Raw genomic sequence first — 102,664 nt, 5'->3', positions numbered from 1 at the left:
AGCAGGACAGAGAGCAACACAAGAAAACACAACAAGCACTACGGCATGTAACAAAGTAAAATAGATATTATTATCATTAAGGTGAACTGATAACCAGGTTATGTTATATATTATTTCCTGAACCCAAGTGTTAAATGAACCCAAATCCCGAATGTTTTCGTTAAAAACAAAAGATTTCAGAGCTTGTTACACTTTAATGATGTGTAATCTTTTATGGCCAGCTGCAACATTTGCAGGCATCCTGAAAGACCAAATTACCAGGGCAGTGTTGGATCCAGGTGATGCCGTTGGCACAGTTGTAAAAGGACTGTGGGGCACCAGGTTTGGCATAAATCCCACCCGTCTTGGTTGCACAGAAGTTGTCTGAGGTTGTAGATGAAGTTGGGACACTCGGTCTGGGACGAGGTGGTGTGATGTCAGCTTGGTTTGTAGACGGAGTCACCTGGTTTGGGGTGGTTTGTGAGGTGGGAAGGGGAGGGAGATCTGTAGGAAAAAAGATCAATCAAAGTTAACAAATGAAGTTAGTATTCCTTGTGATTATAAAAGAAACTAATGTAACCAGCTGTATATAACTTGTGTTTACCTGGCGCTAAAAGTGAACGGAGATGGTTGATCAGTACATAGTTTCCTTGTCCACAGAACTGTCCATTAAAGTCATCCAGATCCAGAGCCCAGACAAAAGCTCCTCCGAATCTCTTCTCTTGTAGGTAACGGACCTAAAAAATCAACAGTGACAACACTTCAACGACAAAGCTTATTACACTGACTTAGTACATCTTGTATCTGACGAATGAAACAAGCAGCATGTTGATAGAAACACATGACTACCTTGGTCTCAATGCTTTCTTTGTTGTCAAATCCAACCCACTCGCTTTGTTTGACGGCATATGGAACTTTCTGGTCCTCAATCATGTGAACACTGGCTCCTTGAAGAAAAGTGCAAATCTGGAAACAAAGTTAAACTCAACATTTATAAATAACCTTTTTAGAGTTTCTTCTAACACATGAGTTAAATGAAATTAATTGCTAATTATTTTACCTCATAATAGGACCAGAAGCCGGCCTCTCTTGTGAAAGTGCCAGCAACAGCTGGACCGCTGGTTGGTGCGCCAACCTGACTGGATTGAGAGGACAGTCGAAATGTTCTCCCGTATGTAGCAAAGCCCATATTTAACTTTTCTACAGGTGTTCCTTGGTCACGCCAATATGTCATGGCAAAGTCCTGAAATGTCAATATGGAGATGGACAGAAGTCAGGTTTTCTAACTGTCAACTACATTTCTAGAAATGTGCAAAATAAAATGCAAATTAATGCAAATTAAGGATGTAAATCGTTGCTGGAAAAGATGGCGTATTTAATAAAGCATGAGTCAAACCTCAGATAAAAGAAAACAATGATGACCATCCATTATCTATACCGCTTATCCTGTTCAGGGTCGCAGGGGGGCTGGAGCCTATCCCAGCTGACGTTGGGCGAGAGATGGGGCACACGCTGGACTGGTCGCCATTCAATCACAGGGCTTACACACATGAGACACACAACCTTTCACGCTCACACCTACAGGCAATGCGGAGTCACCAGGTAACCTAGCGGGCATGTCTTTGGACTGTGGGAGGAAGCCGGAGTACCCAGGGAGAACATGCAAACTCCACACAGAAAGGCTCACTTCGTCCCAACCGGAATTCAGACTAAGAACCTTCAATCTGTGAGGTAACAGTGCTAAGCAGGAAAACAATGTGGACAACCTTTATGTTTGGAGGAAAGTTACAGCCTCCTTATTGCTCCTCAAAAATCAGATGCGTTTACTTGCAGCTAATGTGGAGTGGAAACTTCAGACCTTTAAGCCACATGCTTCACAAACCTCATGGATAAGATGCTAAGTCTGTTTCCATTGCAATCCACTCCACATGCATTTATTGATGCACCAACTTTTTCATGTCAGACAAACATTAAAGACAGGGTATTATGCTAATTTCAAGCTTCATATTTCACTCTGTTATACTTGTGGAAGTAGCTTAGCATCATTATCAGTTAAAAAACAAGTTTTCTCACACTGGCGCTCTGTGCAGGCCCTCATACAGCCTCTGTCTGAAACAACTCAGTCAGCTCTGTCCCTTTAAGAAACCCTGACCCTTGAAGGCAGCTTTCTTCTGCCAGCTCTTCGAAGCCTGCTTACGCCGCACTTTGTGACGTCACAAAGTGCAGCGTGTAGAAAAAACTGTGAAACCTGGCGTTCACAGCAGCCTGCAGACTGAGCTGAGAAGCCTGGGGATTACTCCCAACATACATTTACCTACAGATTTGAAACTTCACCCACGTTTAGCGTGGACGTCCAACATTGTAAAAAATATGTCTAAAAATGTGAAACAGCGTAAAAACATTTTGCAATATTTCAGCATTTTTGAAACTTGTAGTGTTTCCACTCGCATACTTTATACCTTTATTTAAATGTGCATAAAAACAGGTGGATAAAAAAAGCACCTACTAAGAAAAAATAAAGCGAGTACTTCTTTAGATTCATGACGCATCTATAAAAATAAATCCTGTACTCACAGTATTTAAGTACACATTGTCCCCTGTGTCTTGGGATCCCTTGTATAAGGGGCTGTGATGCCCTGTCACACTCTCCCAGGTGCCGTGAAAGTCATACGTCATCACATTAACAAAGTCCAGGTACCTGAAAAATGCATTTAGGATGACGCTCATTATAACATGATGGCAGCTCATAATGGGAACAATGTTGGGTGCTTACTTTGCCATCTCTGCGATTTCATAACCAGCATCAATGGTTCCTTTCCCAGCAGCCACGGCAGCAGAGATCAATAATCTGGGCTGACCGGTTGTTCTTCCTTCAGCCTCGTAGCCCTCGAGGAGCTCCTGTACAGCGGGGGATCATGGGTAATTAACACCAAGACTTGTTTTTAACACCAGTTTTACACAATAATTCCACATCTTACTTTGCAAAGCAGTGTGAATCTCTGCTTGTCCTCCGGAGGACTTCCTCTTGCAGCCGGGTATTCCCAGTCCAGATCAAGTCCATCAAAATTATATTTTCTCAGCAGTTTGATAGACGACTGGATAAATGTGTTTCTGTTGGCCTGTGTTGACACCATTGTGGTGAATCTGGGAAGTATTTTTGAGAAAGGAAAATGCTCTCAAGAGGAACTGTATACAGAATATTGATCTTCATTGATTGTTTTTATCTCACTTTTGTGAACCAAAGTTCCAGCCTCCGACTGCCAACAGAGTTTTAAGATTTGGATTCCTGTGAAAATAAACACATTTTATTTCCATTGTCATAAACTGTTACGGGAGACAATGTTTACAAACTCTGGACTGACCTCTGTTTGAGTCCATTAAAGGATGTGTAAAGTACGTCATCGTTCCATTCAATGGTGACCAACTCATTCGCCTCATTGATCCCAGAGAAGGCATAGATCAGGTGGGTACACAGGTTCGGTTCAACATTCTGAGGCATAAACTTCCCATTTCCAGGTCGGTATTGGGACCAGTTGGTGAAATAACACACCAGTCTGGAGGATGACACTAAACATGGATGATTAGAAACTGTTTTTATTCATCTTATAATAACCAGCAACTGCACAACTATAAGTTTCAATTGCTACTAGACTGCACAATTTAATTATTGATATAACCTGTGAACTCACCGAAAGTGCCAAGAGAGAGACAGAGACCTTCAAATAAAATATTTAGTTAGTAAATATTGGCTCAAAAACTGTTTTTAAGATCTTTTTGAATAATTATGTCTTACCTGCAAGTAGAATTAGCCTGTTCATGGTGGTTGGAAAAATAGCACTGAGAATCTTTCTTTTACTGAGGAAAAATATACACAAATCATGATAATCATTAACCAGGAACAGGTTGTCTGACCCTGAGTTTAGACCCAAAGCTGTTGCTTCATACAAGTTAGTCAAATAAGTGCAGCTGGTTAGAGACATTAAACCTTTCAAAGGAAATTCTCAACTTAAAACTTCCGATTATATTAATGTTTTTGTAATTTTTTCCCATTACTTATGTCTTGTGCTGATTGTCATCAATACCACTATCTGTCCCAACAATGAAAAAAATATCTATATTTTATGTTTAACTTCCTGGTAAACATTGAAAAATTTTGCTGCACTCTGGGACACATGCCATTTTTTGATCCAATGAAAATTCCTCCCTCCCTCCCTCCCGTATAAAGACACTACAATGAATTATTAGGAGGTTATTGTGTATTGTTATTATAAAAACAACCCTAATATAAAAGCGTAAACGCACATTTTCCTAAAACTCATTGCTGTAGCATAAGCAAAATGACATCATTTAGGTGTGAAGTCATTTTTTTGACACAACACTTAACCAGGGTGAAGTTATTGAATATTTTTGTACTGTCCTTTTTCGGCATTGCAATTTGCAGACGGTCCCTGCGCACTCGTTTTACAGCCATTTGTGCATGAAGTTAAACAGCCCGGAGGACGGCTCATACGACGTGTCGTTTTAATATAAGCAATGTTTCGCTGCAGAGTTATTGATCTAAGAAAGCCGAATCTGTGAACTTTACTGAACTGTTCCTTTGTTCTCTGTAGAACGAAATCGTTGCCCACAGATTGCAAATCAGAGCTAGGGCACGGATTATGGATCTGTGGGCACAGATGATAAACCGTGCGCACGGATTTGCAAACCGAGAGAACAGATTTACACATGGCTCTTTTTTTTTCTCAGATGGCACAGGGGGGCTCCGTGGTACGGCTCCGTGTGCGCACAACATAATAACTTGGAAAAGGAAAGTTATTATCTTGGGCGCACAAGTTAATTATCTTGTACGCACAAGATAATAACTCATTATAGATAATTAACTTGTTCACACAAGATAATTATCTTGTACGCACAAGATAATAACTCATTATAGATATTTAACTTGTTCACACAAGATAATAACTTTTTCTTTTCAACTTTTAGGACTTCAGGGGCTCTGTAAAAAGCAGTATCAGTATATGTTAATATGTTTTCACCATTGTTTGAAACATGGCAGAATCAATTTCTCCTCCCTGCAAAAAGGTCACTACGGAGCCCCTGAAGTCCCAAAAGGTGAACATTTTTATCTTGTGTGCACAAGATAATTATCTTGTGGGAACAAGTTATTATCTTGTGCGCACAAGATAATTATCTTGTGGGAACAAGTTATTATCTTGTGAGAACAATTTATTATCTTGTGGGAACAAATTATTATCTTGTGCGCACAAGATAAACATTTTCACCTTTTTGGACTTTAAAGGCTCCGTACAATTAACAGTCAAACGGTATAAATTATGTTTTTAACACACTCAAACTTGAGTCAAGATGCTAAGAGAACATCAATAAAACATGTCAGCAAACATATCTCATAGTTCAGGAGGATTAAAACTCGTTTTTTAACCTGAAAAGACGAGATATTATTAATGACGCTCAGACCATAGCCTGTATAAATAAGACACTCACGCTCAGACACGAAGTTCCCCCTCTGGCAGCAGGACCGAGAATGAGGCATCGGGGCGAGAGCTCCCCTTTTTGATACTTGCAGACACGAATAATCAATCACAGATTTTTAATCTCAAAGAATCAACAAATCGATTATGGATTAACTCCTGTCAGGTAGGTATTTCTAAAACCTTGCAGGCATGACTAATCAACCACCGATTTCTCATTTCAAAGGATCAACCAGTTTTTAACAGCTTTTGAAATCCATATTAACAGTTTTTAGGCATTTTAATGGATTTACAGGATTCATGTTTTTAAAAGGATTTTTACATTTTTAACCATTGCCACATGACTTTACTAATAATAATTACTAATGCATTTTTCTCTGTCACTGTCTGTTTTAATGACATTTTAAATAACAGTTTTAAATGCTTAATGAGCTTATTTACTCACAGAATTGACAATCAAAAAATGAAAAAGTTCAATCTATCACATCTACAAATCAGTGTTGCACGCATGGTGCATTATTTTATTTTTTGAATTGGTCCAAACCGGGACAACGCCTGTCCAAAACCGGGACATGTTAGTGTTTTATGGGTATTTGTCAGGACTAAGGACACGGAGGTCACGTATTATCACCCTATATCCAGGGTCAGTATCCTGCTACAAAATGTGTCTATCTATCTATAACATTTATTAAATGAAACACTAAAGAAACGTAACACTCTTTAGTTTCATGAATAAAATCTTTATTTAAGGCCAGTCGCAACATTTGCATCTTTCATTGAAAACCAGACTGACTGGACATCTCTGAAGGTACGTGTGTCCGTAGACGCACTGATAGAAGGAGCTGCTGTCTTTGTTGTTCATGTAAAGGCCATCAGTCTTCCCACTACAGAAACCTTCTCCGGGAGCAACACCCGCAGTGGTGGTTGTACCAGGTCTAGCCGTAGTAGCAGCAGTGGTGGTGGTGGTGGTGCTGCTGCCGGGGCGGCTCGTGGTGACCACTGGTGGTTGTGTGGTTACAGGAGGTGGAGGTGGGGGGAGGTCTGGACACAAAACAGTTAAATTCAACATAAGATTTTTCTAATAAGGTGGAGATGATGAATTTTTAACATGCTTTCCAGTGATGAGGTTTAGTTTTACCAGAATCCAGAAGCGAGCGTAGGTAACTAATCAGAGGATATTTTCCTTGTCCACAGAACGTTCCGGCAAAATCATCCAGATCCAGACTCCAGACGAAGGCTCCTCCAAATTTGTTATCTTTTAAATACTGTGTCTGCAGAGTATCAGTTAGAGAGAGGGCTGCAGTTTAATTCAAGCTATGCTATAACCAGTACAAATGTAACAAATTATTATATATTCATCCAAGACTTTTCTCTAGTGTTGAAGCTGAATTTAATAAGACAAGTAAATACTACATTTTTGTTCACAGGTAGCAAAAGTATCGGATCAAATCAAAAAATATAAAAAGGAAGAAAATTAGCCATAAATTAGCTCAATACCCATTTGGGAGAAGTTCTACATTCACAGTGGGGAATATTTACAGTTTGAAATTATGCCAAAGCTGTTGCTATTGTTTGACAAATTTACAGATGAATGTGGCCGTACACTGTAGGCTGCCCCTGAATGATCTAGCAAGGAGTATAAATCAGAAATCTGCACACAATAGTTTAGAATGTCAAGAAAATAACATTTGAAACTACAAGAGATCTTTGTCAGTTCAAATAAACATCATGATTCAAAGATATTTTTTAATAAAGGTGTGTTTTGTCCCCTACATCAGGGGTTCGCAAACTTTCTTTTTTAACGTGGCGCCCTGGGAGTCCGCCAGCAATGAGTGACACTTTATTATCACCACGATTCATTTGCACACAACTAGGAATATTAAACATTAGGCGGTGAAGGTGAAATGTAGTACAACCAAAATCCTGTAGCTACGGCCTATCATGCCTCGTTTCCCATCATGCCTTGCGCCAGACTGAATGTTTAGTTTGTTGAGTTGTTTCATGTGTTCTGAACAAGTTAATGTCACTTAATGTTGTTTTTGGTAAAGTGTGTATTGAGAGGATGTTGTGTTATGCCATTTTCTTTTCATCTGTAGTTTTGACTATAACTGAAGGGACTATTGCATTTCATGACAGCAATCAGTACTTCATATATTAAACTTTAAAGCGAATAAGTTCTGAAAGAAAGGTAACTGTCGGGTCTGTTCTATGGAAAGCTGATTCTTGAACTCTCTATATGACAATTACAACATATTATTAGCAGAAACTAGTTGAACGCTAAATGAAGCTACACTGCCACCTACCTTTAATCTATCTTATTTGATCTAATTTAAATAATGCATGCAGAAACTCAAGGAAGTCTGCAGACATGGGTGATATTAGAGTGCCATCTTTTGCTCAATGTAAGGTATTAGAACCCTTTTGCACAGCTTGATTGTGATCAGCCCTTAGCCTTTATATGGGGGGAAATGCAATATGAATTACCTTGATTTCAAAGCTCTGTCTGTTGTCAAACCCAACCCACTCATTTCCTTTAGTGGTGTAGGGAACCTTTTGCTCATCGAACCAGTGGACACTTCCTCCTTGGAGAAAAGTGCAAATCTGGAGAAGGAGAGGAAAATGATGCGGAAACATCCTCAACATGATGTTTTAGTGGGAAATGTCTCCCCATTACTATCATGCTTTTATTGTGTAATCTAAATGAACCTTCTCTGACCTCATAGTACGACAAGTACCCAGCTTCCCTGGTGTAGGGCCCGGCAGAGGCAGGTCCGCTGACTGGTGCTCCAACACCGTTAGCAGCTGATGATGTGCGAAACGTGCGTCCATACGTGGGAAATCCAACGAGGAGCTTTTCAAGAGGAGCTCCTTTCTTTTCCCAGTATTTCATAGCAAAGTCCTGTAAGGAGGGGAAAAATAGATTTCACATTAAAAGCATACAAATAGCAGGAAGTTTGAAATTTCCAGTGTGTAATTTTGTTGAAGTTTTTACTCACCACATTGTAGAAGATGTTTTCGCCCTGGTCCACAGAGCTGCTGTACAGAGGGCTGTTGTGACCGGTGAAGGAGTCCCATGCTCCGTGGAAGTCATAGCTCATGACATTGATGAAGTCCAGGAACCTGAAAGGTACAGTGATGATGTGAGAGAATAAAATAAGAAACCTTATATTCATTGATTATTATTGTGATTATTTTTCTTATTGCTCTGTACCGCTGTGATGAAGGCATAACTATCCTCCTTCAAAAAAATACATTGTTCCCCCTACTTTAGTGCTAAATGATTTCCGTTAAGGAAACTCACTTTGAGACTTTAGCGATCTCGTATCCATTGTCAATGTTTCCCTTCCCAGCAGCCACTGCAGCAGTGAGCAGCAGTCGTGGTCTTTTGGTCTGAGCTGCTTCTTCTTCAAAGGCTTCGAGTAATTCCTAAACACAAGAGGGAAATGGTTCAGGAAAATCATGCATGAGATTTTTATATTGTGGATATATTGTGGTACATTTCAGATCAGGCTTCTGCTGGTGTTCTGCAGAGCTTCAGACTGACCCTGCAGAGCACTGTGAACCTCTTCTTGTCCTCAGGTGGGCTCCCTCTGGCTCCAGGATACTCCCAGTCCAGGTCCAGCCCGTCAAAGCCGTGCATTCTCAAGAATCTGATGGAGGACTGGATGAATCTCTTGCGGTTTGCAGGGGATGAAACCATGATGGTAAATCTGTGAACATGCAAAACAACATTTGAGCTTCATTTCTGACTTTTTAAGAAGTCATTTTTATGATATATATATATCGTCATCATTCAGTGCTGTTGAAGCCTTGTGGACTCACTGTGTTGTTCCAAAGTTCCAGCCACCAACGGCAAGCAGAGTCTTCAGCCCGGGGTTTCTGTGCAACAAATGTGCCAGAATATAAAGATTTACAATTAAAGAGCTCAGATACTTTACTGCTGTTGTAAAGCACCAATCACACAATGTTGGAATACTGCATAATACATACACATTCATGTATGTACGCTCTCTGACACTAGGATTTCCTTAGTTGAGTTAATTACATATGCACATTTGCACCTTATCGTTTGCACTAGCTCTACTCATATCAGCAGGTGACAGATTTGCCATGTCATGTTTCTGTTAAGCTACTGGGTGCCTGATAAAAAAGCAGAGTGAGAAGTATCTTTATTTGCTTCTTAAATAAAGTTCAAGAGATTAGAGATTCACACGCATATTTGTCACATTTTCATACCTTCAATATGTGCAGTGAAATGCAGGACGTGGCATACTCTAAAGGATGTGCTAAAAGGCTAACATGCAGTAATATAAATAACAGTAGAGTAAAAATAAAGAATAAAAACAAATATTAGGAAGCAGGTTTTAAAGGGGGGGTATTATGCTAATTTCAAGCTTCATATTTCACTCTGTGATACCTGTGGAGTAGCTTAGCATCATTTACAGTTAGAAATGATTGTTGCTCTGTGCAGGCCCTCGTACAGCCTCTGCCTGAAACGACTCAGTCAGCTCTGTCCCTTTAAGAAACCCCGCCCCCTACGAGCCCACTTTCTTCTGATTGGCCAGCTCTCAGAAGCCTGCTGAGGCTGCTTTTTGTGATGTCACAAAGTGCAGTGTGTAGAAAAAACTGTGCGTAACCTGGCGTTCACAGCAGCCAGTAGACTGAGCTGAGAAGCCTGGGGATTACTCCAACGTACTTTAACCTACAGACTTGAAACTTTACCCATGCTTAGTATGGACATCCAACATTGTAACATGATATATGTCCTACAAATGTCAAACAGCATAATACCCCCTCTTTAAAGATTAAAAAAATATTAGTATTAGTATATTAGTAATATAAGTTTTCCTTAAGAAAATTATCCTCCTAACCTAAATAAACAACTTAAAATAGGATAATATTGTCATGTACTTACCACTGTACTTAATCTAACAGTCAATTATAACATATCCTTATATGGGAAACTGAGTCATACAACTTCCTACCTACAGCTGATGTAATTAGTCGTAAAATAACAGCAGACATGATAGATGCAGATAGATGCAAACTGCAGGTGGGAACAACTCACCTCAGTTTGAGCTCATTGAAGGATTTATAGAGGACGTCATCATTCCACTCGTAGGTCGACAGCTCGTTGGAGGGGCTGATTATTGAGAAGGCGTAGATGAGATGTGTGCAAAGGTGCGGATCTACATTGGATGGCATGTATCTGCCAGCACCTGGTCTGTACTGGGACCAGTTGGTGAAGTAGCACACCAGTTTGGTGGAGGACACTTTTGGAGAGAGGAAAAATGTATACAATTGTGAAAGGTCATGTTGGTCAGGAAGCATTTTTCAGTGATATACAAAGGAAAGTAATGAGTGCATACCCATCTGGAGACACATCAAAAGGGACAGACCTTAAAAAAAAGATATTTTATTCAAGTTAGTTTTAACATTTTTTTTGCACAACACCTCTGACTTTGTTTGAGTTAACAACTGAGAGGTAAAGTTACCAGCCAAGATTGTAAGTCGAGCCATGTTGCGTCAACTGAGCCTTCTCTTCAGAGTGACCTGTCACTTTAAAAGAATGTTGTGTGTCAGGAAATTATTGTAAATTGCATCATATTTTATGTAAGCTTCAATTCTAGAGGCTGTACTGCAGGAATATAATTACTGCACATAATAAAACCTGTATACCAATGAAAAACAAGCTCTAAAACCTCTGTGAGCAGATGCCTTACCAGTTCCCAAGTGACCGTCTGGCTGCATGAGCTTGTGATCCACCTGGAAGTCCTTCTTATAGCCGTGATAAGACAGGTACAAAGGCCGCATGCCTGTGAAGTCTTACAGATGCTTCAGGAAAAGGATTATTGACTCTGTGAAACAGACCACGTTAGACTACAGTGATGATGACACTGATGATACGACATATGTTTTTATTGGCAGATTAGAGGCGGGTGAGGTTATGTAAACTTGCCCCTGTAAAGTCACTGAGATCAAGTCAGCTGGACAATTCATGCAGATAAGATAAACTTGATAGATGCATGAATTTATGCAATGTATTTTATGTAACTTGAGGATTAACATGGTTTCTATGGTGAGAAAGACCAACACAAGTCTCCTAAAGTAGGGTTTAGATGCATGTTTGTAGTTGCAGGCTCTGCAGCTCACAGTGTGTTATTAGTAAGATTTTTAAAAATCTTCATCTTTTATATAACTTGTATTGTTTTGCCACGGTGGGCATTGTTTTAGACTTTTTGCCTCCAATCTAAAACATAAAACAAATTCACTAGTTTTATAACTAACAATATTTTTACTATTGATTTAGTGTATGATTAGTTTCCTCAATTCATTGGTTCATGAAGGATTTACCCATCATAATTTCTAACTTCCCAAATAAGTTGTTCAACAGTCAAAAACCTAAAGATATTTAACATTCCAACATATTATTATAGTAATTAAATCCTGCATGACAAAGAAAAGCAGCAAATGATCACATTTCAGAACCTAAAATCGACAAATGTTCTGCATTTCACGTGAAAAAAAATATTTATAATAATATTTCAAAATATTTATTCAACTTTAATCATTTTTTGCTCAACCTTGCCTTTCATTTATATTTTCAGAATCCAATTGTGTCCGTGTAAAAGACCTTATTTAGTTATATAAATGTTACAGGTTGGATGGCAAAACAATATTTTTTTTGCTTTTTTGTTCTTATTCTTAAAACACGTTTTTTTCTGGGCATGTCTTAACATATAGGATGAGTGCAGTGATAAAGAACTGGATGTTGTGTTAAGTCCAACAGCATCAAAGACTACAGTATCATATCACAGGCCTAATAAACAGGAGGGGCTATTAGATAAGATGTCCCTTTACATTAAGCTGTTGATGACCATGATGAGGCAACTACGAGTTATCTTACACGGCAGCGAAGAGGCCAGAGTTCAGTTAGTATTGTTTAGGTTTTGCTTAATGTGCAAAGACCACAGCAACAGTTACAGGAATAATTTGACCCCTTATGTGCTTTCTTACAAAGAGTTAGACGAGAAGATTGACACCAGCTACAACAACAGCTAGCATTAAGCTAACTTAGCTTAGCTTAGCACAAAGACAGGAAACAGGGAAAAACAGCAGAACCAGAAAGTAACTGGAACATAACTTCCTGTAAAATGTTGAATTTTTATGACAACACTCAAGTTTATGTAAAATTCCATCTATCCATCCATTATCTATACCGGTTATCCTGTTCAGGGTCGCGGGGGGGCTGGAGCCTATCCCAGCTGTCATTGGGCAGGAGGCGGGGTACACCGTGGGATGATCGCCAGTCAATCACGGGGGTGACACATAGAGACAGATAACCTTTCACACTCACGCCTACGTGCAATTTATAGTCATGAACCCGGACTCAAACTAGGAACCCTCTAGCTGTGAGGCAACAGTGCTAACCACTGCACCACCGTGCAGCTCCTATAAGTGAATTCATGAGCTTTAGTATTGCTCGTCGGTGTGATTTGTTACCTTTGGACAAAGCCTGGCTAGCAAGTTTCTCCCTGGTTTCCTTTTGCTTGAAGTCGTGCTAAGCTAATTAGCCAGCTCTCTGTGCTAGGTTCATAATAAGCATACAGGCAGGACAGTGGTATCAGTCTTCTAAACTAACGCCAAGCTAGACGGAAGTAGCATATTTTCCAAAACGGTAAACTTTTATAGTACAGAATTAAGTTTAAACCCATTGTCGTAACCGTCCTGATGTCTTAAACTTGGTTCAAAACTAACTCTGCTTCAGGTGTTCTGAATGCCTTCAATTAAACAGGTCAGCCAACGGTCATTGTCTACATTGTAGGTAACTTTACACCGCAAAGACGGACATTTTTTCTCACATGATATTTGAATTAAAATTAGACTTGTAGCGTGTAGACAAATACAAAATAGCAAGTGTGCAGGAAATGTTTGTTTCTTGCTAACAGTCCAGTTCCAGTGAAGTTGCAGAACTAGTTGTTCTAAATCTGTTAATGTTTACTAATATATGCTGCTTAAACTGTTGTATAAAAGCAATATCACACTTAAGGTCGTACTGTTGTACTGAATATTGGCACGGCTGTGAGTTAAACACCTCTTTAAAAATAGGATTCAATATTCAGAGTCAAATCAAACATGCTAGAAATAAACGTTCCCACTTTATTTACATTTAGGACATAACTACAACACAGATGATGTTAGGGGTCAAATAAACTAATGCTGTTACATTAAGATTAGAGATTCCTATTTCATCTCCACAGTGAGTAGAAGGGGGGACTGTTAGGGCAAGTTCAGGGAGAAACATGAACATTTTCTTATTTTACAGCTGGTTTATGGCTGCTTGCTGATTCCTCATATGGTTTGACCTCTTCTTGGCCTCTCATAAAAGCACATTTTGTATACTGACGCCGCAGATGATAGATAATCCCTGGAGATATTTTATCATCCTTCATCTATCACCGACAACACTTGTATAGTCTCAAACTGTACTTTCAACACCGGTGTATAAAACAGGGAGGAGGTGACTACACTGAACCTCCCCTGAGAGTGAATATATCTTAGCTTATTTCAAACTGCCAACTTACAAAAATAACACAAATGTCAATATTTAAATTAGACTAAAGAAAAGGATGAAAAACAGTAGTTAAGTTGGTCCTTGCAACTGCTTTTATCAACATGATAAACTGATCCACTTTCTCCTCTGATGTGCAGCCTCTATCCACTGATAGCTGAACATGCACGTGTAGCCATATGTACGCACACACAAACACAAAGGACTGCTATGTACAGGAAATGCAATACCGAACACAAAGGGTAAAGCTTTGCTATTCTTTAGATGAATAAGCATCTTAGCTTGAGTATTGTCCAAACTACTCCACCATTTTCTCCTTCAAATGCCTTAAAAGTTGCTTTGCCTGCAAGGACGCAGAGGCTCCCGCTGTTCCCTCCTGCCTGTTCCTCATTCAAGGTGGAGGGCACAAGCTCAGTAAAGTCACAAGAGAAATAGTGTGTGTTTTGAGTTTTATGCCAGGGAGTAGATGGTGTTCATAGGAGAGTGGAGCTCCAGACTTCCTACACCAAAGTCCACCTCCCTGACGTCTCTCCTGGTTCCTGTGTACTGACCGATAAAAGAGCCGTCCTCGTTGAACGGTATCTCTCCTCCTTCGCCGTAGTCCACCAGACTGTCGTCACTGTCTGATCGCTTCATCATCGCCTCGATAGACGGCTGGGGTCTCTGAAGCCCTCTTTCCTCCTCTCTTTAATACAATACAGCAAATTAAGACTGGAGTTTAGCAGTGTTGTGACCAAGTCATTTGGACCAAGTCAAATCAACTCACAGGTTATGTCAAGTCAAGTCAAGTCGAGTCCTTAGTTAGGCAAGTCAAGTCGCAAGTTAAGTCACTTTTTTTCCACCCAAGATCCAGCACTCCTACCTGTAGTATCCGGTCTTTATAAAGAGAAAAGTCTAATAATGATATTATTGGCCAATTTATATAACCTGTTCAAAAAGTATGGCAATGAATTGTATCTGTGTTATCTTGGCACAGACGCAGCCATGATGATGTAACAAGTAAGACTAACGAGGCTTCTCTTTGGGGAAAAAACATCAGGTAGAAGGGGGCTTTGATGTTGTATGTTGCCATAGCGAGGAGTTTGACTGACCTCCAATCATGACAATCACATACCGGGGAGCTTCTTGAGTTGTCCAATCATGATTCCCAGTTTACGCTGCATACATACCTGATAGTTACACAGAAGCTTGACAACATTGAATCTCATCATTTTATATTTAACAGCTAACATTCAAACTTATGAACACACGCAAGTCATCCGAGTCATCTTGCCTCAAGTCCAAGTCGAGTCTCAAGTCATTTATTTTTTGTAAAGTCAAGTCACAAGTCTTTAAAACAGAGACTCGAGTCGACTCAGTCCACACCTCTGAAGTTTAGACATATTTTATATCAGCAGTAAAAGACAGACAGTTCTTAGGATCAAATTTAGCCTGATATAATTACATAACATAACATGTACATACCGTCGAGGGTAAGGTAGAGTGGAGACACGTGCTATCCTAAAATATGAAAAGAATTTTTTCAACGTCATCACTTTTTTATAACATTTTACTGAACATCCATTCATTTAATAACTATTAAATACACAGTATTAAGTTAAATATACTATTTATAGACGTCAATGATAAAAATTAATGTCAATAGTGTAATTATGTCAATATTTAGTGTTTTCATACCTTTCAAGAGACCTTGAGTGATTCAGAGGGGAAAACAGGGTTGAGGTTTGGGGAAAAAAAGGTTTAGATAGAAAAGGTAGAGTAAAAAAAAAAACAGAAAATATAATGTAAGTACGGTCAAAGAGTTATAATAAATAAGGCTATAAATACTGTAACCAAGGTTGATTTGTAACTGTGCAGAGCTGTACTAAATTTGAATCACAATTAAAGGCACTCATGAGTTCTGACCACTAGTGGCGCTATTGAGCAGTGTTTTTATAAGTAGGTCTCCACGTTGTTTGTATTGTGCATTGTGAATTCTGTTACTTGTTTTCTTCCCTTAAACTGATTGGTTGCTGTAATAATGTGGATAGATAAGTATAATGTGGATCCTGCCAGCTAGCAAACATGGATTCTAGGAGTGCGATTGTTACATTTTGAAAAATAATCATACTTGAAATGTTTGTAATGTAGGAAAAAAGTGTACTCAATATGTCAGGCCTCAAGAAAAGAATAAGTGTATTGTTTTTTTTTAGTTAGACTGAATGTAAACATGAGGTTTGTTTATAAGAGGACACCACAGAGCAGCTTTAGAAACAGATTTCTGATGCACAGCTACAGATCAAGTCGGTGCAAATACACGGATACTGTTGTTAAAGTTTTCACCAATAGTGCTGCACAGTTATTGGAAACATAATCATCTATTCAGTGCTGGGCATTATTATAACTATATAAATACTATTGCATTATGTAACACACCTTAGACAAATTAAAATAGGATGTAAAACAGCAGGTGAACATGACATAACTCGTTGGAAAATGTACTAAAATCTTCTTATCACATCTTCGTCTGTCCGCTGTAATGCTCACCTGTAGTCGAATGATCCCTCCTGATCTTTGTCATCCACCTGCTCCAATGAAATATCTTTTTTTTCTCGCACTGCAATTAAACCACACTGCAAAGTTAACATAGATACAGTTTAAAGAGTTTGCACATAGATTATAGGTAATCCCCTCTGTACCTGGATATTTCCCCCCTCTGCTCCTCTTGATGAAGCACACGATGAGTAGGATGAGCACAATCAGAGCCACAGCACACATGATCCCGATGAACCAGCCCTGAGTGGTGATGTCCACCTGGTCCGTAGCATACGCTGAGAACATGCAAACACATTCAAGTACACACATCTAATTTAGTGCTTCAAAGTGGTTATTTGGCAGACCACTACAGGTACGCAAGCAGTAAATTACTTTCTGTGGTGTAGTGGGGCGACTCTTCTGTATGCCACTCCCCTATCCCAATCTGAGTCCGTGCCGCCACGGAGAATCTGTATCGGGTGTAGCGGTCGTATCGCCGCACTGAGAAACTTGTGACATTTGGAAGAAAGTCCTCGACTCGCAGCTCCTCTCCCCTGGTTGCATTCACTGTGGAGAGAGTGGAAATAACAGAGCTTGAGGAGGACTCTTGATGCTGGCTGAGTGCACACAGCTGAGCTATTAAGTTCCTTACCTGCTCAGAGAGAGCCCATACAAGTGTTTATTACCCTCTCGAGGATACTCCTCAGTGGTATTTCTGGCTTTAAGTGCATATTTAAGTCTGCTATTATCTACGACTGGGACGTGGACTCAATTTTCAAACGGAAACCTTTGCCAGATTTATTCAAATAAAACATGTCCATTGCTGTTTCTCCTTGGAGAACTGTAGAATACTACATTATGCTTTTAAAGAGTAGTCTGTGAAGACAGACAAATCTCCAGAGGTACGGGTGGCGTACCTGTCTGGTATTTGAGGGAATATCCAGTCACGACACCGTTGGGTTCCGCTGGCAGCTCCCAGTCCACATAAATACTGTCAAGATGTCGCTGTTGGATCCTGAAGGATTTGGGAACAGACGGTACTACAGACAAAAACAAAGCAGGAGACAACACACATGAGCTTTTGAAACAATCGTGTATTTGTGATTTGCAGAGGACATGTTAGATCAGGGACTTCCTTTTACCTCCTTCAGGTGTTGAGAAGTGTATATAATTACTGGGCGGGCCTTCGTATCGATTGTTCGCCACCACTATATACATCTTGTAGTTGCTATACGGGATGAGCCCGGTGAGGACCCCAGAGGGCTCCGGACCATTCTCATGAAATGATTTAGACTTGGTTCCTCTGTTGACCCTCATCCACCTCAGCTGGCTGCTGTCCCTCCAGTAGTACACCTGAGAGATGACAGGCAACACACACACAGCAGTTATTTAATCAAATCCTGTTGAAGACTTACCAAAAAATTGGTCTTATATCAAACAAAATATGCAGTCAGTATTACAAAATTACACTTAAAATAATAGAATCCTACACAACACATGGCCAATATTTTAATATACTATAAATTAAGACAAATAATAGGTGATTGATGAGGAAACATTAACCATATTTGAGCGCAATTTCATATTTTAGTGGGTTTTTTTCTTTATTAATTTGCAACATAGAACTTTTGAAATATATTTATATTTTATATTGTATATTTGTTTATTTTATATATAGTTTCATTTTTTTTTTAATTTTTAATTTTTTGGCCTTTTGCCTTTATTGCACAGGACAGCTGAAGAGAGAGACAGGAGATGTGGGGAGTAGAGAGTGGGGGAAGACATGCACCAAATGGATCGGCAGACCAGGAATCGAACCTGCGATCAGTGCGTCGAGGACTGTAGCCTCTAGACATGGGGCGCCTGCTCTACCAACTGAGCCAAACCAGTGCCCCATCTGCTTCATTTTTTATACTTTAATTTGTATTCTATGGATTTTTGAAGAAATCTATGTTGTTATCAATTATTGATGTGATGTAATTGGGTGTTACCTTTTGCATCTTAAGTGCAAACGAGTCTTGGCATTGTGAACGGATGCTTGTTGAAATATTAACGAGTGGTGCTCATTTCTAGTTGGAATTCAACCTTTTCATTCACAGTATTTTCCCCCCTGTGCATCTATCTAGTACCAGGTGTATATGCGCTAACACTTACTTACCAAGAATTTAATAGTTTTTACTACTTTTCACACAATCAAATCAACTTTAAGTCTTTCTGAAACTCCCATTCTCCCGTTCCTGTTAGTTAACATACACATAATATATAACCAGAGTTCATCATCCACTGAATTGGAAATCGACCAACCTTGTATTCCTTCAGTTCTCCCATCATAGAGTTTCGTGTCACGGGGTCCCAGTGCACAGTCACCTGGGTGCTCTCGATGTCAGACACTCTCAGGTTCAGGGGTGCAGTCATGGGACCTGAAGAAAACAAAGATGCTGTCAGTGAACACTAAAAGAGGGAATGAAGGATGAACAAGGAGAGTGGCTTATTCCTCTGAAACATCTCATGATTTCCTGTTGATTAAGATTCAGATTAGAGCACAAGTGTAAACAAATCTCTGCTTTGCTTTGTATCACTGCTGACCGACTGACTGAGAAAAACTGAAAACCTAGGGAAGTAAAAAATAACCTCCTCAAGGTGTCGTAACTTCGTCTAAATAAAACATAGGGAGTAACACAGAGATGGACAAGAGAATAAAGGAAAACCATGATTTAATCAGAGGAGAAACAGAACATTAATGGTTATGAAAGTAATGTAAATCACATGCTATGGTCTTTGCAGAGTTTTAGACATTTGGAGCATCTAACAAAGGGGCATAAAAGCTGTTCAGGTTTCCTAGGAAACCAACACATTACTTAGACATTCTAGGTGGATAAAAAGTAGGATAATTCGCGAAGAAATCAGTAGCATAACAAGTACGGGTATTTTTAGACCTTATTCCATGAGCTGGTGTTTTGGAAATAGTGTGAATTCCTCAGAGCTTGAAGGGGAGACATTGTTACCTAATGTGTGAAATCTTTACTACAACCATACGACAGTCTTACATTAAAGCACTTAAGGTTATAGGGTATATGATCATATAAAAAACTTCAGGATTCTGCTGTAAATGATTGCCATAAATAGGAGCAAAAGTAGTTATTATAGGTGTAATTTTCTCTATATATCTTATTAGACGATAGGAGCAGGATAATAGGAAAAAACTACTTGTTTTCAAGGATCCAAATGTCCTGAGCGGAAGAGTACAATACCCTGAAGATTAAAGTGTGTAAGCAACTAAATGGACATTACTTAGACCCTTGTTAGTTCTCCCTTCCTGTATACTATGACGCAGTAAATGTAGGTACTCACGGTCTTCTCCAGAGAAACCGATGACAACAGGAGACTCTGGACCCAGCCCGAAGTCATTCACAGCCTGGATTTTGAGCTCATACGGTGTGAAGGTATCTGCATCATAGATGTAGTATTTCAGCCACTTGGTGGTGGCGTTCTTCCACTCCTCTCGGGAATCTCTCCTTCTCCACCACACCAGATACTTCAGGTGGGGCCCGTTCCACTCTCTGTAGGTCAGAGGCTGAAATCACAGCGATCAGCAGTGTTTGATTTCGTTAAGGTAGAAACTATTCAACAGTTAAGATAAGTATTAAAGTGTGTTGGTGGCTTCTATTACCTCCCAGCTGATCTCCATGTTGTTCCTCCATGTACCCACACCCTTTAAGTTCTTTGGGATGATGTCCGGGGCTGTGCAGGAAAACCAACACAGTTGATCATTGGTTTAAAGGAATAGGTTAGCATACATAAAAAATACGCTAATTAGCTTTCTTGCCAAGATTAAGACGAGAAGATTGTTAGCACTGTCTTGTTAAATGTGAAGCTATAGCCAAGTCTTGCTAGCATCCCTTAGCATAAAAGCTAGAGCTAGGCCAGCTGTTTCTCCTTGCCTCCAGTCTTATGCTAGGCTAAGCTAAGCTAACTGTCTGCCTTTTAGCTTGTTATTTAATATACAGACATGTGGACATTTGCTACGTTAGCTTTGACAAGTAGTATGTAATTCAGGAGCATCAAACCCACGTGCACCGCTGCTCTGGAAGCGCTTAGATGGACGACTGGGGCGACTCATTCCGATTTCGTTGATAGCGATGACTCTGAACTCGTAGTAGGTGAAGGGCGTAAGATGCAGAATGACTGAGTTGAGGTTCCCCGGGTACGTCGAAAGGTTTCTCCACTTCCCAGGTAACCAGTCATCATCATCATACTGCACTAAGAACTCTGTAACAGAGAAAAACAATGACACATTCCAGGTATATACTACAAGAATTGACCAAAACTATAAAAACTTACCTGTGATAGGGTTGTGGTTGCTGTCTCCAGGGACCCAACTGAGTCGTACGCTACGTTCATATGGATCTGACAGCTCCAGGCTAGTGGGAGGTTCTGGTCGGTCTACAGGCAAACATAAACGAACAATTTAAAGGCCATACATGCCATATGGTTGGTAAGATGTTGTTCATTTTAAACGTGTCATACCCATCACCATTAGGCGTGCCGAGGCAGACTTCTGGTCCAGTTCACTCTTGATGATGCAGGTGTAATTTCCCTCGTCGTTTCTGTTTACAGTCGTGATGACCAGATTTGATTCATCCAGAGAGATTCTGAGGATAACAACGAATTAAACCGGTGAGTCCAAGATGGTCATAGATTCATTTCAACAACTGTATAAAATATTTCAAAAGTTAAGACAACGTGTAAGTGCCTTAAACCTGCATTTATGCTGGTCTGCAGGGGGTGACTCCACTGGTTGCAATAAGAATTCCAATTGCATTAAACCAGATTAGAAATTGACCCTTCTTCTCGCTTCATTTCTCAACCTCTGTAGCTATTTTTCTAATGATTTTTATGTCCCCAATCCCTAGTTAAAAATCTTATGAGATACATTATGATGTTTATTTAGTCAATTACAGCCCAATTTGGAGTAAAAGTAGACGTGATGACCTGGACCTGTCAACCAGGATAAAGACGTAGCAATGCCTATCTACTCTATTCTCCAAATATGGTTACTTCTGGTTAAAAACCAAGATGGCGGCGGCCAAAAGGCAGAACAGGCTTCAAATAGTTCGTCATAAACAATGGATAGCTGCATCCACTTCTTATATACAGTCTAGGTCTCACACTGAAAACCGAATTTAGTTAAATACATATTATATTTCTAGAGTATATCTCAAAAAACGTACCTCCAGCCATATGTGACTGTCTTTTTGTCTTTCATCCAGGTGGTTGTAATAGGAGTAGTGACGTCTGCTTTCACTCCACATTCAAAGCGCACATCAGTTCCACGAATGACCTTCATACTCTGTGGTCTTGTTACGATTAAAGTGGGCTCTGAGAAGAATGGAAGAAAAAACATGACTGATATAACAGTCAAATAGTACTTGGGTAAAAGTTTTCTGATGAAATAATGCGTCCCTCACCTTTGACCTCTACTCGGACTTGACTCTCATCTCTTCCTGCAATATTACTGACTATACACAGGTAAGTCCCCTGGTCCTCTATTCGAATGTGTTTTATCTCCAGCGTCCCGTTACCGAAGGTCTTAAAACGATTTCCTTCAAGATTCCCCTGTCCGTATTTGGACCTGGTTGAGCAGAACCATAAACACACACAGACACACACTTTAAGCTGATGTCTGAACGTACTCTTTGCATTCGAGTATCAAACAACATGCTCTCACCATCGCAGTTCAGGCACTGGAGAACCGAAGTAGCGGCAGTCTAAGAGGGCGCGACTGCCCTCTATCACCTTGATGAGCTCATTCCTTGACCCGAGAATACGTGGCGTTGCATCTAAAGAAACATAATTTAGTTTGTTAAGAAATGTTTGATTTGTTTGATGCACGTTTTATTACTAAAAGGATATACGTTCCAAAAGTTGATTTTGAAATTCAATGGCAAAATGTTTCTTTTTAATACTTAAGACAATGTTGCAGCAACTTTGCAGAAACTATGTACTGTATTTAAGTTTGAAGACTGAGACATGAAAAATGCTTCACATATACTTTGTATTAAATTTGACTGTGAAAAACATCGTTTTACAGTATAAAAGTCCTGGATAACAGAGTGATTACTCACGTAGCACATTGACAAAAGCGTTGGCCAGTAAGTACCCAAACTGGTTGGAGGCGTTGCACTGGTAGACGGCATTGTTAGCAGCGGTCACACTGCGTAACGTCAGCGTGTCTCCTGACACCTGTCTGTTAGGCTGTGGTGTAGCAGCTGGAAAAAAAAACAGGAAATATATCAGCCAATGATATAATTAAGATATACAGTATAAGATATACTTTAGGAGCTATTAGGTCTTACTTTCAATCGGCTCCCCGTTGATGAACCAGCTGATTGTGGGACGAGGAACCCCATCAGACCGACACACCAGGCGTCCATTTTCCTCAGGGGCCAAAACTAAATCAGAGGGCTTCTCCAACCAGAATGGAGCCGCTGTCCAACACAAGTGTGTAAGTTGTCTCAAAATGATTGTGCAGTTATAAAAAGTTATATGTTTTTTAATGAAAGTGTCTCACCTTTGACCCTGACGTTTATCGTGTGTTCAATGTATCCAATCTTATTGGTGGCAGCACAGACGTATTCGCCGACATCATCAAAAGCCGCCTTCGGGATTTGAATCATCTTGTTGAAGTTTTTTACTTTCATGCGTGACGTCACCTCGAGGTCCTCACCATCCTTGGTCCATGTGATACGAGGAGTCGGCCTTGATGGTGATAAAAAGGGCTTTAAACAGGAGGACTTTCATGAAATCAAAGTCAAATTTACACATAACTTGTGTCTCTTTTTGAAACATTTGTAGCATTGATAAAGTTTATTTGGAAGAAGAACAAAGTTAGAGGATATCTTGTGATCTTTATACTCACACTCCTGCAGCGATACACTCCAGCAGCAGTTCCTCTCCCTGCAGGACCTGTATGGAGCTGGACGATCCTGTGGGAGACAGCCAGGTGGGGGCAGCCTCGGACACTGTACGGGCTGATTGGAAACACAGGGGAACACAACGGTCAGACATGTTGTAAGACTGCAAACAGTTAACTCAGAGAGGACAGGTGAAGCAGAACACACACTCACCAAGATTAGTAAGTTTAGTTGGAACTATTGATGAGTCTTTTAAGGGTGTAGTCTGAAATACATCACAAAAATAGGAAGTAATTGGTAATTAGGATTTAGGATAGAAAACGTCAGGTTAGTATAGATGAACAGAACAGATGGACAGTGGGTCAAATGAAGATACTAGTCCAGCCTTCACCTGTGGCTTGCCATTACATTTATCTAAGCTTATGTTAAGACATTTCTGGTTCAATTCCCAGTTAGTCTTTTGTTGACAGAATGCATGTGCATTATGAAGATGGGAAAGGGGAAGCAACACATAGATCCTTATTATTTTTAAATCAATATTGGGGGACATATGAATTTAGACTAATCAAGTGTCTTCTGCTGTGTTATACGTGGAATTATAGTGTTTTTATGTACTTTTTCTGGTCGTTTGACACTTATAGAAACTGGTTCACCTGACTCACAACAAGCCCAAAAACCTCTGCCATGACTCAGGCCAATCCTCCAATCATAGAACCCTAAATCCAACTCCAGCTGAAGCTACAGCTTGAATTATTTGTATCTTTTACATGTATTTAATTTGGCCATTTACTCAGCTTTTAGGTTAGACCAGAGGTTCTCAAACTTTTTTCTGTCAAAGCTTAATGAAACAGACTGCTGATGAAGGCAGTCAACAAAGCAGACAGAGAGACAGACAGATAGAGGGGGGCGGGGCCAGCAGCTGTGCAGAGAGAAGAGGTGCAGGTGTGTTGGGGGGGTGAAGCAAAGCAAAGTGATCAGATTAAAGAAGATTGTGAATTAAAACCTAATACAGTGAAGAAAAGAGAGCAATTAGAGTGTGGAAGTCTACATGTGATGTTCTTCTCACGGAAATCATGAGACATAGTTCCGCCTGCTACATTTTCCAAACAAAAAAAAAATACACAGGAGCGGTGGCGCGCCCCCCCTGTCATGCTGCCCCCCGGGGAGGGCGTGCCCCACAGTTTGAGAATCACTGGGTTAGACCCAGGTCTGAAGCTGACCCAGGTAGCATGCAGGTTAAAGGGGCAAACACATGGATATCAAAAAAGTAGACATGGGGAACCGTTAACCGTTGGGCGGTTGTGGTTCAGTGAAGGAGTCGGTCGTCTCTCAATGGTAAGATTGGTGGTTCGATCCCTGACTGCTACAATCACATATCGAAGTGTCCTTGGGTAAGACACTGAACCCTAAATTGCTCATGAAGCCATAGCCATAGGGTATAAATGTGTATAGATCCTGATTCAAGATTACCATTATAACCTTTGCCATCATTGTGTGAATGTGTGTGTGAAAGGGTGAATGTGACATGTAGTGTAAAAGTGCTTTGAGCGCTCGGAAGACTAGAAGAGCGCTATATAAGTACAGTCCCTTTACCATTTAGCAAACAATCTTACTCACTCGTCAGCACTTTAACAACGACAGGCATCTTCTGCTGGATGACGTTCTTGTAAGGGAAGCGGGCGTTGCAGCAGTAATCAGAAGCAGAGTCATTGAACAAGACGTTCGAGAAGTACAGATCTCCATTCACTCCCATGGACACCCTGCGGTCCGGCCGCACAGCCTGCATGGTGGGGAAAGCCGTCTGAATGGGCCAGTTGAAAGGTCGCGCATATGAGCCTGGAATTACAAATAATGAGATGCATTCATCAGTGAGGAATCTTGAAAACATGTTTGGTTCACAATCTTTAGTGTTTCCCTAGAGGGTCACTGACAGCTGGACATCCAGTAGGTATCAGGTTTTGGCGGGCCAGGTGGAGGGTCACATGACAGAACCAAAGGCAGGCCGACGCTGACGAACACAGGCTCCAGGATCTCCCTCGGCCACACAGGAGCTCCTACACAGACACAGAGGAAGAGGAGTACATGTTACCACTAAAAGGCTAAATCAGGTTTCATTGGATGATGACTACATTGGACACTAACCACTGCACCAACTTGCAGCCCGTATAAGTGTTGGATATATAATGTACATAAAACAGATCTTACTGTATAGTCGTAGTATGATCTTGTTGGAGTATGCAGATCCATACTCATTGGAGGCAATGCACTGGTACTCTGCCTCGTACTGTTCTGGATTGTTCCAGGCATAGATGTCCAGCGTCCCTGAGCGCCTGCGCATCGAGGCTTGAGGGTCACGCGCTACGTTCAAGTACTTCCCATTACGCCTCCACGAGAAACTTCATGAAGAGGCAAGAGAAGAGACAGAAAACATGCTGAGGAGGTTTGCAGATAATGTCAGGTTTAAACTGTTCACTGGGCGTCAGCTCTTACATGGGATGAGGGTTTCCTTTGGCTTCACATTCTATGACCATGGTGTCTTTGGGGTCAACAATGTGATCCTTCATGGACTGCTTTATGATGGTCGGGGGCTGCCTGACTACGGGCAGAGAAATACATCAGCTTATTAGAAACTCATAGGAAAAGAAATTAAGACACAAATTAAGACATGCAAGTTTAATGACTCACTTTCCAGAGGGATGTCCAGAGCCCAAACACTCTGCCATAAAAGTAGCAGCAGCGCTGGTGTGAACAGTGTCCCCATCTTTACAGTTCATGGAACCCAGCAACGCTTTCTGCCACCAGATCGCCTGTTAACACATTTTATGAAGAACATTATAATGCAAAATATATCCATTTCATGCAGTTAAAAAGCAGAACAAATTAGTGCATGAGAAAGGTCATGATACAGATTAACACTAAATCTCACAGTGGTGGAAAAAAGCCCTCAGATCCTTTAAAAGTGGTAATACTACAATGTATTAGAATACTACTTTGGTATTATCAGTTGAAAAAAAGTAACTTTAAATATCAAAAAGTAAAGAAAATGTGTGTTTAATTAAATAATAAATAATTAGATTACTAAGATTGATCTTCCTGTTTAGCTGGTCTAGGAGGAGCTATTTTTATTCATAGGTTAAAACACGCAAATGACTTCCCTTTTATCCGACAGTTTAGTAAGTAACTAAATAAAGGGGTAGGACTAGATACGTTTTATTAACTTCATCCTACACCCTTTCGAACAAGGTATGATTTTCTATGTTGTTATAGAGCTGTCTTTTTAATTGTAATCTGCCAAAGCAAATTGTATATTTTATTTATTTTGTTTTCTTTAAACCTGTTCGAATAAATAAATAAATAAATAAATAAACAATAATAATAAGTAGATGGCAAAGAGGATACAGTGTTAGGGAAAAAAAGCATGTTTTAATTGATTGGTTTCGGCAATTGGAATTGTATTTTATAAGCTAAAATATCGTATTATGAAAAGTAACTATAGCTGTAATTTACTGAAATAGAAGCATCACGTTGAAATACTCATGTACAAGTTCCTCAGAGCTTAACATGAGTACATGGGTGGTTATTTCTAACCATGACATCCCACTTAGATCACACTGCTTAATCTCATTCCCTTAAAGAATACTTCATTGTCATTCATTTGTCTCCAGCTGACATGAAAATCAACCGCAAGCAGAGAATCAGAAACACGTTGCTTTAGATGCCTCTCTTTAAAATCCTTCCATCATGTTATTGCTATAAATATGTAATAAACCTCAAGTCATGCTGGTATGATCAGAACAATAAGTTGTCAGTACATACCGCTCTCAAGTCAAATCAGGGCTCTCTCCTCCCCATCTCCGTGGCTTCCCCAAACGCACCGATAATCCCAAAGACTGTTCTCCACAAAATTATTCCTGTTTGTTCAGTAAACCCAATTAATTATCTGAGAACTTCAAATATCAGGTCAAGAACCCTCGAGGAGTTGATTCACTTCAGTAATAGAGTTTCTGTCTGTCACTGCCACTTACACTCTGCCCACCCATGTCATGAATAATGAATGAGCGCCATACACCACCTACTCATCACCCACTCCACTTCACTGTTCTGACCCGGCTCTCATAACTCTGAGCGATCCAACTCCGTTAAACAGTCGCAAAGTTTGTCCGTTAAAATAAACAACCAGAATTTCCAAGAAATTATAACAAACATTTGGATTGATTTCACTTTTAGTTGTGCATTTTGTGCACTTTGACTGTGAGAGTCAGGGAATGTATTTCTTGAGTCTCACAGCAGAATAATGTTTGCTTTGACCTGCTCCAGCGTGATCAAAATCAGCTTGGTCAGGCAAACTGAAAGCACAAAACATTTGCATTCCTGTTGGTTTTGATGACATCAAAATGTGGGCTTTATTGTTGCCTGCAGAGAGCCGGGAACAGGGTATGAAAGCAATGCTTGTTTCTCGCGTATGAATTTTACATGTGGCAAATCTCAAGTCGCATGACTCCCTGAGAAAGTCCCAGACAAAGGATGGAAATATCCAACATTTGCATTTTTCTCACCACAAATTTCATTATTTGTTATTATTGCTAACCTTGTGTAATTTTAAATCAAATGTCTTAAAATCACTCTACAAACCCTCAATTTTACCATTTTATAAATTAGAACATATCCTCTTTTTGTGAGACAGACTTGGCCCGCATATCCTCAGAGGAGGAAAAGGTCACTTCCATTCAGCTGACTAAATCCTACAGGGAGAAGGAGCAGTTTTCTTTTCTACAATCGGTGCCAAAGTCGCAGGAGAAGCTGTATTTGTGTTAAACAAAAGCCGTATTACTGCTGTCGACAGAGTCCTGACCTGTGTAGGCTTTCAGGCATCCGCACACGGGGCTGCATATACAAACCAGCACTGACTGGCTAAACAATAGCTCGGTGGTGGGGGTGGGTGGGTAAAATAAGGTGAAGCAGAGCTTGTAATTGTATTATGCATAAATATGTTACTCAGCTTTTAAGATTTGACATCCTTTCATTCATATTTTTAGTGTCAGAGCAGCTGTGACGTAAACCAGACAGCTCTGATACTCTGGCACAGATCCCAACAGAAAAAAAAATGGCTTGCCTCACACGGTAACGGGAACAAAAGCAGAAGGGGTATGTTGAGCTTCTTGGCTTTCTGAATGGGCTTTTTCCAGCCCATACATTGAGCTGTAGCAGGCCTGGCAGTGAGCAGTGATCAGTGCCATGCACCAGATTGCACAGTGAAGAGGCCGAGAGACGGACAGAGCCGGCTCAGTGACGACAACAAGGTCTCTATGCTCGCAGGGTCTCCTCTGGCACGTGTGCCCAGGGCTCGGGTAAAAGCAGATGGCCTGTGGGAGGGGTCGTTCCACAGCACAAGCTGCCCGTTCAGAGTCAGAGCACCTATCGTTTACACTTTGACGTCACTGCATCAGGGAGAGCACAAGAGGAGGCCGGAGAGGAACTCCACGGCACGGCCACATTGAGTCATCACCGCTGTGCGATAAAAACATTATTGTCTTAAAAAAAGTTCTGACTTTGTGGTGAGAAAAGAGTTAACAAAAAACATATTCATAAAAACCCCCCGCTAACAGTTCACAGCCATGCTAGCAGCCCTGTGAGTCATAGCTTTAAGCTAAATGCTAATGTTGCTTAGCTAACATGTTTTCACAACATTTCTAACATACTATTGTTTAGCTAGGGCTCAGGTATCAAAAAGCAGGTATAATGTTTACCATGTTCACCTTTTCAATTGTGCGTGTTAGCATGCTAACTTTTTCAGATTAGTGTAGAACACAAAGCCCAACTGGATGACGGGAATGTTGAATGATATCTGGTCATGAACGCAATTATTAGACGGTTTTGACCGTAATGGTGGTGCTACAGGAAATGTAAAGGGATCCACAAATCGATTACAGATGTTCTTAAGGAGAAGTTACACAATTGTACTGAGTTTCATGATAATTCAACCAATACATCAAATCCAAACCACAAATATCAACCTCTGAATGGCACTAAATTAAATGTCAGGGGACCACTTACGTCAAAAGTATTCACACCCTAGATAATTCAGTGGTGAAGTGGAGGACAGATCAACAGACCAACATTGTCAGTCATATAGCGATGCTGCTAGCATAGCTAACATATAATGGCGAATGTATATTAAGCTCTGTAAATGTGCATTATCGGGGTGAACTTCAAGTTATTTTCTTACACTTGCAGTTGGACAAGCAGCTCATATAGTTCAAGTCAAATGCACTTCACATTTGTCACTGAATAAAATGGCACATAAAAAGACAAGTAAATTCAGGCCACTCATCTCAATGTCAGGTGTGAGAGCTGCACAATATTGTGTTCACTCTTATAAAAATGTGCTGATGCAGTTTTAGACCCAGCCCACTTCTCAACTTGGACAATGACATCATTCAAACCTTGACTTCCATTGATAAGCGTCTTGAACGAAAGCTGCAGGGATTAAAGCACTGCTTCACGCGGTGATGCTATCTAGAGTGGTCCTCAAAACTTACTTTATAAACAAAAACTTAGATTCAGAATTAGCTGAAGAAAGTAAAACTGGTGAAAGGTAAGGGTCTTACCTTTGAGTGTAGTGTTTTCCTAGCTCCTTGGTACCTTTTCCTCTTGTTGCAGTGGAAGCCGACTCCTACTTTTTTCTCATCTTCTGTCAGACGATCATCTTCACAGAGAGCTGCACCTTTCCAGTGACATCTGTATTTAGAGTTATTTGTCACTTCTTCATCTTAAAGCAGATGTCAGGAAAGATAACAGATGCCCATGTTGCCCACGAGGACCGCAGTTACACGCCCATCAAACAGGGCCCGAGAGCCTGCTATAATAAATCCATTGTGAAATCCACACATACACATAACGTCATCTCCACTGTGAGGGGAGAATAATACAAACCTGACACATCAAGAACTACATGGGGGTGAAGTTAAGGTATTATCCAAGTCCTATCTAGCAACAATCAACTGCAGCTTGTGTTCTGGATCAAATTATTTAAATATTTTTTATGTGCGCTGTTGATTTTCATTGTGTTAGATGGTGGGTGGGTTACTGACCTTGTATCTTCACTCTGGCTGGCACGGACGCACGCTCTCTCACACAAAGCGTTTCTGTGTGGAACAAAGTCAGTCTATTGTGGACAGGGAAGGCACAGCTTCCAGACACATGGGGGGGATTTAACCCGTCACATTCAAGTGATTGGATGATTTCTCCCTCATTGATAAAGTCTTGCATCATTTTCCCGGATCAGAGTGAGGAAAAGTGTTTTGTGAAGGAAAAAGGTTTTCAAGACGAGTAAAAGAGTCATCATAAATATGAATTTATTCAATAAATAAAATTCCCAAAGCACAATAAAATACGAGGTGTGATTTATAGCTAATACATACAATCAACAAAACTGAGAAGGATGGTGATTATGTCACATTTGCACATAACAAACTTTTCTAATAAAGTGCATTAAAAAGTGCTGAATTCATGGATGTGAGTATTTGTGCTGTGCGTCTTTGTCGGGAAGTCATAAAGGGAGGCACTTAACACAAAATGCAATAGAGGCATTCAAGAAGTCATGTCAAGTTTTGAAGGTACATTTTGGACCGACGGTGACATCACCACTGTAACAATTCCTCCTCGGGGGGGCCATGAAGGTCTGCTCCAAGTTTCAGGGAAATCCGTCCAAGATATTTCACTCAAATGGCGCTGAAGGAAAGGTCAGGGGATCACCAAATTCAACGGACATTATCTTTTAGGGACCATAAACGTTTGTCCAAAATTTCATGGCTATCCATCAATAAGAGTTAAATAACTCAGTCTGGACCAAATTGATGGATCGACCCACATACTGACATAGCCATGCAAAAAAAATGACCCATGAGCTGAAGGGTGAACCACTAAGGTCTCAACAACAGTCAAATTAAACATTCCAACAAAGTGGTTTTTACATCAGGGTTGTTGTCGCCTTTTTTTTTTAAGGTATTTCTGATATTTTGTCCACAACCTCTGTAAGTACGTATCTGCACATGGGCTATGCCTCTAATTGTTGATATGCTTCGTAATGTACCTACTCAAACCCATCTCTGCTTCATCTCCCAGGCTCTCTCACTCATCCAGTCCTTAGTTCTGCTAACAGCTGTCCGCTCCGCTCCGAGCACCAAACAGAGCCTGGCCAGTTTGGGCCGGTTCCTCTCCAGGTAGCTCTGCGTGTCTCTTTGCAGCTGGTCCATGGCCCTCGGCCGGCTCTCGTCCAGGGTAACCAAAGCGCTCAACATTGGGTTGAAGCGAAAGTACACGTCTGGAGCAAGAAGATCATCTAGAAGGGTGTGGACTCCTTCGGTGTCTGTAGCGCTGCTGATCAGGTTGCTGATTTTGGCCCTTAGGCTGGTGGAGGTAGCAGGTCCCCTCTTAACGTTATCGTAGCGGCCGGTGCCGAGGGACAGCACGCACTGAAAGGGCTGATTGGGCCACAACAGGCGGCTCTCGTGGACAGCCAAGGCACAGGGGTTGTTTAGGAGGATTCCTCCATCCTACAAAGACAGACGGAAATAAATCTAAATCTTTACACAGCAATTATTAAGTTCAGTTTCAACCCACCGTAAGCCATATGTGTGAGCAGATTTTCCTTCTTCCTCTTGATTTACTTCAGGGACTGTAAGAAGCCTTTTTGAAGGTTGGATAGGGTGGCAAGAATAGGGGGTAGTTATGTAGTCTTGCTCTTGTACTGCATTTTTATTCCACCTATAATAGTCAAATATAGATGCATCTTTTGCCAAATAAATTGGGTTCTTCCACTTAAAACCTCAAATGCAAAAGCAACAGCCAGTTCCTACTTTAGTTAGTATAAAAGAAGTGGGTGTAGCCCCAATGGAGTTTGTGGATTACTGTTTTGAAGCCTTGATTTTGGCATTTTTAAAGTTGCCATCTTGGTTCTTTCGAGCCCAAGGTGATATTTGCACGACAGGGTGGACACGTGTTGCTGCATCTCGAACCTGGTTGACAGGTGAGGTAACAAATTGTCAAATACAACTGCTTTGTTGTTGATTTTTAGGGTTGGAATTGAATCCCTTAACACATCAGGAAAACGGTTAATGATGGTAATAAAACTCTAAGAAGTGGGCCTCTTGGTTCATCTGGCTCTATACAACTGGTAGTCTTTCTGCAGCTGCACCCTGCTGGCCATATTTAGAATGCATGTCTAAACCACTTCCACAATGGCTTCACTTTTGAAACGCAGAGGGTATGGGTATCACTTCTTTGATACAGTCTGTGGTTCCTACCTGGTGAATATCACTTTGTAAGGTGAACTCCTGGAAGTATCCTGGGGCAGCTGATGAAGCTCGCACTGCCTGCCACATCTGGCAGCCTGAGGCCCCTGCGTAGCGGCTTAGAGAGCCTGGTTTGTGGTTGTAGTTGCGGAAGACGAAGGCCTTTGGACTTGTCCCCCAGTTAACCACTGCGCTCACTGCTGAAACCTGAGCAGACACCAACAATACCCTTAACATCTTAATGGTGATTTTGTTGTGAATTAAATGGTAATAGCAGTATTCTTACCTTAGGACTCAACTCATCTCTGGCTGTTGTAATGAGTACTCTATGTCCCAGCTTTTCTCTAAATGGAGTAACACAGGAGATTCAGTCAGACCAGATTCTATTACTATCTTATTAACATGTTGAGACTGCTTTAAATCAACCCAGTGCTTACTGCAGTATTGTCTCCCAGGTCTCTGTATTATAGTAAGAGTGATTCCAGCCCATCTTCATGGTGCCAACCAGCGGGTTCTGACGAAAAACCTCAGAGCCAAAACGACGATACATGTCGGCACACTCCTCCAGAGAAAAATGGGCCAGACCCAGCATGAAGGCCAGAACGGCACCTTTAGTACACACATGCAGAGACACACATGTGAGACACAAACTTACAGATTCAGAGAGAGAAGCATCGAGATGTTGTTGTTGGGAATACATTATCAGTTCAGTTTCACCTGTGCTGACACCACAGACGTAGTCAAACAGCTGGTGGATCTTCTTTCCTGTCTCAGCTTCTAGTAGCTTCAATACCTGCAGAGGCACCACACCTCTGGAAAGGCCAAAGGACGAAAATACATGCCATGATGAATTTAAATAAGTTTACCTTAGTGTTTGGTTCTGATTTTAAATGATGTAATTATATACAGATCATCTGAAACAGGGCTCTGTGTTCAGCTGATACAATTAGATGACAAGTCAATTAGTCAGTAAGCATAGAAGTAATTGGTAACTATTCTTATAATCTATTAATGCAGATTTCCAGCATGAAATCTGCATAATTAAAGGGGTATCATTCATAATTAATCAATTTTCCAACACTTACCTTGTGCCACCACCATCAATTGAGAGCACTCTAATGCCTCGACCTTTGACTGGATCCAGATAGCCAATCAGAGCCAACGTTTCTCTTAGGGTGCTCTGAAGCACCAGGTTATCCCTGAAGGTTCGTCTCTTCCTCAACAGTGTGACTGCACTTTTCTCCTGGAAACAGAAACAACTTAATTTAGGTCGGACCAGTCTATAAATTATTTTTGTTAAGAGCGATAGTTTCACATCAGACAGACCTGCCACATTACAGCTTTGCATGTTGGGTAACGAATAAGATGTTCATTGAGTGCCTCCACGCAGGCGGTCACAGCTTCAGGAGATGAAGCCTGTGCAAGACTGCCAATCAACCTTCGAGTCATTTCCTCTGCCTGCCTCTGACTCAGGAAAAACTGAGAATATACAAGCAGAAATTACTCATAAACATCTGCACAGCAGTTTGATTTCATTTGATGTGGTAAGCCAATGCTAAAAGGGACAGACTATGTAGCTTTCTAGGCTAACGACCAATTTCACGCCATGTTTACAGTTTCTTGTTTTCGTGATCAATGTGACATCTCTGAACTTATAACCTCAACTTGCCTTTTTGTTCAATATTGCCTCGGATGAAGTTATTGGAGGTTTGGGCTTCGTCTGGGCCATCGGGTTGAAATACGCTCCCAACAAGTCAGGGATGGCACTTGTGGGGTGGCGAAGGCAGTCCATAAACGACACAGTCTTCAGTCTCTCTGAGGTAGCAGATCTAGAGTCCATCTCTAGTAGGAGATCTCGATCAATGTCCTCTTCCAATCCACTCTCACCCTTGAAATACTGATTGATGTGGCCGGCCATTTGGAAGTAGTTCTCTCCGAAGTTGGTGGTATTTTGGCTGCTGTGGAAAAGGCCTCCAGTTTCAGGGTGGATTGGTCCTTCTTGCTTCAGTTGTGACGCAGGGCTTTGGGTTTGTGAGTTAGCTTGCGTTGATAGGTGTGTTTTGTAAGTGCTTTTCTTCTCCACAGGAAGTTGTCCTCGCTTGTTCTGACCGTCAGTAACCTTGGCACCAAAGTATTTATTTATGTGTCGTGCAAAATGAAGGTAGCCCTCCTCCCGGCTGCTCGAGGTGTTGTTAGCTTCCACCGCTGCCTGATCAGCCCCGGAATTTACTTGAGACGCTTCAGCGTCATGAGAGTTCATGATGATAGTGTTTTGTATTTTTCTCTTCTTCAGCTTCCTGCCTGGCCCTCTAGTGGAAGATATGGTTTCCAAATTCTCCTGCGTTTGGACTTTTGCAAAACCCCGAGAGAAGGCCGAGTTAATGTGATTAGCAACGTAGCTGTAGCTCTCGCCAAATGCGGTCGCCAAAGAGCTGATGTGAAATAGTTGCAGTCTAGAATATGTCTGTGCTAAAGGACTTGTTCCTGAGGTCTCCGGTTTGTCTTTCGAGGTTTGTGTTATGTCTTTGCCCTCAGATTTTTTCTGCTCTCTTGTTGCCCAATGGCTTTGACTGCGCCTCTGTGACCTGCCAACATATTCTGGAGTTGTGACAACAAAATTGGTGTTTTCAGCAAGAGGTACAATGTCCTTGCTCTTGAAATAATAGTTAATGTGGCTGGATAATCGATTAAATGATTGACCGAGACGCCCTCCCAGTGAACTCAAATTTAAACTGCTCTGAGCCTCCTCTAAGATCCCAATTGGAGCTTCAGCTTTGAATGAATTCCTATTGGAGGATGAGTAAAAACGCACAACCTGGAGATGTTTCACTCCTTCTGTAGGGTAAGACGGACAGCCTGTTATACTAGGATTTAAAGTTCTAGCTTTTCTTGTAATTCTTGAAGGATGAGGAGGTGACAGCAGATAATATCCATGTGGGTCCAGACAGATTGGTGCTTTAGCCAGACGAGGGTACTTTCTGAGAAGGCTCATTAGGTACCTAATTTTGCAGTATGACCTCAAGGTCTTGTTCACAGAACTTGAACACGAGTTGGTGCTGAGGTAGCGACCCATGTTTGACCTGAAGCCGTGAACAGCAATCAATCAAAGTCCAAATGTCACTCTTCAGTTTGCATTGTTTTACATGGTAGCAGCATTTTCAACAGGAATCTAGAGAAAAAGACACAAATAACACATTAGTACACAACAAGAGTCTACAGCCGTGCTAGCAGATCTGTCTTTTGGCATAGTGGCGCTTTGGGCTAAATGCTACAGCTACATTGCTAGCACATTGCTAGCATGCTCACAGCAACAATGTTAGCATGTTGATGTTTTGCGTGTATAATGTTTAGCATGTTAACCATTTTAATTAGGCATGTTAACAGTTGTTCATTAGCACTAATCAAAGTATAGCTAAGGCTTCTGGGAATGTCATTTAAAAGTGTTTACTTTAAAATTTGACCTGGTACCAGCTACAAAAATGCAGGGGATCAAGCTCCCCAAAAGTCATTGGGATTCATCATCTTGGGAAATTGATTACATGCAGCAAATCTAATCACCAAAATCAGCAGGATTCTAATCTCTATAAAATTTCATGGTCATCCATCCAATAGTCTAATTTATTTCACTCCTGACCAAACTTGTGGACAGACTAGCCCAACGCTGAACAGGCCGAAATACCAAAGCAGAGAGCTGCTGGCAGAGCTAGAAATGTGTACTATAAATCTATATTGTGTAAGAACCAAACCACATGCAAAATTACAATAACCGAAATACAAAATAGTCACTGACTTTGAACAACAATAAGGAAAACAAGATAAAAACAAAAGTGTCAAAGCATCACTTCAGTTTGGTTAATTAATATCTCTGCTGCATGTCTGTGTACAGCATACATATTGTCACATCTATAAACAGGTAACTACTAACAGAGAGTTCGGGGTCAGCCGATTGTATACAAACATTATGTTCCACAACATCCTTTCACTTCCACCCGTTTCCTGGTACTGTGTCTTCTTATGTTATGTGAAACCAAATGCGTCAGTCACGTTAAAGCCTGTTAATAACTCTGTACATTCTTCCAACTGATAGGAATGTCTGCAATGTAACATGGAAATTTGAGAACACACAGGTTTGTCCTTAGTTGCTCTCATATCATTAGCGTATGACAATTTGTTACAATGTAAAATATAATGTATCATAACCACTTAAAAAGCAAAATAAATAAGCAAATAACTTTGGTATGCAAAAGTCAAACATCTACTATGGTTGTTTTCCACCTTAGTGGGGGAAGGTCATGAACCAAAGCAGCTTAAAGCTACTCTAACCTTGACAGAAAATGCCTGATGAAAACAGTCACTGAGGATTTACCTGAGACACAACACCTTGTTCTTCTGTCTTCACAATTCTCTTCAACAATGTTTATGTGAGTTAAAATCCATACAGCACTTTTCACTAACCCTCAGAGGCACTATTTCTCCTGTGTTTTGACACTTAATTCAGCCCTTCTCTCCTGCTGTACTTTAATCTTATTGGTCGAGCTGGGCAGGGGGGTGGACATGCATGGCCAATGCTTTGCAAGACCACGGAGGCTTTGAGTCATGTGCTGCCACTGCTGAATGCAGGACTGGAAGCACATGTCTAAAATTAGGGAGGGGGTGACACTTAAGGGTCTCAGGGAGCTGAGGTTAGCCGCTTCTTACGTCATAGCACAACATCGCACGCACATCCCTCCAAACCAGACAGAGCTGTGAAACCGGTCACGGGCTCTGTCATTCATGAAAGCTGTGCACATGTGACACAAAACAATAACAAGTATGGTATGTTAAGCATATACAGTTGGATGTGGTAATGCTTTAGATCACAACCAACACATTACAGTGTAAATAATGTGTGAATACCAAAGAGATACTTACCGGGTTCGTACCAGCAAACTTAGCCTACATTACTTTTATGATGAAAAGGGTCTTAAACTTGACAACCTGATATGATATATGTCAACAATGAAAAAGTTTATTTTGCATACTATCATTTTATATTATTTTGTTTAATTTGTATGTTTATAGTTATGTCTTGAAGTAAAAGGTATCATCACTTTAAAATAAATTATAAATAATAATTTCTATATCAACACTGTAACCCCATGGTACCTGCTTTATTAGCTAGTAAAAACATATAACTAACTATGTTGTATGATATTTATTTCTAAGTGAATATTAAACAAAAAGTTATTACCACCTCTGTCAAACACCTTTTATCACTTTTCGTTGTCCAAAAACAAAAGTTAACAGTTAGTATTTTACCAATAACCTTGACATGAATATGAACCAGTATTTTGCGGGCTGTAATCTAAAGCCTTACCTTGAATGTTTACAGTATGTGAATACAACCTAAATGTCTCTGCCTTGAACCTTCGAGTATGTTTTGTAAATATCACTGTCCCTTCACCAGACAATAATAGCTTTTGCAAGCACACGCTGTTCTGTACTGCTGATGAAACATGCTGACAACATGCGGACGAGTCCGACCAACACACAGAAATTACCTTCAAAGAGTCAAGAGTTCCCTTTATTGTCAGAATCACTCAATATTGATTTCATACAGTTTTTTTAAGGAAAAATCTAACAGACTTATCATTTCTACCCTCATCTGTTTGCCTTCTAAATAAAACTGTTAAGAAAAGGCAACTTTAAACAAATGAGGTCCATCATTATCTGGGCAGAAGTCATGACTGCCATGTAAAACAAATCCTGGAAGAAGAATGGAAGAATTTCACCCTCTCAGCTTACATCATTTTAGACTTAGAATGACATCTAGTGGCAGCTTCCTGACAGTTTGGTTTTCTATCTGCTTTTGAATGAGCTTCAATCTGAGATATTGCGTGCGACAGGAAATTGGCTGCACTTTGCTTCAACGATTCTCTCTGTGCTGTTTGTCATAGCATGACAGCCTTATATATTATACATTTGGAGTAAAGCTCCTGCTCTCATGGTTAGGATTCGTATTTTGTAAGGTGTCAAAAAGGAAGAAACATCAAACTGACTTACAAAGCTCAGTGTTCTAGATGAAATAAGGGAGTAATCACTGCAATAATTATAGATCACAGACTTCCAATGTTAATGTGGCGGCTAATTTCAAGGGTTAATTTCTAATATTTAAACTATTTCCAGGGGCTTTTTAGCTGAATTAACTGTATGTTTAATCACACTTACAGTCTTAAAAGGAAACACACTCTGCATTCAAATCATGGCTTCACCACATATACATTTAATAAGACAGCAAACATTTCCCTTTAGCTAATAACAGCCTTGGAACTCTCACAGGACAAACCATTATGTTGTTCCTCTTCACAATTAAGTTACCAAGTCAACATACTTTAGTGTTCCTGAGGACAACAGTCAGTGTGTTTTCTTTTCACAGCGTCCTGAGGTGCACTCCTCCCCACGTCCGGTCCACTTTAAGCGATTTTTGGCAAAGATGGCGTACGACTTATCCATAAGTGGTCTCACAGGTGGCCACATCATAAAGCAGCCCAACCAGCCGAGTCCCACTGCACTGTACATGACTGCAAAAGCTGGGACCCCACGGTGAACCTGCCACAACACAGAAGGTAACAGCATACGTGACACTACATATAGACTAAGCTAAAAAAATCCAAAATGGCAATTTGACATATAGAACATTACAGTCCAAATAAAGTCAGTAGACTGTGGAAGTTTACCTCGTCTTTTTCATCAATTACGTGCATTTCCTCCATGGCCATCTCATAGCTGACACCCTTGTATTTCTCTCCATCATAGCCCGGCAGAGAGATGTCGATAAAGTCTACTTTCCCAGGCTTGTTTCTTTGCAGAAACTCGAGGAACCTGATCTCTGTCACACAAATTGGACAGAGCCCATCATACAGCACCTGGAACAGAGCGCACACTTCCTCATACAAGTGCACAAGAGCACAACAGCTAGCTGACTAATAGTGGAGAAAAGGGATTTCTAGCTGGAAGAAGTTCAATGGTTACTTTTGTAAGTTAATGCCTTTTCGGTTTGAACAACGCTTTGAGACATATATGGAAAACCAGCCTTATTCTCAGGAAACATTGATATCTTCTCTATTGTGCAGAAAAAAATATTACAGTATGGAATAACATGTTTAAGCTAGGTTTAAATATGGTGCAATAGCTATGATTTTAGATGCCTGCTTCGTCTAAGTGGGTCAGTAGATAATGATGTCAAAACTGTACGAGAAAATCAAGAAAATAAACAAATGAATGAAAAGTGTGATACAATGAAAATTACAACCCTTTAAAATGCCTATAACATATAGACTAGTTTAGCAAAGTTCACATGTGGTGGTAATTATAAAAGCCCATTTCCACCACAAAAGAAAGTGATAGATCGAGAGTTTATTTCAAAGTCAAACATACACTACCAGTTAAAAGTTTGGACACAGTTTCTCATACAAGTGAATGGGAAAGTGTGTCCAAACTTTTGACTGGTAGTGTAGGTATTATAAAGTCAAAATCAAAAGGATTCTGACAACTCCTAGCTCAACTTTTGCTACAAAGCTGAAACCTACAAGCTCATGTGATTCAGATTCAGAGCTTTTCAGGTGAAAACCTTTTAATATTGACGTGGTGTGTTTTAAAGTAAGGTAAGTTGGGGAAACTTGTTCAGCCGCTGGAGTTAACGCGAACTAAAGGGTAGTCTTCAATTGCCACCTAGCTAGAAGCTGGCTAACTGCAAGTACGCAGAACGTTGACAAATCATCATAGAACGTTCACTGGTCAGTTTGACCGTTTGCACTAAATGTGACAGCACGCTGTTCGTCAGTGTTTTAATAGAGACAGATAAACCACTCTGTATTTTGCAACAGCAAACATTTTAATCTAGTCCTTGAAATAGTTCTATTCCAATATAACGACAGAGTGGTGGTTCTTACTCTAGCAAAACCTTTGGAAGAATTTACTTACAGACTTCAGAGCAGGATAACCTCCAACACATTAGCTGTTTATACTGTAATGTAGCAACACAGAGAAATGCTTACCTTAATATCTGAAGACTCAGAGCTGAAAGTCCTGTGCTGGTGTCTGCAAAAGGCAGGTGCCACTTTTATTGCCCTTGAGTTTACACAAATTGGCAATCTGGCCAAACCCGAGACCAAACATCGTCTCACGTTGTGAAACATCTTTGAATACACTGAAATAACCACGGCAAGCTCGGTTATTGAAGAGCTAATTTACCGGCTGAACAGCTATATATGCCAGTAAGGACATTTACTTAACAATTACTTACACTGGTGTACCAAACACTAGCAAGCTTACGTTGCTAGCCAAACACTCATGTGTTACACAAGCCGTTGAGTAACGTTAACACAAGTAGAGGTCGACAGCTGATGGTGTGCAAAACAAATAACGGACACCAACCTCTATCTTTACACGAAAAATTATTTCGAGTCCAACCATGCATATATCTAGTAAGCAAAAGAAGAATCCATAGAAAGTATGAACTGACAATTGTACAACATCAGCTGAACGAGGAGCGTGACAGAAGGAGGCGTGGTGAGTGCATGATTCGACTATGCTGCGGAGAGAGGTCTCACTCTGATGCTTTTTTCCAAGCCAAGTGTTAGAGCGACAAAAATTCCTCATATGGGAAGGGATTTCTTGAGATGTTACAGAGACTTTTCGTCAATACTCTATAACAAAGAGGATTTGTAAGTTTATTGCCTCCCAGTGAAAAAAGCGTGCTCAGATGTAAAAATAAATAAAAGAATAAATAAAAAAAACAGAACCAAGAAACAATGTTTTAAAAGTAAAAGTAATGCAGTCAAATTAGAAAGTTACAAAAGTATCAACATCTAAATACAATTGAATACCAAAAGTAATCATCATTTACAATGTTCCCTATTCATAATAATGCACATTATTCTGATGGAGAATAGTATGTAAAGGCAATGTGTATACTGCTGGGTAACGTGTCATTTTCTAAATCATTAATCTTAATCTAGAGATTAAATAGTAACTAACGTTATAAAGTACATTAATTTAATTTTAGTGTAGCAGAAGAACGATAATCATATTTTAAATTAGATTTACGTAATGACGTTCTGGTAATGAGAACGTTAATGAACTCTGACGCTCTGTCATGTTTTGCGATTCGATTGGTTGGTTCGTTAAATGACAGTCAAATTGCATTGTGGGATAGTAGTAACGCATTATTAGCCAAAAAGTTTTAAGTCTAGCTGTTACTGTGTCGAATAAATTCGGTCTTATATAATAAGTCAGTTCTTTCTAGTGTGTTCTATCTAATGAGCTGATTAAAGACCACGTATATGGATAGTAGATGAAGCCAGTTGCGCCGACTCACGGACTACTTACCACAGCAGTGAAAAGGCTAACTTGGTCGAAGTGTTCGTGATGTCAAACATGAAGGATACTGAGGAGGAGGATGAAGACGACTGGCTGAACGAGCTTCATTAATGTAGTAAGTCAGCATCGTGTGAGGAAACTTCTTTCGTGTACTTTTTTTGCTCGGGTTTTCTTTACCTAACGCTGCCGCTAGCAGGAAGTAGCTAGCTAGCTGGAGCTGTGTGACGATGAATCTGCTTTGCCATATCAAACTCTCGGCAGTGCTACAGTCGTTGTTGCTTGCTGCTTAGGTATTTAGTAATCCACAGTTGTTTTTTTGTGGCGACTATGATTTGTTTTTTTGTGATTGATATATATCTTCAATATTAAAATAGATGTTCCCCAACCCTAACGCATAGCTCCCTCTGCAAGTCCTTGGCCCAGCTGCTGATTCAACTGTTTGGGCACAATTCCATAGTTATTTGCAGAACAAGTGGTTAGATTTATTTGAGCATGTTGTTACGACCCAGCTCGTAGGGGGGAAGGGAAGCAACATAAAACCAGTTGTTCTTGGTAAAACAAAGTTATTTATGAAGTGTGATCGTTTTATAACAAACAAAAAGTGGGGCAAAAATGTACTACTGCAACTGAAAAGGATCTGTGCGTGCTGATTAAATCAATAAATAAGTATATTAAAAAGAGGACTCCAACCTAGAGCTAATACCTAATCTTAATTAGAAACAAAAACAAACAAAACCTAAGTAACTAAACTAACTATCCTAACAACAACAACAACAACAACAAGTGAAACAGCACCCCTGCACCTAGTGTGTCTAACAAATGAAATCCTAATGAGTGTGTGATATGTAAAGTAAACTAAACTAATCCCTGGCCCAGTCCAGGTACAGCAAGAAAACACAGCCTTAGTTCTGGTGGAACATACACAGTTTTACACAATACAAACGAACGGGAGGCACATGCACAGCGGCGAACTGACTCGATCAAAATGCTGTGCCCGAATGACTAGTTTAGGATACAGGATACTGTGTGTAAATATTGTAACCTAAAATAAATCTTCTGTAATTAATAATGATAATAATAATAAAATCGGAGCCCTTTTTATTTGCATTGAACTACTACAGGTCCCTTGAGACTTTGATGGCACATCTGTGGCTGAGTCTTGAAGGATGTTGTTGTTGAATGCTAATAAAATAATTTTTGTTTTGTGGAATTTTTAGTCAAGGATGTTGTAGACACTCATTAATCTGAGAATATGCTAATCTATCTCAGAATATGGAAAGAATCCTGGATTCTCTTGTATCAATACTATGTATCTGTGTGTATATTATATCATGTACTCTGATTGAGGGTTGTCAAACAATCAATCAGTTTGGCCACAATACTATAATGACCTAAACTTGGTTAAAGGTAAAGTTTGGTATTTTTTAAACCTTGGCCCTATTTTTGCAAATGGGTGTCAAAATGACTCATAGGAACAAAAACTTTTGGAATCGGTCTAGTAGGTAGCCTCCGACATAGCCACGGTAAAGACTGAGGCAATTGCGCCCGATCAAAGTATGTCCTCTAAAAGTGCTTGTTTTTGCCACTGACAGGCTCAGATTTTTACCCCAGGTGTCCGACAACATAACGGAAATGATCAAAAATCGTCCTTTTTTTAAAAGAGTAAGATCCTTTTTTTGTAACCAGAAACAGAAGTCTTGCTCTGAAATCTCGCAGGTGGTAAGATGTGACCTGAACAGGATGGATGGAAACGTGAGTTTAAGTTGGAGAGAGGATTTGTTTATGTAGAAGAATATTTTATGTATATTATATATATTTTATATTAGTTTCAAAAGCCATGGCTGAATATTTACCTGATTTCGACGATGAAGATGAGGCATTTGAATTCGATGGCCATCCCTATTTATTTCAGCCAGAGTATACGGGCGAAAAGCTCATGGAAATTGAAGAGAGAACGAGGAGAGAGAGGGGGGGGGGCAACAGGCAGAAGAGGGTGAACCAGCTGCTGCCAGGCCATGAAGCTCGGGGAATTGGTGGTGTTGCTGTGGGTGCTCTGACCCTATGCCCACAGAGGAAGAATGTCATGCTGCCAAGAGTGGGACCTGTTGATGCCTGATATTGCTGGTCTTAATGTGTCCTGGAATGATACCTTGGACTCTACACAACGCTGTGTAACCACGTCAGAGGATTTTTTCCCCTCTGATCAACAGGGCTGCAGATATTCTTTCATGCGCCCAAAATAAACTTGAGGAGGCGGCTAAGACCACAAGGACCTACCGAGCAACTATCTATCGAGTAAGTAGACCTAATATATTGCATCTATATATTTACTTGTAATTTCTTTACCTAGAAATGTCACTTGTTCTGGTTACACAAAAAGGACGATGTTTGTAGGGATCATTTCCGTAATTCTGTCGGACAACTGGTGTAACAATCTGAGCCTGTCAGTGGCAAAAGTTTTTGTTCCCATGAGTCATTTCAATGCCCGAATTTGTAAAAATATGGCGCAGGTTTAAAAATATCGAACTTCCCCTTTAATGAAATACTGGATTTACTTTACCCAATATGTTATTCTGACCCAGTATTAGTGTTATTTGTTTGTAATCCTGTTGGATTATTTACCCAGACTGCAATAAGATGCAATAATACTTCATTGCAAGTAAAAGTCCTAAAAGTTCGTAGGTATTCTGTGTTCACACAATCGCACCGAGAGTACAAAGGGCTTCAGCAGGAAAACAGGTTTTAAAAAAATATATGTTTAAACTTGTTAGACATAGGTACTTATCCATGTCTGGTTTTGTCAAAGTGTTCCATTCATAGTAATAGGCTACATATTAATTGCAGCCTCAGCAGGGTTATGTCTTTGTTTTTGAGTGGTCACTTGTCTGTTTCGAGCACGCACACGTGATGAGATCAAAGGCCTTACAGCAGGGTCTCTCTGAGGGAGAAAGCCTCAGCCTGGTACAACAACACGGTTCATAGACTTGGCGATACAGTTTCAAGCACTGTGCTGAGGTGAGTTCTAATGCGTGGAGTGTTTAAGTTAGGGTCTGTGTATAAGATAACTACCATAGCTTTGAAAATATGCGGTTTGTGTTGTACACGTGTTCACTTCTTTTACCTTCTCCCACAACCCAGCTGGTAACGAGAACATGCCCCCCGCAGCAGCAACCAAACTAGGCTACACCCCGCCAGATGGAGGCTGGGGCTGGGCTGTCGTCTTCGGTGCTTTTATCTCCATAGGGTTCTCCTATGCCTTTCCCAAGTCACTCACCATCTACTTTAAGGAGATTCAGGAATATTTTGCAGTCTCATACAGCCAGATTGCCTGGGTGTCCTCTGTCATGCTCGCTTCTATGTACGCAGGAGGTCAGTGGCCATCAGACTTTTCAAACATTTGACACATTCCCAAACAGTTAAATGCATGAACATTTTGACAAGTACTTCTATCATAATTTTTTGTACTTTGTTTAGTCAATGCAGATAAAGCTTCAGTGCTGTAGATCGTCAGGAGAGAATCTGCCAAAATATTGAATATCTTTTTTTCCTCTGTACAGGACCTGTGAGCAGTATTCTTGTCAACCGTTACGGCAGCAGACCTGTGGTTATGGTCGGCGGGGTCATGGTTTGTGCTGCCATGGTGCTTGCTTCTTTTGGCACAACTATCATACACCTGTATCTTTGCGTTGGAGTAATTGGAGGTAAATTATATGTATGTATTGTCATTAACTATCCTATAAAATACTGTTAAATCTATTTAGATTTTGGTTGACTCGTTTCAAGTTTGTCACTGTGCTTTAAAATGTTTGCTTTATGTTGCTTGATCATGACTGGCTGAGACAGGAGGATGCCACTTGTGGCGTAACTCCCATTCAGGAGGTTTTTGGTTATCGGGTTCAGTCCACTCGAGTCCTTTGTGACCCTGTGAGGGGTTAACCGGGGTCATTTTGTGCAATGTGTAAATATCTACTCAAATCACATTGACAGTTTCCAGCTCTGTCAAAATCCTGCCATCAAAGCAATAATTGGACTTAATAAGGCCCTGATGTTTGGAAAATGTCTGACTGAATCAGATGATTTTTAGATAATCCCCACATGCATGGATTTATGCCAGACCACATGATCATGCTACTAACTGTGAGCAAACAAACCTGTCAGACTTTAATCATTAAGTGAGTAGAGATGCTCCACCCACATTGCCACAGAAAACAACTGAGCACGGGGGCCTGAGTTTATCTTGGAGTTTGACCACTATGCATGTTAAACATAATGTCTGACATAATGATTAGGGCTCCAGCTACAATTTATTTTCATTCTGCAGATAAGTCTTTCAAATCATCATTGTATCAATCCTCAATCCTGAATAATGAGTTTGATTATATTATAATATAATCCAATCATAATATGTTATTTATGCTATATTTTTTATTAGTTATTTAGTTTTATTATTTCTACAGGTTTCGGCCTCGCTTTCAACCTCCAGCCGGCCCTGACGATCATTGGTACGTACTTCCAGGTCAAAAGGCCGATGGCGAACGGGTTGGCAATGACAGGAAGCCCAGTTGTTCTTTGCACTCTGGCTCCTCTCAATCAGTTCCTGTTTGATACTTTCGGCTGGAGAGGGAGCTTCCTCATCCTGGGATCCATCGTTTTGAACTGCTGTGTAGCTGGATCTTTGATGCGACCAGTAAACAAAGCCGCCCTAGCCAAACCAAAGGCTGAACCACCAGAGTGTAACGGGGCAGCTGCTGAGGAAGCTGCTGGTGCTGACACCAGTGCACCGTCGACTAACCTTCTGACTGAAGAACATCAGAGCGAGAGTCAGGGCTGTATGGGCAAATTCATAGATCTCTCCCTCTTCAGACACCGGGGCTTCCTCATTTACCTCACCGGCAACGTGGTCATGTTTTTTGGCTTTTTTGCACCTGTGGTTTTTCTGGCTCCGTACGCCAAACACCTAGGGATTGATGAATACTCAGCAGCTTTCCTGCTTTCTATTTTTGCTCTGGTGGACATGTTTATCAGACCAGCAACTGGCCTCTTAGGCAACACAAAGTTAGTCAGGCCACGGATCCAATACTTCTTCAGTTTTGCGGTTTCCTACAATGGTGTGTGCCACCTTTTATGCCCACTGGCGGATGGATATGCGGGCCTAGTTGTTTATGCGGTCTTCTTCGGTTTGGCATTCGGGATGGTTTCTGCTCTACTCTTTGAAGTCCTGATGGACCTTGTTGGGGCTCATCGCTTCTCCAGCGCAGTCGGACTTGTCACTATTATCGAGTGCGGGCCGGTGCTTCTCGGACCTCCAATTTCAGGTTTGTGAACTATGAAGATTTAAAGATTTATATTCCAGATTATAAATGCATAAACAAAATGTGAGAATGATTTAATGTCAACTAAAGAATTGCATCTTCTCTTTCAGGAGCTCTGGTCGATATTTTCGGGGACTACAAATACATGTACTACGCGTGTGGCGTGTTCATGCTGGTGCCTGGCATATTTTTCTTCATCATGCATTACTACAACTACAAGAAACTGGACGAGGAGCACAGGCAGGCTATGGTTGTGGATATGAGGACTTGTGAGGAGGCAGTGGAACTTAAAACGAGCCAGGATGATATAACGGTACATGAAACAGAAGGATGAACTTGCTGACTGATTCCATTTCAGTGGATGTATAGAAAGATGACACCGCAGAGGCTTTACAGCAGGGCATACAGTATATTATTGGTAAAGTTTGGATGAGGTTGTTGGACTCTTTGGACCTTGCTTCATATCGTCAGATCAACATTTGGTATTTTAATGGTTGTTTTATGTATATTATTATTATTACATTATGTGCCAGCTGTAAACTCTCAATCATAAATCATCCAGTAATGCCTCCAGTACAATTATCATAATGGCTATATAAACATTTACGATTCCTATTTGTTTCTTCAGAGGCTGAGTAAATAGTAATCTTCCAGAGGGACTGATATAAAATAATGAGTCAAAACTCCCACCAGGCCATACAACAACTGTTCATTATCTTCTTAAAAGCCACTAGATGGCACTGGACACTGTCATATGAGAAGCGAAGGTGCTACACATCCCTCCCATTAAACTGCGACTTAACAAAAGGTATCTTCATTGGAGGTTTGTTTCTTTACAGCACAGATTTAAAAGTCTAGGTCGTGACCCTCCCATGGGCTGCCAGATCTTATACCTAGGTCGCTAAAGGCGCAGCAATTAAAAGATGAGAAATTAAATGACGGTTGTAAAGACTACAGACTATGTCTCTTAAAATACCTTTCCCGAAAGCCCCTCAAGCGGCTCATAAATGTAAGTCTCACTTTAAGAGAAAAAAATCTTTATTCATTCTCAAAGTTTTCAGTGTCTCGGGGATCTGCATGAGTTGTTTCACTGGGGCCTCGCTTAAGTACAGTCATAAAAATTCACTATGAAGTTATGTTAATGTTTTTACACTGAACTTTTGAAGTAAGTGTGTGGAACCTTATGTGCATCTAGTATGAAGGCTGCATTTGCATGCGAAGGTTTTACTTAACCTCACTGACATAAAAGCATTGTGCATAAAACAGATTTACACACTGTTTTAGTATTAAAAGTGGTGTTTTTAGTTTTATTTGCCACGTTCCTTGTTCTAACACATTTGTATTCTGTGCATTGTAAAGAACATCATAAAACCAGTTCAAAGATTCTGACTCATCTACCTCAGAGGAAATACTGACTGCAGATAAAATCTGTCATTTTATGCCGGGTCATATCATCCCACCACAGGTCAAACTTTATATTCTAAACTTTATATTCTAACACATTGCATGATTACACCCCCTTAGTGTCTGGCCTTGAGCACCTGCGATACAAGATTCATGGTGGAGCAATGCAGGAAAAGAACAATGCCATTATTACAGAAATATGCTTCAAGGATTCATTCTTATCATGTCCCTGCAAGGTGCTTATTGACTTCCTTTTGTAGATGGACCAAAATTGCTTAAGTGAACAAATCAATAGGTTTATTTATAAGCTTAGATAGCATTATCTGAAAATGAGATAAACAGTGAAAGCCTTTCGCTTATGGGTAGTTGGTCTTTTCTTTGCATCCTGGTTTAATTCCAATCAACCTAAAATCACTGGGTCAATATAACAACAATGCAATTCTGGGTTCATGTAGCTCAATGGGCTTTTTGACCTAGTGTTAGTGTGATGTTTTTATATAACTGTTGGGTTATTTGGCCGAACTGGTCTTTCAACCTTTCTCCCAAGAATCTGTAACACTTGAAGCTTGGGTTGTACAAATGTCTGAGTCTGAGGAGGTATGCTGATACTTAAGTTCCCCGCTATAAAAATACTCCATTAAGGTTGAAAGTCCTGCATTTAAAATGTTAAAAGTACATTTTTACCAGAAAAGCAGAAGTACATATTAGAATATATAATGATATTGTATGTATGTGCGATTATACAGCATATCATCATTAGATTATTGTTTGTTATGCTTTAATGTGTAATTTACGGAAGCCTTTAGTGGACATGCATTCATACATTTTATTTACTCCGTTTTCCTGTCATAACGAGTTAATTTCATTAGTTTTTTTGAGATCTCGACTTATTTATCTCGTTACCTGGAGATAACAACGCTGCACCGCTGTGATGCCAGATGATCATAACTCGTATCCCCAGAGTTGCAAAAGCACAAACATAGAAACAGGTTTAACTTACCTCATCAGTGTGGCCAGTGGCAGCATGGCAGCATGACATGTCCTGCTCTGTAATATCAGTGACCAGCCTGTTGTTTTGTTTTCTAGATGACTTGAAAATTATCAAGTAATCACGAGAACACAAGCTATGAGAGACGACTGATTCTATTATTTATAGATTTATAGACATATATTATAGGGACGGGTTCAAATCGTTGCGTTCACGAGTATGAAACCAAAACATTTGTCATTTTTGCCTCAAAAATGATTCTCAAAACAGTAGTTTGTAATATTTTTAAAGTTGTTTAATCAAGTAATTGATTAATCAACTAATCATTGAAGTTTTGTTTTTTGTTTTCTCAAATTTTAAATATAGCTTGGAATTTATTTTACAATTACCATATTTGAAAAGGTCTGTATGTCATTTGAAAATGTGGTGGAGTTAAAGGTACAACATTCCCGTCAGAAATGTGTTGGAGTAGAGGTGGTGTAAATAAGGAAAGTGACGGAGAGATAGCTCAAGCCTATTTCTCTCCATAGCATTAGAAACCGCAAAGCATTTATAGACTATTATTAACAACCAACAAATGGCGACAGGTAGAGCTAAAGTAAATGCATATTATAACCAAATCAAACTGAAGTTTGACAGGGCGGCTGTGGCTCAGTGGTAGAGTCGGGCGTCTTTCAATCGGAAGGTCGCAGGTTTGATCCCCAGCTCCCTCAGTCTACATGTCGTGTACGTGTCCTTGGGCAAAACACTGAACCCCAAACTGCTCCCGGTGGCATAGCCAACGGTTATGAATGTGAAAACTGATTGACAGTTGGGCACTCAACGTAGCAGCTTCTGCGTGAATGGGTGAATGTGACATGTAATGTAAAGGCAGCTTTAAGTGGTCGCAAAGACTAGAAAAGCGCTATAGAAGTACAGTCCATTTACCGTTTCCTTTGACCAGAAGAAAGCAGAAACATATTATTTAGAGCTGTCCGTTAATGATATAGGTGTCGGTATGATTATGCTGCTTTACAGTGTACCGCATCTGTCATCTATTCTAATGGAAATGAGTTAAGGTGAATGAGTAGACGCAAAGTGAGAGTGAAAACCTCCAATTAATGGCAGTTCCCATAAACTCTGTGTCAACTCCTCTGTGAACAGCTTGAGAGTAATCACTGTGGTGAACTGCGACTGATGTCAGTAAATCTGACTTTAATTGGGACCGAGAAGATTGAATCCAGGCAGCTACGGGTCCAATCCCGGCGACGACTGCCACCCTGCTGAGGCACCATGTTTGAACCACCCTGCTGGCTCACCCCCGAGTTCTGTTTTAACCACACGGCTGGGATGTCTGTAAAGAAGGGAGTGATACTGTCTATTTAATCCAACATGTTTGTTAATAATCTCTGCTAATCTTCTTTACCCACAGCGGCAGAACTAATCTGTCTCCACAATGTTTACACTCGGAGGGAGGGCAACGTCATGCAAATACCACAGACTTAAGAGTTTATTCATCAGCCCTGTGGACGGAGCTGTTAATGACACATCGCTGGTCTAAAATAAACCTCCAGAGACAGGGCCGCTAACATGGACACACCGGGCATCTTGACATGTTGAAGACAGAGGAGCAATTGCTGTTTTAGTCTATACAAGGAGCTCTCAAGGACTCAATCACACCTTCCAGAGAGTAGAGACACCATGTCCTGCAGTGTGTCTTAACTGACTGATGAAACACAAGATTTACTGAGATCATTTGGGGGAAAAACGAGGCACAGTAGTACCCTACTCTCAAAATCGATAATCTCTGCAAACAGCTACCGTAACATCGCTACAGGTCACCTTGATATTTATGTAGAGTACAATCACCCGTATTCCTCAGATATTCTGGAAAATTAGATTGTCTCTTGCACAATCAGCCAACATCTGCATGTGTGGAGGGAAAAACAGGAAGTCTAGATTTTGTTCCACGGTTCCGCTGGTCCCTGGAGGGCAGCCTGAATCGGATGAAAGAAATCTGTTCTACAAAACACATCAGATAGCTGATTAAACTCAGTAATGTTCATCTTGAAGGGGCGTTTGTGAACAGATAAACCTAAAGTGAGCTGTTTATTGCAGTGGTACATTTACATTTACTCAAGTACCATTCTGAGGTACTTATATGTTACTTCAGGATTTCAATTTGCTGCTTCTTTACACTTCTACTCCACTGCATTATACAGGAAATGTATTTTTCAATTACCAGCAGCTTATTCTCCATCTAGCTGTTTACTTGTGGAAGGATTTTACCTCAAAATAATATCATAGGCTTATAAAATACGATGCATTATTAAAGATAAAACTAGGGCTGAGGCTAATGAATATTTATATGTGATGAATATTTATGAATATTCATCGCTTAGACTTCAAAATGTCAAAAATCAGTTAAAAATTTCCATGTGTCATATTCAATCTCTCTGGATTCATCATGACTTGTTTGGCCTGACCAACAGCCCAAGAACCAAAAGAATTCAGTTCACATGATTATAAAACTTTAAGGAGAAGTAAGTCCTCCAAATGCAGAAGCGGAAACCAGGACTTTTTTGAACATCATTACTTTTCTATGAGTTAATTAATCAACAAATTGTTTCAGTCTTAAATTAAACCAATAGAATATTCTATTCTGATATTATACAGAGCTGCTGGCTCCACCTCAATCAACAGCAACATTAAAATGCTGCTTAATGTATCAATCATGATCTAATAATGTAATATATATTAATGTAACTCTCTAAGGGGGACATTCTGCCTAATGACTTTCTTTGCTTTTAGCACTTTATGAACACTTTTCTTATACTTTTGTACATGTTTAAATTTCATTTTTTGGCCACTTGGGGGCAGCAGAAACTAATTGTGATCAAAACATTGACATATTACATTTGAAGTTGACAAGACGCACTTATTGGCAAACTCTTATTTATTTACATATCCAGCATCACAGTAGTATCATTATTTGGAGTCATGTTCGTGTCCACCTGAGAATTATCGGATATTCTGTCTTTTAACTCTGTTTTTGGTCGCCACTGACTCCTGAAGGTTTTCCATCCTAAGATGTGTATCTAAATGAAAAGGCCTGTTGTTTTGTGCTGAGCAGGTATGTACAGTTTGTTCTTATGGTGAGAATGGCTACCTGCTGCCGCAAAACCAATGCTACGAGAGCGCTGAGGATGAACCAAAATGGTATCTGCAGGTCGGACAGTTAAAAAATGAACTCGATCACGATATAAAACTCTGTAAAGCCAAGAGTGGCTCTCAACCCAGCTGATTATTTTTGTAGGTTTATCACCATCCATTTCACATCACAATGTTTTTATACTGTCATTTGATAGATGGCCATATTTGGACAACATAGATTTGAAAAGCTACGTCTCTATCGTCAATTTTACTCCAATGGGATAATTTATGAAATAAACATCCTTCCTGTTGAAGAAGATATGAAACTAGCGATTGAGATCTTAAAATTATTGGGAAATGTTTACCAAGGTAATAAAACAAGAATTATTTTTGCAGTCGCCCCCTGCTGAATGCAGGTTTAGGGTTTCCTGCATTGGCTGCACCTTTGAAACCAAAATTTTTTTGGGGGAATAGCCTGCCAATACCATTCTTGAAAAGTGAATCTCATCAATTCTTCATGATGAATAACATTTATGTCTTTACCAGGCCAAATTACTTCGCTATTACTTGAACGGGCAAACTGATCTGTTGCTGCTGCTGGACATCAGGATTCCCTGTGAAATTCAAATGGGACAAAGCAGATCCCTAAAGAGGACGGCCATTTTTTTGAACTCAGACAAAAGAGGGAACTTAAACCCCTAAACTACTCAATCATGACTAATGCTTGTAAAGAGAAATTGAGTCGCAAAGCAAAAGGACTTAATGAGATTATGCTACCCATAATTAACAATCTGTGGAACGCATTCCCAAAAACTGAGAACAGTACGTCTTTCTTGTCCGCCGTCAAGCCTAAGAATGTGTGAATTATCATCCAAACACACATTTACCCCACTTTTCAGAGTTGACAATGCAGAGCCCCTGACCAATATGCTTAATCTGCCACTCAAAATACATTTAGCCTTTGTGAGAACAAATGTGCGCTGCAGAAACACTGGTCGAGGAGACTCTCTGCTGCCTATTAGAACCATTGTTCATCTTTATCTGGCGAACACAGACAACCACTGAAGCTGGCATGTCTGGGGACGGTGGTGCTGTTGTGTGCATATTACAGGGAGAATACAAGGATTGTCCTGTGGATTATAATCTATCCCATGAATACCACACTGCTATGTGAACAGTTTTGATTGAAGAGCTGAAGGAGTGGATGACAAACTACCCACAAGCACACTCGCATCCACACATTCTGCACAAATGCATTCAGATGCAATCTGTGGCATGCGGATAATAAAAAGTAAATGGCTTGTGTTATCAGTCTATCAGGACAGCACACTTGACTGACCAATTCGACCAGAGAGATAACAATTTAAGATTTCATTTAATTCCTCAGTCTTGATTTGGAAAATTGTATCGAATCTAAGATAGTTCCCAATCCCCGTCTGCAGACGCCTGAGATAGGCATTCCAGCTCGCATATCCTCGGGGATCGACACCCAGGCCGCGGCTGAGACTGAGAGCATGACAGAGGAGACTGGGCATGGAAAAGGGAGAGGAGCAAAAATAATTATAAGAGCAACTGAGGCGTATCGGCTTGTCCTTGCCTCAAAATGAAAAGCAGGATGAAACATGATGGCACAAATCAACTGCAAGCCCACGTACAGTACCTGATTCACTCCTAACATCTGTGTAATTACACATCAGAAACCTTGTAATTCTGCGAATCTGTTACTAAATTGTGTCATCTGCACATTTCTGGCCTGGACCCAGAATCATTAAGTGTATGATTAGCCTGTACTGAAATTGTTGATGAGCAGGGAGCAGTGATGACGGCAGCGTTCTCTGGGAAAGTGGGAGGCATTAATGACTAACTTATTTTGATTCCCAGAGAGCAGTACGGCTTTTTATTGTCAGTGCTGAAAAGGTTTCTAGTATACTGGCCTTTGTAACCACGAATGAGCGCTACAGTGGCTAAATTGAATCAATGTCATCAGGGGTTCTTTGTGTTTCAAGGACAGTCTGTCCTGAGTCTCAGACTGACATGACAAGGTTGTTGACTGCCACAGCTGCCTCGGTAAGCCCGCCAAAGGTGTGTGATTAAATTCTCATTCTATTCCTAAAGAGAAGTGGAGCCATTTAGAAAGCTATAAACCATATGGACAAGTCAATAAAGTGTCTTTAAAGTAGACCTTATTGGCTCTCTCAGAGGGAAATGACAATAGAAACTAGATGCCTTTGTGTGCGGCACACAGTAGGTGTGAGCACAATGGGAGATGTATTTGAGAAACACTTTTAAGGGTATTTTCAATGGATACACAGCTGTAGAGAGAGTAATTGAAAGCCTCTTGATCTAGTTTGTAGATGTCAGAAGCATGTTTTTGTCATTTTGAAGAACTCTGGCAACAGAATAAAACCCACAAAAAGGTTTAAGTGGTTGCAATGACCCTTTACCGTCCATTGCTGATTGTACTGTACATCTGCACTCTTATTAATGTGAACGGTAAAAGAAAAGGCTTCTTCCAACATTGTTGTGGACAAACTGTAACACTTAAAACATCAATGAGCCACACAGTTCTTTATCACAATAAACATGGGAAAAGTGCTTGAATGTGTGGTTGGAAATAATCACAGACAAACGCACAATGTAAAGCTTGTTCTCTAAAGTGTGCTGGAAACTATAGTGCTGTTTGGTTAGATTTCCAAAGTAAAGCTTACTGGCGATCACATTTTATGCCTTTTATGTGCTGCTAACCCGACACGGGTTTAACGGTTGCAGTTCGGTTATGTTTAGGCACCAAAACTACTTGGTTTGGCTTAGGACAAAGATCATGGTTTGAGTTTAAAAAAGTGATACCATATGTCGGTTAGCGCCGTAACTAACATATGTATGCCGTGTTACTGAATACTTTGCATAACTTAAATAGAATTTCATTGCCTTAAAGTCGAGGTGAAATGAAAAATGTCATTTTAATCCATTTAGATCACATCCCCGGTAATATTGTGCAACTATTTGACAATATAGGCCGAAAAAAAATTAATTTCTTCGTATTCTTATATGAAAATCTGATCATTTTTTCTTCTGGTAAAACAAAATTTCCCGCATGCTTACGTAAGTTAGCACCAAACAATTTCAACCAATCAATCTGCAACATTTAGCCGCAGAGCACCAAGAACGCTCGGTCAGTTAGCTAGCTACTGCGCTGTGGAGAACGTCTGTCTACGCCCACTTCTCAACGATCAAATCAAATCCCTCTAATGATATGTCCCGCCTGCATGTCCTGTTTCACTCGGAAATACGTCACGATACGGAAGCTAGATACTCTCGAAATCCCATTTCAGCTCGACTTAAAAAGTTAACATTGGGGCACTGGTTTAGCTTAATTGGCAAAGCAGGCGCCCTGTATACAGACGCTACAGTCCTCGACACACTGATCGTCATTTGGTGCATGCACCCCCACTCTCTCCTCCCCATATTTCCTATCTATCTTCAGCCATTCTATCAAATAAAGGCAAAAACCAACAAAAATAATCTTTAAAAAAGTCTATATTGACTATTTGTTCTATACAGTATTCAGACTCTGCTCTCCTGGATGACAGTTGTGTGTTTGTTCGACCCATCTGACACCCCTGTTGCCACCTCAAGAGTTTCTCACCCTTCATAGTACGTCACATGACGTCAATGCCACATCAAAACAATACAGACAGCTTCCGGAAATTACACTTGAAGGGTAGCCACAGTGTCATATTTTGACATGATGGGTCGCAGTCCAAAATGCTGTTGACGACTTTAAGTTGGAACAGTCTGAAATGTTGGACACGACAAGACGCTTCCTGTTTGACGTTTCCAACCGGCAATCAGCCTTTGCTATTTTGTGCTTTGGTTGATTTTTATGACCTATTACATCATATCACCATGTTTATGTATGAATATGTAAAGGTTGTTCCAGCAACTGTTTCTCTTTAAACTAGAGAGAGATTCCACATCTTTTCAACAGTCTTTTCCTTTTTTGTTTTCCCTCTAAATCAGCCCAGTCATTCCCGTTCCTGCCAGGCATGACGAATCAATGACCAACCTTAAAATGCTTACAAGAGCATTTGGTTATCAAGCATTGGTCGGTTCTGCAATATGTGTGTGTAGAATCCGCTGAACCCTAAAGTGAGAATTACAAGTAATTTCCTTTATTTCTGCCATGTAGCAAATTAAATCTCGAAGAATTACGTGACATAGATTTTCAGAGATTCTCTCGCAAACGGTTGCCGCAGTGTCTGTGATTGTAATGGAGAGAAGAGTTAGAGCTAATGCAACGGAATGACAAACAACATAAGTCACAAACTGACTCCTGTGCAGCCAATCAGCTTTAATGTATTGTAATGTATTCATAAGGTCGTTCGGTGGTGATGGATTGGCCAAGCCTCAGAAAGTGGGAAGCTAATAAACAAATTTGTTAAGACTTTATCTTCCTTCACTGGTGCAGCTCAGGATGCAAAAATCACATGTCTGGCTTTAGTGACATATTTTTTGCAGCAAAGAAAATATCAGTATTTCAGCATGCATTGGCATCAAAAGTGCATGAAACCTTAATTAAAAACAAAGCATATGTGATCAATTTATAATTTACAGACATATACGATAGAAAATGAGTCAAATTAAACTGCTTACATAAACAACTAAATAAGCAAAATCTACACAAAAGACTGAAATTAACCTCATCATCACAGAGTGAAGAGCATGATTGCATGCGCAGGCAGCATTATACAATACCATGTTTCAAAAAGCGGCCCTCTCAGCTGTCTAAATAGGATGATTGCTGCTGGTCTGAAGGGTCCTTCAGAGAGAGGAGCTTCAGAGGAAGAGAGACACGGGGAAACAGGCAGCACATGTGGGAGGTGCCAAATAAAACATCACTGATTAACTTGTTTAGCACTGTGCAGTGATTCTGATGTGCGAGTGTGTTGTAGCCTTTTACATACAGCTATAATTTGTGCACGTCCGCACGTCGGAAGATGGCAGGTTTAGTAGCACTTTTGCAAACGGGAAATGAAAGATGTCTGAGCCTCCGTGCTCTTTCTCGCTCTCTCTTTGAACAGCGGCAGCGTTCACAGCCAGGTGAAGGACAGAGTCAAAGGAGGGTGTCCTTTGTTGCAAAAGGCTCATCCTTATTATCCTTTAACAACATGATGATCTAATTATCTCCCCACGTAACTGCTGCGGATATAGCTAATAGCGACCATTTATCAGGACGTATTAATTGAAGCAGACTCCCACAATTAATCAGTAATTCTGGCAATTCGTCATGTCACATATTACTTTTACACAGCTATTTTTGTAACCACATGATAGTCGGCGGTAATCAGATTGAAATATCTCATTTCCGTTTGTAGAATTCAAAGAGGTTTTTTAATGAAAATAACCTTTTTTTCTTCCGTTTTTCGGCCGGGTTCACCTGCGTTATGAAAAAACGAGAAACCACTCTTGTCTCTTGTGCCTGATCTGGTGCTTCTTGCTGTGGATTAGCATGCTCATTACAGCCCACATCTATTCTGTCAAACCCGTGTAAACTAGTTCATGACACAGACTTTAATTTGATGAGCCAATTATTTTTCTTTTTTTTTCTTTTTTTCCGCAATTCTGCAGGGGAATCATCCTTTTAAGTGTGCGTTTCTTATCCGTCGCCTGTTAGATGTTTCCTGCCATGACGGCTTAAGAAATGTATCATGAGGCAGTATTTTCCTTTAAGAGTTGCTGCTTGTCAATACTTCTGTTTAACAGGTAGAACTCCTCATAAAAATGGTGGCGTAAAATACAGAAGGAGAAACAAAAGAGGGACTCGCGCTACGTATCTGCATTATACTGTATATGTTGTTTTCTGCTGTTGAGTTATGGCAGTTGCACACAATGGATGATAGGACCATAGACTTATCAATAATGCATAAGATAGTAAGAGAAATGACAGGCACTCTGCTGGTAGGTTCTCTCCAGAAGCAAGCCATAAATTTGCAGGGCAATAATAATGACTCTTCTCAGGGAAATAAAGGCCACCCTCTGCTCCCCATAGTCATAAACCTGACTCACTCTTCCATTGGTTGGAAGAAAAATGCCTCCTCCCTCACCACACAGGAGTCATACACAGGAGGTACTTCAAGCAGCCAACTTGATATGCAATCATCTCTCTTTACAGAGGAAAGAATTACAATTTCGGTTTTTATATTAGCTATTTTCCTATTATGCCTGTGGAGGTGGGAAGAACTACAGAGCTCAGTAATGGTGAGATGGAGTTCACTCAAAACAGGTCGGGAAAATATTCCAAGAAAGATTTTCCAGCGATTCTTTTACTTTCATCAGAATCTAATTCTTTTGTTCAGCCTGCTGTGCTGTGAACTTTTCTATCTCATCCTCTATTTTATTTTCAGAAGCAGGTTATTCAGGGTTTTTCTTGGAAAGGAAATCATTGATATGGCTTTACAGTACATTTTACACAGTAAGGATCTTTTCAAAGTGATGCTGAAGGAATGTTTTCAAGGTTCGATACCACTCTCATACCTGTTAAATACGATGCTGGAACAAGAAAGAGGTTAGCATTAAGGCACAACAGTTAGCCTTGCTAATTAACAACACACTATACCCTGTGTGTTTAATGTGTACAAAAAAAGAGTTTAAAAGGGACATGTTGTGGTTTCAGATGGAGCCAGGCAAGCTGTTTCCCCTGTTCCCATGCTTTGTGCTAAGCTAAACTAAGCGCAGCTGCTGCTTTAGCCTTATTTTTACTATAAAGATATGAGCGGCATCTTTATCCCATCTTATACTCAGTAGGAAAGCAAACAAGTGTTTCTTTTCTCAAAATGTCAACTTAGGAGGTTGTTAAGTTTGTTTACCACTCATAGAGTCAATGCTAGTGTGCCCAAATAACTTCTATTTGCTAGCTAGTTAGCTTAGCAAACCAGCTAGTTAGCTCGGACAACTAGATACCATAGAAGCTTGTGAAATTAATTACCCTAGCTTGCTAAAATAAGCACGGATTAGCGTCTGTCCACCTTGATATTGTCAAATTTAAGTACTAAAATTAAGTGCCTACACGTGTCAAAGCCATCACTTAGGTTGGATTTCTAAGCAAAATCAATTTAAATTGAAGTTTGACTTCATATACACGTAGCATAAACATGATGTCGTCCACACACACTTGGCCAAACAGAACTCCTTTATCATCTGTAGCAGAGTTGTCTAACACTCAGTATTAACAGTTGACCCGCCAACCATTAGATTAAAGAAATTGCATCTCAGCTTATAGAAAGGTTTGTAGCTGACCTCTGCTGGTGAGGTCGCTCCAGCTGTTCAAGTCATATTCAGTCAGCAGTGGCCCAGAACAAATGCTGTGGGATGGAGAGTGCCGGGTTGGGTCTCCATAATCAACTCTAGTGAGCTGCCTTTGGAGTTCAAACAGCAGGTATGAAACAGTTTAGGGTCCATTTGTGGTGCTGAGTGCTTTCCACAAAAGGTTGCATGAGACACTCTGACCTTGTCTGACTGAGATTTCTCCTGAATCCCTTTAACACTGCACCGGGGGACTGACAGAGATATGACAGATCTCCTACCGATGTCTTCCTGAGTGATGTATCTTTAAGAGACTAGATTTACCACAAAATATAACACATAACATATTTCTGTCTCTTTTTAAATGTTTAAATGTAGAGATGGGTGGATTTGCTCCCTGTTACACGGTTTAGTTGATGGCAAAAAATGTCAACATTCCTGGATCATTTTAAGCACAGATCTATCTCCTCTCCAAGTTTCATCTGGTTGTGTGTGCGTCCCTGACGCTTAACATATGACTGCAACAGGAACATGAACAAATTATTATGTTCATGCCATTCATGTGCTAATGTAAACATCTGAAGGGCAAATGTGGTTTCGTCTCAGGAGATGAATGCGGACATCAGAGGAGGACTGGCAAGTTCAATTACATGAACAACCACAATTTTGGGGTTGTCATTTGATGTGATGGAGCCAACATGACTTCAATGCGCCATGTCAAGCGTATGAGCACAGGGAGGACGCACGAAAGGGAACAAATATGATTGATTGTATGAGTTTGTGGCGAAAATGTCTTTTCACAAGATTTCTATCCTTTTCAGAATCCCTGAAAGAAGCTGTAATCTCCCCGTTTTATGTTTTCATATCTGATTTGGCGATCTTTAAGACAGCTAATGCAAGAAACGCACATCATGTTTGGCATACGCTGTACATTTAATCTTTGTTATTAACGCCACCTGGATGGCTGATGACATTTTTGTAACGGTAGAAAAAAACCCTCCTATTGTATCAGTGTTTTTTCTTCACCTGGATGCCACGAGAGAGAGCAGGTTTTACAGTAGCAAATCTCAGGAGGCACAGAGGCGGTTACTGGGATGGAACGGTGAAGCTCAGAGCCAGAAGGCAACAGCATCTGCTCTCTCTTGAGACTGTCATCAGCAGTTTGGCCTAAAAGAATGGCTACTTATGTTGAAACGTCTATGTGCTGGCTCTGTTTTTTTTTCTGCCTGACACTGGGATAACGTAGTTCCTCTTTGTTAATTTGAAAATTTCATAACGTGCATGCAATGGCATTTGACTTAATGTTGGGATCAAATAGCGGAGCTCTCAGTAAATGTCAATCGGACTCGGGAAATAATGGAGGCCTTTACCAGTTTTTAATTATACGCTTTACAAAAATAACAGTGCAAGGCAAACTGTTAGCTTTCTGTTCAGCTTCTCACCTGAATTTTCTCACATCACACCTCAGGTGTAGAAAGGTTTGTGTCTGGGAAGTTAATGAGCTGCTCCGCCTGAGAGAAGTATGCCCCACTCTTATCCACAACAAAGATATAATGGAAAAGATTAATATCCTTAAAAGAATCTATTAAATGTTAAGATCAACTGATGTAAAAGGTGAGACACCCAATTTCCATTAAACATGAGGGGCTCAGCGAATCGAAAAACACACCACTCATGACTTCGGTTATTTTAATAGCAGTTCGGGGCTGATTCTACCCACTAAGACATTAATACTCTGCTGAATAAGATTCAAAGGCCAGATTCTCACAGTGCCTACTATAAAGATAATCTTATTTCTTACTTGGCTGAACTTGAGAGTTGGCTCATGCAGATAAAGCAGACACCAACCGTTTCCCATTGACCTTTCCAGAAAGGAGCGGAGAATGCTTCAGAAAAACAAAAACACTCAATGAAAATGCAAATGAATCACTTGAAAGGCAGCCCGTTCACTCTTTCACTGTAAGTAATTTAGTGGCAGTGATTTATTGATCTCAGAGAAAAGATACTTCAGTTGTTAAACCAACACTGAGATATTATCTTCTATTATAGAATCTTTGAAACGGTTGTCACACCACTTGTCTTTTCGTTGTCACAGCGAGCGTACAAACAGCTCGTGTGAACGGAAGGCGCATGTGAGCAGTTTTTGTGAAATAATAGCAGGGATGCCCGTAGAAATAAATGACTTTTATCTACAACAATCCCCCCACTCCTCCCTCCTCATCCGCTTTTATTGTTCAAAAGGCATTGCTTGCTGATGCATGACATGATCTACAGTGTGACATGTTCCTTGTGTCTAATAGAAGCCGGCCTCCTGGGAATGGCGTCGCTGTAATCAGCAGTAATATCGTCTTAAAATGTCACGTTTTTGTTAGGGCAGCTAAACCTTTTGTGATCCCTGTTATGACAAGAGTAGGCACAGCTGAGGGGGAAGCTAAATGGAAAACTGCTCCATAGTTCTTCCTGAGACATCTCCGGCTCTCCCACCCCGAGCGAAACGCAACGATTTATTGACATTTTTACTCTGCTTAGCCACCCACGGCATAAAGAAGCAACCAACACCTTATCTCGCAGGCATGCCATTTGAAAAAGGAAATTTCACATGGAATCAGACAGGCGTTAAGAGTACACCAATATTGCTGCCATTATTGGTAAAAGACGTGACTTTGTATTGTCTTTCTGCAGATGTTGCGTGAAGCACGGAGCTTTGGACATGTCCTTGAGAATCTCATCACTGTAGGTATGTAACAGGCCAATAAAGCCCGTCGGTGCTCGTAGGCTGTCTGCTCTCTGATCATATCTGTACCGACCATTTCTAGATTAAGGAGCAACTTTTGTGAACAAAAACTGTCCTCTTTTCTGGGTAACTTTTCAGAGAGCAGCCGTCAGAAGCTTTCACGGAGCAGTCCATTGAATCAGCAGTGCATGAACCTTCTTCAGACAGAAACTGGTGGTCTGCAGGTCAGGAAAAAATCTTTTTGATTGGATTGTTGCACTGCAAAGATGATAGACATGGATTGAGATTGGTTTTATTTTTAGAATTGAAATCATTTCACGGTAAAGTTTGCCTTTTGTCATGAGGTAAGTGACTGAGAGTCACTGGAACTTAAACACCGTCAAATGTGTTTAATGCTTGCAAAGTTGAAGTCAGTTTTATCTAAGTTTTTGCCATGTTGCTGTGAAGACAGAAAAATATGAATCCTTGTTACAATATTTTTCAGCTGAAACAAACATGCAAATGATGAATCGGTTGGTAATCAATTGGTATTATGTTAATCTGTATTGTCATAGTTCTGTTGAAGTTAAAGGATAAGCAAGGTAACACAATGGTGATTGAGCCTATGGCCCACTGATGAAAGCCTTTGCGTTTGCAGTATTACAGACTGGGTGTCTGGTGTGACATTCATGGAAAAAACCACAAGCGGCGCCCAGTTAGTGACGTATTTTCAATAACCTAGCAGTGGTTGGTCTGCCAGAGAGGGTAGGCGGAGCTAAGTGGCTGCTTTTCCGGTCTCTGCAAGCGTTGCGAGTAAACAGTAATCTACTATGGCTGAACAAACAAAGAAAAGATCGATGACTAAACATACAACTTCAAAAATAAGTGAAAATCCAAAGAAAAAGAAACAAACTCGACGCTCAGATGAAGACAAACAGTCTAAAAAAGAAAATAAAGAGTTACAACCGGAGCCAACCGTGGACGTCACACATGTGACACTGTCTGGATATCTGGGAAGTGTGCTCCTACAATAAGCGCTTGTAACCATAGGTGCCGCCAAAGAGAACAAAACTGAGATCTTCGAAATTACAACTACAAAGAAAAAAGGGAAATTGGTTCAATCATTCATTAGTTTACTATGAACTGGGAGATTAGTGATTAAAGATGGAGAAAGTATATACAGTAAATGACTAAATTCTGGGACATTATGGCCCCATTAGTCCCACATTATCAACGGGCGAATGTCACTAGACACTGCAACCGTCATTACTGAACTTGTGACGTAGCGGTAGGCGCTATGTAGCTAGTTCCAACATCCATTTCATATGGCTTCCTGTTCATAATACACAGACGTTTATCATGACATGATTTAAAAGCCAATACTTACCATTTGTGTGTAATGTGACCTACCAGCCATCTTGATTGTTGAAGAAGAAGTGGAATGGTTGTGATTGGCCTGACCTGAATCAGGTCGGATGGAAATCTGTCTGAACTGGAGGGGGGCCAGATGCATCTGCCAGAGCAAATAAAACATGAGCTGGAAGATTTGTCTGGTTCCCGGGCTAAAGGACCATTTGACTGAGCGTCACTGGTTTCCAACTACTTTCCAGTTATTGGCAGTTATTTGTTTATTTTCTCTTTGAGTGCGTCCAACTTTATGACAGACCTTTACTGTGCATGTTAACACAGCCCTTAAGCTAGCCGATCATGAATAGGATTTAAAATGTGTTACTAGAATTATCAGTGCTACCAACAGTCACTGTTGTCACTGAGCTGTGTTGATTGCAAAAATAATGAAAAGTGAACTCCTCCAGGTACATCACCACTCTTACTTTGCGTCTGTGATGAAATGCTTGGTAATCACAAATCATTTGGTGGTGGCTTCATGAAAATGTAGTGAGAAGTAGATTATTAATGATGCACGCATCTTAAAAATCATGACAGATGAGTTTCCTCTACATAATGATGTACAGTATTAGCCAACCGCTATTAATAATGAGAAATCAATGTACTGGCCCTGCAGCCTGTTGCACCAGCTGCATGTAAGTAAAAAAATGTGGTTCGACACAAAGATAGTTACTAAATAGTTTACACATACACACCTTAATTATTGATATGATATTCAACATGATCTTACTTAGCCACTTGCCGTAGGCTACTTGATTAGGATTAAACTAGTTATCATAGTGTAATCGATTTTGGTAGCCGATTTAGTGACAAACTAATCTCTTTGCATTTGAATACAAAATCCCTAGGCATGTGACATGATTTTTGGTGGCGCAAACCTTCTGGTTAGTTAACTGAGGAGTGTCGTAGATGGGGGTTTCAGAGGGTACTCGGAAAGAGAGGCAAAACGTACTTGGCGTAATGCAATATGCAATCCCTGAACAGATATCTAGACTAAGACTTTGTCCCTCAACTCCGAGTGCAAACAAAGACTGTGCACGGAACAGGAAGTCCTAGCGGGATCGCTCAGGCTACACTCGAAGCCCCAAAAAGTTGGCCGTCGCTCCAAGAGTCTTAAGATAGCCGATGGGTTTGGAGATTGTAAACTAACTAGCTGTAACTAAGCCCCTTAGTGTTGACTGTACATCCAAACTTGGTAGCGAATTTACCCTTTTTCTTTTGTTAAACCAGTTAAACTATTCCAGAAAAAACATTGGACTGGAATGCCTGCATTTGCTTATCCGTCCAAACAGACAAGCCATTGACTTGATGATAATCCTGCAGCTAGACGTCAGTAGGAGATATCACTATTCCCTCAAGCTAAATATTCTACAGTACGGTGTCACAGGAATAAAGATCACTTCTATTATTGATTTCAGATACATGTCTTCCTGTGTGCTTCGGGAATTCTACATACTTCTGAACATATTCCCTGGGAAACAGATGGTTTGAATTAAGTAGAGAGCTTGTGTGTAAAATTGGGTAAAATCCTTTGAACAATTAATAACTGCCCCATCTTTGGAAACCATTGTTCGCCACAGAGCAACTCAGCAATTTATGCTTTTTTGGCTTCCTCCTACATCCCCCAATTCCCCTCTGCACAGAGTTGACGTTGCCAACGCTCCAGACATTAATGCTGTGTTGTAAAGTGTTCCTACATCTCAGGCAGTTTCTTGCTCTTCCTCTCACTCCGGGTTTTCTTCACTCCTTCCTGAACCGGGAATGCACCCTGTCTTCCTGAGCGAGCATCAAAATAAAAAGTGAAGTCTTTATGCCGTAGAGATGGCAGTTTGAGCTGCAGGCCTTGGGCATGTTCTGCATGCCAGTGATAAAAAAAATCCAGACACAATGTAGAAGTAGAGCTCACCGTGTGTAGCGAAGGTGACGGGGAACAGGGAGGATCGAGCTGTTTCCAACACATCCAGATCTGAGCTGATTTACACCAAATAACAGCACTCGCCTCCCCTTCTTTGCCCCGATCACCATTACGCCTCCATCATAGACTGAAGCACTCCCCCACTGTAGGTGAAGATTACCTTCAGATGAATGGACATTATTATTTCTCAACACAATCCGCTTTCAATTTTCCTTTCTGCACAGCTTGTGAAAACGTGTTTTTTCCTAATCTTCTTTTATGCACCTTCTTCTGACAACACCGAGGTAAGCTTGAGACTGAGGTGAGTTCTTGCCTCCTCACGTGCTTTAATCTGGTGATTTAACATCCCGACTCCCCTTTTAAGTTTCCTGGAGTAACTTTTAATCATTCAAGCATGTTCTTGGCTCTCTTAACGTTAGGGAAAAGTAGAATCTGACAACTTAAAAAGGACAGGAATGAAAGGAAATGTTCCCTGTGGAAAAAAAGGAAACCATTCAAAATGTAAAAAATGTTAATCATGTGCTGCCAGTTTCCCTGATTTGCATTTAACAGAAGCATATATCAGGTGCAGATCCCACCATGCCATCTAATCCAGAGGCAGTCTGGCTTTAAGACATGTGATACAGTCTTTACACTCAGCCAGGCTGTACGGGAACATTTGTCTCTTAGAGCTCGCTGAGGGGGGGACTCAGCCAGAGAGAGCCGCTGCTCAGAGGCTGCCTCTCACTGGAAGGATGCAGACGGTGAGAGAAGAGATTCCACTACAGTTAATTAAGGAGCACTCCGCACGTGCCTATAAATGCGAAGGGGCAAATGAATTCAGTGTCAGTGGGAGCAGCTCCTCGAGGGGAAGCAGTGATATTTCAAAGGTGGAATTGAAAGAGCTGTAAATCTATTTCCTGACTCCGGCTTGACGGTCATTTCTGAATCACTGGACTGTTGCTATCAAAGTGCGGAGCAGGCAGGCAGAGTCAGTGGAGTTCCCTCCTCGAGCCAAATTCAAGACTTATTGGATGGGATCAACATGAGCGGCATTATGGATGGATTTATGTCATTCTGCTGAGATATTTATACACTCTTTGTTGGCTTGCTCAGGTAAGATTTTCTTCTCTCTACTCCAGGCAGAGAATAAATCAAGGCATTGTCGTGAGATTTAGATTTTTGTGCATGAAAAAGACAAAATTAATTGGATTTAACTGCAACATTTAAACCTGGACCCATGATTCTGTGGTTTATTGTTGAAATGAAACATGCATTTTCTTTTATGTTGTAACCAAATGTGATTTAATATTAATTATGCGTGATTGTAATTATATTCCAAATGTTTTATGAGCCATTTAGCTGATTTCTGAACTATTTTATTGCTACTTTAGACGTCTAAAAGCACAATGAGCTTATCCTGCACTTTACCTAGGGAATGCATTCATTATAACACTTACAGTGCAAATAAATGTCACATTTCTCTTATTTAAGGTTTTTAGAAAAGTTTGTAAGCACTTTAAATCCAAGAGTTTCTTATCAAGTGTCAAAAAAATCATCTCATACAGAAATCGAGTCCGAAAACATGTGAGAAATGTGAGAAATAGGCAATGATATGGTGCATTGGATACGATGGTTAAAAATCAGATTCTTTCTGGCAGTTTTCTGCTGCAAATAAAACTGTTGTGAAACCATTTCAGGGCTGAAACATTTTGTATTTTCTCCTTCATAGATTTCCTTCCCTCTATGACCAGGAGCATTCCTCGCTGTCGTTCTATATCTTTTATATTTCCACTTCTTATCTAAACAGCATGGTGAAACATTACAAGGTTTTTGATTCCCATTACTGCTGTGTCACTGTCACATTATTCTGACAGATACAGAAAAGCCTCGGCAGACAGCTGCTCACAAAATCTTATCTTTCTTCAAGTTTAGATTTTTTTTTTTTGGGTTCTGAGGCGGGAGCACAGCTCAGGAGTTGAAGGGGAGTCAGCCTGTCATGGGAAATCTCTGCTGCATGGGGGGAAAAACTCCCCAGGGATCACTCCACATTTGCAGCGTTGTGGCTCAGGGACAAGACGGGGCAAACTAGGAAGAGGAAACAGTGAAGAAGTCATACTTATATAATCATGCTAATGATAAATTCGATGACTAAAACTCCACCGAGGAGCGTTAAGGCCAATTACAGGCTTGAGTGCTTGTAAAAAATATTTTTGTGTTTATTTCTTTATTTTGCTCATCACTCCGGAAGTGTGCGTGTGCTTGAATGTGTTGGAGGCGATGGGTGGGAGGGTTGAGGTCATAGGTTGGGAACATGCTGCATGTTTTTTTTTGCGTTGACTCCACCTCTGCCGGTCCTTTAGCAGATGTGTCCTGTCATGTCCTGGCTGCTCTGCCTGTGCCTCTGGGTCAGTGTGACGGCCATTCAGCTGTGTCAGGCCACTTTCTACGACACCATCCAGCAGCATCATGGGACGCGGCCCGGACGGACCACCATCCACATGATCGGTGAGTCCTTCCAAACGGCAACATGAGAAATCAAAGGTTCTTCTCATTATGGTGATGATGGGTTTGGTTGCTCATGTGTTTAATTAGATTGTCACAACACTGGGTTTATGTTTCCTTTTTGATTTTATTACGATATTATATACGCTGATAGATTAAGATTGGACTAACTACCAATTATATAGGGAGGACATTGTACAGTGGCTGTTTTTCATTAAGATTTGGCCCTGATAGCAGCAGGGGTGTGTCCAGAATTTTCTGACCGGGGTGGCCCAACCCGGGGGGCTTTTTAACCACTACTCATATCTACTTTTACTACTTCCTTTAACTCCTTACAATTAAGATATCAGACAGTAATTACAATCCTATGTTTCTTAGTTTACAATAATAGCTGCAGGGGTGGCATTAACAATTGGCGCATTTAGGTACCATTTTTGTCTCCACTTATCAAATCTAATTAAGCTACTAAAATGAACATATATAGTTATTACACTCCTGTTTATAGGTTTATTAATTTCACATAATAACACAGCAGATGGGCGGCTTATAATTCTCCCATGCTTGATTCTATTAAGACTCAAAAAGATGATGTGTATCCAAAAGTAACAACAAAAAGTACCAACAAAAGAAAATGCTACATTTAAATGCCACAAAAGATGCAAACAAATCCCGATAAGTTGGTTCGAATTTAAGTCCCGCCTCTGACCGAGAACAGTTAATGGGGTGGCCAATCAGATTTCAAGGGGGGCCCTGGCCACCTCTTGGATACGCCCCTGGACAAGATGAAAATTCGAGGATCACAAAGCGAGACATTAAATGCCTTTGCATTTCCTTCTCGAGCTATTACAGTTGATATTCATGCGTCACGTCTTCTCTATTTGATCTGAGCGTTTGTGGCCCCTGTGAAATTGCACTGGATGGAATACGACTGAAAACATTGCGGTTGAACTCTTTGTTTCCGTTAGGCGGATGTGAGCCGTGGTTATGGTAAATAATTATGATCTAAGGATTTGACGGAGGAGAGGAAGCCGAACGCTTGTCAGAACTTCAAAGGCAGAGGTAGCTGCATAAGCGTGCAGGTCCTTGGTGTCTGTTATTTCCTGCATATCAGCAAGGGGTCGTTTTCAATACTCACAATATTGTGAGTCAAAGGACTTCCTGTTCCGACACCTTCATTTCATTACTCACATCTGGCATATGTGTATTGGAGGAAGAAGAAAACCCACTCACAAATATGATATCTTCTAAAAAAAATTAATGGTTTCATGTCAACAAAAGGGAAATGGAATTAATATTTCAAATGTGCATTCAGGTAACTCTTTGGAGAAAACGAGTTCAAAGCGAACAATTTGACTCCTTCAGGAGCCTCTGCCACTAAAAGTGTAAATGCCCTGTCATTCCATTTACCTTAGCATGGCTAGACCTCACCCTGGATAAATGAGATGCCAGGTTTATGAGAGGAGGATGGGATGCCTGTCTGGATTGATTCTGACACTGGGACATTTGTTCTGTGCTGGGTGTTGTGTGCTTGTTGGATTGGCGGGAGGATTGGGGTTGACGGGTCATGAATTGGTGGCAAGGAGGCCGTTGGTTGCGGACCATTCGGCCAATCATTAAAGGCAGCGAAAATGCCACGAGTTCACGGCAACTGGTATTACCAGAGGAAATCGAGATTACAGAGGGCGGCGGATCAGTTGTGTCCTTGCCAATAGAAATTTAGATCTATTGGGAGGGATTGTTGTTTAGAAAACCAAGTCAATCATGTGTGCTGACATTGGGAACAGCTAAAATGTGACCTGATCTTCGTATCCTTTGGACAAACACAAACTCGAGATAAATTATTGCTTGTAAATAAAAGCACCTGTAGCGTGAAAAGGGCGTACGCGACAGGAAGATTACAGATTTATCAGAAGCGTTGTGTTTCTCGCCGCACATAATAATTTCTTTTGACAGCGTATAAGCAACTGTTCCACTCATGCTCCGAGATATTGGCATAGAACGCGTGTCCAGAAGTCCATTAGCTGGATGACCCTTGAATAGGTGCTTGTGTGTGCTCAGTGACTCGGACAAGGCAGGCTGCTTTCCACCCTGCAGCTCTACTTACAGATTGCTGCCTGCCACTCTCTCGGATACGCTCAGGGCTGTTCTCTCTCTGCCTTCTCGGTGCAGGCGGTGTTGCTCTCTCTGCGGCATGATTCATAAGGTGCTGCATTTATGTGGTGCAAAGAGAGTGAACTGTGCACAAAATAGAACAGATTGTCGTGCATCTGTAATGTGCTGAGCGGAGATGTTGTCTTTTTAGGGTCAGGCGTAGCTCGACCTCGGAGGATTTTCATTGTCTTAAACACTGAGTTGCTGGAGAAAAAATGACCTCCATTGTCCTGTTATTCTATTAGAAACATAAGACCCAGCTTAACATCCCAGCTTTGGTATTAAATCTGCTAAAAACTGATGTAACTGCTCCCTTCCAAAAGAACAAAGATGCATCGAGTGTTCCGAGCAGCTGTCTATTTCCAGTTGAGGAAATAGTGCCATTGGTGATGCAGCGCATGATGTGGAGGTGTTAGCAGAGCGTACGACAAAGAGTAGATAGTGGCTGCCTGGGGTGGCCTTGCTCTCCTGTGAACTCACTCCCACCAACAGCCGGCCTCGCAAGGTCAAACTGTTCATAACTGAAAGGTCATTCATCCTCAGCGCCGTGTGCACATCGGCTGTTACCTTGTGGTTTGTGTTAAATGTGTAGCTGCGAGTGAGTGAGTGCGCATAATGAGATGAGATATGCAGAGCAGTAGAAGTGGGGATACGAGCAGAAGTAACTCACTTGTAAGCATCCACTGTATAATATAATTTATTCAGACTAAGGTCATGAATACTTTACTCTTGTGATATCACTTTCACCTCCTTTCTCTTTCCTCACACACTAACATATGATGATATATCGCTACAGCAGCCATTCACCCTCCCTCCCCTGCTCTCTTAGGGCTTTCAGTATGGATTTACTTTCACTTTTAGCTAACTTTAATATTAGTTTTCTTCTAATATATGCAGTACACCTGTAGTTTTGTTCCCTTCCCGAGTAAAAATGTCGCTAAAATCCCTCATGTCTCCCTTTCAGGAGCTTTAGCGAAGAGCAGAGGATCAGGGCTTTTCTTTAATGCGCTCCAACAAAAGAAAGCACTCGCTGCTAAAGCTCACAATGAAACAAACATGAAAAATGGATTTTCGCCTGTCACAAACAAAGGTCGCATCCTCTATGCACTGTTTTAGACACTGACAATTTAATAGCCTTATATAATGCATCCTGCAGGCACATTATTTTGACATACATCTTCCTCCTCCCCTCCAATAGTCCTCCTCTCAACCATGCTCGCGCTAGTGTCAGCGCTGCTCCGCTGCAGCGCCGATGGGAAGTGGCGTGCAGCCTCAGCCCGAGGCTCCTCCACATCTGGAGCTCGGCAAACCCACTTTGTTCTGATGTCGTTAAACATGCCAGTGTGACGTCGGAGCACCTCTGACCACTCTGTAAAACACCATAAACTCGATGAAGTAAAAACCCATTTCCTTTGCTGAATTGGCTCTTGTAGCTCTGCGAGGAAAAGCCTGTTCAGCCGGAGTTGTATCATATATTTTACTCCTACTAAACTATTCATTTCATTCCTTGTTTAGCCCTGAAAGAAAAATATATACTTAAGTAAATGAATCTAAGGACAATCAGGGGTCTAATTATTGCTGTATGCTTACAGCTACAAATAGGTTTAACATATTTCAATATTTCCCATTTATTCCCTCTTCAAGGTTATGAATTATTCATAAGAGAGAGCTCCTCTAAGCTGGTGGATATTTGTTTATACAGCATGTTTAATTGAAGTCTTTCAGCCAATTCTGTGCAGGGGCTATGGTTTGTGGTCACAACGCTTAAACGCAAAATGAATTTCTGTGGCCCACAGCTTAATTAATTAGCCAGCTTTCTCTCTCAAGACTTCACCAGCTGTTTCTCGCCTTCACCAGAATCCCCAAGCATTAATAATAGGGGCGTCAACAGCAGCTCAATATGTATCCCGGTGGTGGGGTCGCGGTTGTTACTGGTACGTTTGCATTTTTTTTAACACTAACGTGAATGTGTGAAGTGTGTTTCCACTTCAATCATTGCTATTTAGAGACCAATTAACTGTTTAACATAAATTCAGCTGTGAATAAAAAACATTGCTTCTAGAACATACTATTAACAATCATAACCCCTGCACAAAAACATGTTAAATGGTAAATGGACTGCACTTTTTTAGCACCTTTCTAGTCTTCATACCACTCAAGGTGCTTTGACACTACATGTCATCATTCACCCTTTCACACACAAACTCTAATGTAGTGCCATGCAGGGCCACTGATCTACTTATATTCACACATTCACACGCCTACATGTCTCCAGAAGCAATTTGGAGTTCAGTATCTTGCAAAGTTGTGCAGACTGGAACGCTGGGGATCAAACCGCAAACCTTCCAGTTGGGCGACCCACTCTACCTCTGAGCCACATCCGCCTCTTCCTGTCTAAATTTTAAGTTTCTATACAACCGTCTAACCGGTGACCTCTTAGCTAGTGTAGTGCTTCTGCTCCAATTCAGTTTCTAATATATCTGATTAATCTAAAAGGGCTCTCTTTTGTCCGTGTTTCACTCACAGTATCTGTCACCAAGGGCAAACCAAAACGCAGCATTACCTGCTTTTACCTGCTACCTTCATTCCTTGAAATAAAACACTCTGACAGTGTATTAAAGAAAAATGGAGCAATCTCAGCTGACCCTGGGTCTGTGGTTTTGCAGGTACTCATCTCATAAACCAGTGAATGGGACCAACTCAGATTTTAAGGCATGGCAACAGAGGAAAAGTTAAGGGATCATCAGAGTTGTAACAATCATGATCAAATTTGAACACGGGAATCAAATTTCTTTGCATACATCCGACTGTACTTCACACATGTCACATTCACCCATTCACACACACAGTCACACACTGAAGGCAGAGGCTGCTACATAAAGTGCCCAACTGTCAATCAGTCATCACCATCACACACCGTGGAGTTCAGTGTCTTGCCCAAGGACACTTCGATATGTAGACTGAGGGAGCTGGGGATCGAACCACCAACCTTCCGATTGAAAGACCACTGAGCCACAGCCACCCCATTAACTGAAGCTAAATTGCAACAGCATCTGAATTTGAGGGAAAAACTGACTGAATCAGGTTTTTTTAATGACATAATGATTAAAAAAACTTGAACTTACCTGAAAAGTTGCAAAATGTCAGGGCGCTGGTTCAGCTCAGCAATTCAAATCATGCGTCTCGTATACAGAGGCTCAGTCCTCAATGCGGCGGCCCCGGGCTCGACTCCCATCCTCGGCCCCTTGCCGTGTGTCATCCCCACTCTCTCCTCTCCTGTTTCCGACACTATCCACTGTCCTCTCATTCCCAATAAAGGCATAAAAGGCCAAAAAAATAAGCAAAAAAGGGCAAGTCAGCCATGACTTGAAATCAGTCAAAATTGAACCAAAAGCACAAATGAACCTAAACCAAAGTGCATTTGTTGCCTACATTTAACCACTTACGGGGCGCTGGTTTGGTTCGGTTGGTGGAGCGGGCGCCCCGTGTATAGAGGCTGCAGTCCTCTTCGCACTGATCACGGGTTGGACTCCCGTTGCAGATTGATTGGTTGAAATTGTTTGGTGCTAACTTACGTAAGCACGCGTGAAATTTAGTTTTACCGGAAGAAAAAATGATCAGATTTTGATATAAGAATACGAAGAAATTGATTTTCTGTATTTTTTTGGGCCTATATTGTCAAATAGATGCGCAATATTGCCGGGGATGTGATCTAAAAGGATTAAAATGACATTTTTCATTTCATTTTTCACCTCGACTTTAAGCTGTCCTAGGAATAAAGGCAAAAAAGTATAACCACTTACAGGATTGTGGACGTGAGCCTGGTGTCTCTGGTATGACAGTCTCATTTTGTAGGCCTGCAGATCAACCCAAACTCCAAACATAAATGTCGCAGGCAGCGACAACGTTGTTTGTACAACATAAAAAGGAAAGTAATTTAGTAATTTGTCGTGGACAGGGTTGCATGGGGGCATCATAAGGAAAAGTTGGGGGTTCACCAAAGTAATTGGGCTCCATCCTCTTGGCACAGAATTTCATTGAAGTCCTTCCAGAAGACTTTGAGATATTTGAGTCTGGACCAAAGTGGTGGACTGACACAGCCATCCATATAGAGCGTCCTTAATGAAGCTGTTAGACCGGGTGCTATAGTGACCTCAGGCCTCTAAAGAGCTGAGGTTTGCGTTCAAGCTTAAAAAATGTCATCATTAAACAGCCGAACATGAGCTGGGCGAGTCAGGGGAAACGAGTTCATCTCAGTCAACAACTGAGACGTTTTCAGGGACGTGACTTTGCAATTTGTAAGATGTAAATTGTAAGGATTGTAAATGTAAAGAGTGCACAAAGTCTGTAATCATGTACACCATAGGATGGATTGAAATGAAACATTGAACATCCACGTTTATGTGCACATTAATGTATGAATTGCAGCCTCTGGCTAATTGTTTCTGCAGAACTATCCTCCTGGCTGCACATAAAGGAAGTTTGTTGTTAAGAGACATTTGCGGCTGAGAGTAGTGGAGCACATTTTGCCTCCGAATGCCATTATTAGTTGATCGTTTCAAACCACTTTGCCTTTGTTGTGTGGAAGAAGCAGCGCATCCTCTCGGGGTCATTACCAAGATTTTAAGACCCTTGTTTTGTTTTGTAGTTAGCAGCTAAATATGTTGTTGTGACAGCTGACATCGCTAAAGGAGAGTTGACTCTGAAGCCCCGAGTCCTGATAAAACATTCAGTCTGCTTTAATCCAGAAATAGTCCAAAACAAAGCTCAGCCCTCACACACACTTTTCTTTTTGTTGTGTGCAAAGAAAGAAACCATGTAAATGCTTCTGCTAATATTAAACAATGCTCGCCGTGAAGTTATTTCTCCTGCTGAACATTGCGGAAAATGAATGTGTCTTTTTAACAGAGTTATGGATTGCGTTAATTTTTCATATTAGCTAATGTGTAATGATGATGTTAGGTGTAATGAGTGTTAAAGTTTAATTACAGTGAATTATGCATCTGTATTAGTCCAGCGGGCTGCGTGTAGAAACAGAGGCAGACGGGGCCACATTTATAAAATGAGTAAAAATGTGTTAAGACTCGCATTTAAACCCATTTTTCTTGTCCTTGGCTGTAATAAATTGTTCATTATTAATAGTAACATCATTTATTCATCCTAATAAATTACATTTGAATATATTAATCAAAAATAATCTCAACCAATAGCTTCTTTTTGTACTAACAAATATCCCACAGCCGTAGAGAGATTATGAGACAACACACACACATGTAGAAGGCTCACATCCCTCCAGCAAGACGCACTCTCCTTATTTCCTCCCCTTATTTCTCTTGTTAAGTCATTTTGGGTTTGTTTGTAGATGTTTTACATCTTGTTTTGCACATCATTTGGCATCTCATCTTGCTCCTTCCTTGTTTCGCATGACATTTAGCATCTCTCTTTGCTTGCTTTGCATCTCTTTGTAATTGTTTAACATCTCTTTGGGGTCGGTTTTCATCTCGTTTGGGTCTTTCTCCTCTGTTTAGTTTTTTTTGTCTCATTTTGAACCTTTTGTTGTGGTTTAGCTCTTTTTAGTTGTTTTGCATCTCTTTGTTGTCATTTTCACCTCATTTTGTCTTATGTATCTCTGCTTAGTTATTTATGTCTTTTTGAAGTTTTTAGTCATTTTGCTTGTGCTTGTAGTTGTTTTTTATCTTGTTTTACATCTTGTTTGGCGCCTCATTTTGCATCTCATTATGTTTTTTTATATTTTCTTTTTGATCATTTTAAGTCTTTTCGGTGTTTGGCCTCTGGTTGTTTATGTTTCATTTTGCATTACTTTGTCATCTCTTTGTAGTCATTTTGCATCTCTTTGTAGTTGTTGAACATCTCTTTGTAGTCGTTTTGTAAATCTTTGTAGTCATTTTGCCTCTCTTTGTAGTTGTTAAACATATCTTTGTGGTCGTTTTGCTTCTCTTTGTGGTCTTGCATCTCTTTGTGGTCGTTTTGCTTCTCTTTGTGGTCGTTTTGCCTCTCTTTGTGGTCTCTTTGCTTCTCTTTGTTGTCGTTTTGCCTCTCTTTGTGGTCTCTTTGCTTCTCTTTGTTGTCGTTTTGCCTCTCTTTGTGGTCTCTTTGCTTCTCTTTGTGGTCGTTTTGCCTCTCTTTGTGGTCTTGCATCTGCTTGTAGCGTTTTGCTTCTCTTTGTGGTCTCTTTGCTTCTCTTTGTGGTCTTGCATGTGTTTGTGGTCATTTTGTTTGTCTTTGTGGTCATTTTGTTTGTCTTTGTGGTCGTTTTGCTTGTCTTTGTGGTCTTGCATCTGCTTGTAGCGTTTTGCCTCTCTTTGTGGTCGTTTTGCCTCTCTTTGTGGTCTTGCATCTGCTTGTAGCGTTTTGCTTCTCTTTGTGGTCTCTTTGCTTCTCTTTGTGGTCTTCCATCTTGTTTTGCTTCTCTTTGTGGTCGTTTTGCCTCTCTTTGTGGTCGTCTTGCTTCTCTTTGTGGTCTTGCATCTGTTTGTAGCGTTTTGCCTCTCTTTGTGGTCGTTTTGCTTCTCTTTGTGGTCTTGCATCTTGTTTTGCGTCTCTTTGTGGTCGTTTTGCGTCTCTTTGTGGTCGTTTTGCCTCTCTTTGTGGTCTCTTTGCTTCTCTTTGTGGTCTTGCATCTTGTTTTGCGTCTCTTTGTGGTCGTTTTGTTTCTCTTTGTGGTCTCTTTGCTTCTCTTTGTGGTCTTGCATCTGTTTGTAGCGTTTTGCCTCTCTTTGTGGTCGTTTTGCTTCTCTTTGTTGTCTTGCATCTTGTTTTGCTTCTCTTTGTGGTCTCTTTGCTTCTCTTTGTGGTCGTTTTGCTTCTCTTTGTGGTCTTGCATCTGCTTGTAGCGTTTTGCTTCTCTTTGTGGTCGTTTTGCCTCTCTTTGTGGTCTCTTTGCTTCTCTTTGTGGTCTTGCATCTGCTTGTAGCGTTCTGCTTCTGTTTGTGGTCTCTTTGCTTTTCTTTGTGGTCTTGCATCTGCTTGTAGCGTTTTGCTTCTCTTTGTGGTAGTTTTGCTTCTCTTTGTGGTCTCTTTGCTTCTCTTTGTGGTCTTGCATCTGCTTGTAGCGTTTTGCTTCTCTTTGTGGTAGTTTTGCCTCTCTTTGTGGTCTCTTTGCTTCTCTTTGTGGTCTTGCATCTGCTTGTAGCGTTTTGCTTCTCTTTGTGGTCGTTTTGCCTCTCTTTGTGGTCTCTTTACTTCTCTTTGTGGTCTTGCATCTGCTTGTAGCGTTTTGCTTCTGTTTGTGGTCTCTTTGCTTTTCTTTGTGGTCTTGCATCTGCTTGTAGCGTTTTGCTTCTCTTTGTGGTAGTTTTGCTTCTCTTTGTGGTCGTTTTGCCTCTCTTTGTGGTCTTGCATCTGTTTGTGGTCGTTTTGCTTCTCTTTGTAGTAGATTTGCATATTTGTAGTTGTTTTGTATCTCTTTGTTGTTGTTTTGCATCTATTTGTATCTTTGTATCTCTATGTGGTTGTTGTCTTTGTAGTCGTTTGCAATGTTTTTACATCAATAAATGCTAACAGTTACTTCATACAGAGATCATGATAAGGCCCATTTAAGAATGAGAGCTGCCCCTCTGACCCCTTCCTTTCACAATAAGAAAGTGAACACAACCAATCTGAAGCTCTATACTGCATCATAATTGTTCTCTACATGTTAAGCCCTGGCTTGCTCTACTTAAAGTCACACTTTTAAACCCACTGCGGTTCAGGATAACACCCTACGGTACATGTTTTGCCAGACACAGTGACAGCACTTCAAATTTCTCTTGATTAATAACATGAAAAAAAACATCTATCCAACCTTTTATGCTTTGTTCTCATGCCAGATAATCAAAACAAGCCCTCACAATGGAAAGGATCCCAGCGTCATCGCTCTTCACCTCTTCACTGTAATTGCTGATGTCAGTGTTTGCACGAGCCTGTGTGGGTTCACGAGAGAGCACGGCTCCTCTTTAATTCAACACTTTCCCCATGAAATAAAAAGTACTGTTAAACTAATGATGGCTTCGTGTCCCCACTGTTTGTAAATATTCAATCAGGGAGTCCAGAACGTCTTGTCTAATGTGCACAGAGGATTGTTTCAGCGATCATGCTCCCTGCTAAGGTAAAAGGCCGCCCTGCTGCGAAGCTTTCCTGCTAACAGACATCATGTGGGAGTGTGGAGATGTAATAGTTCGTCACTGAGTGCTTTTGTCCCTCGCTGGTTTTCTTCTTTGTTGATTTTTAAAGGTGTGGCAGGCCTCAGGCTCGCTTTGCCCTTTCAGACAATGAACAGGGTTCAAGTCACTTCATTTTTGGACATTTGTGGTGGATTTGTTGACCCAGATGTGAGTCACGTTTTTTTCCAATTCAGGCTCTGCATATTCTTCCATGTGACTTACCACCCCGCCATTCCTTAAATTGCATCAGCGTGAAGGAAAACGGCTTCTATTAATTCATCTTCTGTGTTTGTAGTGTTGAAAATGGGACCTCATTTCCTCATTTTTGATTTTCTCAATGAAAGAAATGCTCCTCCAGAATGGCAATGGAAATAAAGCTGGAGAGATCATTTCATATGGCATTGCCTTTGTGGCTGCACTTGCCTATTTTAAATGCTTGGCAGGAATATGAAATTCATTATCATTACTTAGAGCTCATTAAACTGAAAAGAAGCATCTCAACTTTCTAATTGGTTCCAAGGGGGAGGGAAGAAGGAGAAATAAGCAAAGTAATTAATATTGGGTTTATCGGGCTCTATTGCAGATTTCTCCTCTCCGGTGTGCCATAAGTATTCTTGCATATTTACACTACAGATCCAATTACCTTTCCTGGGACGACTGGAGTGTGCACATGTGAAAAAGGGGAGCAAAAGTGGGAGAATATATTCAGTCAAATGTGGACAACAAGACAGACTGAAACATTTTAAGTCCTGCCTTAAAATTGAAAACAGCACGTCATACTTCTTTTTATAGTTTCCTGTCATGATCTGAAATTTGATCCTGTAATTTAACATTAAAAGCTCCTGTGAGGAGTTTTAGCTGGTTATGAAATTAATAATGATGCCTCTTTATGAGCTACAAAAGCAAACAAGACCATCAGCGAAAAGATTGATTATATTTTTATAGTTATTTTATAGTTGTCTGTAACCACTGCCCGGGGGGGTAGGTATCAAATGAGGCGGTTAACTAAATTTTCCAATGGTGAAAATTCACAGCGAGTGAAAATGTTAAAAGAAAGCAGGATGACATGTTTTCTTCTTTTACACGTAGAGGACAAGATCAGCAGAGATAAGAGGTACCACTTTGTCCACAGGGAGCGCCAAAATCAACACAAACAGAAAGCTCCTCAGAGGACATTCAAAGAGGCAGAAGAAGAAGAAAGAAATGACATCCACCATGTCTGAAATTTACAATTAAGAAACCTTTAAATATTAAAGACCCACTCCAGTGCAAACCAAGTGTTTAACCTTGTAAACATCTCCATGTGGTGTTCTTCATGTGCTACAAGACATATCAGGGACAACATCAGCACGTCATCTTCGTGGCTGGGCCTGTCTGCTTTTAAACTGCAGTGTACCAAGGACGGGCTGAACAACACGTTTTCTGATTGGCCGGTTTGAGACGTCACAAACCTAAGGAGCCAATCCCGTTCATGGACGGGGCGATGCTACGCATATCATTATGTGTAACCTATGGCAACCACTTCGGCGATGCGCGAGCCAGCTGTAACCATCGTCGTAATTTTTGCAAGCTCACTACTAACGTTAACGTTACTACTGCTGATGACAAAATTTCAAGCTAGCTAAGTTTCAACAAGTTGCCACTAAACGATGGCAGAGACGTGTTTTGTTTTCGGCTGTAATTTTACGAAAGGAGAAAGTACAGAGTGGGCGGGGCCTATGCAGATTCGGACATTTTTAATGAGGGAGAAGGAGGAGATGTCTCGGGAGGATTTTTACATGGTAATTAATTGTTTGATTCTTTAATGACCACACAGCCCGGCCGGTGGAATTTATTTTCAGTACAGGTACAGGTACAGGTTCCAACATTAAACATTAAACATATAACACAGATATACATACAGACAAACACATTTAATGCATAAGGGCCATGCTTAATCCTCAGCGTTCAGAGTTCAGAATGTTTATTGCAATGGGAATTAAACTGTTTTTGAAGCGGGTTGTTTTGGAGGCAATTGTCCTGTAGCGCCTCCCAGAGGGCAGTAGCTGGAAGACAAAAATGTAACGTATTTTGCAGAAAAAAACATATAAAGACACAATTTATCATTCCAAGCAGAGCATTTTATACGTCTGAAAACATGACTGGAGCTGGCCTTTAAATTACAATTGGAGTTCCTATAAAACATCAAAGAAAACAAATCTGTCTAAAAATTCACAATTAAAAAATCATTACATGTTAAATTAAAAAGGTATATTCGTTTATCCCAGTATCCTACAATGATCTGACGTTGTATCCTGACAATTTAGCTTTACTTAAAAGAGGCAGTCAGTAAAAGAACTCACATCTACAATGTCTAAATTGAAACATGTATAGGCGCTGGAAACATTTCCCTATGCAGCGACACATGTTCCATACTCTCCTTTATTGTAGCTAAATGGGATTTACATTCTGATCATGTCCCACAATCAGCTCTGTAGTATCAGTCTGAATACATAAAGAACCGTCCCTGCCAATTTCAGCTCGCAGGTGTTGCATAATCACCGCCGTCCACCCCTCTGAGCACATGTCATACAGCATGAAAGGTCATTTAGCCCTTTGTATTATGCATTATTACACAGTTTACATGTTGCAGGCTCGTTGGCACGCTGCGGCCGGCAGCGAGAGGGGCCAGCAGTCACATCAGAGGCGAAGCAGCTGCTCTCTAAAGACCTCTCTGCCTCCACTCTATCTCTCCGTTTCCCTTTTCTTTTCGCTGTATGTAACTCTTTCATCAGAGCGGGCGAGCTAAAAACACGTAATACCAGTTCTGGACGCTTGCCAGGCGAGGAAAAGGGCTGGAGTGACGGACAGGAACAGCGTGACATTTAGAATTTGAGTGACATCATACTGACAGAAGACATAATTTAACGTCGCAATTTTTCTGTTTGGCCATTTTCTAAAAGAAGGACTGTGCAGCAAGAGGAGACCGCAGATAGACTGCCTTTGTTTATTTGGGTTTAATCATCATGAAAGCTTTTTTTTTTTTTGCTGCAAATCGCTGTCAAACTCAACAAGCGACACATCTGAACCATAAAACCAAATAACCACAGGCGTTTTCGCAAGTGCAGGGCTCCTTAAGAGTCAGGGTAGCTTTTATGTCCTTGATCAGGACTCGTCTTTCAGCGTCCTGGGCCTGTGTTTTGTGTGTGCGCGTGACAGCAGAGACGACACACTTTGAGGCTCACATGCAAATGCACAAACCCCCATTCCCGACTATTCCCTGCTTCCTCTGTTCCATGCAGTTTTCATGCATCTTAAAACAACAGCAGCTCTGCTCTGCGAGTAGTCATTTTGCATTTCAATAAAGTATCACTTTCTGTCTTTGGACGACTGCACAGGACCAATCTCGAGGCCTCCTCGTGTGACACGCTGTCAAAACCCGCCAGCCATATTCCACGAATTTCTCTGCTGTTGTTTGTCATGGGCAGTGCTTTTTTTAGAAGGAGCAATTGGCTGAAGCAGTTTTGCTTGTAAATGATTTTGATTCCTCTCTCCAGCGAGCACATGCACACGCGAGTGTCAACCTAGAACAAACACGTGCGTTAAGACGAAAACTAGTTTGTTAATCCTCTCGTGTTGACACATTCAGTATCTGAAGCTTTTCCCGGAAACTGTTAGGCCCCCGAAAACATTCAAATTCCCCAAATTCTACCCAAGCTGTTTTTAATTGTTTACACCGACACACAAAAGTCTTCTGCATCTTCCTCCTGCCTCAAAACAAATTTGTCTCGCAGTTTATCGAGCAATATGTCACTCACTTTCACCCCGGCATTTATGTCTGGAATAACAACAGTACTACAGGGACTTCAGATGTTTTTGCGGAAGGCAGTGGGGGGAAAAAATAGTCACTCAATTTGACACCATGCAGTCACACGTTTTTGTGCCTCTCACTGTCTTCCATCTGCATTAATTTGACATTCTCTAATCTGCCGCTCCCATTTCCTGTCAGCGGCAGAACTGCTGTATAGCCTGCTGGCTTGGATGTCTGCAGAGAGAGGGAGAGAGAGAGCGAGCATGCACGGAGGAAGTGGAGCCTATTATGGGTCACCTTGGATGCATTTCCCATTAGAAGGTGACAGGCATGCTGCTCCGAAACAAGGACTGCTGCGGCGTCTGAAGATCCGGGCCTGCTGTCTCTTGTAAATGACTTTCAGGCTTCAAAATAATTAAGCACAGATAATAGGGACTACGCATGTGACATGGACTCTGAGCTTGCAGGCAGATGTAACACAGTTATCAAGATACATCTTTGAATAGCACTTGTGTGAGCAAGCAACGCGTCCACATGGTGCCACTGGCTGCCAATCACTGGAATCCTGAGCCCCAGGAGACAGAGGGACAGGTTACCCGCTAAATTGAGTCCCCCGGGCTTTCCATTTGGTTTGTATATTGCGTGAAACAGTGACTACTCTCCCTGCTATGCTTGCTGCATTCATTAAACACACATATTTCATTCAGATTAGTTTTTACTCAAATGATAGATTGGTTCAGACTCTCTCTGTGTAGTATTTTTCATGTCAAACGCCCGAAACAGATGGCAGAGAAGTGTTTCCATTCAGATGCCATACTTGCTATCAGAGCCTCCAGAGACGAGCGCGCAGTCTGGGCTCATTACAGTAGACAGCGAGTCATTGCATACTTATTGCATGGTGACATTTCTATTGAGATGGACTGACCATTTTCCTCGCCGCTATGGCTGTTTCATCACGTTGGAAGAAGCATTTACTGGTCCCACGTGAACTCTGCTCGCATTCATTAGGGCAGACAGAAGCGAAGATCCACTGAAATGCAGAATCGGTGCGATACTCGCTCATGTCACGCACGATTTGACGGAATTTGCCTTCACCCAGGCTCGCTGTCCATAACTCATCTGATTCTGATGCGGTTTTGTTGGACTCCGGCGTGACTCATTGTGCCGCCGACTCAGACACTCATGCCAGGTGTTGTCGTTTGTGTAGATAATAGCAGTACAGTCAAGTGCTTTGACAGATTTCCATGTGATAAACTGGAACAAAAGCAGATCCCGGCAGCGAGAAGTCATGTAGAGTGCCAGAGGGTTTGTTAGGTCTCAAAGCTTTTTTATTTTCACTGTTAAACTTATTTTACAGCAACTGTCAACACTCTGTTACATCTTTATTTGCAGACATCAAAGTGGCTTTTTAGACACCTTATGACAGGCAAAAATAGCATAGAATTAAAAAGGATAGAAGACCAAGACAGACGAAAAAATCTGACAAGAAGAGTCCAGAACCAATCATTAGTTAACTTTTTTATATTTCTTTTCATGGTATATACGTTTTGTCTCAAATATTCTACCCAATGTTTTAATATAACAAAAAAAAAACACAAATGGGAGGGCGCCGGTTTGGCTCAGCGGTTGAATTGTGCATCCAATGTGCAGGGGCTGCAGTCCTCGTTGCGTCATCCCCAGTCTCTCTTCCCCTGTTTCCAGCACAATTCACTGTCCTTTCTCAATCAATGGAGGCATACAGGTCATCATAGTTAGTTCTTATCATGCTGATTTACGTCCAAGTGTTCATTTTTCTGATAAGTTTATTTTTAATTAGTTATTTGATGCTGTAAAAAGGATGATTGACAGCTCTGTCGACAAATCCGGCTCCTGCAGCCGATCTGTTCTGGATTAGCAGAGTAGAGGAGGAACGGCGAGAAGAGACGTAACTAAAACAATCACTACAGTCAGTGAAGTTAACATACCTGTGAACGTCTGCTTCAGACCAACACAAGAAGGTGTCCTGCTGTTAAATCTGCCGACGTGCGGGGTCTTTGATGGGGGGTTTTTTCCAGTTAAGTTAAGTGTGCGTTTAGGTTAGCGGAAGTGGCTACGGCGGCTCCACCGGGCGATCTCTACTCCGCAACTCTGGCTCCAAATGACGTCACCAGCTTAAGATGGCAGCGTCTGTTCAATTTTGTACATTGAGAGACGTGTCGTCCATCTTTACATACTGTCATTGGTATTTTATCTAATAAAAGGCTAAAAGACCAGAAAGTAATCTTTAAAAAAGCCACACAAGTGGATGATGAGAATTGGGGTTTATTGCCAAGTAGGTTCACACAACAAAGAATTTGTCTGGCTGTTATTGGTGCACGACGGTAAACTTAGAAATAGATTAAAAAAAATAGGAAACAAATAATTAAAATGTCGAGAAACATGAATAGAACTAAATAAATTATAAAAATGTAAAAGAATATGTGAAATATTTACTATATACAGTTTCTATTTGGTTTAAAGAAAGCTGCATATTTGTACAGGACAATGACACATTCAAATTGTGCAAGAAGACGTTACGTTGCATCAAAAGGCAATAAATTCTTCAATGTGAAATATGATTAACTTATTTCTAACATTAGTAAAGCTCCATAATGAATAGAGTTAGATAGACATGCCTGGCAGTTTGCTTTGGCTTCAGATGATGATAAATGTATGACAACGACTGACTCTTATTATAATAACTGCCACTGCGGTCTGTTATTCATCCTTGACCTTGAAAACAGCAGCTGAGTAAACAATCCCAGCACCAGGTCTAATTGTGACAATTCCTACTTTTACTTTAGGCTGAGTGCTGACTTCTTCCAACTCTGCATTTACAATTCAAATGATTGTTTTTTTCTACCAGTAAAATATGAAATATGTACAGCAGTGATGTATTATGAAATCAGCCCCACCACGGGGTCCACTCAGTAGCTGGAGGTCTGCAACTTTCGATCAGATCACATTATCCTCATCAGAAGACACAGTTCGCTTGTCCGTTTGAAATGCAACAATTATATGTAACAAAGAAAAGTCCTGCATGAAAAGGATCACGTGTAGAAGGAAATAAGTGTCAAAGTAAAAGTACCATAAAAACTGTCCGTTTGATACCGTTATAGACTCGATTACTGGATTGTTATTAGTGTTTTTTTGCAGTTAGGATTTTACTATTGCAACTGGTTGATGTGGATCTACTTTTTGATATACAGTTGGCAGTTCGATAAAGTTCAAAAGTCCTGAACTTAAAAAGACTGAAAAAAGGGGCGCTGTTTAGCTCAGTCGGTAGAGCAGGCACCCCATGTACAGAGGCTGCAGTCCTCGTCGCACTGGTCGCAGGCTCGACTCCCGCTCTGCCGATCATTTGGTCCATGTCATCCCCCACTCTCTACTCCCAACATTTCCTGTCTATTTTCAGCTGTCCTATCAATACAGCCAAAGGCCAAAAAAATAATCTTTAAAATAAAAAAAAGGGTTTTAGGTGCTGATTTTGGCAAAAATGTCTTTCCTTATTTTTTTTATTAAAATAAGGAAAAAACCTGTCAGTGGAGTAAGGTAAGATTTTACAAAATACTTGCAACAAAATGATTTGCATGTAAAGTAAGATTAAAGAGACTCAAAATATGGACTAAAATGACTTGATGAGGAGGAGATTTCTTCAGGGATTAAATGGCATCATCATATATGAGGTGATCATGAGGGGTTGAATTTGTCTGTGTCGGGGCCACTGCATGGGTTAAAACATGAACGTAATCAACATATAAATGCCCTTCAAAAAACAAATCAGGGCACTCTGTAGTGTTCAGGTAGAATTAAAAAGCCTTCATTTTACATGGAAAATATAGTTGAAAAATAGCCTAAATGCTGCTACCGACTTAGGTTTTTATCAGTCGAGTGGGAGGATCATTCTCATCTACAGTGTGGGTCTTGTGGTAAAATTGAAAGTAAAAATACTAAAGTATTATTTCCTGTGAGAATACAAAAAGTTCACATGCATGTAAAGTTTCGTTATTATTAATAATATAAAGGTTTTGTTATAACCTAAAATATGTCCGTGTTGTTGCTGGTTGAGGTACAACCAAAGTAAAAACCTTATATTATGGTAAATTGTTTAATCTAATGAACAAACATAAATCATGCCAGTGTTCCTGTAATCCTGATCAAATTCAAGATATCCTCATCTTCATGTAGCGGTGTCTCTTTGAAGGGTCTTGTAGGGGTTCCCTTTTTCCCATTTCTCAATAAATCCTGATTGTTGAAGTCTCGGTACATGTGTAAGTCTTTCCATTTCAAATATCGCCTCCACTGTGTCCAGCCGGAGTCTCACAGTAGGAGGGTGTTCTTTGCACCGTTTCCTGGTGATTGCTTTCTTGGTTGCAGCTAACAGAACTTTGAGCAAATATCGGCTCACGCTGAACATTTTCCCCCCGTCAGATTGCCCTCATTGTGGAATCTTGGCTGTGTAACCAGGAACGATAGCTGTCAGGTAAATACAAAACTAAAAACAAACTACATGTATCTCTTAGTTGTACACAAAGTGGTGCCATGTTGATGTCATCAGGGTTATCTCAGTTTGAGGTTCAAAATGTTGAAGAGCTTTACCAGTTGAAAATATGGAGTTTTAAAATGAGGCAGAAAGAATTAAATCTAAGATGCTTTCAAATTCTGTTAAAGGGAAACATAGAATAAAGTTTTGGAGTTCAACACATACAGTATAAGGGACTACAGATCACAATATGTCCTGTTGTCTGTCCAGCAATTTAAAGGAACTGCAAATCAGTCCACCACCAAGTAAGAGTAAATATTACAGAAAAGAAATGTGTCATTTGTGTTACTTGGCGTGTTTAATTTGTAGTATCTATTTCTTGAACATGCAATTCCATTAACTCCATCCATGATTATTCATAAAAATGTGACGTGACATCTGTTACTGCAAAATTCATGAAAAGGTCGTCGGTACACTCGGTCGGATCAGAGTCCTTTGTAATCTGAGACAAAGGCGAGGCCAGGGACAAACGACCACGAGACAGAACACAGACAATTTGTGCCGTGTGCAGCACTAAATACAACATGTGTTCATTGTTTTCATGGAGTTTCTTTCAGGAGGCAGAACAATAAAACAATAGAAATCTCAGCACAGGAAATAAATCATCTTGAGAAACCAAAGAAACACCGGGAACAAATCCCAGAAAACATGACAGGACCTCCACCTCACATACCGCAAAGTTATGACTTTCCCGATTCTTTCAGACCTTAAAATGATCTGTGCCCCGGTGGGTTGCAGGTTGTTGCCGGTCACCTCGTTTCCTGACAGCCTCACAGTAATGAAGAGGCGGGAGCACGGAGCATGGCAACAAAAACAGGGCAGTTCCAGTTGAGACCCTCTGCTTCTGCGTGACCTCTGACCTGCCGAATGACAATTTCTGTGTGACCCTTGTTCCCTGTCAATCAATATGTTGCTCGAGAGACACACACACACACACGCACTCACTGCAGCTGTTTGTCTTGTGGCAGTCTGGCTTTGTTCATAGTCCCTGATAATGGGGGGGGGGGGGCGGGGGGGAGGGAATGGAAATACAGAAAACAATTATACCCTTGCATGGCTCCAGCCTTCACCTGATGAGAGCGTTCATCTCCAGCCATGTTATCCTCCGTCTCCCTCTGAAATATTTATAAAGCAAAGACGGGGTCTCGGAGCGTGCAGCGTGTTCTACTCAGACTGAAACCATGGGTGAACTTGAAGAGTGCTCGTCAGTGTAGCGTAGCTTTTGTTTAAAGGTACCCAGTACACCTGCCAGCTGGAAATACCACACTCATTTGCATTTTTATTTGATTTTAATGTATTCTTCTGAGGTGATGATTTCCAAATATAGAGCATCCCGATTCTTTCCTCTGTTTGCTAGCAATGAGCGGTGCAAGTTAATTCTGTTGAGTGGTGTGTTTTTAATAGATCAAAGAGGAAATCTGGGGCTGTCTTATGCAATTAAGGAGACGCATTAAGAAGAACAAACCCCTGTGGGCTGTTGTTTTCAAATGATGCCCCACTGCTTCCACTGGTACATCACGATTAACGTTGTGCAGACATGCCCTTTTGTTGAGTGCATCAGACAGCAGAGAAACATTCTCCCAGACCGGCTACAAAATCTGGATATTTTTCAGTAAAACCAACGGCTGTTGATGTTTTCTCAAATGCAGAGCCTGGAGTCAAGATAAGCCCAAGAAACTCCTCAGACTTGGCAGGATGCAGCGAAAACACAAGCTTTCTTAATTCTTGCCTCACCCCGGATTAAAATTTGGCTATTAATTTTGTTTCCTAAAACTCGATTATCCAATAAACACCCCGACAATAGCTCTGTTCCTTAATACTCGACGTTTAGCTCAGCAGGAAGCAGACGCTGCACGTAAACCACCGGGGAGAAACACTGAATCCTGAATGAAGTGCAATCAACTTTATCAAAAATTAATTCTCACATCTCTTGAGGTTTTCTGCACCTAAGAGAAGATGCCATTCTTTTTTCTTTTTTTTAATGCAATGTGGCAGGAACGAGAGAACAGAGTGTGAGACGAGCCCACTGATCTACTTCTATCCAGCGGGTCAAGTGGGGCTGTGCTGGTAATCCCCACAGGAGCTCACATGATGGCTCAATTATATCCAGAAACTGACACACAACTCTCTCTCTCTCTGTCACTTCAGAATTTAAGCTACTTTATGGCTTAGTTTGGCTGTTTTGAAATGGTGGGCTGGACAGATATTCTTTCCAACACAGAGGTCCACACAATGGCAAAAGCTTTAATTTTTTCGCATATTTGCAAACGTCTGCTATTCCTGTTGACATTTTGTATACCGGCGGTTCACAAACGTTTTATGCACGAACCCCCTTCTACATCCCAACCGGGTTAATGTACCCCCAACACTAAAAAAAAAACACAACACAGCCTATTAAAGGCATCACGTTTTCTGCACCAATAATCAAGATATAAAAAATATTCAACAGGTCATTATATAAAAAAACTGAAACTAAACTGCAACAAACTAACTCACAAGTCCTCACTTTTAAAGAGCAAAGAAGATGAGTGAGGGCGAGGAGAAAAGCACAGGCAGAAAGGCCCGTCATGAGAGAAAATAGGGAAAGATGGGGAATATTGTCCGCCGCATTAAAGAAAAATTGGATCAAGTTTAAATTACAATTACCAAACATAACATAGCTGTTACAGTAATTAGAACATCAGTAGCCTCATTCGCGTTAAACTGCAATAAAGTTTCAAACGATCCATCAAGTAAAGAAAAACTAGATTCACACATGCAGAGGCTCAGAAACAGATCACATGGACAAAAAGCATAACCATTTCAAGTGAAAAATCCCACTTGGTGTAATAAATGCACCATTACACCACCATTACATTTCTTGTGCGCACCCCAGAGAGGAAGCTGGCGCACCCTAAGGGGTGCACGCACCACACTTTGGGAATCCCTGCTGTATACTGTGCATTAACAGTGTTTACTATTGTCTGACATTTTATAGCAAAAAAATGAGAACATAATCTGCAGATTAATTTAAAATGAAATAAGTGACCGCTTCAAACTATATAAACTGCCCTTAATAACTGTGTTTAAACAGTTCATAAGTGCTTAATAACACGGTGTAACATAGTTGTAACCACATTTAATATAAACCAAACTTATACTATTGTACTATTATCTTCTATGACACAATGACTGTTAATACACACACAAAAAATGTACAGACAATTATTAATCTTGGAAATATTATTACGGCTTCATTATCAATAAATGTGTCATCATCTTCAAACACCTTGTTTTGCCCGACCAACAGTCAATAGCCCAGAAACGCTTTACCTTAACCGCGTTCTAAAGCATTAATAAACAGGATGTAAACATTTAATAAACGGTTTGTTGCACTATTTCATGTAGGTGTTTATCAATCTTCTCGGCTTCAAGTGGATAAATGTTGCAGAGTAAATTGTTACTCAGACATATGAAACCATACATCCATTATCTAGACCACTTATGCTGTTCAGGGATGAGAGGGGCTGGAGCCAATCCCAGCTGTCATTGGGCAAGAGACGGGTACACCCTGGACTGATCGCCAGTCAATCACAGGGCTGACACACAGAAACACAGACAACCTTTCACACTCACATTCACACCTACGGGCAATTTAGAGTCACCCATGAACCTAACGAGCATGTCTTTGGACTGTGGGAACCCACGCGTGCGCGCACAGGGAGAACATGCAAACTTCACACAGAAAGGCCTGCTATGACCAAACCGGGATTCAAACTAGGAAGCGCTAACCACTGCACAACAGTGCGACAAGATACACTGGAGACCCTCACATTAAAGAGGCTGACACAAGCAGATATTTGTCATTCTGGCAACTGAAATGATAAATGTTGTCGATTCTTTCACTAATAAATTAAATGGTCACTTTAATTTAGGTTTCGTTATATATGATTAGACATTTAAAGCATTAATTGTCTGTGTACATACCAACTATGGATGGAAGTATTTACAAAGGAGGCAAATAAACGGGTCTGTAAATCTGCTACGAATATCTTATTATATGTCTTTAGTACTTAAATGAATGCTTATGAATCCTAATCTGGGAATGATAAAATAAGGATTAATTCAGAGTCTCTGTTTGGCTTCCATATTGTTGTAACTACCCGAACAGCAGTAATTCGATGCCGTTTGCTGCTTCAAACAGCAGCAGTTTTCCTCTTAAGATAATGTCCACGGCTGCATTTGAGCCTCTGAGAAGCCGCTCTGCGTCAGGACGGCCTCAAACACCAAAAGTATTCAAATGCAGTAAAGCGATGTATGTAAATGTAGCCACGACACGTTTCACAAACCAACACAGCTCATTGTCAAACATTACTTCAAATCACTTTGCCGGCAAAATGCTAGACACCCTCCTCCTCCTCCTCTCCGCTCTTACTCTCCACAACCTCCTTGATCTTGTGTCATGCTGACGGGTGTAATTGTCAGATGGCCCTTTGCTGCACAGCTCTCATATATGTGGAGAGTCTGAGCGCAGTAGGAGGGAGAGGCCAGCGGTTGAGGTGGGTCGGGGGTTGTCGGTCTGGTCCTCTCATCCTTCGGGCCACAGACGCTAGTTTGGTGATAATTGCACGGTGGAGCCAGTGTTCATATTCATGATAACCCTGAAGCAGGCCTCTCCTCCTGCGACTGGATGTCTCTCTTTCTGCCCGCGCTCGCACATCTCTTCATCATTTCACATTCAACGAGCTGCAGGGGCCGCGCTCACTCTGAGCGTGTAAAGCACGATTATTCTTGTTTACGGCAAACTTGTGATATTTTCCAGTTGTTCTACTGCCTGAATTTAAACAGTGAACATGAGAGATTTATGAATGGAGACAATCGCGGATTAAAATCCCTGAATATATACAGTATTTATAAAGTAAAGGGCTACAGTACAGCTTGTCTTAATTACTTTATATTAATTAGTCCGGTGGTCTAAGCCTGGGGATTGGGCCCCTTCTAAGGGTCAAAAAGGGTCAAAATCTCTCCACATAGTCTGCTAGCCGTTTGTAGAGTGAAATAAAGTCTGCTTGTTCACAGCTCAGCCATGTTAATGGGAATCGAGTAAAGTGGCTTAAACAGAGCCCCACAAAATGCTTTCAGCCAATGGGCAACAAGGGGCGCTAGTGCCCTCTGACCTCTGCTGCTGACTACCTCCCCTCCTCCATGATGAATGGAGCTACATCATAATTATAACGACACTTAAATAGCAGAATCTATCACTTATGTTACTGGACAGGTCGTTGGCTTCCACACTTATAGTGACAGACTTAAAGTCACACTTGCATCCTTTTACTGAGGATGACGCTTCAGATTCTTGCTTGTTATACGTTAGTTGTTTTTTTTCTCCTGCCAAAGTGGGTCCATGATTTTTGGGGGGCGGAGCTTCTGTTCTTCTTCGTTTGGCTGTTTGGAGTTAAAATATTAGCAATCTTTCTCCAGAATCACAAACCCCACCTTTAACGGGATGGGAAAGACACAGACTGCTGCCCGTATCTTCTTTCATTGTTCACACTTTTTCCTTGCCTTTGAAAGTATAAAGGGAAATGTCTCTTTGTTGGAACTTTAACAACTCAGAGAGATCAGAAGTACCCCGCGCAGGCACATTGTTGTAAAGTTTAAAAGGTTATCATATGTAAAACAGCTGTCTGAATTGTATAGGCTGAATCTGCATTCAGCAATTGCAATGGCATTTTTTTTTTTTCACAACTTAATGTTTGGTCAGAAAACTGTGGAAAAAATCATCTCAATTATCTTGTCTTGTCTGAACAAACTCAAGAACATTCAGTCTGCAATGAAAGATTATAAGAATGTCCCTGCACTGGTGCAACTGGCACCAACGAACATGTGTTATTTTTGGAGAGAAATTATTAAAAAACAAGGTAGATATCGATTAATTTTCAGACAACATAGACAAGTTGACAAATTGGTAAGGCTTTAATTAACTAGACTAAAAAGTACACTATTATAGAAGTATAAATACAGTACGGAAGCCCTAAGAGGACATCCCTCAACACGTTTTTTTACTTCGTTTTCCCTTGAACATGAGTTTCTTGACCTTGATCCAGTTTAAAGTTGTATTTAGATGTCATTATTCGAAGACATGGTTGGCACAGATTTTCCCAAATACAGTAGATGGCTGTGACTGATGTGGAGGCTCACCCTGCAATCTTACGCATATGTTTTTCTCTTGTCCAGCCCTGACACATTTTTGGCAAACTTACTTCAATACCATATCCAAGGTATTCTCAAAAAATATAAACACTTCACCACACATTGGCATTTTTGGTCTTCCGGAAGAGTATACCCAATACTCTACTAAAGATTTGGAAGTAATAGCTTTTACCTCCATGATTGCTAAACGCCACCTCCTTCTTGACTGGAAATCTTCAACAGCTCCTTCCAGCACACAATGGACTAAGGAGGTTATGTCCTTCTTAAAAATAGAGAAAATTAGATATTCAAGAAGAGGAAACTTGAACATATTCTACAATAAATGGCAACCGTTTATCTTTTTGCAACAATGTAACAATGTTATTTTTTTTTTTATTGATTTATTTATTTTTTTTCTTCTAATTTATTCTCATGTTTGTGGGGCCAGTTTAATTATTCTATACAGACTATGTCTAAGTACTTTTTGTTTTGTATTGTACTGGTTTTATTTTTTGTAATCGTTCTTTGTTCTTAAAATATGCAAATCTAAATCTAATAGGGTATACAAACATGTTTAATGCTGACACCAATGTGCCTGATGTAAATGCCTTTGTTATTCTTGTATACACATCGATAAAAATATGAAACAGAACATGAGTTCCTGGTTGTTTTCTCAAAATCTTGACTTATTTTTGTTGCTACCTTGGGGAAAAAAGCTTGTTTTCTCGTGATAATGGGATAATTTCCTGGCAATTTAGAAAACTAAACAAGAGGCTGGTCACTGTGATATTACAGACAACAACATGCCGTGCTGCCATTGCCCACACTAATGAAGTAATTTAAACCTGTTTCTATGTTTGTGCTTATCGTCTGACAGCGTTGTTATCTCGAGACAACGAGATAAATAATATATGTCAAGAAAACAACCAGAAATTGCTTTTATTACGGGAAAACGGGAAATAAAATGTATGCATGCATGTCCGCTTAGGGCTTCCGTAATATACAATTTAATACAAACAAATTATCATTCCCTCCAGGGGCAATTTGTTTGGACCAATTAGTACACAAAACACTGATAAACAACAAATACATACCATCGGAAAATATCACTCAAGTAGTCTATAATTGTAGTGAAGTTCAGTACTTGAGTGATTACAGTCTATGTTTAGCCCCAAACATCCACACAGTGAGGTTGCCAGACGTTCTCAGGCAGCTTCACATGGCTGTGCGATCACTCCTGAGACGCAGACTAATTGTAGTTTTCTGTCTGTTTTTTTTCTCTTTGTTGTTCTTCCTTATCAGAGGGGGGCACATGTGAAGTAATCGCCGCTCACAGATGCTGTAATAAGAATAAGATTGAGGAGCGGTCGCAGACGGTCAAGTGTTCATGTCTGCCCGGGAAGGTGGCTGGAACCACCAGAAACAGACCTTCATGTGTTGATGGTGAGTATTTAAAGAAAATATAAGGTTGTATGATATGAATTTTGTATCTGTTCGAGGAAGGGAATGTTTTTTATTTTCTATTCAACTCAACTAAACATTTATTACACAGAAAACTGAAATCCTGTCGGAACAAACTGCAACATTCTGAAAAGATAGAGTTCAAATAAAAGCCTAAATCGACCATGTAATACCTTGTCCCAGATAAGATTAACATTACCTGGGATAATGTCACATCCAAATTTGGTTGCTGACAGACAGTGGATGTATCTGCAGGGGTAAGCTTTACCAAAGCAGCAGACAGTCAAACACACCCCAGGCAAGAGTAAAGAAAGGGAATAACAAAGCAGAAGGTTGCAGAGGAAAATGGCTGTTGATTACATAGGAACCTTTTAGGTATTTCATGCTGGTTTTTATATGTGCTTTGACAAATGTCTGCTACACAAGCTCAATCCCTTGTAAGAAATGGATTTGGCGCTGGGCTCTGACACAACTAAAGCACATATTGGCTTTTGCAAAACCTCTCACCTGCAGCTTTTATCTTAAATCCTTTTGCAAATATTACTGCAATCTCTGAGCAGACTGGGGGAATTTGAGGTCTTTCGATGTCAGCTCTGACAGATTCTTTTCCTCTGTCACACATTACAAACCATTTACTGTCTACTTACCCTGTATTTAAGGCAATTTTCTCTCCTGACGGCAGAAATGTGGCGTGCATTAAAGTCAAGTCACAGTCACACCTACCCATCCACTCACTCAATGAAAAGCCTCAGTTCAACCCTCCGTATTCATGTTTGACTGCACGTTATAAAGAAACCTCACTGGAATAGGCAACTGTTTTGTCTGAACTTGTGTGACACTTACAGCAAAGTTCCTTCCTGCCACCTTTACATGTCATATTTGATTATCAGGATTAGATAACCCCACCATATTCATACAGCAGCCATTTGTCTCCAAAATGCTGCTACAGTTTTGTACTGCTGTGTTCCAGGTTCTAAGATGTATAAATGTAGTTTATCTAGCAATCATTGTCACTGTTTCCTCATTAATGAGCCAATATGACAGTTAAAAAGTTGACAGACATTAGGCCATATTTCAAAGTAAAACCGCATCAATAACCTGTTAGCTACCGATAGAAAACAGCTAAACTTAGCATTTAATCACTTCCTAGCTAACGTTATGTAAGCTAGGAGGTAAATAACATTATTTAGACCCAGAATTTATGCCTTTCCTATTTTATCAAGTAACACTACCAAACAGTAATATAAGCTTTCAGCCACTTCCTAGCTCAAATTAATATAAGCTAGCAACCAACTGGATGCTAACGTTAGCTGTTGTCTGGCCGTAACTAGTGGGTAACCCAGAGACCTCTCTCCTCAGGTACCTCAGACCTCTCTGCTCAGGTACCTAATGCGGGTTAACAATGTATGCCGTTTTAGTTGTGTAGTTAGTTGCTCAACAACACATGGCGTTTTAGTTGTATAGTTAGGCCCCGATCACACAGAGTGCGGTTGGCAGGCTGTAAAACGCGAGGCGCGCCGCACTGCCTTTTTTGTTGAGACCTACGGTTAAAAAAAAGAGCAGCTCACTGCCCCTTTTTTTCTGTTGTTAAGGCAACCACCAAATCATTAGCTGTCATTAACCCTAACTGTTATTTTGTAAACTGACAGAATGAGAAAAAACGCCTATGACGTCGGGCGCTTTTCTGCTTTGAGTTGAAGTTTTTTCAGCTTGAGGTGCTCAGAGCGTTTCCCCAAAAACGTGAGACGCACGGAGCGGAAAAAACGTGAGGCGCTCATCAACACAAACACAAAAGCAGCGCGCAAAAAATGTGTTGAAACAACGACAAAAAAGCCGTCCCCATCTGCTAAAACGCATTCTGTCTGATCTGGCCCTTAGTTGCTGATCACACATTGTTTATTTAGTTTATTAAAGAGCATTAGAAAACTAGTTGCTAGTGGCTATTGAGCTACAACATTATGTATGCGGTAAGCTTAGAAAGCTCACGTTAGCCAATTGCTAATCTCCAGTGCAGTAGAATAGTAGTGCCCTTTACTTACGAACGTAGGAACCAAAATGTAAATTAGGCTTTGTAGAGCCAATGTGAGTGAAGAGTCAGTGACTGAGTTGCTTATTTTTCACCTCATATGTGTTCAGAAACAGATTTTGGTGCCCAGCTACGGTGATATTAAGTGACATACTGTTACAACGGAACTCACAAACTCATTCTCAAACCCCATTGGCTCACAGAGCTAGTGCTTGAGCATGGAGGTCACATGTGCCCAATGCTCAAACCCCATTGGCTCACAGAACTACGTGCCTGAGGAAAGAGGTCTGCATTTGGACCCTTCTCAATGAAATGCACGTTTTTTGCTTGGAATAAAGCCAGTTTTGTCTTTCGTATTTTCACTAGCCACAGTCTTTTTAGTTGCTGATCAATGGAGAAGAGGTAAAATGATAATAATAATTCAACTTACAACCTGGAACAGAGAAGTTTGACACATAACTGCATTTGATCTTCCCAACCTGAGCATGACACAGGAGGAAAATGGCCCTGTTTTGTGTTCAATGGCAATCTATGTCCACTCTGCCAGGCTCAGGTATTTGCTTTTGCACTCTGTTAGTGTGGGAGTTACCTGCGTCACTATCTCTCTTGTCTTTTATTGCCTGTAGCATCCATAGTAATTGGGAAGTGGTGGTGTGAGATGGAGCCTTGCCTGGAGGGGGAGGAATGCAAGACGCTTCCTGACAACTCAGGCTGGATGTGCTACGCCGGCAACAAGATCAAAACCACAAGGGTAAGATAACCTCTCTTGACCACGGGAAACAAGTCGTTACGGCAGAACAGTGGGAGAGAAATATACAGCGGTGTGACATCAACAAAAACGGCATACTCATTGAAATTGAATTTTGCTGCAAATTGACTTCTAACCAACATAGTCTAACCTCCTTCCCTTTCTCATCAGAACACTCAGCCATACACAACTTCAACATATTAAGACTTGACGGAAAAGATGCAAGGGAACGCCTCCGCTGCAAAGGTTAATCTGCAGGTCAGCCTCTTCATTTATTCTGAGACTTTGGTATGCTAATTAATTTTTCTCAACTGATTAAATTACTAAGCTACGTTAGGGTAAAAATCCATTCATGTTAATTTTTTACTGATATCTACATCATCCTGAATAAGCTCTTTCTTCTCGTTTCAGCATTGTCACAGGACCAATTATCACAAAGACAATGAACCTATTGTTGCTTTAGGAAACGTGAACACTTCTCAGATTAAAGTGTAAAAAGATGTAGAATACATAAAGCACATCCCTGCTCGAGGCTACTGGAAATACTGACGCTCCAAGCTGCCTGCGGGGATGTTCATCATAACCTTGTAATGAATATATTTTCATCATTTCCTTCAACTTCGAGATGGAACGAGACTGTCTGTGCATTTGGATTATTATCTGGAGAGCATCTGACGTCTCCTCCTCAGACATCAGTAAGACAGATGTGCACTATGAAGCAGCAAACAGGAGAGGAATACATCAAAGGACACAGAATGAGCGAGTACAGTAGTTGACAGCCCTCAGGATTTTCTTTTTTTTTTTAATACTCTAAGAGGAAAAATATTGTACATAAATTGTTTGTCCTTTCCTGTGTACATGAGCTTTATTTAAGGCGGTAGTGAAAAAACGATCCTTGAATGCAGTCTTGATCTTCCCTCTTCTTACCCACAAAACCCAACACAGCCAAAGTTCAAGGATGGTACGTTAGGATGAAACGGAAACATTGTGAGGGAGATGTTTTACAAATACAGTTTGTGTGTCTTGATACTGTGCATTTTACCATTTGTTTGTATGGTTCCTGTTATGCCTTTGATCACCTTTTAAATGGCTTTACCAGTCCAACTTGGTGACATGTCAACTACCCTGAAACTGATCGATTCACCAAAAATGTGATACCAGTAGGTTGTTTTGGATACTTGAAATGCCTTATTTGTGTCAAGTCATTCAAATGATATTGTACATATGAAGCCATCTATTGATATGTGCTGATATTTCATTAAAGTCACTGTTCCTGTACTGATGTGAGTGCATCCTACCTTCCCATACAACCGCATAGGCCTTTTGTTCCTCTGTGATGACCCACAGACACTCTTCCCAACTGGCGCGCCTACCAATGACAAGCAACACGTCATCATATACAGTATAAACAATGTAGTGTAACAGTTCGAGTTTGGTATGTTTAGGCACCAAAGCTACTTTAGAGTTTGGTTTGGGTTAAAATCGGGAAACGTTGAGTGCATGACGTTGCACATTTTTGTTGTCCTCTACGTGAATGTCCTGTGTGAGTAGACGTGTCAGAGTTTTTCTCTGATGTTCCTGAGGAAAGCATGCAAAACGTAAACAGGATTGACTGTCAGCATTAATGTTGGATTAGCTGGTGCAGGGGGAGCCGGGTTAGCGGGGGTCACAGGGCTGGTGGAGTTTACAGGAGCCGGGTTAGCGGGGCTGGCGGGGTTAGCAGGAGCTGGATTAGTAGGGCTAGCAGGGTTGGCTGGATTTGCAGGGCTGGACAGGTTAGCGGTGTTGGTTTCCGCCTGCTGCTCGGGTCCATTCTCCTGAGGCCGCCTGACAACTGCAGGAGGCTGGAGCACTATCCGAAGTCGTCACTGGGAGAGAAACACGACAAACGTTACCTCCAAACGCCACCCCTAACAGACTTTATTGGCCTGGTCACTTGAGTACTCACTTTTCTCCTCGTCTTAATTATCACAAAAGGCACTTGAGTTTGCCACTTTAATATTAGTGTAAATATGGGTTTCATTAAGCTCCCAACGTTCTCCTCTGTTGGTCAAGTCATTCTTCTGACTTTTGTGTGTTCATGTTGGTGCGTTCATAAGCTTTGGGTCTTTATCTGCAAACTGTGGATGATACAAAGAATATGAGTTTAAAAATCGCTTTACTTGTTATTATGGTCATGCTAATAAACCATTTTTAAGCTTGGTTATGCTACACCAACAGAAATGAACAGTATGAACTAACACCATATACAAGCTTATCTAGCACTTCTATGTGAATTAATACAAAGTTTCTTACCATCAACCCAAAGTTTATTTGTGATTTGTGATGACAAAATTTCACTGATTCCTTGAATTGGGCGATTCGTTCCAATTCTCTGAAACATTTTTTCCCATTATTCCCACCATGCTCTACAGAGGATTTTGAGTTGTTAGCAAATATGCATCTGCTTTATTCTCTTAGCTAAATGAGAGGATTCATTCCACTCTAGGATTACCATAATTTCAAACATTAAGCGTTTTTGTATGCGCACACGTACGCGTTAATGCACGCATCACAGGCATTTTCATCAGAATGGGTCAGCTGTTGGCAAATCTACCCAGAGCACCTTCCAACATCAATTACACCCTGAACGCAGCATTTTCATGCCAGGTTGGAAGGAAGGAGTAACTGGATCTCTTTAGACTGACCTTTTCTTAGCATAAAAGCTAACCATTAGCATACTGACAGCATTCTGCCTGACCCACAAATGCCTCAGCTAATGAAGCTTGTCTATGACTCACAGTAACAGCCTTGACAGCAACACATTGATTGATTGACACACAGAAGAATCAGAGTTGAATTCCGAGACATGGTGCATTGTTTTATTTTGGGTCGAGTAACAAAAAGTGGGAAAGCATATAAACATTAAAGGCTTAAACTAATAATTATTAATTGAATTGTGATTAAAAAAGACAATTTGTTCGTGACTGTGCCTCCAGTGAGGAACAAATAACATTCACATTTCTGTCGATAAACATTGAATTGGAGGCAAAGCTGGCATAGCTAAAAGTTGCTCGGCCTGACACCCGGGTTATTTACTGGAGTTACTCCTGGTCTCTGTACACACAGGTATATATTGTAGGTAGGAACGATTACACACTTAGATGAATGGGTTACAGGACTGGCTCCAATATTTACAACACTTTGATGCAGTATCACAGTGGGGTACTGACCGTTGCTTTCACAGCCGCTGCCCTGCAGGATTTATTCCAGGAGGAACTCTGACTGCTGCTGCTGTGCCGGGTGTCATCCGTCTTCAGGAAAAATGAAAGTTCTACCTGGAGCTTCGGCTTCATTATTTTCGACTGTCCACCCCACTATCCAGCTTTGTTTAAAAGGAGTGCTTTTCTATTCATTCTAATTTAACAGTTCTCCCATTCATGAGGTAAAAATGTTCTTATTTCTTCCAATGTCGTGTGCTTTTAAGATCAACAATGACAGCTCCCATGAGTCTCTCAAAACCTTGTTTTATCTCTGCACTTCGTACATTACTCAGTGGTTCGGTCACATGGCGTTCCTTATGCAAACCTTAAGAGAAAGTCAAAATGTTATTTAGTACCTGTATACAGAGGCAGGCTGCATCTTCAAACACATTTTTGTGATCCCAGAGATGTCCGCTTTCTGCATTTAGAGATAAAATGGTTGCTTGTGATGAAACCAATAATTAAATCCAATACCTCTGCTCAACTTTTCTTAGCTAGTACCTGCGTTTAGTACACTGCGCGGGCTGTCTGTGGAAATATTGGATTTAACCTTTGGTTATGCCCCTGGCAAATATTTTATCTTTCTTGGCAGACTGTTGAAATCTATTGGGTCACGAAAATCTGAGGATACAACCTGCTGTTGTATGACAGCTAAAGGAAATAATGATAGAGCTTTTCCCATTCCTTTGCATCGTAGGCTGTAAGAAGTGGATGTAGCCTCTGGTTTTAGAGGGCCAGTTCGCTGACTTTCAACCTCAGTCCTATCATGTTATTATGGAGAGCTAACGCCATTATGGTAGAAAAAAATGCACTTTGGCTCTGTGCCTTTGGGGGACGCTATCCGCTTCATCCGATGGGCCCTGGAAAACCTCCGCCAGGCTACATAAAACGCATCATCTGGCGGAGGCCAGGGAGTTCGCTAAACTACGATTCCTCAATCTAGGACGCCCGCCTCCGATGTCATGTCTCGTTCAAAATCGTCAGGTTTGAAATGTAGACTTCAGACCTGAAGATTTTTTAAGACGATCCACCGGAATATTCTCGTCGTATTTCGAATTCTGTACCGCAATGTCCTTGACTGGAAAACAGTAGTATTTCACTCCAGCGTCTCTCACTGGGCCGTTCCTTTAAGAGACATGGTCGCAATGCACGCTGGGTGTTGTGGGAATGTCGAATAGACGAAACCACAAGCTGTTTGTACAACTTTCTCCACAGCTATGGCGCCAATTTCAAATGTTATTGCTTCTATCGATTACAGAGAACACCAGCTTTGACTGACAGTGGCTTTTTCCAGTAGTGAATTGCCATAGTGAAGCCAATGTGGATGTGCCTTAAACCTGCATTCTTTCTAATGGCCTGCAGGGAGCGACTGCACTGGGAGTCTGCTCTTGTGGAATCAGGTGAGAAATTTACATTACATTGCATTTGATTTATTACCCAGTTAAAATGTTATGGCCTTAAGTGATGGTTTCAAGTCTTCTTACATACAGCAATATGTATATTTTTCAGATAATGGTCCTCTTCAGAGTCAATTAGAGAATGACGCAAGGTGTGCTTTAGTGCTCCGCTTCTTG

At 40.7% G+C, this 102,664-nt stretch overlaps 7 protein-coding genes across 7 annotated transcripts; 2 read left to right on the top strand and 5 right to left on the bottom strand.

The window, feature by feature from the left end:
* Positions 1 to 211: 211 nt before the first annotated feature.
* On the bottom strand, positions 212 to 3,797 carry LOC138589317 (acidic mammalian chitinase-like). The gene is made up of 11 exons (XM_069659546.1): positions 3,773 to 3,797; positions 3,669 to 3,695; positions 3,342 to 3,546; positions 3,209 to 3,265; positions 2,958 to 3,123; positions 2,753 to 2,877; positions 2,554 to 2,677; positions 1,040 to 1,222; positions 829 to 945; positions 584 to 716; positions 212 to 483 (listed from the first exon to the last, which is right to left on the bottom strand). Exons 1-11 carry the CDS (start codon positions 3,795 to 3,797, stop codon positions 212 to 214), a joined length of 1,434 nt encoding a protein of 477 aa, XP_069515647.1.
* A 2,416-nt stretch (positions 3,798 to 6,213) lies between these two features.
* Positions 6,214 to 10,988, bottom strand: LOC138590277 (acidic mammalian chitinase-like). The gene is made up of 11 exons (XM_069660889.1): positions 10,964 to 10,988; positions 10,838 to 10,867; positions 10,537 to 10,741; positions 9,291 to 9,347; positions 9,013 to 9,178; positions 8,770 to 8,894; positions 8,465 to 8,588; positions 8,185 to 8,367; positions 7,953 to 8,069; positions 6,607 to 6,739; positions 6,214 to 6,509 (listed from the first exon to the last, which is right to left on the bottom strand). Exons 1-11 carry the CDS (start codon positions 10,986 to 10,988, stop codon positions 6,214 to 6,216), a joined length of 1,461 nt encoding a protein of 486 aa, XP_069516990.1.
* Positions 10,989 to 13,629: 2,641 nt separating this feature from the next.
* Positions 13,630 to 26,231, bottom strand: nfascb (neurofascin homolog (chicken) b). Its single transcript, XM_069660888.1, has 26 exons — positions 26,154 to 26,231; positions 25,959 to 26,064; positions 25,674 to 25,864; positions 25,400 to 25,522; positions 25,086 to 25,304; positions 23,474 to 23,585; positions 23,126 to 23,313; positions 22,911 to 23,042; positions 22,680 to 22,823; positions 22,283 to 22,394; positions 22,023 to 22,186; positions 21,786 to 21,933; positions 21,082 to 21,206; positions 20,896 to 20,997; positions 20,626 to 20,823; positions 20,225 to 20,295; positions 19,906 to 20,128; positions 18,859 to 18,974; positions 17,697 to 17,907; positions 17,472 to 17,594; positions 16,948 to 17,121; positions 16,719 to 16,850; positions 16,567 to 16,636; positions 15,718 to 15,729; positions 15,505 to 15,540; positions 13,630 to 14,725 (listed from the first exon to the last, which is right to left on the bottom strand). The coding sequence occupies exons 1-26, from the start codon at positions 26,227 to 26,229 to the stop codon at positions 14,491 to 14,493; spliced, it is 3,543 nt and encodes a 1,180-aa protein (XP_069516989.1). The 5' UTR covers positions 26,230 to 26,231; the 3' UTR covers positions 13,630 to 14,490.
* A 4,618-nt stretch (positions 26,232 to 30,849) lies between these two features.
* Positions 30,850 to 35,834, bottom strand: LOC138589986 (calcium-independent phospholipase A2-gamma-like). The gene is made up of 8 exons (XM_069660501.1): positions 34,431 to 35,834; positions 34,088 to 34,240; positions 33,847 to 34,004; positions 33,479 to 33,573; positions 33,199 to 33,370; positions 33,048 to 33,105; positions 32,774 to 32,968; positions 30,850 to 32,023 (listed from the first exon to the last, which is right to left on the bottom strand). Exons 1-8 carry the CDS (start codon positions 35,832 to 35,834, stop codon positions 31,565 to 31,567), a joined length of 2,694 nt encoding a protein of 897 aa, XP_069516602.1. The 3' UTR covers positions 30,850 to 31,564.
* Positions 35,835 to 38,316: 2,482 nt separating this feature from the next.
* LOC138590197 (uncharacterized) lies at positions 38,317 to 41,275 on the bottom strand. The gene is made up of 4 exons (XM_069660781.1): positions 41,046 to 41,275; positions 40,798 to 40,949; positions 39,478 to 39,666; positions 38,317 to 39,349 (listed from the first exon to the last, which is right to left on the bottom strand). The coding sequence occupies exons 2-4, from the start codon at positions 40,936 to 40,938 to the stop codon at positions 39,155 to 39,157; spliced, it is 525 nt and encodes a 174-aa protein (XP_069516882.1). The 5' UTR covers positions 40,939 to 40,949; positions 41,046 to 41,275; the 3' UTR covers positions 38,317 to 39,154.
* A 3,085-nt stretch (positions 41,276 to 44,360) lies between these two features.
* LOC138589697 (monocarboxylate transporter 2-like) lies at positions 44,361 to 48,703 on the top strand. Its single transcript, XM_069660101.1, has 6 exons — positions 44,361 to 44,416; positions 45,017 to 45,136; positions 45,260 to 45,490; positions 45,679 to 45,822; positions 46,579 to 47,436; positions 47,544 to 48,703. Exons 3-6 carry the CDS (start codon positions 45,274 to 45,276, stop codon positions 47,765 to 47,767), a joined length of 1,443 nt encoding a protein of 480 aa, XP_069516202.1. The 5' UTR covers positions 44,361 to 44,416; positions 45,017 to 45,136; positions 45,260 to 45,273; the 3' UTR covers positions 47,768 to 48,703.
* An 18,614-nt stretch (positions 48,704 to 67,317) lies between these two features.
* On the top strand, positions 67,318 to 99,111 carry LOC138590040 (chemokine-like protein TAFA-1). Its single transcript, XM_069660571.1, has 6 exons — positions 67,318 to 67,389; positions 68,640 to 68,781; positions 94,916 to 95,056; positions 97,727 to 97,851; positions 98,020 to 98,106; positions 98,260 to 99,111. The coding sequence occupies exons 2-5, from the start codon at positions 68,640 to 68,642 to the stop codon at positions 98,050 to 98,052; spliced, it is 441 nt and encodes a 146-aa protein (XP_069516672.1). The 5' UTR covers positions 67,318 to 67,389; the 3' UTR covers positions 98,053 to 98,106; positions 98,260 to 99,111.
* Positions 99,112 to 102,664: the final 3,553 nt, after the last annotated feature.

The sequence above is a fragment of the Semicossyphus pulcher genome, unplaced genomic scaffold, assembly GCF_022749685.1.
Source record: "Semicossyphus pulcher isolate SPU_LCO1_2020_fin unplaced genomic scaffold, fSemPul1.0.p SCAF_13, whole genome shotgun sequence".
Classification (NCBI taxonomy): Eukaryota; Metazoa; Chordata; class Actinopteri; order Labriformes; family Labridae; genus Semicossyphus; species Semicossyphus pulcher.
The sequence above is the reverse complement of the archived record's forward strand: the minus strand, read 5'-3'. Positions and strand labels throughout refer to the sequence as shown.

Coding starts and splice junctions, on each gene's coding strand:
- LOC138589317 (XM_069659546.1), bottom strand. CDS start 3,797: ATGAACAGGCTAATTCTACTTGCAG. Junction 2,878..2,957: donor GATTCACACTGCTTTGCAAA/GTAAGATGTGGA, acceptor CCCGCTGTACAG/GAGCTCCTCGAGGGCTACGA. Junction 2,678..2,752: donor GAAATCGCAGAGATGGCAAA/GTAAGCACCCAA, acceptor TGCATTTTTCAG/GTACCTGGACTTTGTTAATG.
- LOC138590277 (XM_069660889.1), bottom strand. CDS start 10,988: ATGGCTCGACTTACAATCTTGGCTG. Junction 9,179..9,290: donor TGGAACTTTGGAACAACACA/GTGAGTCCACAA, acceptor GCATGTTCACAG/ATTTACCATCATGGTTTCAT. Junction 8,895..9,012: donor GGTTCACAGTGCTCTGCAGG/GTCAGTCTGAAG, acceptor TCTTGTGTTTAG/GAATTACTCGAAGCCTTTGA.
- nfascb (XM_069660888.1), bottom strand. CDS start 26,229: ATGGGGACACTGTTCACACCAGCGCTGCTGCTACTTTTATGGCAGAGT. Junction 25,865..25,958: donor AAAGGAAACCCTCATCCCAT/GTAAGAGCTGAC, acceptor CTCTTCATGAAG/TTTCTCGTGGAGGCGTAATG. Junction 25,305..25,399: donor TACCTACTGGATGTCCAGCT/GTCAGTGACCCT, acceptor TTGTAATTCCAG/GCTCATATGCGCGACCTTTC.
- LOC138589986 (XM_069660501.1), bottom strand. CDS start 35,834: ATGGGTCGCTACCTCAGCACCAACTCGTGTTCAAGTTCTGTGAACAAG. Junction 34,005..34,087: donor GCAAAGCTGTAATGTGGCAG/GTCTGTCTGATG, acceptor TTCTGTTTCCAG/GAGAAAAGTGCAGTCACACT. Junction 32,024..32,773: donor TACAAAGTGATATTCACCAG/GTAGGAACCACA, acceptor CTGTCTTTGTAG/GATGGAGGAATCCTCCTAAA.
- LOC138590197 (XM_069660781.1), bottom strand. CDS start 40,938: ATGTTTCACAACGTGAGACGATGTTTGGTCTCGGGTTTGGCCAGATTG. Junction 39,667..40,797: donor CTGAGTCTTCAGATATTAAG/GTAAGCATTTCT, acceptor GCTCTGTTCCAG/GTGCTGTATGATGGGCTCTG. Junction 39,350..39,477: donor TAATTGATGAAAAAGACGAG/GTAAACTTCCAC, acceptor GTGTTGTGGCAG/GTTCACCGTGGGGTCCCAGC.
- LOC138589697 (XM_069660101.1), top strand. CDS start 45,274: ATGCCCCCCGCAGCAGCAACCAAACTAGGCTACACCCCGCCAGATGGA. Junction 45,823..46,578: donor TTGCGTTGGAGTAATTGGAG/GTAAATTATATG, acceptor TTATTTCTACAG/GTTTCGGCCTCGCTTTCAAC. Junction 47,437..47,543: donor TCTCGGACCTCCAATTTCAG/GTTTGTGAACTA, acceptor CTTCTCTTTCAG/GAGCTCTGGTCGATATTTTC.
- LOC138590040 (XM_069660571.1), top strand. CDS start 68,640: ATGTGTCCTGTCATGTCCTGGCTGCTCTGCCTGTGCCTCTGGGTCAGT. Junction 68,782..94,915: donor GACCACCATCCACATGATCG/GTGAGTCCTTCC, acceptor CTTCCTTATCAG/AGGGGGGCACATGTGAAGTA. Junction 97,852..98,019: donor ACAAGATCAAAACCACAAGG/GTAAGATAACCT, acceptor CTTTCTCATCAG/AACACTCAGCCATACACAAC.